A 144179-nucleotide genomic window follows, 5' to 3' on the forward strand; every position below is an offset into this window, starting at 1 on the left:
GAACCTCCGTGTTTGTGCTTTGGGTGGGAGGGGGTTACATGTTTTTTCTCAAACCTTGGTATTCTTGCCAATGTGGCTGAAGTTATTTTAAAAGACTAATTTAATCTTCATCTGTGGTAAAACAAGTCTATATGACACTTTTTCAACCAAATCAGTGGAGTCCAATTATTCTGGCTTGGGGTAAAGTTCAACTAACTGTGTTTTGTTGTTTTCTTTGGTTTTGACTACAAAACTATACTGCTGTATGTTCCTTATTCCCATATGTTGAAAGTACATTGCCCTTTTATGTGAACTTCTGAAGGCAAGTATTGTCTTATGTAACAGAGATTAAAACTAAAACCACTTTGCTTGAATTTTAGTTTCTTGTCTGTGTAACTGAAATTGCTTGATAATTAACTGAAATGTCTAGACGCACTATAGTACTGTGAAATTCTTCAATGAGATTTTCTATTACTAACTGGCAATATTGTTTAGCAAAACTTTCTCTTTCCTCCTTCTTCCAACATACATATGTAAAACATTTTAAAATATTGCTATTATATATCTAGAGACTATTTTTTTCTTACACTCTTTTAGTAAATTCAACCAGAAAAACTTTTTTATGAACTTGACATGTTTATTCATTGTACAAACAAGAAAACATTTCTGTTCAAGTAACAAGTGTTTCTAGCAACTTCAAGCCTAGGTTAGACAGCAGTAAACTTTTGTTGTGGATGCCTTAAGTGCAGGGAAGGCAGACTTTTACAGGGGCAAGAATACTTACACTTTGGGCAACCTGTATCACAGATGTCTTCCAACAGGAGGCAACTGATTATGCTGTATCACTTAAAATCCCCTTGCTGCTTTTGAATGGCAGGTAAAATATTTAGGAACGAAAGTCAAGATATTGTAGTAAATGAAATGTCAGTGAAGTTGTGCAGACAAAAAGCAGGACCCAATAAAGGTGACTTACTGTCATGAGTTCTTTGAAGAAGCATCAGATATCCATGTAGCACAGTGGGATCTTGACCTAGTTCATACTCCAGGACTTTATAAGCAAAGGAGGGCTAGGAAAAAAAAAAAGGCAGTAAAAATTCTTATTAGTTATTATAGATGATATATTTTTTATTTATTTTACAGAAGAGTAAAACTAAGGCTACAGATGCTCCCTTCTCCAGGCACAGTTTTGGTGGTAGAGCATTACCAGATAATAATTGGAAATATGATTAGAGTTTTAAGGCTAAGACAAGAGCTGTCATACTTGCAGCTGAAAGATGTTAAACCATTGGGTGTCTCCCTTTTTGGGACATCTATTTAGTAATCAGTGCCCTAGTTTTTCCCAGCTACTTGTAATTTGTGCCTTAGCATATTGTGGCATACCTCGTGAAGGTTTCTAAGGAAGACGTGAAAATGACGTGGATATGGCCCAAGAGGCATGGGATCACACATACTAGGTAAAAGATGACAATATAACATGAGAGCAGCTAATGCTTTCAATTTTAAGTTTGTACAGACACCTGTTAGCAGCCAAAGCAAATATTTTCAGTTGGAGCTGCTTAGAATCCTGGTTTAATATACAGTTGCTGAGAAGGTTGAAAGAATTCTGTTAAATAGAAGCAAAGAAAAGATGATGTTGAGCAGTAGGGTGTACATTCTTGAATTCTTGGCCAGAATGCATCTTATCACTACATTGAAGAGTAACTGTGACTTAAGTTGATGGGCTGGTAGCCAAGCAAATAGAGCTATTGGCAGAGCAGAAGATGAGCCTTAATCTAATTGTCTATGTCCGTGTTAACAGAATGTGTGGCTGAAATCAAAATCATGTGTTCAGACCACAGCTGCAATCTTCCCAGGCACAACAGCTGTTTCTGGGCACTGTGAATATCCTGAGGCTCTGAAGCTGTGATATTCTATGAGCGCTTGGCTGCTGACTGGGTAGCTGAATCTGAAACATCACTTGTTACAGACGGATTTCTTATGATGTCTATTTCGATGATTAAGCAAAGCTGTAGCAGCATCAATGGAAATGCTTTACAGCTTTTAATTGAAAAGGATGCTTTCTATGGAATATTTTATACAATGCAGTTGAAAACCACAGCTAAGGTAGATTCGTGCCCCCCCCCAATTTCTTATTAGGTAGCTTTGTGAGAGGGAAGGTGTCCTTGTTAAAATGATATGAAAATTGCAAGTAACAGGAAACTACACTTTTAAAAAATACTCTTTTGCTTTGTCTTCCTTGAAAGAGCTATGTGATATGGTAACTAACACAATAAACTGTGTGTTGAGCATCTTATCACAATGTATTCTACATAAAATTGCATTATTTTGTCAGCTGTTCCTGCTTGTTAACACAAGCACTTAACACCTTAACATTTTTGGTGTGTATGTGTCTTCAAGGAGCTGATTTGGAAAAGACTTAGTTTTCTCTTTCTAGCAGTATTAAACCTCACATTCACATAACAGTACAACAGCTAGTGTTTAAGTGAAAAACTGAAAAAGAAACACTTCTTTCTCCCCTCCCTCCATCACCCTGGAAAGACCACTAAAACTGTTAATGGACTTAGCTATTCCTAAATTATTCAAGACACTTAAGAGAATAAAATTAATGGGAGTGGGGAGGAGAGGGGATGAAGTAGAGAAAAAGGAATTCTTCTTTTCCTGATGTGGAGAATCACCACTTCTGTGAGGACAGGCAGAAGGTTATTTGTACTCCTCCCCTGTTTAATCCACAAAGGAGTAATCTTCTGCAGGCAAATTATCAGTTGAGGATCAACTTCACTTGCTTCCCAGTGGAAGATGTTGAATGAGTTTGGTATTCTTCATCGGTGTCTTACAAAAGGAGGTGCTGCTTCTCCCCCCACCTTTCACATCTTGTGTTTTCTGTTTTGGTTGCAGGGTTCTATAAATATGATACCATTTTGGAACATGGGTACAAGCCAGAAACTAAAAGCTTAATTCTGAAAGCCTGGTAACTTGTGATCCCCATTCATGTAATTAGTGCGATGATGAAAATGCCATCCTGCTCAGGACAGGCATTGTTCTGCGTTTGCTAATATAGCCATGAAAGAAAATCCCTTAGCATTGGCAAAGGGAGAAAAAAACTCTATCTAAAAAGAATGCTAAAACTATTAGGAAAATTGAGTTACATCTATTGGTAATCATTTCAGATTGTCTGTGTATAACTTAGGGCCTGGAAATAACAAGGGCTGTATCATCTCCAACAGAAGTGGATACAACTCCGGTACCAGAAAGATTCCGAAAGAGTTGAATTTGGGATGTAAGTTGCTAACTCCTCTCTGCACTTCTCAAACTTTGAGAACAGTCTTGTGTCAATAACGTACTACAGCCAATGTGAGTATACACAACTGCCAGTGACTTCTACCAGTTACCAGTTTCTGATTGCATGATTAGTGTATTTTTAGTAGCTGTTTTGTTGATATCAGCTGCTGCATGTGAAGAACAACTGTCTTCTGTTTCAAGAAATGATCTGCTTGGTGATTTCTAAAGCATTAGTTTCCACGAGTGGACAGGCATTCCCAAACAGTGCTTAAAACAGGAGTTTAGGGTCAGGGTGTGAAGCTAATTCTTAGGTTCCTCCTTAGTCATTGGAATACTCCTCAGAGCAACTGGTAAAACAGATGAAGAGTCTGAAGAAAACTTATTCCATCAGATTGGAAGACTAGGTATTTCTGAAGAATACACTATAGTCTTGCCTTATATGAAATGTAAGGTAGCATTGTTTTGTTATTCATATTAATAGCAACCCAACTCAGCAAAAAGTGGGCATCAGCAGGTGGGGGAGGTTGGGGTGAGTGAGGGGGAGCTTCAAGATCAATGTAGTTGAACTCCAGGAAAAAAAACATAACTTGCTGATTGAACATTCCCTTGTTCCTTCCGTTGAAGAGAATAAACTGAAATGCCTAAAATTCAAAGCCTTCATCTTTGTTTTCATTGGATTGGCACGATTCTTGACAGTATACCTAACTATGTGCTATGTATGAATTAAGTATCATATTCCTTTAGTTATTTAGTGGCAAGAAATGGAGATAGATCACCATGTGGAAAATTCAAAAGTGCAAGAAATGGAGATAGATCACCATGTGGAAAATTCAAAAGTGCAAGAAATGGAGATAGATCACCATGTGGAAAATTCAAAAGTATTTACATAGCTATCAAACAGTCACAGATTTAATCTTAGGATTTTTCCACATTTTTATGCAGCTGTGTTGTCTAGTTGCATCAGGTTATATGAACTGTAAATCTGTAAAAGTCTCCTATATCTCAGTTTACTGTGAAGATTAGAATTTGCAGTGTGCCAAGAAATGCTCATTAAACATTCTACCAGTCTTCAAAGTTTCAAGCTAAACTTTAAAAATAGAGCAATTGTCAGTATAGAAGGTTCTGCTTCTGCTGTTGCCATGTTCAGAGAATGTTAAAGCGATGGGGCATCACCTTGTTACAAGTTTGTATCTATTTGGGTTTTTTTAATCTAAATTTCATAATGAACTTAAATGTTGAAAACATGTGCAATTGTTAAAATGTTTTAAAATCTTCAACTATGAAGGATCCCCAGATCTTTAACAGTATATAATTAGGTGGACCTGATCACTTCACTCATTAATGAAATACTGTCACTTGAGGCATACAGTGGCTTTGATTAGAGGGATTCTTTTATTAAATGGACTAGAACAGCACCTGAGGATGTCTATACCATGTCAGTGATTGTTGAAATACTAAGCTATTCTCTGTTTTTAGTGGTCACGGCTCCTTTACAGCTGTCTTTGGTCATTTTTAACTTGTAAATTCAAGACTGCTCTCATTTATGAATGAGAACGGTGTGCTGCTGACACTAATGCAAGAGTAAGTGCTGCTCCGTAACTTGCATAAGGAAGTCAACATTACTAATGTGAAAAAAATAACCATTAAAGCAACTTCCCACAAAAACATAGGTTTAATCATTATTTACATTCTGTATGTGAATTGAGATTTAACTTGATCACAAATTACAGGCCTGATACAGAGATTACTGCATGAGGTTATGTAGTATTACCATTGCACAGGGTTAAATGGTCACAGTGGTACGTTATTTTCATGTGGGTGTCTGATACTTGAATTCCTACATGTAATAATGGAAAAAAGTGTACTCCCTCAATATACATATCAGAAAAAATTGTTAAATTTGAAGTAAGCTGATACAAAAGCAGGGAGAGAAAAATAAAACATCATGATGTATAGCGACTTTTAACTGAAAAGACAAAACATCAGGTTATGCAAGTACTTTAAGGAAGTCTACCAGCTGACATTTTTTTGTTCAAATAAGGATTGGAATGATTTCAAATACTGAAACTGAAGTCTGTGGATAATTGTTTTGTACTTATCAGTGAAGTGTATACTGTAGCATTAAACTGTAGAAGAATCTTTTGCAAGTATCAAAGGAAGGTTGGATATGGAGAATATAGTTACTTAGAATAAAATATGGCTGGACAGCTGATGTTTCCATCTCTACAGAACTGATTTTGGCATGTCTAGTGACTGAACAGAGCTCTTAGTCCTCCTCTTGTGTCCTGTTTTTTTATAAATAAACAAATTTTTAATGCAGCAGGGTTTTCCAGAATTTTTACCAACCTGTAACACAGTAAATGAAAAAACAAAATACCAGCTACAGGTAATGCAGCACCTCTCCTGTACCACGCAGAGGGTAAGGACTCTTGTTCAAAGTCTTCCCTCTGAGTACTAAGTGGGGCTGGCCTTGCTTAGCCTGTGATATTTTATATAATCATAGCCAGAGCAACAACAATACCCTAAAACACAGTACACACAAGGAAATTTTCGCAAGTGACAAAATAGTTAAACGGGAATATGAGAGAATGGGCTTGCATATGTGATAGTGAATATCCAGAGGCGTAAAGGCATTGAAGCATACAATCAGCTCTGGGCAGGGGGAGAATTAAGTCCACAGAACCTGCCGTTGCAATAGCAGTTGAAGGAAAAATCTGGCCAACAGCATCTATTTGCAAGTACTAGTGTACTAGTGCTGGTGTATGTTAACCAATAGTGTACTTAATAATGGTTAATGTATTTCTAGTTGAAAAAAAAATAAACCATAGTTGGACTCAGAATTTCATAATTACACACATACACTCGCCCCCACCCCCCCCCCACCCCCCAGTTATATGTGTGTGTGTGCCTGTTTACTGTCTTCCCCCGCTGGTCCTCCACCATGTGATTCTGAGCGACAACGAAGACATGATGGCTACAGTGGTACTGGAGTGGTAAAGCAAGGACAAATGGATTTATTTTCACAGTTGCTTAAGGCTTTATATAGCTCTGATTTATCAAAAATACAGTGGAAATAAATCTTTAATACAGTTAAACTGTTTTCAGTTTTCTAAATGAAACACTCAAACTAAACAGGGCAGGGGGATGAGGGGGAAGGAAGGTGGAGAGAGCTGAAATTGGTGACCTTGGTTAAACAGCATGGCTGATCCCATCAGCAGATGATATTCCATTTCTTAAAATGCTAAAAGCTAATTAAGCACTTGTGTTCTGCAAACTGAAGTGTATATGGCCACACATACGTGGATCACATCGGGGGATACCTGCAGCTACAAAGCGCGTGTACCAAGCATATACGTCCCTAATGTATGCATGCCGAGCTGCTGCAGTTCTGAACTCCAGCACCTAAGTGATACAAAGAGGTGAAGCAAAGGCTGAAGGAGTGGATTGCAGATTTCCTTTTTCAGTAGTAGAGGACTGGGAGAAAGGTGAGCACCCAGGCAGCTACACAAGTGCCTTGCTTTGAAGGACTGGCATACTGTTAACCCTTATTAAAAGCTGCAGTACTGCTAGGGTTAATTCTTGAATGGTCAGAAGATCTGTTGGGAGACAGCCAACAGGCAGTCGAGCTGATGGTGGCCCCAACTCTCAGATCTGGCATGTTTTAACCATCTCCAGAGTGCTCAACACAAAGCTGTGACACTGTTTACCTGAGTCTCCCTTTACCAAGATGACTGAGGGGTGGGAGCAGGAGAGCATTATAGTTTGTGTAGCTGGTGGTAACTGTATAGTAACTCTTACACACAGCTGTGTAAGAGAGCTCTACCAGAAGCTATCATGAGATGAAGGCACGAGCTGTATGCATGGTGTTCACCTGGGGCTGGCCCATCAGGACAAGGGACTTTAAGAGGGGAAGGTTTGGAGGAAGTGGACTTCAGGGCTCTACCTGGAAATGGTGTGGGTTTTCAGTTGTTTTTTTGGTTGGTTGGTTGGGGTTTTTTAATTATTATTATTAATATTATTCAAACTATGTCTACCATTAATGTTTGGTTGTTTTTTTTTTAAATATAATTTTCAAACTGGAAAAAAAATATTCTGGGCTGTCAGGTGTGCTTACAAGTTAACTAGATATAAAAGGCATATTCCTTGGTGCCCACTAAAGATAAAAGGCTGAAAAGAGAGGTAAGGAAGGGTCTGCTAGACCATGTTGTCAGGAAAAGGAAGTGAGTGAGGCTTTTCTTGGGTAACTATTACACTAATTTAAAAACAGTTTGGTGGGAATGTGAAATGTGAGTTGCCTGATGATCAGTGGGGAAAACAACATAGCAGAAATCAAACTGGAATGATTTTGTTTCAGAAAGTGGAAAAAAAGGTGGTTAAGAGCAGCAGATATTTTAGATTGAATTCTGACTCTTTAGATTGATAATCTAAAGGTGGAAGGCAATTTGGGTGAGAGAGAGAATAAAACAAGAGTTATAAGACCTTTAGAAAAGATGTCAAGAAAGATTAAAGGAATGGGGTCGGTTTAGCGTATTAGAAAAAAGAAAAGAAGACTGATCAGGATGACATAACCATGTTTCAATACAAAAAAGTTGCTATACCAAGGCAAGTGATTAATCATTGTATCTTCAAACAATAGTCTGTTCCAGCTTCAGAGGATAAAGGAAGCATGGATGTACTGGGTCAGACTGAAAGTTCATTTAGCCTGTTACCTGGCTTTTGACAATGATCAAAAATTTATGCCTAGGTTAAAACCTAGGATTATAAAACACACAAAGTAATACTTACCCCAGGTACACTCCACCTTCAACAATTTTTAGTTCTGAGAATACCTAAGTGAAGATGATTTTTATGTATTAGTAATCTTAAATAGTCATCTTGTTCAAGAACTTGGCTACTCATTCTTTCAGCTCCTGTAAACTTTGAGCAGTGACAGACAGTACTGTGTGGTAAGGAGTTCTTTGACTTAATGACACACTGTCTGAAGAACCATTTTTTTGTTTGTTTGTTGTGAACTTCCACTTGCTAGCTTAATTTTAGCCTCTCCAATTCTTTTTCTGAAAAAGACATTAACCCATCAATCCCCATTTGTGCTCTCTATGCCACTCATGTCTTTACATGATGTAAGAGGTTGCACCATAGGCATTTGTGACTTGTTTATTTTTGCCATTTTATCTGTTAGATGTCGTTGAGATTTGTCAAAGCAAAAAGGTAGGTCTGACCATGCCTTATGATTCACTTCTCTCAAGATCTTGAGAAGAGGATATTTTGCCTTAGCCACACTTACTTTTCAAATCTGTCTCCTTTTGCAGCTATTTGCCATAGCAAGTCACCTGCAGGATACACCTATCCTCCCTACAAGATCAAGAGTTTGAGAGAAGTTTGTGTGTCACACTTCTAAAATACAAAATATCCAGATGAACAGAACCTGCAAAGTCCTCTTTATTTACAGATGTGCTCACCCAATTAACATACCATCTTTTCAGTTCTCTGGCCAGTGAACAAAAAGACTTTAAAAACTTGAGAATATTGCTCGCTTTACTGTGATAGTTGTTCGTTAGTTTCAAAATAAAATGAGAATCCTTTGGCAGCAAGAATGTGCCATCTTTACATGTGAAATTTCAGTGTTTTCCTGATAAGAGTTTCTATTGAAATTCACTACCAACATACAAATATCAGAATAGCTCATCTAACGTTTCTAATTCATCCATTAGCAAATTTCCCAGGAAGTTAGCAAGCCATAAGTTTATAATATTTCCAACAGTGAGATGAGAAATGAAGAAGCTTAACAGTAAAAAAAAAAAAAAAGCAACAAACAAAAACTACCCACCCTGGGCAAACAAACATTCCTGTTGCCTCCCACCTGAGCACCACGAGCTGGCTGTTGCTCCCAGAAGGCAGGCAAGTCAGAACCCAGCATGGTAACACAGGGCCCCTGCTGGGCAGGGCACTGTCCCACCACCCCTGAGTGAGGGAGCAGGGCAGGTCTGGAGACAGCAGCCAGGGTCAGCCAAGAGTCCAGGCTACCGGACAAGTCCATAGGGAGGAGGAAGAGGCTGTGGCTCTGGGTGCAGACCAGCAGGTCCATGGCCAGATGCAGGCATGGGGTCTCAAGTGGGGACCAAGCACTAGAGCCTCAGACCAAGAGCATCTCCCCAGGAAGGGGACAGCCAGCCCTGGCTGCAGCCTCCCCACTGAGCTGTCTGAAGAGCCTTCCCAAGGTCACCAGCTGCAATTCCTGGCCTCAAGCTCAGGCAGCCAGACCCACGAGACAAGGGAGGATGCGCTCAGGGCCTCCCTACTTTCCATCAGGGCCAGGTATCCCCTGAGTGGAAGGAGCTACAGCAACATAGTGCTTGAGATATGCTAGAGTGCACCCCTGGAAAAACATTTTGCTAGCAGATGCGCACCAGGTCTAGCAGGAAAAGCAAGGAGCTGTGGGCAAACTACTAACACTGCTGTGGTTTTTCTCACCCTGCTTCAATCCCCATCCACCAAGCTGAATGTGGCAGGCAATCTGACCATATTTCACCCTCCCTTTCCCCTTTTTTAAAATCGTAATTGTGCTACACTATGCTGAAGGATACTGTAAAGCATCAGTTAAATGAAAACCATGTACTTGCACGATGAGCACATTTTCCTACAAATACAGATAGCCATTCAGAAATCTAGAACAGGGAAAAGTATTGCCCTAAGTTTAAATGTTCTTTCTAGTCTGGCTTGCAATCAAACACAGTGTTTTCTCCTGAACTATTTCTGATGATTGACTATTAACTTTGTATTGCAGTGTTAAACTGAAACATGTTTCTTTAACTCTCTTTAAATGAGCTACCTTTGTGGCAGTATTTTTAGATGGGTCTTTTGATGCGTTTTTAATGGTACATTAAAACTTAATGAATGCTGAGTAACAGTAGAATCCCTATGGAAGCACATATGGTATCTACATTAATACTGAATGAATGCATAATGATCAGTAAAATTTCTGTGATTTCCACATGAATCAACACTGATGAGCCACTTAGTGTTACACTCAATTACATCATGTTTAATTTATGTAGCATTGTTTGGACATTGTGTTTAAAATGTCTTTAGTAAATCATTGAGACTCTAATTGAGCCTCCATTTCAGTGACAAATTGCACTGTAAACATTAAATTCAGTTTTTTACACAACAATTAATTTATGTCGAAGCCTGCTTGCAAAGGGTCAACAATTTGATATATACTCACTATTACTCCCTGAAAAATGGAATCCTAGTATGAAAACAAGTTGTGATAACCTGTTAAATTATTTCTGTTCCCTTAGTTATGCCACAGCCGGACACTGGAAATGCATTAATTCCCTGAACTCTGGCAACAGAGGCAATACCTCAGCTGTTCCATGTGAGTGCTGCCATGCAGTTCAGAAGACCTTTTCAGGTCAGAGCACCTTGTCCACATCTATGCAGCAGACTCAGAGTTCTCCACAATGCCTGCCTCACCGTGGTATCACCCCACTTCTCATGTATTTGGGAGGCCCTTGTAGCCCATCCATGACTCAACTGCAGTGTATATACGGCACAGCAAGGTGGGCCAAGAGCTTTTGAAGAGTGACTGTACCACCGGTCTGCCAGAGGTAGCCAAAGAGGTGGTGAGGGAGCCCACAGCAAACACACATACTGTCTGTCAGCTGTTCTCCCATCCTTTGCAGGACCAGTAAGCAAACACTTCCTCCCATGGTGTCGATTGCCTGACGGCCTGTGCAGAGGAATATAATCTTGCCTTGCTTCCAAAGCGTTACAAAGGTGTGAGGGCCCACTATCTCACTTTGTCTTTCCTATTCTACCTTGTCACACACTGAACATGGGCTGTTGGTTGCATAGGCCCTGGCATTAAGGCTCTCTGGAAGGCTGCCAGTGGTAAGAGGACTCTGTAGCTGCAGCCCTCCACTGAAGTTTTCCACAGTAACTGCTGCAGCAACAGGATTTGGACAGAAAGAGGGCAGAGACTTATCAGGGGATGCTGTGCTAGGCACCATCTTTCCAGACTGGCTGCACATGAAGACTAAAGATATGCACATATCTGATGACGGTGAAAAATAATACAAGTAAACAGGCTTTGTAAAGGAAAACCGGCAACAAAATATGCATACTTCAACCCTCCCTAGGAACAATAAACATCTGCTTGGCTTTCAGTATTTCCTGTGAGGTACTTCCAGCAGATAAGCTCCTCACACAGTTTCAGTGGGTGTCTGCTTGAGCTGGTTTTGGAGAAATTCCAAGGCAGGTCTGTAAAGATCTCCTCTGAATCAGGCTGGGGTTGCCTGTTTTACTCAATCAGCTCAGTTACCTGAAGAGCCATCTGAACTTGTCTGACTTCTGGCAGGGAAGATACCCTCTTCCACTACTCTAGAAGGGATCTTGCACTTTGTTCTCTCAAGTTGGTCTTTCTTACTTCTAGTTCAGGCCAGCAAGGTCTTATCAAGAGTCTTTTTTGGCTTTAATATTCTTCCTCAAATAGCTGTTCAAAATACAGTCAGCTTGAGAGGTCTCGGCTTAGGGGAGTTTTTAGTCCTGAGAGGTTGTCCAGTCCAGCTGTCTCAACAAGAAGGACTGGGGGGGAAGAGAAAAGGATTTGGAGAAAAAATCTGATCAGATATTTACAAACAAATCCATCAATATATTTTTAGCTTCTTAAAATTTCCTGCATTAGCTTCTAGCATGAGGCACTCCATCCAGTTATTTTAGTTTATAGAGGATTTACCATCTGTGAGTATACAAAGCTATCATTTTACTTTGCTGTTCTTTTTGATCTGCTATGAGATTATCTGATAACTGGCAAGGCATCTAACAGACAGCTGACCAACAACTTTGTTAGAAGATCTACAGACAAAGAACTTTATAATGGTAATGATCATAACAATAGCTGCTCTCATTTCTCTGGATTGCTGAAAAATGCAAATTCAGACCTTTAATAATTGCAGCTCAGGCTTTCATTTCTGACAGCAAAGTGAGGGAGTAAAAAATCTTTCCATCCTAAGAAGCTAAGAAGCTGTAAAGGAGGCTATTAGATTATTTTTTTTTTAATTATAATTCACTTCGTTCTTATTAGAAGAATTTAATAAACGGAGTATAAGAGAGAAAAGATACTTATGGAGAACCTTTTCATTTTGTTTTAAAAGTCCTTTTTTGGTTTATGTTGATCATTTTAATGATACTGTTCCCACGATTCAGGAATTCTATGCTGTGTTAATTTAATTCAGCTTTAATTTGAATTGAATGAAATATTGGCTAGCTTGCTGGCTGCAGTGATAAAATACATGTACTGCTTAAAGTGTTTGAAATATATAAAATAATCTGAAATACACTTCTCTTCAATGTATGCCTAATAGATTTTAGTGATGTAATTATTTCTAATTTATTATGTAGCTATATATTTTTAGAGCCTGCCATGTAAGACTATTTTTTAAAATTAGATGTAATGAGGTTATAACCACCATAGCCTTTGGAATAACACCAATATAAGAAACAGTACAAGAAAATAATTGAATGTATGCCTTGAGCTACATGATGACTGTACAAACAGACTTCACGGCAAATTAGATTTCTTTGACTAGTGTTGTGGTTACAGTGATATAATTCATGTTTCATAACTCTGAAGAAATAATGAAGACATTGTAACCAGAAATGTGTCAATTTGAATAAATTTATTATGAATTGCTTTGCTTCTAAAAGCTCCCAATATGTTATAATAGAAGCCTACGTTCTTGCTTGAGAGCCAGCCAAACTCTCTGTAGAAAACGGAATGGGGTTTTAATGTCTTAACAAATCACTTAACGGTATATTTTCCCTTCAAATAAACAAAAGCAGAAATCTTCTGAAGGAACTGTGCTAATAAAAGAGATTGGAATATATTCTAAAGCTACTCTGAAAGTAGAGTGTTTGGAGGCCTCATATTTAGATGGTGGCTTCTTACTCTGCACAGAAACTCAAAACACTGTTAAAACTGTACATCCACTTTTGCCCAAATCCAAGCTGCAATGAAGGAAAAATTAACCCATGCACCAAGTAACTCTCTTTGCCCATTGCTGAACCGCAATTACATTTGGATTGAATGCAAAATTCAATGGGCTACCTCCAGCTACAGTACAAAATAACTTCTCCAACTGAAACCATGCAGACTGGTGGAATTTAGTTAAGGCACCACCTTAACTTGCACAAAGTACAATTCATGAGCTAGGAAGTTTCATGTGTCACCTTCAGTGACACATTCGGCTTTAATGTGGTTCCTTGGTCAGAGGCTTGGGATTGGCTTTGAGGCCATGGCTTGACAACATGCTAAAATGGGCTTGAGGCCGTGAAGAGTTGCCACAGGAATCAGAATCCTCAAACCCACTTGGTTAGTTCAGATTTGTTAAGAGATTTTTCTTTGGGCTGAATTTTTACCAGTATGCTTTCTGCCAGGTCGGATACTTTCTGTCCTCCCACAGCCTGTGTAACGTCAACACAGAAACATAAAGGTGCTACAGATTCTTTATCATGCTCTGTAGCTAATTTGGCAGAAATGTGGCTGTGTGCTTATTCTTTCTGTGGAATGGGTATGTCATCTCAAGTGATCCAGTAGTACAGAAATGCAGTCATGAGAAACACCAGCTTTTGTACCTAGTGTGGATTTCTAAAAGCCTGGACTTTATGAAAATAGAACATATTAGTCCAGTAGTTCTTCTTGGATGACAGGATGAAAGTTCAAGTGGGTTAAAAGTCTGAAAACTGCAGTGCTATTGTTTTCTAAAGTAAGTTCAAAGGATGTAAAAAAAAACCAAACCACCAAACTTATATTGCTTTGTCATATTTGAATTCTCAGACAAGTACAATGGATTGAGCTAAATTTATGGAACTGATGGAGAACCCTGAAGGTTGAAATTAAAAGGGTTGAGTGGCTATAGCAATTTTCCTAATTTTAGATGTGATCTCAATTTGTACTCCTGCTTCACAAATGCTTCAGATACATCAGATATTAAATTTCTTTGAAGTCAGTTGTAAATTATTTATGAACTTGTTCAGTAGCCAGCATTTTTCTCCTCTCCCCTCCCACCCCAAGGGAAATTTTATAAGACTTTTTGACTTTTAAGTAGAATTTACAGGGCCACTATGTGTAACACAATTGTCTGGAATTACCTTGTACATTATTATTCATGTGTTGTGTAATGTCCCCTTCATAAATACACAAAAGTGAACTACAAGGTTGTTTACATTCAGTGTTATGAAATTGTTCTAGTTGTCACAGTAAAGTTAGGACTATTAGAAAAAAATTGCTTTTTAAATGGAGTAGCTACTAATCAACTACAGAGCACAGCTTCAGTAAACATGAAATCAAAGGAAAAAGTACTTTTTTCTCCAGCTCAAAGGCAGACCACCTTTTGGACCAGATTTAAAGCTGACTTATTGTCAGGAGTACTGAAGTATTAATACATTTTACCTTTTTTATTTTTAGAAACAAGAAACCTTCATTGTATTTACAAAGAAGGATGGCCTGATTGTTAAAGTACTAATTTTGGACTAAGAGTTTCCATTCCTTACTCAGCCATAAATTCCATTAGGTCTTGAGAAAAATCACTTAGCAAATTAATTGTGTTGCCTAATTTCCAACAGCTAACTGAGATGCCTAAGTTAGAAGACAGTCCTCCCTATGTTTCCCACATAGTCAGAGGAAACAAAAAGTTATTTGAGGATGGCTGTCAGTACTAAAACCTGTATGTATTTTTTAGTTGACCTTTGGAGTCTTCTGTTTCTCTCCATGGAAGTTCTAAGTCCCTATGTTAATGGCCAACTCTAACATGCCTAAAGTCATGTACTCTGAATACCCACACAGGGTTAATTTTTAAACATCTTCAGGCATATAAAGATGCAAACATTTACTCATCCGCAAGAAGGGAATAAATACATAAAAATGTTAGGAGCACTGATGTTGTGATAATTATGTTCATAATAAGTGCTGAGATTGTCGCTGTATTTAGATAGGGTTCCTGAATTACAGACATTTGCATGAATAACCTTTTAATAACTTCCAAGTAGTCAACACAATGCTTTTAATACATGAACGGTAGGTTGGTTTTTCAAGGTTTATTGAATACCTCGTTCCCTGAATATAGACTTCTTGGAAACACTCTTGAGACAGAGCAAATACCCCTTCTCTGTATAAACCCCACGGGATGAATTCATTCCAAAGAGTACTAAATGTCCTACCAGGGGATGTATTAAAATGGTGGCAGATATATTATCATACAGTGGCACCACCTTAGGAGTTCCAGCTGGCCAAATAAGCATTTGTTTGTTCTGCTTTCTGTCATTTGGGAGGAACATGATGACTCCATCATTAAGGTTCAGCAGAGCTTTTCATTTCAGAGTTCATTTCCAAGGCATTTTAAATTGCACATGCACAGGTAGATTGATTTGGAAATTGCTTTGCTCGGTCAGGGCTGGTGGAAATTTGGAGGTGCAAATCTAGGCTAAGTTATCCTAGTGATTTTGGAAGAGTAAAATTCCTCCTCCTTTCACCTGTATGCAGATATGTATACAATCACGTTTAAAATTTCTTACTATTCCCAGAATTAGAGAAAAATCTCCTTAGATATATTGAAAGCTTCCAAAAGCCAATATCACAATGCAATACATCTGAAGTTACTAGACTTTCATTATGTTTCCTAAAGTCATGGATAGCCATTGTGAGCTGCATGTTACAGAAGCAGGGATGAAACAATATGACTGAAAATCAGGCCCCTAAATACAAGTGTCTGGTGCCATATTTCATGTCCAGTAACATCTGAAACATCCAGACTGGGCTGTCACGTGTGACATAGGATGAACAGGAAACCCATCCCTTCTTAAGGCACGGTAGAATAGGTATCTATATTGGAATTAGATACCTACATTTAGGCAAACAAATTTCTATACATAAGTCTTTCAAAATACAGAATTCATTTTGTCTTTACATTTCATGTGTCAGCCTTGTACTCTGATAACAAAAGTGGAATGTTGCCTGCCTTGAGTCTGACCAGGTACGTTGTTTCTTTTTGCCCAAAATAACTCTACATCTCCCTTCCTCTCAGCATATCTCTGGAGAGTCATTGTGCTTTGTCTGGTACTATTGCTTCAGTGTCCTTGGCAGTAGCTCAGACAGAAATGGCTGAGACTTATGAGTGGTGTGGCTGTTTGGAAAAAGTCATTTTAGTTAGCTCTACATTTCTTGGGGTTTTCTTTTTCTTTTTTTTTTTTAATGCTTGTATTTTGTTTCCCACTCTGCAAAACAACTAGTGTTAAAACGATGTCAAATCTCATTTCCCAACAACTCACATTATGGAAACTGAATTTCTGTGCTGGGTAAACACAAGGAGTACCTTCCCTCCTTAATAATTACATGTTTCTGTGCAGTATTCTGAAGGTATATAAGGTCAGAAATTAAGTTCTTTGTGTAAAGTGGAGTTCCAGAAAAAGGGCTGTAAAAACTATCAACAGTATCAACTCTGCCATTGCATCGCCTGTTTAATTTACCTAAATAATTTATCACTCGTGATGTTTAAAGTTGTCCACTCTTGTCAGAAGTTATTTCAGAGGAACTAATAAAGCATTAAATTATCACAAATATTTACAAGGGATTAATAAGAACAGAGAAATGTACTAAAAGAAAAATGTTCCTTCCATTACAATACTATCATTACAAATGTTTGGCACTGCTAAATCAGTTCCCTGACATTCATCAATTCACTTTCACAAATAACTGCAGCAGTGTATTATGCGGTTCATTCATCTTTAACTCTCCAGATTATATCTAGTCCAGTAGATTTAGACCCATTAGATGAAGACCTAGGCACTCTAATCTATACATATGTAATATTCACCCTTGACAATTACAGTTGTCTCTAGGAAGGAACTTTATGCCTTCTAGAAGTTCAAGGTTGGCCAGTGCAGATTGCATCATCTAATGCACAGTTTATTATAGACACTGCTGAATGATTGATTTCATGCAGCCTTAGTGCAAGGGAGCAGAAGCCAGTATGTCACATCTGACCTGCACCTCAGAAGCCCTACATGCCACTGAGTCAACTCTATGCTGAACCTAATTATTTGTTTTTAGCTACAGTGACCTTTCAGAAATCATAAGCTCTTGATTTGATGTGATTGGTTTGAAGGGTATCATTCTTATTCTCAAAACCCTGCACAGAATTTAATTCTGTTCTTGTGTTACAGTTCAAGGCAAAATTCCAGCAGGGGGATATTCTCGGCTGAGGACAAAGCTGTCACAGGGAGTCACAGAACTTGCTATTGAAATAGCAAATGCTGTTGTCAAAGCTAGCAATAAAATCCATCCCTTTGCTCAATTTTCTTATGCAAGTATGCTAAAGTATTTGTGCTTTTCAACAGGTAAAAAATTCCAAGCCCAAACCAAACAACACAGAAAACACTGTGAAAATCTGCTTCTTGATAGTAAGTGCAGAAAGGGAAAATAAGTCAGGGGAAACACTAGGGTGTTACTGTGCTGTGGCTTGTGAAAGTGCATAACAGAGGAATTTTCTGATTAGGTTGAAAAGCAGCTTCTGGAAACAGCTGAGACTAGTGGTACTGATTTAATCCCTTGGAACCTTTTCCTTATCTGCAGCGAAAGATACACATTTTAACAGTCATTCTAAACTTAACATTCAGTGCGAGCTGTAATAACAGGCAAGACTCCTCACAAAACATTCATCCACAGATAATTTTCGGAGTTATGCACTACTGCCAAGAAGTCAGCTACTGGTATCTCTGCTTGTGCTCATTGGCTAAATTTGGCTCTTGTGAAGTACTGCCCAGACAGATGGGCCAGTTTTCAAAGTTAAAAATGGGCTTTTGCAATACTCAAGAAGGAGCAAGGATGCACAGCTCATTGTATCAGGACGGTAATAAGTGTAAGTGTTCAACATATTTGAAGTACAATGAGATAATAAATACATATAAATTACAAATTCAGGCTTGCCTCTTGGGACATGCCTTTTTAACTGGACAAATAACTTTTTTTTTTTTTTTTTTTTTTTTTTAGGTGATCCTCTATATCATTACATTTGATGCAGTTTCTTTTGGGGTGCTTGTAGAGAAAACATTGTATTTGGAGACAAGACTTGGGCCTGGTTATAGCCTTGCACTGGAAAAAGTATCTATTTCTGTGGCCTCTATCTAGTACTTCAGTAGAGGTTATTTTTTCTCTGCTACTGCAGCTATGACGGAAGATGGTGTAAGATATGATATTTTTTGTCTTTGTGTATCCATCTTTAAGAAATTATAATGAAGCTTTTTATGGTGAAGCCATTACACATATAAAACCACATTTAAAATAACTTGATAAAAGTAAGGGGGGTGGTGTGGAAGGGTGAAATAAAAAAAAAAACAAACCAGCAAAAACCCTCTACAGTTCTCAGAGATAATCACAAATACTTTGAATTTTTTGAACCTTCACTTTGTCAGTAATAGCTGTGAAAATTTACTCTAATTAAAGGCATAATTTTGTCACATTAATCAAGTGCTGTGGTTCTAAATAGCGCACAGGCTTTTGAGAACTGGAGAGCTTGACTTTCTGGAAGTGGGGTGCATACTGAATAGCTTGACTCCATTGGGTTTCTTCTCAATTTATATTTTTTATTTTACTTGATAAACACCTGGACCTGATCAGGGCTATCAAAGATTAAATCAAAAGAGGAAAAAACTACTGGGTTGAGGATTGAAGAATGGCCAGAAATTTAGTTTTAGGGAAATGTTAAGTCTTAGAACAAGGACTACTGTGCTGCAGAAGTGTAGCAGGTATCAAAAACCAGACTAGGTAGCTTAGGTGTATTTATGATAAAAAGGAAACCAAGTCACACAGCTCAACAAATATTTTTGAGTCAGGCCTTCGCAGAAACCTGCTAGCTTTTAATATCAACACTATTAATAGTCCAGAGATTACTGGGCTTGTTCAAAGAGAGAGTTTAAAAAGTTTACACTTAAACAGAGTCTAGGTCAAACGCTTTCAGATATCTTTAGCTAAGCTCAGGCAATCTTTTTTATCCTTGCAGTTGTTTGCAAGGAGGGACAGGAAGCCAGGAGAAACTTTAGTTTCACATTCTCACCTATGCAATGCTGCCAGTGCTACACTGGAACAGTCACGTAGATCTTTCTGTGCCTGTTTTCAAATTACTGTATTTTTCTCGTACAATGCTATTCCCACAGAAAGCACAGAAAGCAGCAAGCATCAGGACAGACTATGCGTAGAAAAAAAAAATTAAGTCAATTTGTTTCTTAAATTACTACATTCAAGTGAAATTATAATAGCATTACATTTTTTATTGATCTTTCCTGCAAGTGGCATTTTTGCTGTCATGACTCAATCCGAGCAAAGTTATTTTGAAACATAGAAGTATTTAATTTGTTTGCTAATGTTCCTTCTAATTGTGTTTTTTATTTGCCTGCCATTTCAAAGCAATTACATGACTAAGCCAAAGAAACAAAAAGATACCATGTATATCAGGTTGTAACTATGTAACAAGTTGCACCTGGTGCTAAGTGAAAACATACTTTCTTTTCATGGCTGAACTTCTAAAATGCTGACTAATATCAGCATGCAATTGCCACCGAAGGCTTTCATCCCTTCCTGACTTCAGTATTCTACCTAGAGCACCTACGCCACTTGTCCTTTCTCCCGCTGCTTTGAAGACAGTGAGGTTTAATATGCCATATTTATGCCAATGAATCGATTAGGCAAAAAACAGTGGTCTGGTCTGTGTGGTTGTGTAAAAAGATAGCTGTTTGCAAGCAACGAGCAAATCCGGTCAGTCATCCGACACTGTAAAATTCCAGATATGTTTGCCGGTTTCTGTATATAAGAACTGTTAATCAACTTGGACTTGCACTTCTGTGGTCAGCATAACAGCGAATGGGCTGTTCAGAGGACAAGGAATCCTTCGTTTCATTGGCAATAAACATCCTGCAAAATCAACCGTGACTCAGCCAAAATGAAAACCGTGAGTAGGGCTTCTATGTTGTAAAAATCTTTCTCCGGAGTTGACATTTTGGCTTGTGTGTGATGATTTCTTTGGTGGGGTCAGGAAAACAGCAAAGCACACAGGTCCCAAAACGTTCTGTGTTTTCACCAGTCCGACACCTCCGCTGAGCACGCCGGGCACAGTCAGGTTTCTGCACACAGCTGTTTTTATCAGGGGCTGGGTTGTAATTATTTGACTTTCTGTCAAGGTGACTGACTGACACCATTTCACCTGCTCTGCTTGGTGTCGTCAAACTTCTTCGTACAGCGAGGGGGTGTGTATTTTTGCAATGGCATGGAGGCTGATAAGGACGGCCATGGAATTGCCACACAGGGTTTTGTGTAGGTGAAGCCGGGCAGGAGCTGGCTTGCTTGGCTGCATGGGCTGCCCTGCCAGAGCCCGAGGCACAAGGAAAACCTTTGCCACCCTCTGCTCTGCTCCAAGCTGCGGTGAACGCCAGTCCCGGGCCCAGCCGGGAGCCGAGCTGGCCCACGGGTGCCCGTTGGGCACAAAGGTGACGGGCCTGTCCCCGGGCCCTGCTCGTTCCCGCTTACTCCGAGGCATAACCGCAAACTCCCGACCCCCCGCAGGGACGGGGCAGCTTCGTCAACGATCCCGCAGGCGCTCGGCCAGGTGCCAGGCCCGCCCGCGGCAGGTGGATGCCGGCCGGGCCCGGCCCCGGGCCGCGCTGCCCCTCCGCCCCCGGGGTCCCCTCAGCCGCCCCGCGCCGGCCGGGTGGCACAGCGGCACCGGGGCCGCCGCCTGCCGGGGCGCCTCGTCCCGCCGCCGGGGAGCGGAGAGACGGCTGCCCCGGCCGCGGCGTGGCGGAGGCGGCCGCGAGCGCCCGGCTCGGCCCCCGCCCGCCCCGCGCTGCCTCCCCGCCGCCGCGCGGAGCCGGCGGCCGCCCGCCCCCGCCGCCGCCCGCGCACGTGTGCCAGGGAAGGCGTTCGGTGCCGCTCGCCGCCCGGGCGGCGCTTCCCCCCGCTCCCCGCCGCCTCCCCCGTCCTCCGCAGCGGGAGCGGAGAACAGCCTCCGCCCGACGCGCCCGGCAGCGCCGGGGCCGCTCGCCGACGTGCCTCCCGCGCGGGCGGCCGCCCGGCCAGGACGTCGCCGCCGCCGATGGCCGCCCCGCTGCCCGGTGTGCCGCGCGGCGCAGGGCGGGCGGCGGAGCCCGCGGGCGGCGGCCCCCCTTGCCCGCTCCCCCGGCCCCCCGGGGGGGACCCGCCGCCCTCGCCCCCCGACAGGTAAGGCCGGAGCCCGGGCGGGCGCTGCCCGCTCCCTCGAGGGCCCGCCTGCTGCCGTCTAGGGGCCGGCAGGCGTCCTGCGGGCGGGAGCGCGGGGCTGGCGGGGCCTGAGGGGGCGAGCGCCCCGCGGCTGGGGAGGGGGCGAACCGCGGCGGGGGAGGCGGCCCGCTCCTCCCGGGGACTCAAAAGTTCTTTCCCGGCCCTGCGGGCGCTTCCCCGCGCTGCGGATGCGTCCCCCGCCCCCCCACCTCCCCCCCTTTTCCTGCGAGGTTTCCCAGCGTGAGGCGAGCGGCGGCGCCCAGCCGAGCCTGCCTCGGCACACAGCGCCCAGCCGCCGCCTCCCCGGCGGTGCCTGCCCGGGGGCAGCCTGCTGCCCCTGGGCGCCCCGCCTGCTGCCCCCGGGCTGCTCTTAAAGGCGCTGGTCTCTGCTCTTGGGGCAAGAAGCCGTGAGCTGGGTTTCTCAGGAAGCGTCTGAACAGTTTCGGTAGACCCAGGTTAACAAAATCTGAAAATACTGCATTACAGGGCTTTTCACTCCTTGATGCTAAATGCTACTTTAAAGGAACGTTCGGTGAGGATTTCCAGGTAGTAAAGCATCTTCATGCTGCATTGTTACCTTACTCTGATGTTTTCCCCCACTTTGTACCTAGTGGTGTATGAAATCTGGAATGATAACGATGAAGGTAATAAAGTTAAATATTGAGCTCAGAGCCATCAATTCACACACGTAGAAAAATGTGATTGTATGATGTTGGACGACTCAAATACTTGAGGTGCTTTGGGTGCTGCTCTCCAAATGAAATCAAGTAGGCAAAGTGCTCTTCCATATTTTATGTGAGAAAACCATCGACTGCAATGTACACAGCAGTCTGAACAGCCACGTTATTAATGTGATTATTTTAAACCGGTGCATAACTGAGCTATTCAGCAAGTACAGTAATGATTATCTTCGCTACTCTCACAAATGTTGCTTCGTGATACTTCTGATACAACCAGATTTAAGTAGCCAGCAACTACCGAGACATTTATTTTATGATGGAGCTATGGAGATTCAAATACAAAAGTAATTGGAAACAGAAAATTAGTCTAATGCTTTGCACTGTTTTGTCTTGTCAGTCACTTCTGACTCCTGGTTCTGGTGAAAAAAAATATCCATTTGTTTAAAATACAGTTGTGATGTACTCAGGAAGTATTACTGAGAAGTTACATGCATCCACTGTTGTAATATGTGTACACAGGGAATGGCATGAACACAGGGACAACAAAATATTTACTAATGTCCTTAGGAGCCAATATAAATATATCTGTGCTCTTACTCTGCAAAGACTTACACATATTCAAACAACTTTATATTCAGAGCTGAATACTTGGATTGCTTTCAAGGTAGTGTTAAGCGCTGTATGGTAATAGATTCAGCCTACTGATTAAAATAAAATCTGCACAAAAAAGCTAATTGCTGCAACCAGAAAGTATCCTGGTATTAAGGCCTTCATATGTCATGCATTGTGGTTGGATATTGCAATTTTAACAGCAGTTGTTACAATTATCACTTGGTATTATGTATTTTGTTGAAATAGGAGAAAAAAGAAAGACGACAACATTTTGGAGATCCCATCAATTCCAAATCCTTTCCCCGAGCTGTGTTGCTCTCCATTTGCATCAGTTTTGTCAGCCAGTCTGTTGCCCAAGGCAACTTCAAGAAAAAAGCAGGTAAGATTTATAAATAATTATTTGACAAATACTAAATTGGTTTCATGAAAGCTTGAGGAAAAGCTCAGTTAACTATTAAGTTATTTTTCTAATAAAGCTGTTCCATATTTCTGTAATTGGGTGAAATTTTCTCTGTAGGTCATTGATGAGTGTAGAAAATGAGGTTTCAGGATCTGTGACTTAAGACGTGACTGTTCTTTCACAGAGTCTACATGACTGCAAATTTTTTGGGTAAAGCGGAACCAGGGGTGGGCAGGCGGTACTTTATGTCCTTAAATGAGAAGTTAATTTATTTCTTTCCTTCCTCCCCACCTCCAGTTACTGTCACAAGTGCTATAGCACGGAGGGTTCTAACAGTTGCTGAGCAGCTTCTTTTGTCTGAAGGTCTAATTTTGCTAGGATAATGGAATAAAATTGATGGGGAAGGAGCAAATGCTGTGTACATGGCTGTATTTGATATGCACGTGTGTTTACCTGCGTATGGCCACTGCTACAATTTCCATAACCTTAAGCTGTAAGCCAAGGGAAGTTCTGAGCGGGCAGACAGACCTGGCAGTGCTCTGTCTTAGTATTATCACCCACAGTGCATTTGTTATCCTGAGCAGGGGTAGAGGTTGAAGAGAGAGAGTTTCCAATTAATGGAGATTACTGGTGTCAGAGATCTGTTTCGCTCTTTGAAAGCTTACCAGTCTCATTTTTATTTTCTTGATACTGGGAAGTGTTCTAACAAGGACCTCCTTCACGTTTGTGGTGGCCTGCGAGATCTTTGTTAAGACAGTCTTAACAGTTTTAGGGGTGGTATTGGAGGTGTAAGAACTTACACTGCTGCTGTTTATTTGGTTTTGATGATAGATGTCTGGAAGCTGAAGTTTCTTGTAGTTATATTAACTTTCCTGAAGCTGCCCAGCCATGGCTGTTTCTGTGCACCTGCCAGAGAACTTCACTGGCAAAGTCTTGGCTGGCGTCCTAAGGAGGAACCTTTTCCCTCCTTCCCCAGTGAAAAATATGTATGTGTCTGGGAAATGGTGCTGATTCTATCTTGCCATTTTTTGCCTGTGTTCTAAAAATAGCTATGGTGTCTTCCTGGACTGCTTTTATTACTTTTAGTTCTTCCCTACAACAGCAATGATAATCTGAGGCATTTCTGGTCAGTGTGTATCTAAACATTGCTGATGCAGTGGGGTAAACTTGGGCTAGTTTCACGCTTGGGTAAGGTGGAAGCATTGATAGTCTCTGCAGAGGCAGGAGAAACACCAAATTTGTAGCATTATTTTTCAGAACATAAGGACTGGAAGTCACATTTAAAGAAATTGTTTTACATTACTCATATTGCTGGCTTAAATTCCACTCATTGCGGTAATCTTTGTGCCTGCAACTGGAAAGTAGATTTCCCAAGCATGATTTAACACACAAGGGTCAACTATCTGCTTTTGTGCCCTGTCACGTTTAAAATTACTGACTGGCTTGATCAGTTAAACCAGCTAAGTGTTAGCTTCAGTCTCTCAGAAGCTTCACTGATTTTGCTCTTGTTTCTTCATAAAGGCTGTTGTCATGCCTTTTGTGACAATTTCTTCTCACAGTCCTTAAATTCCTCTGGTTTTCCATTTAGGAATGTAGTGCCCTCTCTGGTAGAAGCAGGATCAAGAACAACTGATTTGCTGACAGAAACGAGCTAAAATGACAATAGTCTGTGGAGGGTCTGGTTCGTTTTCCATTTACCAGAAGAACTGAGAGGAGTCTTCCTGTTATTTTCTGGAGACGTTTTAACAAGTCCATGGTTTCTGTCAAAAAGTCTTTCACCTAGGGGTACCTGTTTATGGCTGCTGCAGGAGAAATGGTACTGGGCTAAGTAGACCTTTTGCCAGATCCAGCATGACCGTTCTGTTCTTCATGTAGAGTTTTTAAAGGTTAAGGCCAAATGGGAACTGTTGAGTTAAGATTTTATCTTTGAAATTCAGGTTGAAGTCTTCTAAAATGTTTGTAACTTGCACGTTTATATTACTTAGGTTTAAAAAGGAGGGAGGGGGAATGCTGAGCAGGTGTGCAAAGAGGAGAAGTTAGCTGGCTGTGACTGTGACTTCCTACAGTTGGCTGCAGAGGCTGTGCTTTGAAATGTGGTGTTTCCACCCCATGTTCTGATTTTGCCAATTTTGTAACAGCTCTGTCTGCAAGTACCTAATCCATATACAAAAATTTCATTGAATATACCCCCGAGGTCATGAATGTTCCTATTACAGTTTGCCAGTTTCCTAATTCTTAGGAGAAACCAGCTACACTTATGCACTTTTTTTTGGTATAGTGTTGACAGCTGTCAGATTTTTTTCTGTTGCCTCTCTGATGATCTACATATGTTTTCAGCGATTCTTCTTTTAGATTGCTTTCTTTCTGATGGAATTTCTTTTTCTGCCGTGTTTTTAATTTCAGGCATAATAAAGAAAAATTACAGAGTGAATTTCTACTTATGTCTAGTAGGTAACTATTATCAAAATAGGTGTTTCTAAAAGAAAAAAAAACACCCAAAGTTATGCCACTTCTGTCTTGTTTTTCTCTCCAGAAAAGATTTTCTGCTTCCAGGGGAAAAAAGAAGTTGTTGCAGTTATCTACTGTCTTATTCATAGCACCTACGACATCTGAAATCTTTCCTCTTCTGAATAGATTATTAACATTATTTTGAATTCTTGTTTTTCTAAGCTGAAGTTCTTACTTTCTTCTGATCTTTTATCATAAGCCTCTCAAAACACTGAACGTGCTGCTTGAACAGTATGTCTGTTTGTGGGGTTGACTTACTGGAAATAAGTTTATAAAAGCAAATCGGTAAAAGTCATGTGGCAGAATAGCGAGTTGCCTCTGTGCTTGGGAAGTAGGACACCTGTGTGTCCGAACAGGATTCACTCTGCCTCATCAACACAGCCGTCCATCCCCTTTCCCCCCCTCCCTACAGTTTGGGAGAGTTGTCTGTTATATCCTCTCAGAATCATAATTGTGACGTGTTAACAGTCATAAGAACAGACTTTCCTTAAGAGGCAACCTTGACTATTTTTTTCTCTTTTAATTTAAAAAATGAAGGGAGGGAGAATGATGGGGTTCAAAATAAGGAGCAAAAGTATAGAGTCAGTGTAATGACAAATTTTATTATCCTAGATGGAGGACTGGGTACTGGGAGGATGGAAAGAACAGACCAAGCTGCTAAGAACGTGCAGACTTGTGCCTCAGATGACCTGTTCTCAGGGGAGCATTTCATGGAGGTGACCCTGTGGAGCTGATGTTATGGTATCACACCCGTGTTTGGGAAGGTGGAATTTTGAGGCGTTTTACGAGTGGGAGTGGGATTACGTATTTAATGTCCTCATCCTTAAGGGAGTAATACAGAGATGGAATCAACAGCTGAATGTATGGATGGCAAGATCTCCGTTGTGGATTGAGCAATCGGTTCTGTAAAAAATCATCAGGTTTGGTATCCTTGTAAGAAATGTAGGAGGGAGTTGAGTGCTTTTGGCATGGGTAATGTTATATTTATATATGTTCAGATAAAATGAATTTTATGCTTCAGGGTGGAAGACTCTTATCTGAAAAGGCCAAAAAACCCCAATCATCTTAGCTCTCATGTCCAACACAGCATGGTCAACTAGGTGCATGGTGGGAAATGTCGCCTTCCTCTGAGAAAGCGACCATTTGCTGTTATTAGGTGGAGTTTGTAAACTTGTATGGAAAATCTAACTGTGTCTTAAAATCTGTGTTCTCTAAGAAGTGTCAAAGAACTGAAAATATAAAACACTTTGTACTTTTGTCTCTAATTATGATCAAAATGGATATTAGTAGGGAAAAATGTTAACTGTAAAAATCATGTTCTGTTCTTTAGTATACTTTTGGTTTTTATTTGGTCAAGTGAATTAAAAAGAGGTTACTAGAGTTTTATGAAAGCTTATTTTTTTAGGTTTTTCTGAAAACAAAACCTGTATCATTTGCACTGGAGCAACAGTTATTGCCCTGCTCAAGGGTAAGCCAAAAAGTGTTTCATCACAAAAGTAGTTCAAGGTAATTAGTACCTTGTTTCTTTAAATTAAATTAGAAGTGCAGAAATAAAACTCAAGTAAATCTCAAGGTGAAGAACAGTCAAATCTTTGGAATTTTATCTTGCCTCTTTTGTCTTTCTTGATGTTCTAAACAAGTAGATAGTTTATAATTTAGAATCCAAATCTACTCCCACAATGGTCTTTCCAGGAAATAAATTGTATAACGAGACCTCAAATACATATTTGAGACCTCAAATGCACATTTGATTGTGGTGGAACATCAATTGTCTTTTTGCATTAACAAAGATTTTCATGTAAAGCTCTTTGGAAAGAACTGAAAGGAGCTTTATGATGAAGAGCAGATGTTTCTTTAAATGTGTGCTATTATAATTTTATGAATACTATTGAGCAGTGACTGTTGTAATTGGAGTACCCTTAATTTTTTTAACAGCTATAGTTTAGGGTCTTCTAGAGTACCCACTTGAAACCTCCTCCTCCAAAATTTTACATATAATTGTGCTAGCAGACCTAAATGGCTAAGTATCTGGTACTTAGACTTTTTAATTACAGATTTTTTGACTGAATTCCTGTTTTCTCTCAACTTTTAAACAACACAAAATGAAAGGATTTTTTATTGAAATGCGATAATTCATGATTTTCCCAACAGTTTCTAAGGGTTGAAATATCTTTTCCAACCAAAAGATGTATTAGTTAAATTTCCTCTGTAATTCCAGTCTGTCTGTTTCTTGTCAGATTTCTTTCCAGGTTGGAGAGCATTGCACATTACCTCCTTTATCAGTTCTCAATCTTTTTTCTCTCCGGCTCCTAAGCATAGATCTGTTTTTCCCATGTCTGCCCTTTAAATTGCACAAAAAAACCCCACCCCAACCTTGGAGTTTGAAAAGCAGGAGGGAAGGGAAAAAGTCTTTCCAACCAATTTACAGATTAACAAAAAAACCCATCCTGTACAGAACCACCTTAAGGAGATCAGAGTTTTTACGTGAAGTCTGTAATATAAGATTTGATTCAATTGAACTGCTTTTTGTGGTGTGTCTCATCTGGTGGTCTTCTGCTCCAGTTTCTGTGGTCTGTTCTTCATTTGAATGACTGTACCCTCCCACCAAGGAAAGATTTATTACTATTACAGTAGATTAAAATTATTTAAAACCCTATTAAAACTTGCCGGTTTAATGTATGTACCTTTGTGCTTTGACCAGTCACCTGAACACTGTTGCAGAAAGTCACAAGTATATCTAGGTAAAAATCAGGAGGCAGAGTTGAACAATTGCTTGTTTCAGCAATAAGGAATATCTCCTGGTTTATATTGAGGTGGCATAGCACAAGCTGTCTGATATAGCAGCCTGGGGAAACTTCACAGTAATCACCTGTTTGTGGTTTTTTCCCCTGTATTTTACTTTACCTTCTTTACATTGATTCATTCATTAGTGTATTTTTGTTATAAAGAATAGCAATTGCTTTCTGTCTTACTTCACGTGAACCCTCAATGTTGTTACATATTAACGCTGTACTTTGTTACTGTCCAAAAACAACCCAAGCAAAGACTAAACATTCTAACTTCACAAAAATAGCATGTGTTTGGTTTTTTTTTTCTACACCACCCCTCCCCCCCCTTTCTAATGAGCAAGAAAACAAGGTCATTCTAACTTTTCTGGTTACTAAGGTATTGCCTCTGCAAGCTTGCTGTTTAATTCACTTACATCAGAAAATAAAAAAAAAATATGAGTGCTGTCAAAGATTCTGGTAAACATTTTGCCAATGTTTGTCAAATGGGAATGATTTTAATCATCCTTTCGATTTTCATTGTTCTGGGCATCATCAGCCTTAAAGTCAAAACTGAAGTTTCTTATCTTTCCTGTTATGACTGTTTTCTCCATAAAAGAAACTTGCCATTTCTCTGCCATTTGGGAAGTTATATTTAGAACAAGAAACCTCTGGTACATTGCAGTAGGTCTAATTCTTTGTAGAAAACCTCTGTAAGTCTGAAAACCTTGATTCTCCAAAAAGCAATTCTTTAATATTAATCTCTTGAATTCTGAGTTGACTACCTGGTATTTTGGTCCTGTGACACCTCTATAGCACTATGTAATTATGAGGTGGCTAGAGCAGGCAATGATAAAACCAGTCTCAATTTCTTTGAATATATGAGACTTGACAGTTAAAGCCAGCTGAAACTGCAGGGGACTTCTGCTCTAATGTTGCTGAGTCACTTTTGATAACTCAGTTTTATTGAGTTTGGCTTTAAAAGATTAATGGATGCTTGGATAGATGCTGATGAATGGAGCTTGAATTCTCATACTTTTCAGAAGGGAATGAGATGTTGTACATACTAACGCTGTTCTTATTCATAATTGTTCCCAGGGATGGGTGCATTTTGTTAGGGTTAGGGTAGAGAACTGAGAAGTTCAGGTCATGTTGTGGCAGCTCCTGACCTGCTGTAGACAGATCCATGATTAAATAAATATTTTATTGACAGATTTTTTTTCCAGGTGGCTTCTCATTCGTGGCATTGTCAGTAAGAGATAATGTGGTAAGTGGGGGATGCAGGATGTCAGTATTGTAACAGCAGAATGCTATTGACGTCTTCCCTTTACAGACCACTGTCTGAACTGTCTTTTGATCAAAACATTCCCATCTGATGTCCAGGGTCTCACAGTCTAGGTTAATCAGAGTAGTGTTTAGTAATATTCATAATGTGTATCATTTATTCTAGATTAACGTTATGATTCACATTGAAGAAATTATCTGGATTGTTGTTTAAAGGCATTATTAAACTAGAAGACCTGAATCCTGTTGTTTTTTGAAGCAGTACTCCTCCCAAAGTATTGAAAGCTTTTCTATTCCCCAAAGGACTGGTTTTTACAGTCTTAAAAGACTTAAATGGCAGAGGTTTTAAGCATGCACATTTAGAATTAAAGTTCATGTCTGGATGTGTGTGAGAGTTCCACAGATCATTTTTGGGTTTTTGTTGCTACAACAGTCTCTATTCTCAGCCAGATAAGAATGAGACTGAGCTTTACGTACCTTTGTATTTCTTCTGGTATTCATTTCATTTTTCCTCAGTTTTCTTTTCTGGTCTTAAAAAAACTCTGTGGTCCTGTTCTGGTCTACTTCTGTCATTTCATTGACAAGTAAACACCTGTTGTATTTCATGTTCATCTGTTTTTATAACATAAACGATTTCATAGTTGTGTAGTCAATGATGAATAGCTAAATTACCTGAAATGCTGCAAGTTTGTTAAAGCTGAGAACTTAAGTCTCTTGTTGAAGGTTTCTGACTTTGACCTCCTTTGAATTAAAAGCTGCGCAACAGATGGAGAATATACCAAGTAGTTTATCACGCATTTTACAGTACTTAAGCTAACATAAGATGATCAGAAATTTTATGATTTTATCACAGTAAAACTTTATTATCCTAGTCTTGGGGCATTAACTGAAGAATAGAGCTCAAACTCAGGTCCATTTCTGGTAGAAGTTTTGGTGCAGATTTTAGCATATCCTTGGGCTGTTGCATTTCTGATGTTCTGACAGTTATTACCTCTTCAAGTAAGAGCTTGAGAACTATAGAAACAGGCAGAGAAATATCCCCATCCTACTTCTGTGCATAAATGTTGCCACAGTAAGAATAATTTAGATTTTACATAAAATATACCTCTGCATAAACATCAGCATTAAACCTGGTTAGTTTTCACCAGTTGGAATTAACTAGATCATGCATATAGTGTAGTCTTTAATATTTGTGATTAGTAAAACAATTTCATAGTCGTTATACATGTGTATCTTCTTGTAAATTATTTACAATAGATAGCTGAGGACTTGTTCTTTCACATAATAATTCCAGAGCCACTAAGACAGTACTGTGGGGTTTTTTTCCCCAATTTTAGCTTCATCATCTTTTAAACTCTTTGCAGTGGTATTCTTTATGCTGCGCCAATATATTTAAGAGAACTAGCTAGAATTGTATGGAAATCAGACCCCATTGGATATGGGACTATTAGAATAGAAAAAGGACTCCTTGTTTTTTAAGTTGCCATCTTAGCCCTCTCCCATGCTTCAGTTGCCTTTGCTTTCAGGACCAAGTTTCCCTTGTGTAAGAAAAAGTATAGAAACTGGCAATAAACCTGAGATCACTTACCATTCTCAGCACCCTATTTCATACAGCGTAGTAGAGGACAATCGGTATCTGTGTCTTGACATGTGCAAAGTCAAGTATAGATGAGTGTCTTTAGGATAAGAGTAGTCTTCTGCTTGGCACATGTATAGCAGGAACCAGGATGGCCAGGCAGTGAGAGCATCAAAATCCTGTTACTGACAGATGATGTTGATTTCTTTGTGTGCATGTGCCACCCATAGAGCTTCCAGTTGGGGATTCCAGGGCTCAGGGATTCCAAAATCTTCTAGCAGCTGATTATTTCTATTAACAAGAAAGGATAGAACTCTAGCAAGTGGTGAAATTATGCAATGATGAATAACCACTGGCCATATTCTCCTTGTTTGTCTTCACCATGTTTAAAGCTGTTACTTCTGAGGGAATTCACACCCATATGACTGCCTTTAGTTTGGCAATGAAGATAAAGGGCAGCCTTCAAGATAGTGTACTTAAGTGTGTCTTCCATGTTAGAGTCCTGATGGGAGTCACCTCAAATGGGAAGATTAAAAAAACCTGCTAATCAGGCCAAAGAAAATTTTTCAAGAAGGGCAGTTGTGGGAGGAGGAGTTAAGAGGGAGAAGAAACTAGACCTCTTTGCTCTATAACTATGAACTTTCTTTTCTCCTGTTTCAGTCACAGAACATTCACTTGCAGCTAATCAACTCATATTTTAGCCCAGTAGTGTATATGATATTTAATACTTATGTCTCAAGAGAGAAGTGTATATCAGTTATCTTAGAGGTGTGCCTGTGCTTCTAATTAGGATACCGATGGATTGTTCCTACCTACTTCTAGTATGTATGCATGTGCTGCGTACTAGTATGTCTATCTCTTTGCTTCTTAACTAGATAATATGTCCCACAGGAAAACTAGATATGGGAGATTGCTTTGTGATCAGAACTGGATTTTTCAATGATTGCATTCTTAGGCTATAAATAGCCTTTTTATATTAGTTATGTTAACTCCTGTTACTGATTGCATTAAGACTTGGAGTTTATGAACAGCTGCAAGCACTTTATAATGGTACAGAAATGGTATCAACTGCTGAGAAACAGGCTGGAAGTTTGCAAGAATTTGTTCTCATAATCACTAGAGTTTACTCCTATGTAGTGAGAAGGAAGCCTGTGCAGTATCAGGGTTTTCTCATAACTCCATCAACACCACTCCATTGGTGTGCTTTTCAGTCAGGCCCGAACCTATTAATTGTGAAACTAGGCAGCTGAAAAACTTTGGAAGGAGTGTGTGTAACAAGGCTTTAAGATCCCACAAGTTTGTAAGGAGAATAGGTGAGGACGGAAACCTGCATTATGGTCTTTGATACTGCAAAATCTAGAGCCGCATTAAAAAGCAGTGCTCAGATTTTTGCCATTGTTCTTGCAGTGTGACCCCTTCTGTGATCCTTCAAGCGGGGATCAACAATCTGGTGAGAGAAGATTTTTTTTCCAGGCTGGTGTGACTTTCTGTAACATCAGCCCCTCTCTGATTAGCATGTTGTAGTATTAAGGATCCAGTAACAGTGTCTTCCACTTTGGTAAACAGACAGGATCTGCCTAGTTTCTGTCTAGTACACTCATTAGGGCTAAAGGAAAAGTGTCCATATCCTGATTTTCATACTTCAACTTACTTCCCATATCTGTATCTTTTGACTAGTTACACTTAATATTTATATCTGACTGTTCTCATTAAGTTATATTTTAAAGTGATTTTCTTTGAAATTTTGTTGAAGTATGGGGGAGGGGGTGTGTGTGTGACTTGTTCAGGAGGTAACAGCTCTCTAATTTCAGATTGTCCTGGAAAGCTTTTTTACCTCTGCTGCAGTGTTGTATTAAGATTTGTGTTAAGATGTTAATTTTCTGGGTAAAATATTAATTTCTCAGGATAGACCTGGGAGAGAGCAAGGGCATTTAGATTTGTCAAATGTGGAAAAATAAGTGCTCTAAATAGTTGAAGATTAAGGGTCCTGCTTGTGATGCTGTGGAAGAAGGTTTAAATCCTTCTCTTAATTTGAAGTGATCTGGTTAGCAAGTCATTGCTCTAAATTGAGCAAAGTTGGCTCTTCCTAGTGTTTTTATATCAAATAATTCTGAATAAAAGGTATCTCACAGCCAAAAGTTTTAATTGGTGGTATTCTGATAAGCTGTAGTCCACGATTTGTTAATTCTGTAATAGTAAATTACTTTGAGTTCATTGTATTAGGGTAACTTTGGAACATGGGGCTTTCAAAGGAAGTTTGTGTGTTGTCTCCTCTGGTGAACTCACTGGGCAATGACATCCATTCTTACCCAAGTGTCCACATAACTACTCATAAGTATGTTCTTAGGGTAATATGCTCCTCATTCATGGAAATGAGGAGCAACCATAAAAATGATATGCTGTGGGTTTTGTGTTGGCTTTTTTGTTGGATTTTTTTTTTTTTTCTTAACATAAGATCAGAAGGAGTTGAAAGGATTTTTGAAAATGATTCCTCTTAAGTTACTTGTTAAAAAGTTTTGTACTTTGCCCTTTGTACTTCTGCCCATGAGACAATGACCTTATTAAATAACACTGAAGATTAAGCATTAATACATTTCTGAAGTTAAGTATCCAGTAGGAGGTTTGTAACTTGGTTCTTTTTTAGCAGGCACTGGGCAAACAGATAGAAGACTCATAGGTATGAAAGATAACGTCAGTCTTGTAATGATCCTGTTAACCCTTTGGCAATAACTGCAAAAGCTTATGTAAAGAATAGACTTTATGGAAAATTGGAATATGTAACTGCTGCGTCAGCTAAGCCATAGAGAAGACACAAGGTATTCTAAAATAAGAGGCCTTTGGAACAGCTGAGTAATGAACTCCTTGTGGTTGAGTGTTATTTTTCTTCTGGAACGGAGACTTCCCAAATCCTGAATGAGTTTATAAATCAGAAACTACTTGGCTTTTCAGGCCCAGAGGAGGGGCATTTCTAGGATCACTGCAGAGAAGCAGTAAGTTAGTGGAAAGGACTGAGGAGGTCTAGGCTTTTTCTGCAGAGGTATTGTGAAGAAGTGATGAAAAAATACTTACAGTCTGTATTTGTGCCTTATATGTTGGTACAAATCTTATACGAATCTGTTTTAATCTCTTCCTAAACTCTTCCAGCAGCATTACAGTTTTGAAGTAGGGATTGTCCTTACCTAAGTACAAAAATCATGACCTGGGAAATTATTTGAATAGACTTCTCTAAACAAGGTTTAAGATAGTATGTAGCATTATGACTCCAAGACAAAACACTGATTAAGTCCAAGCAGTCTCAATGTACAGGGAGGAAAATGCATGGTTTGTGGAGCTCTTGTACTTGCTTGACTGACTGATGTTTGGTTTCTGTGTAACAGAAATACTAGCATGAGAAAGACTTCTCTTTCTCAAATGAAACTAGCTCCTTCAAAAGACAAATGTATGAAGACACTAAAACTGGAGCCAGTGATTCAGCTGTGGCACCAAGAAGCTGCCTTGTCTTTGACCACTCTCTTTCTGCAACTAGTGTTTCTCTTTGCTCTGGTTCTATGTGTATTATTAAACACATTTTAGAGTGGAAAACTGACATGATGAAAAATTGTTTTCTAATACAACCAGCAGGTAATTTTGACTGTCAGAAAATACAGTCACTGAGAATTTTTATCAAAGAATCTTGCTTTAAGTATGTTTAAGGGTAAGTTTTGACCCAGTTATATCATAGCTATAACCAGGGGGAAGAAGGAAGCTGACGTGTTAGTAATTGAAGGATAGCATTAAAAAGGAGTTCAGAATTCATATGGTACATGTTTCTTGGCCAGCAAAAGGACAGTGATCTGCTGAGAACTATGAAATGATGTATTTGGAGTTGGCTTTTCAGTGCAGGGTTTGGGATCTAGGGTTATCTTGCTTTGCCCTTAAGCTGGTCCAGCATGGTGTGTTGTTTGTAATGCCTGGCTTGTCCATACAGGCTAGAAAACGAAGAGCAGAAACCCTGAATTGTGCTGATTCTTATTTTGCGGTGTGTTAGTTTCTTAAAATAGAAGCATTTAATAGGTGGATAATTGTACAGAGAGACTGTGGTGGCTCAAACATTATTGTGAAGTTCCTAGTTATGTCATAATATGTATGTTGCTTTACAGGTAATATAGTCTGTTTTAGCACAACTGTTTCTGCAATAGAAATCAATCGTTATCAACCTTCTAAGAGGGTGTGTGTTGTGTTTAAGGAATAAGACCTTGTTACTTTTCTTTGTATAAGGGACTACAGCAGTAGAAAGACAATTGGTCCCCTCACTCAGTCACTCCAAAACCTTATTTTTTTTGTGGGGTGGTTTTAAATAAAGTAGTTATTTGCCAAATGTATGCAAATGTACCTGTGCAAAAAATACCCTGTATGTGTTTCCACAGTCACGTTGGTGGTGTTCACTGACTCTTCTAGTAAAGAGATTAGGTGACTGCCTGTGCCAAGCAGAAGGGAGCACTTCCTCAAGGAAGCACAGACAGTACCACAAATAACTTACCTGACTTTATGTTGGTCTTGTGTAATAATCTTCTGCCTTAGCTTAAGGAAAAAAACAAATACAAAAACAGCATCAAACTTTTTTATGACTTCTAATGAATTTCTATTCTCTGTTGGTTTTTTTTAATCTACGGAAGCTAAAGCTCAGCCTGATTTGCTCTTGTTACCTATAAATGCCCACATTCCTGCCTTATGTCTGGCAGTGCCAGGAATAGATCAGCTGATGTGACTCCACATCCAGTGCCTTAAGTACACCACTGACCTTCCTCTTCTAGCAGGATATCTCTATTCCATATGTTGTTACAAAACCCTTCCTTGGAGCTACAAACTCTTACGAAGAGCTTTTCAATTCTTGCCCACTCAATTTAGTCACGCTTTCTTTAGTGGCAAGAAGTAGAAGTTTTTTGTATTTTGGAGTATCTAAAAAGTATCAGCACAATGTTTTCAGAACTGTATCTGGTAGCTTAGTGACAAAAATAGGAGTGAAAACTGCATGAACATAGTCACTTTACAGAGCTGTCAAGCAAGTGAGCTGGATCTGATTTCCTTTATGTCCACCAGCAGTAGCAAAATTCTTTGCAAACCTCCCGTGGACGAGTCAAATCTCATACCTGTAGAGGAAAAAGTGGTTATATATGTTTCCCTGAAGGCATAATTGGCTTTCAGAGCCCTTCTGTATCTCCCATTTATCAGCAGAACTACTCTTGACTTTCACATGGTGAAGTTATTCTGCAAGGCTTGCACTTAGTTGAGATGTCCTTTATTTTGTTTTATTTTATTTAATGAGTATTTGTGAAATTTAAGTGATAAAAATATTTCTCAATGTAATTTTTAGTACTCTTGGGTGCAGCTGATGTGTACTTTCATTAGCATAAGTAAATTACTGTTAGCATTTTTATTTAAAGTCATATCTGAATATTGGATTTTTATTACAAAGTCAAACACTACAGTTAAGTTTTTGCTTACTTCCTAAATAGGTCTGATCTGTATATCTGACTTCAGAAGACAAAATACAGATAATCGCACTGAGGAAAATAATCCTCTGCTTCACCTTGCAGACAAATAGGTCAATATTATTCATAGAACAAAAAGCAGCACATGCTTTTCAAGAGCCAAGGACCTTCAGTACCCAGGGGTAAGGAAAAATGGCTTGGGTTATTTTTATTTCTTTCCCAATAAAGCCACTAATGCAATGCACCAAGATTTAGAGTTACTGTTTCCCAGATATTTTTTGATAAGATCCAAGTGAAAAAGATTATAGAGGAAGTCCTTTGTTCTGGTGCTGCAAACATATGCATGTCTAATATTCCTGTGAGTAAAATGCCTACAGGATCTGGCTCTTGTACCATAAGTTCTTTTGTGAACCTTATAGCAAAATTTTGAAGCTGTATTAACAGAATTCTGAGAACATGCTCCCATAGGAAATGAAAACTGTGTGCCTGAAAGGTAAAAACCTAATTGCAGACACTTGACATTTATCATAGCTGTCTCTAGTAGAAAAGGATGTTCATTCCAAATATTACAGAATTAACACTTTAAACTTGATCTCTAGAATAGTGTTTTATTCTTCTGATTTCTCGAAACAGCCATAAGGATTTTGGACTGGAGCCTAAGAGAGAAAAATAAAAGTAAATAAATATAATACCTTAAACCTAGAAGGTTAGTTGCTATGGATCTATTTCTGCTATAGGCTCAATGTAAAATAAGGCAAAGTTAAAACTGAACCTTTGTTATTTACCCAAGGAAATGGGCAATAGCTACTGCATTTTAATTGGTTTTATGGCTTTATTAAAAGCTCTTGTTTTAAAGCTAACTGAATAAGGATCAAATGTCTGTCTGCAAACAAATTATCTTTGATTTGGCATCAGTTTCTTACCAGCTTTTTTTATCCTGTATGTCTCATTCAAGGACAACAGGTTTTGAAAGTTTAGGAAAATATTTGTCTTTACTTTCTATTCTTTGGCAGTATTTTATTACTATTTGAGAGCTGCAGGTAGGTTTTGGGAGGGAGCTGTATTCTTTTTGTATTTACAGTGCTTGTTCTTGTTCATCAACAGAATTTACTTAAGCCCTACTGATTTTAGGATTTCAGGAAAGTGATTTAGCATGAAAGTATAGATGCTTTGAATCCATGGATTCTCAAGTGTCTTACTGGTGCCAATGACTTGATATGTAGCTTTTGCCACTTAACAAAACTCTCAAAACAGAAAATTGCATGAAATAACATTGTTTGTCTTTAACTTGCCAGTATATAGTTTCTTATATCTTGGAGATAAGTTTTTTTTCCCCCTAGATATTCTGGGATTATTTCAGACTGTGCTCATCTCCAGTACTGAGGAAAAAACACTATTGATAATGATCCAGTGAATTTTAGCATGAATTATTGTAATGTTTGGTGAATCAGTTCTGAATGCTTCTAGGACATATACATGAGATGTGTGCTAAATAATATACTTGCAGTAACTTTTGATGAAACTACAGTAGTCTGTATATCTGATATATTGTTTGAGATGTTGTGAATGCTTAATACAAATAATGTTTGCAGAATGTCTGCAATCTTCCCCTGTGGTGAGCAATGTTTCTGATGTGAACTGCTTGTTCAAGAGTTATAAAAGAAGTCTCCAATATCACAGTTCTAACATCTGGTTAATAATTTGGTTTACAATAATTATTGCTTAGTCATGCTGCATAAAACCAGAAAACTGTTTTTCTACTATTAAGCACATTGAGACCTTTAAAAAAAAGATTATAGCTTGCCTTATCAAATAAGCTATGCAAAATTTCACCCTTTTTGACAAAGAAGAAAAGAAAAAACCTTGACTTCCTCAACAGAACCACATTAAGGAAACCAGGCTTGTTATGGAGATATTTGATACATAAAGTAAATATGCAAGTGGGGGTGATCAACAACTTGAGTTCATGAAGCAGTCTTAAATTTCACACACTTGTAACATTTTTCGTGCCACATTTTCAGGCCTTTGTTGCATTGCAAAGGTAGGAATTGCATTATTTTAAGTAAAAGGGGAGTTTTGCTACTGCTTTGAATAAAGGTAATTAAGAATCATAGAATTAAACTCCATGGATTCAGTGCATCTATTATGCTTAGTTGCTTTCCTGAAACCCTAAGATCAGAAGCACTGAAGAATCTTTTGTTTGCTGGAAGAAGCCAAGAGAAAAAACCCCAAAGCTGTAACCACGCAGTGTAAAGTGCTAGAATACAGTCTTTAATGACTTGTTTTTTTGTTTTGTTTTGACAGTGAAGACAAGGTTCTGAGTGATAGAAATGCATGTTGTTCTGCTTATTTTTATAGGCAGAGTTATCAGTGTAAGCCTTTCCAAGGACAGAAGATGAGTTTTCAAGCTCTTTGGTTGGTTGAATTCTAGTTACCCCTACCCCAGTGTCATCTGTAATTGGCTTTGAGTAGGACTGAATTCACATAAACGGTGACATTCACTATACCCTTAGTCTTTTCTTTGAACTGACCCTGCAGTATTTGGGTTATGAGAAGTTACGTGTTAAGGAATATCGCAAACGACTTTCTTCTGCTTCACATTATCACCTGGATGAAGGTGGGAGAGTTCTGTGAAAAGCAGGCATGAGTTTGTCTTCAAGAAGAGCAACGTTGCCTGCAGTTATGCCAGTAACTCTGCAGAAATGGGTATGGAATTTAAACCAGTCTTTGCTTAGTGTAAATAAACAACATTTATAAGAAACATTTGTATTTAATTTTCACTTTTGTTTTATTTCTCTAGTGTAGTAAGAATTTTCTGATAAATGTAGACTTTTAAAATTGCATTATAGGAAATGTTTACATAACAAATATGTTATACATAGTTGAATATTTGTTACTGTGCTTTTGCCTCAGTTACTAGAATTCTGTACCTTGTGCAAGAAATTGATTTTGCTTACAGATTAATGTAGTTTTAAAATATAAAGTGTCGTAATTGTGTTTCAGAGTGTTAAAATACACCTTTTTAGAAGGCTATGGTACTGTTCCTAATGGAGGTTTATTGGAGTCCGCTTCCTCACGCTTTTGGTCAGCCTTAAACAAAACATACTTCTTCCTCACCCTCTCTGGCTAACACCTTAATAGTGGGTGGCACATCATGTATTTTGGGAATCAGGGTAGCCCTGTACAGTGTTTCTTCATAGCCACTGTAGCTTGCCTTTTTTTTGTTACCTCACTAAAAAGTGGAAGCAATGCAAAATCATCATGTCTGTGTGCACTAGCATCATCTCGTGCAACTCTACAGATTGGGGGTGTCTGTAAAGTTAAAAATACCCATAGAAGTATGGAAATATGACTCTCTCCTAAGACAGATGTATTAACTTCTAGGAAGTTAGTACAAACAAACTGTAAGTAATTCATTAGTTCAATTTATTTTGTAAATGTGGAGATATTTTTCAAAAATTCATTGCTGCATAATGTGCCTGAATCACTGTTAATAGGCTCCCCTGTTACTCAGAGGCTTTTAATATACTAGCTGTGTGAAAAATGAAATTTCACTGAATTATTCCTACAATATTAAATGGTTCTCATGAGCAACTTACAAGGACACAGCATATATTTCCTATGGCATAAGTCTGGTGGGTCTAAAGTAGTATAGGAACACATAGCTCTTACTGATTTGTGATGCATATACTTCTGTCTTAATAGTGTGATCATATACTACTTTTCTGGTATAGTAACTTCCCTTTCAGATTTAGATGTCTGCAGGTTGTGCTCTTAAACAGTTTTATCCTTATGTTGCAGCGTATCTCTGTTACACTCCTCAAAAATACTCTTTTAAAAATTATGTTTTAACTTCTCAGCTCTCATCCTCTCAATCCCCTGGTTCCCTACTCTTCCTCTCTTCTGGACCCCAGCACTCCACCCAGTCTCAAATCTTCAGTTGTCATAGTTATTATATTTTTGGCTGTTCTTTAGTTATTTATATGTTAGGAAGTGAAGGTCTTTGTTCTTGAGCGTGTAGTTGTGTAGGATTCCTCTGGTCTGTGCACAGCAGTACTTGGTGCTATGTGAGAGAGAAGAGATGTGTAACTTTGCTCAATCTAGCATTCAGAAAGCTAGGAAACTCAGTTTTAACTGTACTGTGTATTTTAATGGATTGCATGTTTTTTTGTTGTTGTTGTTGAGAAGTGAGCATCATTCTCTGAGGAAACCTGAGGGTTTTTCTCTTTTGACAAATGTATGGTAAGAAAGATGATTTTCTGTGCATTCTCTCCTAATTCTAAAACACAAATATTTTCACACTACTACAAAACTACCTGTCAACGATTGCTAGCTTTACTTCTCTTTATCTGTGTGCTTTGTAAGCACAAAATAAAAGTACTGGAAGTAGTAGTAGGAAGCAGCGCAGGATGTTGCCTTAGGTAGGTAGGTATTTGGTTATGCATAGTTGCAGAAATTCTCGAAGGCATGTGTCCTTGCTGAGGGCTCACTGTATGCCAAATTTAATAATCCTATTTATATTTGCAGTGCTTGTATCTATGCATGTAGTATTTCTCCTGAAATATCTCTTCTCTGTATTCAGAAGATGCTTTTGTTCTATCTGTAGCAATACTCACATTTCTGGAACTGGAATACTGCAGAAAGGGAAGGCAGGCAAGAAAGAGCCTTGCTTGTGAGGGGTAACATTTGTGCGGGCATATGAATGTGTATTTTTGTTTTTCTTTCTCATGGACATTGGAACCTTGGACATCATTTCTATTTTTTGTAACACAAGAAGGATCTGGAAATGTAAAAATGTTATATTAGCACTGCATAGTCAAGAGAAACCTACAAGTTAGCTCATAAAGTATTATTTTAGACTATTGATCATCCCCAAGCAATCATTATTTCTTAAATTCATGGAAAGGGTAACTGTGCAAGAAGTCTAGTTTAATTATAGTACTGAAAAAAAAAGGCAAGTCATCTCGGTGCCCCCCCCCTCCCCGCCCCCCCCCCCCCCAAAGGTAAAATTTTGCATTATCAGTGTGCTAATCTAGTGGTTCTGCCAGTATCTTGAATACATGTTTTTTCTCATTTTCATTCCAAACAGCTACGATGTTTCGTCCAAAGTTATTTCATACTTTTTTCTGTATTAAAATCTGATATGAAGTACTTATCACAGTCAACATGTTTTATTCTTAAGTAATATATTTTTAGCTAGAGCTGAAGGGCCTTGTTTAGATTCCAGAGGGTCTTTTGGCACAGGCATAAAAATGACTTGCTTAATAAGCATGGGGAATTATGCATACTGAGTACTATTACAATCAGATTTATTGTGTGCATGTATATAGACTAGACATACAATTAATCCAACACAGACTAAATGCCTTCTTTATCTTTTGTATGAATAACTTTGTACTCTTCTAAAAACGTTTTTAAGGAATTAAATTTAAATGGCCATAATGTTTTCAAATTGTTTTACAATCAGTTAAAGACCAACCGATAATTTGAGATAAACACCCACAAGTCAACTGGGCTTGTTACGTGGTAAGTAGAAGAGTAGTTATGCACCTGGTGTTGGATGCAAGGTGTATAAACAGTAAGAGTTGTAGTTTTCCTCCAGGGCAGCACGGAGCTTCATAGCAAACTAGATCACACAATGTGAAAAAGCCTTGTGTACATGTATCACAGCTGAATAATTTCCAGTGATTCTTGGAGATTGTGTAGTGTGTTTTTAAATAGAAGAAATATTGATTAGAAAGTGAGGATGTGATTTAGATTGCTTAAATCTAGGACTGATATAAGAGTGCAAACATAAAGATTCTGTTGCATTTTTATTCCATTTGTTTTTCTGGCCTGAAATGACACACTGCTTTAAGCAACACTCGCCCCTCCCCCAAGGAAAGATAGTCACTTAAGCCAAATTGTACTGAGAATTGGTAATGTCTGTCTGCAAGGCTAAGAGCATGAAAGTAATTTTTCAGTTTTGCATTTGGGTTCCCTGAGATGAAAGGCCAATGTGCTAATACAGGAATTTTACATAAGGCACTTCAAGTGACATGATAATTGTGTCATTAAATGGATACTTTTTATAAAATAACTGGAGGCAGACAAAGCATTCATGTATGAAACATCTCTTCTTAAGGACAGTTTGAAAAATACTCATTTAAAGATGCATAAACAACACCCATGCCCTTTTTGTCTTTTGTAATAAAATAATTAAATAATATAATAATAAAATAACAGAAGGGGTAATGTTCTGCAAAAATTTGAAGACAGATGAGAGATTTAAGTGGGAGATGGACTTGAATATGCTTTAAAGACTTTAGGAACAGTGGTCAGAAAACCCACGGTGGTTGAGGTGAAGTACTGAATCACTGTAAGGTCTTATTTCCAATGGAATATTTGGTTTCATGACGTTGAGGGGTGTCTGAAAAGAGTAAGATGAACCTGACTGGAAATCAGGGTAGAATTAGATCTTAGAGATAAATTAACAGGCTAAAGCATCAGGACATGCTGCTAACTGGATCTGCAGAGTTTGGTACAAATAGTAAAGGTTTTGAGCCAGAACAAGAGTTAGGGAAGGTTGAAGCAGAGAGATATATATATGAATGGGCAGAGGTGCAAACTGAATTGAGGCGACTGGTAGTGTGTTTGTTGAAAGAAGTTTATGTTTAAAATTGCCAGAAGGCTGAGCTTGTATGTAAGCTCAAGGAAAGGTCTTGTCGCCTTTGTGTATCTGACACATGCTAAGATAGCTGTTTTGTTTGGGGAGATCTGGAATTCTTGCTTCATCTTGATCACACAAAAGCTTTGTGAAACTAGTTTTACAAGTATCTACCTCGTATACTTGTTTGAGGGAGAACAGAACTTTCATCTTAGTTATGAAAGGAGTCATGAACTGCCTAGAATTCAGTCATCAGTTGTACTGTACTTGCAGATATTAAGTTACCTACTCATGGTAGAGGCTGATGTGATGCTAAAGGTTCAGTTTGTGGATGGCAGAGAAGAAGCAGGGTGGCCGACTAGCATTTTTGTCATCATGGAAGTGGTCTGGTTAGGTCCAGGGGCTGTTTAGGACAGAGCTACTGAGAGGGCCTCCTTGGGGGAAGGTATTGCAGGACTTTTCCCTTCCCTGATGATGTTGGCCAAATAAATCTAGATCTGATACTATATTTGAGAAAGGTTCTCGTTTTTGCTTTGAATATGTACTCGTTATACTCAACGAGGCATCTAAAAATGGATTCTGGTATGGCAGTCATATACCAGTAAGCCAGTCATATTTCCTGCTTTGAATAACATGAAACCAGTAAAGGTTCTTACCATTTTTATTTTGTACACAAATGATCCCACATGTATAAATGAAATCAAAATGGGATTAACTTTAGTGATCCCTATGGTCCAGCTACTGGGTGGAGAGGGAGATTTTTTTTTTTTCTGTCCTGTGACATTCCAGTTTCTACAAGCAATCGAATTCTACAGAATATTTTGCACACAGAATCATCAACAATGTTAGAATGTAAAATGTATAACACTACACTGCATAGTTGCCATGAAAGGTAGGTCAGGATGTGTGTGTGTATGAGAGGGTAAGTCATAAATGCACAGAGCTTTTTAAAAAGTCTTTTAAATCTCAGTGGTTTAATACACTTGGCCATTACTTGTCTCTGTATAGTTTGACAAGGTTTAGTGGCACAATTAACATCGCACACTGTCTCCTCTCTGTCTTTGGTTCTTGAACAAATCTTTGATATGTTTTTCAGTTTCTTCTTGCCTTCTTTGAACATCTAACATTCTTCATACAGTAACCAAGGTAATTGGCAGTGTTTAGTGCCCTACTCTGCTCATAATCCTTTTCTGTTGGCAGAAACCCTTTAGAAAAAAAAAAACCACCCAGCTTTTTCATCAATTGAAGAAAGTGCTTGGCCATTTTCTAGCTCTAGTACTTTAGTCTCCTCTTGAATAAATTAGGCTTCAAGAAGTCACAACTTGACCTTCAGACTGTGTTATCTAGCCTTGAAGTATATCAAGAACAATTGCTGAATAGTTATTTCTGCTGGTAGTAAACCCTGTACTGATTATGGTACATTACTGTATATAAAGGGAGAAACTCAACAAACAGCACACAGGTGTTGGTTTCAGTCCTATGAGAAAAATCAAATTTCCCTTACTTATGTCTTCTCTGTGGTACTTTCAATGTGTTACAAGACATAAGCAAGTACTTGAAAAATTAGAAGATTTGATTTACTTCTGATAAATTGAAGACATACTAATGAAACAAAGAAAATTCATCACCTTGCACCAAGGAATTATTTATAGTTAAGATTGCTTTCTCCCTTATTTTCATGCTGTTGCTATGGGTACTGGCCATGCCCTGTGCTCCACCACTCCTTGTTTTTCTGCCTGTGGGTCAGGAACAGAGGCAGAACCAACCCAACAAAACATCAGCTGCCTTTAAGAACCTAAAAAAGAAGTCATGACTGTATGATCATGTATTGGATTTATGTGGCCAGGTTTTGGTAGCAGGGGGCTGCAGGGTGACTTCTTTGAGAAGCTGTTAGAAGCTTCCACTATGTCTGACACAGCCGATGCCAGCTGGTTCCAAGACGGACCCACCGTTGGCCAAGGCTGAGCCCATCAGCGACGGTGGTAGTGCCTCTGTGATAACATATTTCAGAAGGGGGAAAAAAGCTGCTGCACAACTGCAGCTGGAGAAGGTAGTGAGAATATGAGAGGGCCATAACTCTGCAGACAGCAATTAGATGGTATCTAGACTGAACAGGAACTGGAGCCCTCTGCTTGTCTTGTATCAGCGTGGCAGCCAGACTTCCTAGCTCATCAGATTATTCTCCAGCTGTGTATGCAAGCCCTCAGTGTTTTTCCTTTGGTCTTATTAATTGTAACTTGTTGGATTGGTGTCTGACACCACCCTTTTGGTACCCTGTTTGACAAGACTTTTAGGATGACCATAACACAAATAAAATACATACATTTATAGCGATATGAACATGGCTTGTGTGTGTGGAAGAGAAACAGCAGCCAAGAAACCCAGAAGACCTCTGAATGTAGGGTATCGCAGCATGGGCAGAGATGAGAAATGTGCTACTGACTTCCCGGTTTTCCTGTATGACTGAAGGCTGTTCAGTCTATGTACCTCATTTTCATTTCAGAACAAATGATTAGAGGTAAATTTTGTCAAAATACACTTTGTTTTTGTAATTACTAGTCTCTCATTATTATTACATCATCCACTTAACATAGTCTTTCTGTTCCACTTCGTTCACTTGTTTCAGTGAGTGTCTCCTGCATTAGATGAGCATCACATTTTTGCTGACAATTACAGGGCCTGATTTCCACGTCCAGCTGCTCCTGGTCTTTCTTTTCTGTTCCTGTAGTGGTTTGGATGTATCAGCAAAATATGCTGACAAATCTGTGATCAAGTGACTTTGTATAGTTGAAGGTTTTGCATGTTTTGAGTAGACTTAATAGCTTTATTGCAGGATTTACTCTTTATTTGAATATTATGCTTTGGCCAGAGAGAATAATGATGTGAATAAAATGAAAGACAAGTTGAAAAGTGCTGAGGGACAAAATGTTCTGTCAGAACAGCTATGCTACAGCAGTTAAATCTTACTGTTATATACCACCAGTGACTAGAAACAGATACCCAGAGACAGTGGTGGGCTGGAAGTATGTTGTAGCCTGATCCAGCAAAGCAGTGTTTTTGGTCTTATATCAAATGGCAAAGTGCTTCAGCATTATAAAACAAAACAACTATTTATTATAGTGGGCTAACCTACATAGCCTTTGTCATATTTGCTCTGAACATTCCTTGCATCACTTCAGAAATTCTGAGAAAATTTCCAAACTCTATGTTCTTTAGCTAAAAAACTAAACTTCACTTAGCCTTACAGAGTCTACATTTCTTTCTCCTCTAGTGACCTCCATGGCAATATGGATGTGATGACAAAGGCATTCTTCACTCAGAAGCTGTGTTGTAGTTCAAGCCACAACTTCTGTATGAAATTGTAAAAGTGAAAGAACGTTTTAAGAAAAAAAATATTTTTTTTTATTAAAAAAATATTTTAGGACTGCTGCAGAGGAAATGGGAAAGGAATGGGTCTCTTAATGGTGTAATTCAGAGACTTGGTGTTTTTCAGCTTCATCAAGAGATCTGCTCTCTGAGAAACCAACAACATAGTGTGAAAAACCTGGTAGAAACAATAGGTACTTCTTTTTATAGGTGGTATCTCTTCAGAAACATAGAGTGCAGCCAGAATGTGACAGTAACAGATTTGCTTTCTCTGGTGCTGGAACACAGCATTCTATTTATCTCTGACAAGCAAAGGATATGTTGGACAAACCGTGCTATTAAATGCAGAAAGCCTCATTTAAATAATGTTAGTGCTTTGACATAAATAGGGACAAGCTATTCAGACTTGAGGCTGATAATGTTCTGCCCTGCACTTTGTTGTACGCAGAAAGCAAAAAACCAGAAGTGTATTTTAGTGGCTTTGTATTTAGATTTCTTTCTCCCCCAGTCTTCATACATAACTTTCATGGAATGTACAGTAGTATGTGGATAATTTCTACCATATTGCTAATTTGGATATTTAGATAAAGAACACTGGTGCACTGGGAACTTTTTTCATTTTCTGTTCATTTCTATTTCACAAACTTTTTTTCTTTTTAATACGAAATAATGAAGTTCCTCCTTCAAGTCATATTCTTTGAATCGTCTAGTATGATTTTTCATCCCCTTCCTCTTTCTAAGTGTAGTTAGTCTGACTGGATGTTTTTCCATCAGTATATGGTAAGCACATTCTAAATGTTGCTATTGTATATAGTAAAGTGTAAAGCTGTGTATTATTATTAAACATATAAAATCTGTGTAAAGTTAAGACTTAGCAGGCAGTGTGGAAGCAAAGGACTGAAGATGCTAAATACCATAAGTTTACTAAGAGGGTTAATAAGCTGTTAATTTCCACTATATTAACTTTTAATGAAGATTAATTCACATAAAAGTACACTATTATTAATCTTAATGCAATAATCAAGTCCAGTCTGAATATTGATCTCTTTAAATTGAACAATAAGGCTTTTGAACTTTTTTCATAAAGGACTTGGTTTGGGAGAAAAATATGAAAGTCTTAGTCACTACCAAGATGAGTTTTGTACCTTGCATTTTTCTATGGATTTCATGAGAAACGCCAAGCTCCGAGTGAAGATAGTGGGTCATAAAACATGTACATTTAGCTTAAATAACTTAAGCTTTGTACTGTGGGTAGTGTTGGTTGGACATACCCAACTATATGAAAGAGCATGGTGATTCTGACACTAAGGGGTGGTGGTGCATGGTTGGAAGGGAGAATAGCTTGCATACAAATATGTTTGGAAATTGGATTACCACTGAGTTTTACAATTACTTCCCTCGGTTAAAGAATTTTACCTAAGTTTCACTGGATTGTCATCATTACCTACCTGTCTGTCTGTCTATCTATCTATCTATTTGTTCATTTAATAGTGGATATGGAGATGTAAAACTCTCCTGTCTTCCTAATAGAGATCTACATGTCTGTGTACCAGCTTTAGGTTTAAGTGGGGAGCCGTGTGTACTGTGCACTGAGGCCAAGAAGTGATTTACATTTGATTAGATGTCTGTCTGTAAGTGGTACATAGAAGACAGGAATAGGGAAACTTTTACCTTTTCCCAGGGCCAAGAGGTTTTTTGTGTAGCTTTGTCTCAGATGTTAATGTACACACTTAACATTACTCAATAGTGTAATGAAAAATAACTAAGACTTATTTCTATCATGGCGTGTAAGACATAGGCTCTCCACTCTGATTTAAGGTTAGTATGAATAAGAGTCAGAAATTACTTGACTATAGCCAGCTGTTCTAAAAATGAACAGTTCATTTTTAGTGTATCTTTATTTTACAGTCTCTCACTCTGTAACTGTTTAAACTTCATAATAGCTCCTCTTTCAAAGGACTTGGGAAAAGTTATTGATCCAGATCAATGTGAACTGCATTACCCCACTGAGATTTTTCAGAAGTATGATGATTACTTTAAACCATTCTAGTGACTGCTGTGAACGAGATGAGGAAAAGTTTTCATAAATTTAAGAATGGATTTTCTTCTAGGAAGAGACAGATACAGGTAATATTAGTAGATTCTTACCTATCTGCCTGGCAATGGGGGCTCACAAATTCACAATGCTACACCCCAGTAATAATCTGCCACATTAGCCCTTTCTCCTTTTTTGTGCTCTGCCTCTTTCTCAGGACTGAAAAGAGGTTTATACCCTATGCACATCAGATGAAGTAATAGATGGAACCTAAGTCTCTATCTCTATTGATGTTAGGACAGACTGAGGTTTGGCATTTAATTTCTTTAAATTTTAGACTGTATAACCTTGTTTAGTTAAAGGTGTTTTTTTTTAATATATATATATATATATATATTTGGTTTTTGCCTTTTCATTTCCAGTGTCCCCAGTGTTTACACTGGCAATTTTATTTCACCTGTAAAGAGTAGATCTGTGAACATGTTCTTACATATCCATTGTGAATAATTAATGCAAGTAAATCATTTAGCTGCTCTGCAGTGTGTTTATCTTGTATAAGTGATCTTTTGACTGTTTAATCATTTGGAAAACCTGCTAATTTTCTTTCATTTCTGCTATTCCATGGAGTTGTATTATTTGAAATTTTTGCTGCTGATGTTTAAATTTCCTCACAGTTTTCTAGTTATTCATACACATCTTACCAGTTGTACTTGAAATACCTTTTTAGCTGCTTTTGTTTAGAATCTCTGTAATCTGAAAAATATCTCTGGTAAGGCAGAATAATTTGAGACTCTCTATTTAAATAAAATGTCCCACCCACCCCCACCTTTCCTTATAATATTGTGCATATAAATAATGTGTATCCTATTTAAGGACTTTAGTGTGGTTTTTACTTCTGTAGTTCCCTTTGCATTTCTTACTCCTGATTTGGTTCTTTATTGTGGTAATGGCTGTTGATGGTGTGTCCCAATCTGATATCGGAAGTCCGTATCAGGGACGGTTCTTAAACAATCCCAAGAGCGAGATTAAGGCACAAACGAGGCCAGATGCCATACAACCTTACAAGTTTTATTCTCTACAATAACTGATACTTGCGATAGGACAGAGAGGAAGAGAAAGAGAAAGTCAGAATCCCTAAGCAAGAGAACGGGAGAGGCGCATCTATTCACCCCCACCAATAGGACTCCAGCGATGTTTTGTCTCGGCGTGGTTGTCCAAGTCCCAGACTCTGTGGAGGTGAGTGGGTGGAGCAGGTGGAGTTGGTGAAGCCCGTGGAGTCCTCCGAGCTGCCAAGCACCAGAGTGAGTGGAGCCCCAGCAGTTATAGGTTTTAGTCCACACCATTTCCCCGAAAAACCGCCCAGTTCTCTGAAACAGTTTAGTTTGCACCATTTTTGCCCGCGCGCCCAGGTGTTACTGTGCTGGCTCCCCAGCCCCGGTTCTGCCGGCCCGCGTGTCTCCGGCGGCAGCCGTCCCGTCGGAGGCTCTTTCACAACAACAACAGGATGTTGTGGTCACAAAGTAGATCAACAGGGAAACGGCGGTCGCGAAACAGTGATGTTGAGACAATTTTATTTTCTGTCCTTACACATGGTGATAAATCTGTCACTTTCTATGTTTGATCTACATGGTATTTATTACTGCAGTTCTTACTTAAAACATGTTGAACTCCATGATGTAGCTGTTCTTTAATTCTCTAATTATAGTAACCTTTTGAGCAAAGTATCATATAATTACAGCTATCGTATAGTTAACAATAATCTCATTTTCTGCTCTAAAAGTCATTGTACTATGAGTTAATTGTCCAAAGCGTGGAAGTTGCTTTCTCTAGACCTTGCCTTTTGTTCAGTTTTATACAGAGAAATGAAATATTCCATAACTATTTTATTGCTATTTATATTTTGCTTCTGTTGACCAATATTGAAAAAGTGAATGATCAAATTCAGGATTAAATAATTATATTTATATTTTAACTTTCCTGTTGTCTTTAAAACCTTGTTTCTCTTCAGTTTTACTGACGTTGTCTTTGAGATGATTGCATGTCAGCATTGTCCTCATTCTGCCATTTTTTCTAATATCATAATGTGATTGTCATACCATTTGTTTGAAAGAACTTTGCTGGTATATTTTTGCAGATAGCTTATTATAATTTAGAGATGTGCATAATTTAACCTCCCTTTTTATAATACAACATATTTACACATCTAAAGCAGCAGTCATATGAGGAAGTCTAATTGCTTTACAAATCTTAATGAGTTCAATCTGTTACCCTGCTGTACAGAAACAGACTTCCGTTCCTCTGCCCCATTTTACAAAAAGGAAACTGAGGTACTAATACTGACTTACCCAAAGTCAGATGGCAAATATTTATTTTTAAACTAAGAGTTGGACCTTTTTTGCCCATAGGTAATCTCAAATATTTTTTGTTACTTCTTCACATTGCTATTTAGTTCCACTTTTTTTGGAGGGGTTTTTTTTCATTCATGGGATGGTCAATCTGGTGCTGGATTAGGTAGGGCACAGAGTCTGTACAAAGAGTCTGGAGGAGGGTAGTGACTGTATGTGCTGTATGATATAGACAGCTGACATAGTGCCATAGTAAACTATCAGAAGACTACTATAGAAAATGAATAGATATTGTTTTTGATAATGTGCACATACTGTTAGTGTGAAAGTAAATATTTTTTTAATACCTTCTAGCAGAATATTTAGGTCTAAAAAAATCCGTTGTGTTTTGTGGCGACAAATTAATGAACTGCTGGAGAAATTAAGCTTGTCAGTGGTCTTATATTTCAATAGAGGCTGGAAATTTGACATTTTTGCTCTTTGAAATGTCATTTTAAAAAAGATTAGATTTTGGAAACAGTATGAGATTTTTCTAGGTGGTGGTAGGAAAGGTAGGCAATTTTCCTAGACTTTGCTCTTCGTTTCTCGGCACTTTGGTTTCATTGCAAGGCAGACATAATGGATTATTAGTGGTTTTATATCTTTTAGTGCTTGTGGGGCCATACCTCAATCTATCAATAATAGGTAAGTGTATACAAAGTTCTCTTTTGGTCATGTGGAAGAACAGCTCCTCCAGCTTCAGGCAACTGCTTTGTTCTTTAACGTTTGCTATCCTTGTAATCAGTGACTTGGCTTACCTTCTTTAAACTGATCTCCCAAGTCTTCAGTATATGGCTTCATAAGCTGTACAAGGTGCTTAACTTTTCCTTAATACCCCTGATGGTCCTATTGAAGAAGATTATAGTTATGTTTCATTTTGTGTGATTTCTAAAGTGTCCAATCTGCCTATTTTGGCTGGGTTTTATAATTTTCTATTTTGTACCTTGAGAAGAAAGCAAGGTATTCTAGAATGTTGGATCTACAGAACAGAAAATGTTGCTGGCAACAGGATCTTAAAATTTCCCTTCCTGAAATCGATAGGAATACATGGAGTCTATGCATTACAGAAATTTTAAGTCTAATGCTCATGTCACCTAAGCTACTGTATATATATCCTGTATATCTTTCTGCATGGGAGCAGTGTTGCTTCTGCCTCTTGAAGCTATCCTGTGTTCCAAATAAGAAGTCAGAATTCGCTGGGAACTGTATTTTACATAAATTTGTGTTTTGGATTATGTGCTGGAACTCAGGTTTGCCCTCTTCTCCTATGGATAGGCTTCCAGCTAATTGTCCTAATCACTGGGTGGCAATTCATACCTGCCTGACTACACACGTTGACAAGTCTGCGCAGAAATCATGTGGTGCCTTGTGAACCCTCGTCAGAAGAGAGGTTCACAGGCTTAGTGAGCACCATTTTGGATTTGGGTACCTAAAATATTAATGAGTCCTCTGTTTTGTGTCTGTGCTTCAGTTCTCTCTGTTCATTCCTCACAGGGACATGTACAGGACAAATTTTGGAAGACTCCTGTTGTGGCAATTGAGAAAATAGTTGCTTTACAATGAGCAGCTATCATGGTGTTTATCATTGTGTGCACCTTTTTTTTTTTTTTTTTTTAATTTTATGACAGAATTAGATTTTTGCAAACTGTGAGAATCTGTTTGTCCTGGAAATCTTCCCTTTGGAGGAAATATTGGAGGCTGGCCTTTTAACTGTAGGCTGGGGTATTTAAAAAGGAAAGTCTTGCATTCACACCTGATAATGAAAACAGTAAACTTCATTCACATACTTTTCTTTTTAACTAGTTGTGAGTTATCCTACCCTTAAATATTTTTATGAATGTGGAATTTTGTTGATTCTCTCTAAAACCAGGACAGACTATTGCTAGCAGTTTTAAAATAGTTCAAAATGTTAGAAATTTCTAAGTGCTTCTGTTGTAGTTCAAATACACTCCAAATTCCCCTACCCTCTGCCAATATCAATAAGCAAAAAACTTTGTCTAGCAGGGGGCAAGGCTGGAAGTTGGAGAACAAATGCTTCAGGCGAATAGCCTGCTAGTTAACAGTAAAAACAGAGGTTAGCATGGTATCAGGCAGGATCTCAGGGGAGGTATGGCACCCTGGAGCGTAAGGCTTTTTAATGCCTGGTTTTGCATACAATAACTGTGCATTTAATATAAATGTGACTGAAATTGTAATGTAAGTACAAAATGTGCAATGTTTTATTCATGGGGGAAAAATAATTGTAGAAGTGGTAAGATAAAGTTAGGTGCTTATATCTTTATAAATACAAGTGACCTGATTATTTTTTTTTTTAAAGGTGCTGATCATCCAAATGTCTTAATGTCTATACAGGAGCATTAAGAATCATGTAAATGTCAGGTCACTGTGATGTAGGTACCTAAATATGGACTCCATGTGCTGAGTGGTTCTTTTTCTGCCGGATATACCTGGCTTTTTTCACATGTTAGGACTTAGTTTGAAATTTGAAATTCCCCAGTGCAGTGTATGGTTTTCCCATATGTTTGCGCTGTTACTGCAGATTGGAACTTCCAAAACAGATGGCTTGAAGATTCTGAAGAACCAGACTTGGACACTGTCTCTTAAAAGTCTATGAAGAAACACTTTATTTAGTTGTTGTAATAGAGATGATGATTGGGTGTGGAAGAAGACTCGGGGGAGTAAAGTCCAGCCTTCTCTTGCTCCTCCCTCCTCCCACACTGATTACCTTATGTGCTCTTTTACTTATTCCTTTAAACAATTTCTGATTACTTTTGCTCTTTAAGGTTATTTTGTAGTATAAAACCTAGGGTCTCCTTTTTCCTTTTCTGTGTTAAATAGTAGGTTGTATTTGTCAACATTGATTTTACGTTCTGAGTTCAGATGACTAGTGAAAGACAAACAATATATTTTATTTTGAAGCAACGTTTCTTACAAAAATTTTTTTGAGGGATAAAGATGCATTACACATAATTCTGGGATCTTGGCTGATTTTTAGTATGTTGAAAAGTGGAAAGAGGACACGTAGGAAAGCTGTACCTCCTTGCCTGCTCTCATAGGCAATGAAAATGATTGATTGCTTGTCATGATCAGCTTCGCGTTTTCCTCTTATAAGAAGACCTTGGAGCTGCTGATTTCTTACTTCCAGTAGCTTAAATGGAAGCTGTTGAGACATTTCTTTTTCTGGCCTTAGGAAGAACTAAAATCTCCTTGTATTTACAAATTAGTCAGGAAAGAAGATTTGAGCGCTGCAGAGGCAACTTTTTCTAACTGTCCACTAATCGGTATAATCAAAGGAAGTTAAATAGCTTGCTTTAGAAGAAAGCTTGAGAGTGTATGGTAACAAAAACTGTAATGACAGCTTTTTCACAATTAGCAGCTCTTTTCTTATGTGGTGCTTCTCAGACGAGTTTTCAGGGGTAAAAATGGAAGAGAATGGAGATGACTGGCCAGCCTAATGCATGATGATAATTGCTAGTAGATAAAAAGAAGTGGTCACTCAAGCTTCCTTATCTCTATAGGAGGTCAGTATAACTGCATCTTAACCATAATCCTGCCACTCTTTAATTCTTGGAGCATCTGCTGCTTCTGGGAAAAGAAGTATTTATTGCAACATATTTCCAAGGAAAAAATGGGATTTTGAATTTATCCTTTCTCATCTGATCCAGTTCTCTTGGAACAGATACATCCCCAGCAAATCCTACAAAAGACTGCTTCAAACACAGCAGAAAGTACAGACTAACCAACGTTTTCTAATTAAAAAAACCCTCAAAGGTCACTTTGATGAGATTTACACCATCACATTCAATTCATTAAACTAAAACTCTAACAGTTCAGAAGGGTCTATTAGGTGACTGCCTGTCTGTTGTCTCCTGCTGTATCTGAATCCCTTGCAAGGAAGAGAAAAAGGGGACAGCATTTGTGTTTTATAAGGTAGCACATGTCATAGCTGTGAGCTGGGGGATCTGTTGTCCTAGTCTTGTGCAGGATTTATTTCCCTATACTGAGAAAGCCAAGTGAGAATACTCACAGAGAATATAAACTTGTTTTTTTTCCCGGGTTGTTTTTTTGCTGTGTTGTTTTGTTTTGTTCTAGCTGTGCTCCTGTAGTCCAAGGCCACCTCCAAGGCTTCCCACTCCCTGAGCTGAATGGCCGCAGGCAGCTCATTATCATGACTTGTGTTGCTGTCTTCAGCATTTTAAAAAGTCTTTTTCTATTTCTTCAGCAATAAGAGTGTAGTCATCTGCACTGTGACTCTTAACCCTTTTAAAAAGAACTTCTCTAGAAATCGTCCATCAAGGGCCTCAGCGTGGGCTGTACGTGTTCTTGCTGTAAAACGAGCACACCACCTAAGCTGACAAGTACCTGGAGAAAACTGTAGTTGCTAATATGTGCTGGCAGGGTCCCTAACCAGGGTGCTGCTGTGGATTCTCACCCTGGCTTTATTGCAAGAGTATTGAGAAATAGAACAGAAGATTTCAGTTGGAAGGGACCTACAATGATCAACTAGGCCAATACTAGGAAAGTTGCTCTAATTCTGTCCTTTCTTTTCCCGTTCTATACTGTCTGTCTCTTTTCTGGCAATTCACCCTTTAAAATCTTTTAGATTCAGCCTGACATAGGTTTACTGGAGAGGCTAATGAGGCTGCCCTGGCCTTCAGTGCTGCCCAGAGTAGGATATGTTTTAAGGTGATGGGATGCCGTTTTGTGTACTCACCTGTACAGCCCTCCATCCCATTCACAGCCACCCTGCCAGACACCTCTTTTTATTTTCGTATTTGAATCCTTGTAAATACTGCAGGAATTAAAATACAGCATGCTAGTTTATCCTCAACTGCAAAACATCATTTCTGTGTGATGAGTAGGTAAGTTTAAGTTGTGTGTGCAGAACAAGACCCTGCTGCAAGCAGGCTGCACTGCTACGGGTCTCACTTGCTCAGCAGTGGGAGTGCTGCCCAGGCACAGCCATCCTACAAAACCAGCAATAGCCATCAGTCGTGGCTGCTTTGGCAGTATCAGTCATTGAATTCAATAGTGATGTGGTCTTTCTGCCTTTTGTATTAAATGTAAGTACTGGGCTGTAGCCTAGGCCTGTGGAAACTTCAGATCAGCTTTCTGAAGATCTCGCTGTTTTTTCTGGATGATTCTGCTTTGAGGTGGTTGATTCATGAGTAGAAAGAGATTTTCACCACTTCAGAAGTGTGGGTTTCGTGTTTGCCATATCCTGGAGATCGGTGTCATGGCAAGGGTGGCTGAACCTTGTGTGGAACTCTTGATCTGTCATAATTTATTACTTGAAGTATTAGAGCAAATCATCATGGATTTCATTCTGATTTGATATACAGGACCAAAGCCTAGAACAGAACTGTTGTATATGTAATTCTATGGAGAAAAGCAGGTTTTTGAAGAGGAATAAGGCCATCAGTGTGCTTTAATCCCTACATCATTTTAAAGTGCTTTTTCCTTGTTCAGATGTTTGGAAAATATGGGTGAATTGACATGATTTTTTTTTTTTTTTATTTTTCTGGATTTTTGCTGTTAGTGGAAGAGAAGCAGGTGGCAGGAGATACAGCTGTAGCTCCTTGCTCGCTTTCTTACTAACTTCGGCACAAACTAGAGAAGGAGTTGCTGGAAGAATTTAGGGCAATGATACATTGCTGATTGTTCTTTAGATGCTTGAAATGAACAAGTGTTTAGTAAGGTAGCAATTAAGGACTGACTGACAATAACGTGCTTGTTTGTCTTTAAAGTAATAACTTGTTTAATGAAGGGTTTACAACAGCATTTAGGTTTTGTGCATAACGTTCAGATGAGATGTGTTGTGTGTTCTGATGAATATGGATAAATTGAATAAACCAAGGGGAGGATTTTTGAGATAAATTTAAACCGTCTTGGACTCCCTTTGTCTTGAGGACGTCTGTGCCAAAGCACAGACAGGATAGGCAGGGTAGCTTAACCTACCAGCTGTGCTGCTTGCCGTTTGTAGCCAGACTGTCGCTAGCCAGCGAGCTTCTTAGTTTTTCCACTGGCACAGTACACAGCAGGCACTGCTCTGGGGATGAATGTTCAGACTCTTGCTGTTTTGGTAGAGTGGGAATAATGTTGCTCAATGTTACTTCGCATTACTGGAAAATGCAAATTCTGAGGAATAAATCCCATTCCTAAAGATGAATTCATGTATTCACTTTCCAATCTCATGACATTGAGTGGCTTTTTGGGGGGAAATGCTTGTTTGAAAATATAAAGGGTAAAAAAGATGTATTATGGACTTGATCACTTTATGTGTTTCTGAGTAATGGGAAGACTAATGTTGCATCAAATCTTCTATATCTACTGCTCATGTTTACCTGTCTCTTTGTGCTTATAATAAAATCTCAAACATCTGTTATTTTAGGAACTGTGTTAATGTTCCAACATACGGTACCACAGATACGAGCTGATCATGTCAGAAGCCTTAATATTTTTCACTTTTTTGTCTTTTCTACTTTTAAAAAATGAGAAACAGAGGATATTAACAGAGTATTGGGTTTCTTGATTGCTGTGAGGAATATTAAATTATTGTCTACTTTTATACAAAGAATTACTTCTGTGTTGACTTTAATGGGATTAGTCACTGTGCAGAGCTTACAAAGACACTGGTGATTTGCATCAATTCTATCCAATTCAGTAATCCATTTGATTCATCTCAATTATTTGATTCATTTCCTTTCAGAAAGAAAATACAGAAAATAATACCCCAATGGTCATGCCTTCTTTCAAACAGTCAATATGCAATGAGACTTCCTCAGCCTCTTCATTTGAAACAAAGTGCAAGCAGGTTTAGCTTCACCTCTTTAAGAACTTAATGGACACCCATTCTGCAGGACTCTAAACCGTGTAAAAATGTTGAAAATTAATTTTTTTAACTGAAATTTAAAAGTGAAAATGACAAGGATAAGCCGTGAGAGTTTGTATTGCCTCCCCCTGTTCCCAAAATACTTAATAGAATAATGAAACTGGGAAAAACTACTGAGGTAAAACATCATAAAAATTGTTTTCTTTGTGATAAGCTTTTTGCACGTACAGCTTCTAGATCATTTTACTTACTTTCCTGGTCCTCATATGATGGTAATTCTTTTCCATGTATGATGTTTTTGATTGTGCATGTGTGTACATATGCCTTTTTTTACTCATAGTTTCAGTCCTTGCTTGTCAAAATTTGAAGCAGCTCTGTAGCATGTCCTGTTTCTTCGTCTGTGGAATTGGAAGCATCTTAAATCTGATTGCTGTTCCCTGAACTAACTCTTAACTTTATAAAATCTTTCTACAGTTCTGCAGTCATAGAGTTCTTGGGTTTCATTGTTTATCCTCTGTGGTTTCTTCTTTAGCTTATATAAGGACGTACAGTTTCACTGGATTTATTTACCTCTCCATTTCAATTTTTTTATAAAGTGAATGCACCAATCTGTCTGGTGTCCTGTGGGAAGGGATGTCCAGTAGCCAAATGTAGAAGTGGGATATGCTTTGTGCAGACATTTTGTTCTCATTTACAGCATTGCACTATGGAGAAACGACTGTCTTTAGTATTGCATTCTATGTGTATATGTTCTTGTCTCAGCCATGAAGCTGAAAGAGGAACATATTTGGACTAAATGAATCAAAGATTAAACTTACGGATATCCTAGCTTTTTTATTTATTGCAGGTAATTAAAGTGTATAGTGAAGATGATAGTAGCAGAGCTTTGGAAGTACCAAGTGATATAACAGCCAGGGATGTATGTCAGCTGTTGATACTGAAGAACCACTATATTGATGACCACAGCTGGACTCTGTTTGAACAACTTACCCACACAGGTTTAGGTAAGACTAATACTATACAATGGTATGGCAGTAAATAAGGTGTTTGGTTTTCATTTTCACATAGAAGTGCGGTTGTAATACAAAGGCTTGGAACCAAAATGCTGGGAGGGCTTGTGTGAATTTGTTCATTTGGGGGTTTGTTGCTTCTGTTTCTCTTTTTTTGAAGGAAGGCATAGCTATAAAGTACATTTTGTCATAGTACACTTGCTTCACACTGCTTTATTTGCATCTGTAGGAGTGATTTGGAAGACACTGACCATTAAGGTTCTCACTACAAATTCTTCCTCTCTATTCCTTGCTTCTTGTTGGCAGGTTTTCCTCTTTTACTGGTATTTCCTGCTTATCTCTAGCAAGGCTTGGGCTATTTTCATTGCAAATAAAATCTTTGTTGCTCCCAGCACTCCGGAGAGAAATCTCTGACATCAAGAACAGAAATCAGTTACACAGTGCTATTCTACCTGGACAATACAACTCGGTCTTCAGAAACAACACCAGAGTAGGCTGTCAGTATTTTCCTTCAGTACAATCGGTTGGCCAGATTTGTTCTGAACATTGGGGCAGGACTACTTAAAAATCTGAACAAAACCATCATTCTAAACTTCCCAGTTATGGACCAGTGAACTCAGTTGAAATGACTTTATTCTTAGTATTTCAAGTCACTGGAAATTAAACACTCTGAATTCGTTCCACATCATCAGTGTTCCTTTAGTGTAGCAAAAAGCCTCTTTTTCTATTGTACAGTTTAAAAGGTGTAGTGTAGTCTTTGGTTTCAGATTACAACTAGAATTTTAATGGCTGATCTCTGTTCCTTTTTTGTAATATATAGACATAATTTTGCAGTATAAAACCACATTAAGGCAAATTAAATATAGGAAGAAAGCAGATGTTTGCAGAGAGGTAAACAGTGCAGAACACAGGAAGGACTTAACTCAGCAAAGGATGAGTTTAGAAGCCCACTGCTAGGCTGTAGCATTCAACTGATACTCTTATCAGACAATCTTACTTCATTTTACAGCACTGTGTTTCAGTACTGTATTGTGCTTGGTTTTGAATTATATCAGAAAAATCTACTAGAAGACAAACGCCATAAGAAGTCTGGTTTTAATTTCATGTCACTCAAAGTTTCCACATTATTCTTGAACTTTGGTACTGTACTAGAGTACTTCTTCCGCGACCTAAAGGGCAATTTCAGCTGGTAGTGCAAAGTGTGGCTTAAAAAGGAGGATGTTTTGAGGCCTTCTCACATTCTAAATACATGGAAAACTTGGAGTCTGTAATTCTTAGAAGAGACTGCACTGGTAACTGCTAACTCCAGCACTGACAATTTAAAAAAAACAAACCCACCACACACCACTAACAAAAAATCAAACACACACACACCACCCAATATTTATATATGGCTAAAAGCTATTGTTAAACTCCTAGTGTATGTATCTAGGAAGTCTGGACTGGTGCATTTGTGTAAAATAAACATGACTGTACATCTCTGGCTACACTGTGTTTAACAGCCATATTTTAAAGATGAACTACAAAAGCTAAAACTGTTTTCTGCCCTTTCCCGCTCCTTCATCCTATGAAGGCAGCCACAAACGTTTTTGAAATATTTTTCTTGCTTTGTAACATTTCAAAGATATTTATAACCTTTTGCACTGAATGTATCAGTTGTAAGATGCTTCCAGCTCAGAGTAAGGTCAGAGTTAAATCTGGGTCGAGGCTGTAAATGACTGACTGCTACAGAAAAGGAGGTATAAAAATGGCTTTAGACAACACTATTATATAAATAGTAGACGTGTTTTCTATATTTTATAGTGTGGCTCATGTTTAAGTAGTGTAGTAACTATTGAAGAAGACACTTCTGACAAACCATGCCAGAGCAATAGTGGCATTGTTTCTCCAGCTTTATTTATTTGGATGATACACTTTTTGTCAAATAGTGTGTTTTCTTCAATCTGAAGGATTTCTTGAAATATTTCAATATCAAATTATTAGTGAAGTTTCTTTTCCTAACATTCTGAAATTCTCAAAATTGCTGACAAGCAAGTCTGAAGACCTGCATTTACTGTACAGTTTTCTGATTGCTCCAGCTGCTTTGGGCATAATTTCAGAAAAAGATGAATTGTTCATTTTTAAAATAAAATTATTTCCTAGATTATGAGGATGCAATTCAACATTACTAGCCAAGGAAAGGATCAACTTGAGATATCTTTTAAACATAATAATAAAAAAAAGGATTTATTTCTATAAGACTGTTAGATCTGGTTTTGTTTGAAAGGTTTAACATATTGATCTTGACTTGCATTAAGTCTGTTCTTCAGCACTGGAAGAGTAGCATGAACAAATATTTTTAAAATTATTTAGTTTTGGACTGTCTGCTATTTATTATTCTGTTGTTTTATCCATGGAAATTTGGACAGCCTTTTCCTGCTTTCAAGTTAAATGAATGGGTATAGAAAGGAGAAGTACTGTGAGTGTCTGTGTAAATTCCAGTATGATGGGGATTAATAATTCATTCATCAATTAGTGAACATTTTCTTTAATATCTAACAGCTGTCTGAATACTCCTGAATTAGATATAATTGCATGAATCTTAGTGAGCTGAGCACAGCGTTCTGCTTTTAATCAAGACAGACGTTAATTACATCACCAGACTGTGCCTTCATTGTTGTGTGGAGATATCTGCATATGAAGGTTAAAAAAAAATAAAAAAAAAATCCCACCTAACCCAAAACATAAACCTATGGTCTGCATGTTCCTGTTTTCACAAACCTGTATGCCCTTTGGTGTGGAGCTATATTGTTGCGCATTGAGTGTGGTCGTGTCCTCACTGCATTGCATGGCAAGCGCTGACCAGGTGGTGCTGACGTGGGGCGAGTGGGCAGGTGAGATAGTTCCTCCACCTGCGCTGCTTCCCCGGCTGCTGGCTGGGGCACCCCATCTGCTGGCTGTGGGGCGCCCAGGCTGTGCACAGCCTGCTGCTGCTGCCTCATCACCAGGGATGCTCAGCCTTCCTACCCAACTCTGATGTTTCGCAGTACTCTGGGCTCTGTTTCGAATATCTGATGTACAACATCTATAACAGCACTATAAACTGCAATACATTTCAGAACTGTGCGCTTCTGGTGTGTGTCCTCTTTGTCCCAAGCTATTGAATTCAGAGAAATAGAACATTTTTTACCTGGTCTAAGATTACTGGAGGCAGCTGAGGTATGAGTAAATTTGGATGACACCATGTCATCCCTACCACCAGGTACCTTGGTGTTGGAGTCCCATACTTCCACTGTAATTGCCCTGTACAGGGCAGGCTGTGGAAACAGAACAGTTTTCCATAGCTCTTCTCCTTTTCAAGGAAAGTACTGTCTTCATCCCGGCATTTTTCCTTGTCTAGTGAAAATTTTTTTTGTGTTGACTGTAAACAGTTCTCCATCAGCTTCTGCAACTCAAAAGACTGCAGAGTTCCTCTCTGAGTAGGTGACGGTGCCTTGGCCAGGCACGTCATTGTTGTGTTTCAGTCTCATTTTGATTTCACTGTCTGCGTTCTTTTAGGTAGCCTGTGGGAAGGCTCACAAAGTACAGAGCAATGGATTTTCTGTTTATTTCCTTTAAATTTGGTTTCTCGCTGGGTGGTTAAAGAGGAGGCTATTTGAAATATGTTCTGTCAGGCACTTCAATATTAAATCTTCTTTCATATGCCTCAGTTACTTTCTGTAGTTAAGGAGAAGCTGTTTTGGACTGTAGCAGGTGCTCCTCATGTTAGACATAGTAGTGATAAAAGATGGTAGAGAGGAAGGTGGAAACTCTCCAGTCCATCTGGAAGAGAAAAAATGATCTAATTAAACCGAAGCTTTTTCATGGCAATATTTAGGGATTTGATTACAGGGCTGTGTTTGGAGGGCACTCATGTGTTTCAGTTCCTTCAAGTAAGTTGAATCAATCATAAAATATTCTGTGATGTCACACTTAAAAATAAATAACAGCATCCTTACCTATCCATTGGGGTGATGCAGAATGTCTTATTTTTGTACCAAGAAGTAAGTCTTGAGGAAATAGTATTTTCTTACATGTCACAATGCCAAACATTGAAGAGTTTTAAATGTCATCCCAGAGGAGCACTTCCTTTCTATAAAACTGAAAGGAAAAAAACCTTCTGGTTTTGAGTAAGAGCTTCAGATCTTTAGTGTCTCTTTACCCTTGCATCTGAAGAATGTGTTCTGCAGTAGAACAGCCTGTACAAGATTTTAAAATGCTCACTTTTCTTTCAGTATTTTTTGAGTATTTTTTGTTTTCTGAATTGCTTTATGTTTTTGTTTGCTTCATTTTATCTAGTTACAAAATGTATGTTTTGTGTAGTATTTTTAATCTCTGTCTTAATGGGCTCAAGAATGCGTTAAAATCAGTAAAAAAATGAGTTAAATTCAATGGAAGTTTCTCTTTGCCCTACTTGATCTGTAGATTATGAGAGTGCTTAATCTTCTGCTTGTTGTGAACTTGATATTTTCCTACTGAGCTAAAATTCAGCTCCATGAGCATATTGTCTGTAAATTTGCTAGCTGGAAACTTCCCGAAGAAGCTTACAGATTTGCAGGCTACAATAAGGCTGTTATCCACCAGACTGGACAGTGTGGCAGCATTAAAGAAGTGACTGGTGAAAGAAGTGGCAAGAGATTGATGAAAAGATCCTGTAGTTCTTAGAAGACTTTAATGATTTCAAATTTTTATCTCTTAGAAGGTTGTGCATGCTACACTTCATGAAAATTAGGTTCTTTGTTTAGCCAGGACCACTTACAAAAATTTACTGTTTATTTTAATTTAACCTTATGCTTACTTAAGTTTTTTAAAAATATATATACTATTCTTTTACCTGTTATGATTTTAAAAAAAAATTCTAACGGGCAGTTATATGAAAGCATCAACATTTATTTCAAGTATATCATAAGATCCCTTATGATAGTGCAATGAAGTAGAGAAAATGTGATCAGGAAATTGTGAGTTACATGGCTTTTGTAATATATTTTTAATTGCCTTTTCCCATTGAAACCATGATCAGAATTGGATGTTAAAACCCTGTAATTGTCAGGGACACAGAAGTTTAGATCTCAAACCTTTTCTTAACCTGTAATTCATTGTTGGAATGTAATTTAAATTTGGAGGTGTCAATGATAATTTAAATAAAATTACAACTTTGTTCAAATCCCATCTTATTCTCATTAGTTTGAGTCCGCAGCAAAGTACAATTAGCCACTAAAACTGTATACTCTTTTGGAAGCATGTTTATCTTTTTTTTTGTAACATGACTTCATAAGCTGCTGAAATTTATTTTAAAGAAAAGGTAGTACAAGTAGTCTTGTACAGAAATTATCCATAGTCTTTCAGGGTTTATGCTTAATTACCTGTACTATGACTAGTTCTATTGCATTACTGAGTATGCAACACATAAATATGCACAACACATCTACAGGAAAGTTCTTAAATTCTGTGTCTTTCCTATAAGTGTGTTTCATTTTGCTGTAAAATCAAAACATTCACTCAAGAATCTGAGTGGCAGAAGCAGTCTCAAGCAGGGAGAACACCAATTCTGAATGCCAGTGCTGTGGTACAAATAACTGAATTCTTTGCCTTTTCTTCTGCTCAACCGACTGCAAAGCCAAACTACACAGTAGGATTCATCTTGGAGGTTGGGGTTTTTTTGTTTTCTTTTTTTGTTGTTTTCCCATGGTTTACTTTTCCCATTCTTTTTATATATGCTAGTTCTATGACTGCTATAATTCTCAGTATTCTTGGGTTGTGCAAAAAACATTGAAATGCTGATATGCCCTAAGTTCATTTGCAGTTTTAGAAATGCCTCAGAACATAGTAGGGGCCTGGGGAGAAGAGACAAATTAATGCTTTTCTATATTGCAGATAACTTTCACTTTACAAATGATGCATTAGAGAAAGAAGTCTTAAGGAAAGGAACTTTAGATGTTCCTGACACCCCAGATGGGCTGAGTGAGTGGTTGAAACGCTCCTGCTGCCCCATGCAGCACACAGCAGGAACTGCCTGGCTTCTGCAGGGAGAACATGGGTTTGGCCATGAAATAGAATAAAGCCCTCAGCTGCCTCTGTAGAAGGAAAAAACAACAAAAAAACCCAAACAAACCCCCCATGTGTGACCTACCTCAGTAGCTGGACCCTACTGAAGTGGAACAGTAACTTGGTGTAACACGGACTTGATTAATGAACTTGTTCAAATTGCTTGTTTTATGTTTTGTATTCATTTAAATTCATTTAATTTAATAATATTTTTATTATCTGACCTTTGTGTTTTCACCTTCTACTCTTAGGCTCTTAGATGTAGGTTACATATTGGTGTTTTTGGTTTTTTTAAATTTGTTTGGTTTTTTTACAGGAAGAGCTATAGAGGATCACGAATTAGTGATGGAAGTCCAGTCAAACTGGGCAATGGAAGAGGAAAACAAACTGTATTTTAGAAAAAACTATGCCAAGTATGAGTTTTTTAAAAGTCCACTGGTAAGTCCTAACATTATATCTGTGAAGTGGTGCAAATGCTGTTGCTGCAAAATAGTCTTTTCTTTTATGCAGATAGGCAGAGTGTAAAGCTGTTAGTGTAACGTGAGTCAAAAACAATAATTGAAAGGGAGCATGTAGGATATATGAATATTGGTATATACATGAATAATTGTAGTGCATGTAACTGTTGGCTGGTTCTTTTGTTGCTATTGTAAATCATCCATGTTCGTACTTTTTTTGGGGGGGTGAAGCAGACAGACATAGGTTTGACTTTATTGACGTGTGCACACAGACCTGCAACAAAATAAAATTTTTGAATTTGAGTGAAGTTTCCATCAAGTTGCAACAAAATATGAAATAAAGCAGTGTGAGGAGGGACATCTGCAGCAAAGATGATTTAACTTTTAAAGTGAATGTCTAAAGTTATGGCTCAGCACTGCCCAGTGGCAGCTTCTCACAGCGATTGCTAGATGACAATGACACAAAAGGCCATGAGCAGCTGTAACCTGTTAGGAGGAAGGGAAAGTGAAGCCAAAGTTAGCGTAAGGCAGGAGTGGAAAGAGAACAGGGACAACTCCTAACTCGAGGATGTTGCCAAAGGTTAATGCTGCTGATTGAGACCTTGGCTGATGGCAAAGACCATGGAAGCAGTCCTGGCTTACCATCTGGTTGCTGAAATGCATGGTGTATTGGGATCACTCCTAATGCTGACTCTTGTAAAGTCAGCTCTTTTCAGATGCCAAAGCGAGAAATAGGAGAAATATGTGAGGACTTGAAAGGTGAAAAGTGGAAGGGAACTCAAATTATGTACCTGTGGAAAGGGTGAAAAAGTAAATATTAAGATACAAAAATAGGTAAGAGATCTGAGGATTTTTTCTTGCCCAAACTGTGTTTCACTGGACGAGTCCTGTACTCCCCTGACAGGGAGATATCACTGTGCTAGTGAAAAAGTCTGAACTTGAGATGCTGTACAGTTAGTAGAGAAGCTTTCGAAGAATAACTGTATTTGTGTACTGTTTAACCAGTGGGTGGAACCAGCAGTGGAGCGTGGCAGACATGCATCTATGACCAGCATGAAAAGCTGTGGCTAATCCAAGTCCTGTTCCTGTTAGGTCATTCTTCTGGGTGCTGTGGTTCCACATGTAGTAAGAACGCTTTATCAGAAATGAGTTAATATGAATTAACCCTACCAGCAGTTCAGGTTTTTTTTAAAATTAAAGTCAGTGAACGTTGGATGGTCAAGGGAATATTAGCTTCAAACTTGTCAAAGCTTTGAAAAAACTTTGGTAGCAATGGTCAAACTCTTGGTGGGTTCATATCTGCGCGACTGTATTGAACTTCACAGCTGCAGATCTGTCCCCTGAATTACCCCCTGGACTTACCTTTGTAATGAAATTGGCACTTTAAACATGGACTTCTTCACCACACCATACTGAGATAGTCAGATTTTGATGTTAATTCATATTCATATCACATGAAATGGACAACAGAACAAAACCCCGAGAGGACCTGTTCTCTATCACTGGAAGTTAGGAAACACCACCAAGGGCCAAGTACTGCAATATGACTTGCACTGGTGTATGAAACCCTCTTGCTTCCAGAGACCACTCATGTTCTCTCAAATTCTAAGCTGTTCAGCAAATACTATATAGGATGTTATAAATTTAGGAATGATACTAAGGTAAGCTTTAATTATTGGATCAGAGAATCTGCTGTGTCTTGTACTGCACTGATAACTATAATTTTACATCCAAAAGGGGTAGGAAGTTGTTTTTTTTTTAATGGAACTTTGATACAAATTATTATTGTTACAGAGCTTTTTTCCAGATCATATGATATCTTTTCCAAGTGAGACCAATGCAGCTGTAAGCCACTCTGGGATATTGCAGGTATGTAGTCTTTGAATGAAGATGAGCCAGTAGAGCTCAGAATTTTCTGTTGCCCATGTTGTATGAGCATCATTCTTTGTCACTGTTGAATCTGTTGCTGGGTTCTGAATAACTCATACCGTGGTTAATAACTTTTTTCCCTATGAGATATGATGTGACCCTTCCAGACAGTTATTATATGACCACACTTGGAAACTTGCACATTCTTTCAGAGTCAAAGACTGCTAAACCAGACAAAATGCAGTAAATATGGTTGATATCTTTATTTGGTCTTTCAGGTGAAAGACCCTGTTTCCTTAAAAAGGTGAAGTGCTGCATTACTCAGTATGTAGTTAACAGAAGGCCTTGGTTGAATACTGAGGAACTGGTAATGTGTTACAAATAGATACAAAAAAAGAGTTAAATGGTTAAACTTAAAAATTTAGAATATAAAATTTAGACTGACTAGTATGATTTGTTAGCTTGAAGGCTACTGTAGCCTTCGAAAAAGAAATATAGTAGGTCACTCTTTGTTAGTCATCTTTTAAGTGGACATAAGAATTTAATTTACAGTGGGAATAATTTCACAGAATGACCATATCAGGGATCATCGTCTTAATTCTCAAAGAGGGGAAAAATGAGTAATAAAGGTGGAAACATACACATCACTCTTGTTTGCTTGTCACTAGAAAAATTAATTAATAGAAGAACTTTCACTGGTCTTAAGACAACCGCCCTATGTGTGGGTTTTGGGGATAAAGAATGATTGGAAAGGCAACAAAATAACACAAGATATTTAAGGCAGAACTAAAAAAAATAAAGAAATGACAGGGTTTTTTTTTACATCTTTATAATAGATGCATAATCTTAGCATCTGTATAGCTTAACACCCATAGGTAAATGAAAAGCATTCAAAGAACTAATTCTAAAAGCATTCTTCTGCATTCAATAGTTATATCCTTACAGAAGCAGATGTCAGCAGGTTAAGATTACCCCAAATATAGTAAAAAAATGTTTCAAATTAAATTTCATTAACACATGCTATATACTATAAATCATTTTTACAAACCTAAGTAAAAACTTTGTAATTTCAAAAGATGTTGCATATCTAATGAAAATTGGTTCCCTTTTGCTACCTAAATAGCAAATAGATTTTGCAGTCTAACATAAACATTTAATTTAGAGAATCTTGTCCTCTGTGTTAATGGAACATAGTATTTTTTGCTCACAAGTATAATTTGGTAGTTTGAAAAAAATAATAAAGACTTCTATAATGAAACTCTTTGCCATGTACTTTTGCAAAGAACTTCCTTAAGGCCATATTGTGATACATAGAATGTGTGCAGACCTTGTGGGTAAGATTAGGAATCGTTCTAAATATGTATAGTTATATCCCATTTTAATAGCTTGAAGAATTTGTTGCGAACTCTCCTCTGTTGCTATTTTATGTTGTATTATCTGTTTAATTGTATTTTGTCAAATGAAACTTACTAGGCACAAAGTAGAGAATCCCTTTGTGGATTGTGCAGCCGTTATGCACATTTCAGCAGAAGCCGATGGGTAAATTGTTTACAGTGAGTTGCTATTTCCTTGGAAACTTTCATTAAGACAAGTTAATGGGCTTGCATTATTATTTGTGATGTGCTTGGTCAAGTATCAAGAGAGACATTACTTTTAACAACTCAATGCTTACAAGTGATTAAAAAATCACTTGTGATACTTTTATAGCTTTTTGTGGATTGAATTGTAAGCAAGTAAAATGTTTTTCAAGTATGTTTTTCTTGACTTTCATTGAAAGTGAGAGTTGAGTATTTTGGCTGATGACTTTAAATCAGAGCATATAAACATCCTCAAAACCAAGAAAAAGTTTACCTGTCTTCTACCCATTTAGTATGTGCTAAGTAAAATTACTAGGTCTGACATGTACCAAATGTCTATGTATACCAGAGAGGTTTAATCTCTGCCATGAAAATCTTTAACCTAAAAAGAAGTGTGTCACTATATCGCTTACAGTATGGCTGCTCTGAGATAGAACATTGTTAAGTACATGTCTAGTGGTAGACAGTATAGAATCAAACAAATCATTTAGGTTGGAAAGGGCCTTTAAGGTCGTTCAGTCCAACCATTAACCCAACACAATGAAGTCCCCCACTAAACCATGTCCCTAAGTGCCACATCTACAAGTCTTTAAATACCTCCAGGGATAATGACTATGGATCATTTAGAACTTGCTTTAGGTTATATTTGCAAATTGGATGTTTTAAAATATATAAAAAATGAATGTAGTATGGAGATTTTAATCTGAGGCCTCTCCCCATAGTAATGAATTTTTTTTTTTTTCTGAATTTGGGATGGCTTCGGTGATTGCTTTTGGAGAATTAACAACTTTCACAGGTGGGCAACAAATTAATTCACTTGGTATGTGAAACTGTTGTTCAATGTGATTTTAAATGGGGCTTGTGACTTGTTTAAAACAAGCCCTACTGGAGCAACTCTTATTTCAGATGTACTTGTGCATACTAGATCTTTTTATATTCTTATTCATGAAAGCATTTCAAATGAATAGACTGCACAGCACAGAGTTGACAGAATTGAGTCCTCCTGAGTTAGTAGGTGAAATCCTAACCTCACTGAAGTCAATACATATTTTTTTTTTATATTACCTTGAAGGATCAAAATTTTATCCTGAGTTTCTTTTGTTTTCTTTTTGCCTGTGAATAACATTTCTCTGATTTTTTAAGCCTGTTTTTTTAATCTTTAATTATATATGTACCAGATTTTTTTTCACTATGAAGTATGTCAATCAGTGTTTTAAATTTAACAGTGATGTCTTCAAAATAGAAGATTGAAATTACTTGGGTAATTACACTTTTTTTCTGGTTTTGCTTTAAGAGTAGATCTATTCGCCTCCCCTCCTCCTCCTCCTTGTTTAATAAATGCAATTGATATTCAGGTTCTGTAGGTAGATTTGAAGTTCAGAGTTCAAGTCTTCTATTGACCAATTTGGCTGCTTCTTTCTTATAGCTTTTTACGTGTAACGTGAATACATTAAAAAAAGCTATTGGAGATAGCGCATCTCCAAGCCATCTTCGAGCAATGAAAAAAACCTTGCACCTGCTGTAGAATATATTAGAAGAGGGAACATATGTCTGTCTTAAATAAAGATAAAAAAATGTTATATACACAAAAATTAAGTTAAAGACAGAAAAGGATTACCAAGAAAAACACACATAATCTTGTGAAAGGTAGAGTTACTGACAGCGTCTTTTGCTTTTGCCTTTTCCCCATTCCTATCTCTTGCCCCATGTCCGTAGTTGTTCCTGTTTTCTGCCTTCACCGGTCTAAGATTCAGGCTTTCATTTCTTTAATCTCTCTGTCACAGCAAGTCCCTCTTTTCCTGAGTAGTTCCTCATCTGACTCTATTCCAGTCTTCAGGCTGAAATAGCCATGCACTGAATTTCAGTCTCCTGTCAATCTCCTAGGTCTGTTTTGGTCTGCCTGTTGCCTTTCACCACCCTCCACTCAAGACTTTTCTGGCTTCTCTCCCAGTCTAAACCCCTGAGATTGACTGGAGTCTATAGGAGACAGTGCTGAGACTCAGTATCAGTTCATCATTGGAATTACTTGGCGCCCTCAAAATTTATCTGCAGGTTCAGGAGAAAATCCTGCTCATTCCCAGTAGCACTGGGCTGGATCACGGCTGGCTGTCATGACGCCTTTGAAGTAATCAGTCATCAAATTCAAACTTGATTCACAGTCTTAGGAAAATGTTGGCTTCTTTAACTCTCAAAAATAGCGTGGAAGTGCTCGAGAAGCGTTGGCTCCACTACTGCAACCATTCTTTCATTGAAAATGTTGAAGGTGCAGACAAATAAGCTGTACAGTTAGGAGTGCAGCTCTCAGTCTTTATTACATTCAGCGACATCTAGTATTTCTCCATTTTTTATGATGAGTGCAATGTTTTTCCTGTTCTCTTTTTTTTTTTCTCCACTTGTTTATTGGTTTAATTCTTTGTTTTGATTTTGGTTTATTTTTCACAACAAAAGACATCTATTTGTTTTTTTGTTCAGGTTGGTTTTAAATTGGTTGGTTTTACAGCTAATCAAATTGTAGTCACGTCCTTGGTGTGTCACGTATTAGTATCTGAAAGACATGGTGAAGTTTGACACCACCCTACATATCATGATATATATTTTATTGCATGGGGGAGAGTGTGCAAGCTTATTTCTGCATATTGTGTGACTCCCCACTTCTTCCTATATTAAGGACTTCTCTTATTTTTCTTGGTTTTGTCTTAATTTGATTACCTTTTATCTGCATAAACAGGTTAAAAAACCGAAAAAAACAAAAAAACCCCAGCAAACCAAGCCAACCACAAAAAACTAAACGAAAACCAACCCACAACAAAAAACCCAAGGAAGCTGTCTTTTCTGTCTTTAGTTCTAGGTGTTTATTACAGACATTCAGTGCTCACTGTGAAATATTTTTACTGCTCATTCCTTCTGACAGTTAATGGTTTTGACTACAGCTTGTTCATGTTATATTTTCTCACACAGTCCTCAGCTGTCTTAGAAAGAAAAAGATGGATCTAGGATTGCCTTTTTCCTAGCATTATTACTACTTTATTTTAACTCACAGCATGGGTACAACAGTGACTGCTGAAGCTGAGCTTTGTATTGCTTATCCACTTTGGTCTGCTGAATAAGAAAAGTGTTTTTCATGACAGCGCTTCTGGTTTGAAACTTATGGCAAAAATCCTGGGGAAGACACTTGTGCTGGCTGGGAGCCAACCACTTGTTGCATCTTCAGCAGAGACACTAAAGCCTAAAAAGATGCTCTTTTGTTTTTACGTACATTGACTCTTTTAGATTTTCCTTAAAGCTTCCATTTGACTTTTTGTTTACGGAGTTAAAATACTTTTTCAATTCAGCCTTTATATTCACCATCAGTGAACCTGTTAACACATGGCAAATTAGAAGATTAACAGGCTGGAACACCTACCAGGACCTACCTGTCTGCTTCAATGTGGCTGAAATAGCTTATGTTGCGTTTGCACGCAGCTGTGTGTCAGCAGCACTTATAGATAGATGGACCTAGTCCTATTGTAATTTAGCTATTCAGGTGAGTAGCTGTGAAGCTATTCATAATGCATGCCTGGTTGTGGACTAGTGCACTCCCTGTCCAATGAAGCCTGCCCATGTTGCTGCACTCACACCAGCTGAATTTAATTAGCTCAGGTTGGTCTACAGGTGGTACAGTATGCATCTGACTGCAAGGTAGGAAGGAAGGCAAGAAAAGTGAAAGAAACCTTGTGTATCTTGGTTGGACTACGTTATTTAGTGGCCAGAGATCTTGGTGTACTTCCAAAATCACGTTCACTTCATCATTTTGCTGCAGTCGGGTATTGGTCAGTCTGTCTCTCGCCTGGTAAACTGTTGCTTTGTGTCCTCAAATCAGATTTTCTGGTAGAGGCAGTGAACAGGAGGAAAATGCAGCAACGAAAGCTGCAGATATCAACCAGAAAATCCTTTGTTCCCTACCTCTGTATAAGCCTAGATAGCATCATAAATACTATTTATGATATGGCAGGCCAGCCTGGGGCAAGGTTCCTTGAAGAGCTTTGTAATAACATAGATTCTTTTGCATATATGGAAATTGAAGAATTCTAGGTTAAGATTTTTAGATGTGTCATAGTTTTGAGTAGTTCTTCTGGAAGAAGAGTAATAAAAATGCATTACATGGAATTAGAATAAAATTAACAGTTGCCAGCTTCTAGGAGGTCCTTCTGCAGGCTGTAGTTTGTTTTAGCAAAGTAATAGCTGTGTGGCACTGTGATGGTTCAAATGGCTAAAGAGAAGCCATTGAATATTTTGAGTAGAGGCAGGAGCTGTCTTGATAACTGGCTCAGCCTCTCCTGCTTTTGGTTCAACTAAAGCTCCTAAGGCTCCTACTTAAGCACCGCTTCAGGTCCTGAAACCTTTGTTCCCTCCTTTTGGAAATGGTAATATCTGCCTGACCTGCATGGTTTTGTGATTCAGATTTTGTGACTTGTTTACTGAATTAGTTTAAACTCAGATCCCTTTGCTGGTTTGTAACACAGTGGGGAGGAAGTGATGTAATTTTTTATTCTTGAATTGGTAGAATTGATTTGGATTTTTACATAAATAGGGTCTGAGACATGGGATCAGAACTTCTTACACTGGTTTTGCTGCTGAAGCCAACATACTGCATAACTAATGCTCTGCTCTCATTTCAAATTTTATGTTCCTTATATATATGTAACTTGCTTAGCATACCTTGGAGTTGTGTTAAATTCTACATACCTCAAATCAGAGGTACTCTTAATGGGATTAGATGCAATCATAACTGAATTACTGTAGTGTGGCAGTGGATTTAGGGGTTTATTCCCCTTAGTCGCATCTCAGTATGTTAATGAAACAGAAAGCTGGTTTCAGATAAAAAGAAAAACTCATGTCTGATATTTTCTTTCAGATGTTCCTAAGCTCCAGCACGTATCCTGAGATTCATGGTTATTTGCATGCAAAGGAGCAGGGAAAAAAATCGTGGAAAAAATTGTACTTTATTTTGAGAAGATCTGGCCTTTATTTTTCCACTAAAGGTACATCTAAGGTAAGGAAAGGAGAGGAAAAAAAAAAAAAAAAGGGAACTGTGAAGTTAAAGCAAATGTATATGTATTTATCATTTGTTGTAACAATAACCAAAATTTGAATTTCAACTTAAAGTGATAGAAAGGGGGAAAAAAATCAGGTATTTATTATAGAAAAACTCTAGAGAGATATTGAGATATAAAATTGGGAAAGTATTGTCTTAGAAACGGTAGTTTCTTTTTGCCTGATAACTTTGCTTCTTTCTGGTTAATGTTTTCTCAATCAGTTAAGAGTACCCTTTTAAAATGAATTTTCGAATAGTACTTAAAATTCTGAAGTATAAGTAGATGTGCTGAAAAGTGGACATAATACTTCATTATCTAAAATAAACAAAAACCTTTGTATAAAAGGATTTTACAGGAAGATCTTGAGAGTTCTCAGATGTTTTTTCATTTCACTAGTTCATCTTTTTGATGGCAGTACTTTAAACCTGATTATGTTAAACAGGATACATTGGAATTGAGACACCTTTTACATAAATCACTTAAACCAATGTTTTTTTTCATGTTCTGAATTTTCTGTGTTAACTGCCAGAGCATTCATTGAGTTGATTTTGTATCTTTCAGCAAATTTCTTTTGTTTGCTTCCTTGACTTAACCTTAGAGGATGGAGTCAATGGTTAGAAATAGTACCGGACAGTAATTATTACAGCATGTTCTTTTTCAGATTATGAAAGTTTGGGGTTTTTTTTATGCTTGAAATGCATACTACTCTCAAAACTTGACTCCTACTGTAATAGTATTGTGGCTTGAAGTTAGTGGCTGTTTTCTCAGAAATTATATCACTTGTACTTTGGTTTTATCTCTCTCTGAAAAAGTGAACTTATTGACTAGTTTGAGGTGGTTTTTCTCTGCATTGTAACATTAATATTGAGTTGTCTCTTTCTAGATTTCATGATGTCACAGTTAAAATTGCAGTATGTAAGACTGTATTTTGGAACAGGATAACTACTATACTCTTCTGAGTTTCTTATCCAGAGAGGCTGGTTAAAAATAGTCTAACTGTATTACATTGCTCTTCTTTTTAGGAGCCAAGGCATCTGCAGTTTTTCTGTGAATTCAGCAATAGTGATATGTACATGTCTCTGACAGGCAAAAAGATTTCTGGAGCACCGACAAACTATGGATTCAGCTTTAAGGTACAAGCTTATTATTCTGATACATATTAAAGCAAGCCACAGTTTTTAGGTAAGCTTAAGTTTCTTTAAGGTTTTTGAAAACAATATTCAGCTGTCTATTATAAAATAGGAGAATTAGTGGCTTTTATTTCAACAGGTATTATCTTCAAGATATGCATTAATGCTAAAAAAAATGTGCTGTGGCCTTCTAGCCTAACAAATCAGGAGGAACCAGAGACCTGAAACAGCTCTGTGCAGATGATGAGCAAAGTAGGACCTGTTGGATGACAGCAATTAGGTTGCTTAAGGTAATTTTCCTACATGGAGTTAACTTCTTGCTTAAATTTACTATGTGAAATTTTGATATTGTGTGGTAGAGGAGTAACATAATTCTAGGTTCCCATGCAATAGCAATATCATTTTTGTATTCTGAAAGTTTATTTTTCTTCATCCCAACAAACAGAGAGAAACCAAAGTACTGGAATCATTGTAAGGGATGGAATAATGTCTTGAAGCCTCAGTCCTGCAAATACTTCACGTTAAGCATATGCTTATATGTCACCATGTTCAGTGAGATTGTTGAGTAGTGTTGAATGAAGCAATGAGAATACACAAGAAGGGAACTTTAACATTTTTAAAGTGTCTCTGTTTGTGACAAAATAGGGGTAGATCAGTTGGTGTATTAAATGGGTTGTATTTAATTCAGTGTGAACATTTATGAAGGCAGCAGCAACAATGATGATGTGTATTTTCTTATCCTAGCAACATTTGTTCCTCATTTGTAATGGTAAAAAAAAGCATGTGTTATCTTTTACATCTGGAAAAAAATTTACTTGGCTTAGGTTTATAATTTAAAATGCTAACCATATTATTTTCTGGTTTTAGTATGGGATGCAGCTGTATCAGAATTACATGCAACCATATCAAGGTAGAAGTGGCTGCAGCCCTTTGAATGTAACACCTATGGTATGTCCCACAGTAGCTCCATGAATAAATACTTTGTTTCTGCAATCATGTTATTTTCAAGTAACTTGTGTCAGTTACGCTACTGACCTGATCCTGCAAATCTTTGCACGTGCGAATGCTTGCCAAAATCTTTAGGGCTGTCAGGGTTGACTAGAGCTAATTAGTTAATTTACTTAACACAGATTGGGTGGTTCAGAACAGTTAAGAGGCTTTTTCCCGTTGTGAAATCTCCAGTATTTTGGGAGTTCATTGGCTTATTATCACTGTCAAAAAGAATGGAAAGAGGATTTTGAAAACAGAGCAGCAGAATATAAATGCATTAAAAAAGAAGCAAAGTGTTTAAGGTTACACATGCTGTAAATGATGAATAAGAAAGCTATAACAAATCCTTTTCAGTATACAATAATACTTCCTTTTTAAAAAAAAATAATAAAAGAGTACTTGAGGTTAATTTCAGCTGGTGTAATACTGACTGGGCTTCAGAGGAACACCATAATTTGGCAGAACTGGGTTTTGGAGGAACAACAGCCTATACTAGATGCTGTGCCCATCTCCTCAGTCAGATAGCTGGGATTGGATCGGGTTGTCCTTTTTCTTTAATATCTTATGTTATCCCAGTTCTTTGAGTCATTTTATTTCAGATTTTTTCATGGATAACTTGCATCACTTCTATGTTTTTTGTTGGCTAAATTGGGTAAAAATTACGTTTCCAGGACTTGTGACAGTGATTTTACAGTGGATTTTTTGAGTTTGTTGGGTTTTTTTGGGTTTTTTTTTGTTTTGTTTTGTTTTTTTTTAATAGTTCTTGCTGTTAAAATGCCTAAAATATATATTTGTTATTTTGGGTGTTCACAAAAATAGTTTTCAGTGATATTGCTAATAAGCATGGCTTCAAAATTGTGCTGAATACACTGACTGTCTTTACTTTCTGTTGTGTAAAGCTGTCACAATAGCCAGCTGCTGCTTTTATAACAGATCTGTAAGCCATTACCAATTCTCTCTCCTCTTGCAATGTTGTGTGCATTTTAGCTCACGTAGCCTTTAACGCAGGCAGAATATATAACAAGTATTAAGCATGGTGGTGTTTTTCTACTTGTGTATAATTCATGAATTAAAGAGCAAATTGGATAAACTTGGGAATTAAGCACACAAGCTAGTGAACAAACTTCATACGGGAACCACTTACATTTCACATTCCTCAATAACTCACAGCCGTATCAGCTACAAGGGGCTCTCGCCACTCTCCTAGAGGCAAACATTTTCTTTTACTTTGCCCTTGGTTTTACAATTTTGCAAAGTTCTTTACAGGTTGCAGTTATTCAGGCAAACCTTAGACTACAGTGTCAAGAATTACAGTGAATGACAGAACTGCTGTCTTACATTTCTAGTTCTATTCATGCTTGTAACCAAATGGGAAGAAAACAGACCTGCTTTGGTTTTGGTCTGGGAAGCTTTGCTAACTCTACAGAAATCTGGGCCTCTTCTGTTCCAGATGTTACTAACTTTTAGAAAGATAGAATGTTCTAGTTATTTGCCATTCCAGTGCCTGCCAACATTTTAATCATTACAATCCGTATTAAACTTGATTTTGTAAACCTTGGTTTATGAGAAAGATTTTGGTGAGTTTTAAGACTTTTGCCAAACTTCAGTGCTTTTTATTTTGTTGTTACAAACTTTATCTTCACTGGAGAAAAAACTGAAGCATTTTTTTCAAAACAGATCATACAGTTGTTGAGTCTGTGATAAGAGTCAGAAGGGTTGTGTTAAAATAGAAGTTAAACTCCATAGAAATGGCTGTTTTCAATGCTTAAATGTGGTAAACTTTGAGTGAAAGTTTGTATGGAAAATACATAAATTTGACGTATTTATATCAAAAGTTTTCAAATCTTTGTTAATTTGATGTTTATAAATAAAAATTTTGGTTTTTATCTTTTTTTCTGTTACTTTGACAACTTAATTACAGTTTTGTGATGTTTTGACATGCAAAGGGCTAGTTATAGTTAAAAATATAAATAGAGTTTATGGTAAAGCCATTTATTTATCATCCATTGCAGTAATGCAAAAAGATGATATGCCCTGGCAGACTGTAAAATCGAGCTTTGCAGCAGCATACTGGAATAAAAAATGCTCCCCAGGGTAAAATGAGTTTGGCTCTGGTGGGAAACACTGCAGATACTTGAAACACCACTTACAAAATGTGTTTTCTCAGAAGCTCACTTTGAAATACCAGATCTTTTAAAAAGTGAACAAACTAAATTTATTTTTCTTTGTTGCAGAGAAGCATTTCAGAAAATTCTTTAGTAGCAATGGATTTCTCAGGAAACAGAAGCAGAATTATAGAAAATCCAACAGAAGTCCTTTCAGTTGCAGTTGAAGAAGGATTAGCATGGCGGGTATAAACACCTTTGCTTTATCAGAATAGTATTTTCTGATTTTTTTTTTATTTTTTTTTTTAAACAAAAAAGCTTTGAAATCATGTTTTTACTTCTCTCTCATACAGAGGAGAGGGTGTCTACGACTCAACTCACATGGTAGTCCTATTGCAATATCTAACATGGGTATGTGTGACTGTATTGCTAGAGAATTGCAATAGCTGGTTCTTTCAATAAAGACAAAATGTTTTTTTAAGATCTTTATTTCCACAGCTATACACAGATCTCAGTCATGGTTTCATCATAAAATCTCTAGAGAAGAGGCTCAGAGACTTATTTTGCAGCATGGACTTGTAGATGGGTAAGTTAATTCTTTACGTAACTCTTCTGAGACGCATTTATAGTCAACAACTTGTATTTTCACATACTACTTCAAGGGGAGAGATGGAGGAAGGAAGATTTTGCAGTTACCTAATAGAAATAAACATTATTTTATATAGGGCTGTCTTAGGATCAGTTGGTTTCTGTTTTATATCTTGTGAAAGCAATAAAGTAGTGATCTAATGCTTCGATCCTGTCACTGACCGATTACTTATGTCCACTCCGAGCCAGGCATTTGAGCTGTGTATTTGCACAATATTCTCTGGAAACTGTCAACTTTGGCACCAGTGTCTTTTGTATCTCTTATTAGTGATGAAAGAATGATAGAAAGGCTGAAAACATTTTTCTAAGCTGAACTGTGCAGGCACAGCAATTGAAAAAAGTATACTTTTCCTCATGAAATTACTAAAAATTGCATTATCCCTTAATGGTAAACAGTAAACATTAGGATAAGACTTATTTTTCTCTCATTTAATTATTAACTTTTAGAAATGACAAATCAAGTAGGTATTTTATGTTCAAGTTCTCCTGTTTTTCATTTCTGTATTTTTATACTTACTCCTGTATTAAATGTAAACTTGGGCCTCCTTAGCTCAATGAGTAATTGCATAAAAGTCTTCAGTTGCTCTGAATCTGTTTCAAGTTAGGTACCTGTAACATCACATTACTGGTTAAATTCTTTCAGGTTTAGATTAAGTATACTGTAATACTGTTTTCTACATCTGCAGAGAGGGTTCTAGGGAAGGAGAAGGAGACAAACCCAGCCATACTCAGCAAGGGTGGCTAATTGGACTTCACCTTCTGTATGTTTTCTTTTTCTTTTTTAGTTTCAGGGGTCTTGTATTTAAGCCTGGCTGATCATCCTGAAACTGTTTCTGTACTCTGCATTAATTTTTGCATTTGTTACACGAGAGAGATGGGATATGGGAGTGAATCCAACATGTATTTCTGAGCAGTACATCATTCTGGGGCTGATAAAACTTCCAATGTATTTCAGTGGGCACGCACGCATACTGTTAAATGAAACCCAGCAGATTTGGCGAGTAAAGAGGAATGGTGTTTGGGATGAGAAACTGCATACCTTGCTAACATTAGTTCAGTACAGTATTGTTTTATATTCTTAGCTCTATTCATAGATATGCATTGTGGTTTTAGTGAAGATGACACTCTCGTGTGGACTGTCTAGAATTGATTAGAACATGGTAGTATGAGAGTTCATATGCTGTCAGAAACATATTCAGGACTTGCAAAGAAGTCATCAATACATTACAGCATGTGACAAATGCTGTGCTTTTTGATGGGCTGAAAGAATGAGTTATCACCAAAAATACAGAAGTTTTTCATGGGAATAATAAGATCTAAGTTTCTGGAGGCTGGAGATGGGAGCAGAGAAAATAATCCATGTTGAGCCTTTTAAGGTGATCCCAAGCAGTAAGATCTCCTGCATATATGACAGAGGTCATAGGACCTCTGTAATACCATTATGTACCAACAAATATGCTGTTCATGATGGCTTATAGAAGATAAAGGATTTACAGTAGTGTCAGTACTCAGATAACCCACTAACAGAATCAGGGACAGCAACAATCTTAAGGTTTGCATCTACTGTTCTGGTGTAAAACCAACTTTCTTAAAGAAGTTTGTGTAGTAATATTGTAGATTTCATACTTTATCCCCTAAAGGACATTTGAAGACTTTTCAGTGATAAAAAGTTGACAAGATTGCAAACTGATCAACATCTGATTGGTGAATGGGATTACCAAAAGGCCCATGACAAAATGTCATTCACAAATTTCCTTATAAGTTTGTGAAGAAGCATTTGTTTTGACTCATCCAACACATCTAAAATGTTCCCTTCCAATCAACATTTCTAAGATTTGGTGAACTGCAACCCTTTCTTCATAATCAAGTTTTAAAAGTTCTTTGACAACTAAAGTAGGTCTATTGTGAGAAAGTTAGAAAAAAGTAAAGATCTTGTTATGCAAAGGAGAACAAATGTTGCTTATTTTTGCTGTTAAAACAGGAAAAAAGTAAGAAAAAGGACTTTAAAAGAATGGATGAATGGGAACATAAATCCTAATCAACCTGTATTTTCTTTCCTATCCAATATGATTGCTTTATGTATCGTGTAATGTGGATCCCAGTATTTGGGTGTAGAGACCCCACTGGATACCTGCAAAGTGGAACATTCTTATAGTGTCATTTTTCAGAATAAAATGAAATGCCATTCCTTAATGACAAACATATAAAAGATGTAAGTGTATGGAAAGGATTTAACTGTGCTTTGAAAAATTTTATTCGTGCCCTGGAGAGGGTGAAAGGCCACTAGGTGGTGAGAGAGAGCTTGTTAGGAGAGCCTGAGTCTGTTGAGACGTCTTTGTGCTTGTGCGCTCTTACAAGCCTTATGCTGAGTTGGCAGTTACCAGTCTTTAATAACTTAATTACTCTCAGAGCTCAGAAATTGACTGTATGTGGATTTTGATAGAAATGTTAATGATTATGGATTCCAAATTGCTTAATTCCAGGTATTTTCTTACTTTGTAAATACAGAACTCTTAAAAACTTTGAGGATGGAATTAGTAGTTTGGATCCATGTTGTTAGTGAAAATCCACTGTAAATCTTTGTCTGATTTCTTCTCCTGAAATCCTTTCTTTTTGTGTAGTGGTTGTGCTCTCATTCCTGGTATGTAATTAGGCAAAAGTAGGTGGCCACTAGCGCTCACTTGGTTGATACCTGGAAGTCCATCTTTCCCGTCTTTTGTGTCCTGAAAGAGGAGCACCCTTACTAGAGGCTGTGCCTCTGTTTGCTTTCTCTGGTCCATTGGTTAGCTGTGTCTGTTCCACACCTGCACAGTACAAACAGTTCAGGCTCTCTCAACTACAAAGCTGTGGTCAAGTACTTCCCTCTGGCCTCCAAAGTTCTCTGCTGATATCCCAAAGCCAGTGATTCAATGAAAGCTGTCTCTTACTGGTAATCATCCTTTGCCTGTACCATATCATCCTACCAGGATTATGGCAAAATTATCGCTGTCCATAAGCTGGCTGGAATAAGTTATCAGTGAACTAGTTGCAGTGACGCTGCTGGCCATGGAGAGTGTTGTGATTTGAATAATGGTGCCATAATGTGATCAGAGTGTAGCTCTGTCTCAGTGGGAATTTTGCCAATGTGCAGAAGCAAGTGTGCATTTATTGGCCAGATGTGGAAAACCATTCTGGTATGTCTTGCATTACCTTTTCTGAAAACTTGCTGTTGAACTACCTTTTGAATTTTCCCTATAATGCTTGTGATTTAGGTAATTGACAGAGTCCAAAGAAAAATTTTGTTCAAAGGCCTAACTTTGAGCATGCTTTTCTGCATGAGGAGATGCATTGTAATTCTATGCAGTGTAAAAACTAACGCCTACAGTGTCATTTATTCTGAGAATGCATATTTTTCACATAATAGACAAGGTGAGGAAGAATTTAAGAAAAAGTATTTTCTGTGACACATTTGCAAAGAAATACTGACTAAAACTATAACTTAATTATTATTATTTTTGCGTTTCACTAATATTTGCTATAGTGAATTTACAACAGTTTTAAATAGATTTTTACAAAAGGATTTCCAGAGTGATCTTACTGTGAAAATTTGCAATCTCTTTTAGGGTATTCCTGGTACGTGATAGCCAAAGTAACCCCAAAACATTTGTATTGTCACTGAGTCATGGATTAAAAATAAAGCATTTTCAAATTGTACCAGTAAGTAAATCTTTTGGTTTATCTATACATTTCAAAAAGAAAACAACTGAACAATTGTGGTAGAATATTGATGGATTTTTTTTTTCTTTTGCTGTTATGTGAAAGATGTAAACTTAATACCCATATCACTAAAAATAAGTAGTATTCATGAGCAGAGTTGAACATTTTTGTGCTTTTGTGTTTGATTTGTTATAAAGCTTGACTAGTATTGTGAAATCCTAAAAAGTGTCTTGAAAACACAGACAAAGCTATTTGAACTGGAATAGAAGCAACCCTGATGACATTAATAAAGGTCATATTGCCTTTTCACTTTTTTAATATGTGCACAATTTCTTTTTAGTTATCTGTTTAGGTGGACTGTCTACAATGTGTGTGTGTATCTCTCACTGACTCATCTGTTCAGGACAGTTTCTCTCAATGGTTGGAGTAAAACATTTTTTGCTGACCTCTCTTCTTAATTCATGTCGATGTGGTATATTCACGTCCAAGTCTCCTTCAGGGAGTCAATTTTAACAAAAATTATATTCTTATTTAGTCCAGTTGCTTGTAGGTAAGCTGAAATTTCCTGAATAGAAATCATATTTCTATCAGTTTTCACTGAAGATATCACCCAGTTCTCCTGCCAGAATGGCCTGCTTCCCCCATCACTTCCAGTCTCTGCAGAGGTGGTTTATGCTGTTTTCTTTGCAGGCTGCTTCTCTTGAGATGAGAGACACTTAAGCATTATGTGGTTTAGCTACAGATGCTTGACATAACTGAGCAGAACTAGAGCTTTTTCTTCTCTCTTCACAAGAACCTTTCTTCCAGACCACATAATGCTTTAGCTCCATGTTTCTTCCTACTGGTTTTCGGGAGATTCTGCTGTTTCTCAGTAGAAATGAGTATAGTGGCATCATTTTTATTCTGATCTGGAGATTCCCTATGATCATTCACCAAATTTCTGTATGCCTTACCAAGGGCTTATAGCTGATATCCTCCCCTAAAAAAGTTCCTGTAGAACAAAATGGAAGCATTATTTGGGAGGTGCAAAGGTGTTAGTCAACGTTAGTTAAAAGAATTACCCAGTATTTTCATTGTGTATAGGTACAATCAGTGGAGGAGTCTTTCGTCCGAAATAGTGATAGCTATGCCCTGGATCCCATATGAGCATCAGCATATGCTCTGTGATCAGGATCCCAGCTATAAGATCTCTCTGCCTCTATTGACTATAGTTGCTTCTGGTATTTACTTTCGAATAACTGTTGTGTGGTTTAGAAAACCTGAACTCCATACTAATATTGTATGATTCTGCTTCGTTGGGATGTCATTTAAGTCTCAAATTTAAGAGACCACTTTTTCTTTCCCTGTCAGGAAACACACCCTCTCTTCTCTAAGAGTAGATGTAGCAGGAAGCTGCAGTTATCCTTGGTTTCCTCTGAGCTGGATGATTCTCCTCTTCCCTTCAAAAAAACTAACCTGTCAATTCTAATGTTCTTCTGCAGATGTAAGCAGTGCATTTGAGGAATTAATCATACACACACACATGCCAAAAACCTTGCTGTCCTGTTATAAGATCTTTGGAGGAATCAGGAATTCTTTATTTTGCCATAGACGGTCTACAGATCTGGGTCAATTTTTCCATGCTGATGGTCTAGAAGACATGTACCACTTCAGTGCAAAACGTGTCTTGCTTAAAGGAAAACTTTGTTATTGTTTTTAAAGTAAAGCAATTTATCCTATGCTAGTTACCAGGAAAAAAAATATCTGTAATGAGAACTTGATCCAAAGAGACTGTGAATACGGAAACTGTTGGTTCCCCAAACATAGGCATATTTCAATTCCTTTCTGTCTTAATTTCCAGTCACATTCAGTACCCTCATGCCATTCTCAATACCCTGACTTAATTCATGCTCTGCTTTTGCTAGAACAATACTCTTCAAGAAATTCAGAAAAGTATTTTTTGAGGGGGAAAAGGTTTTGCTTCCAGTTACTGCTGATCTAAATGAAGTTATCAATTTCTAAGAAACAAAGCATTTTGTGTTACTGCAGTAAGCTGGTAGCTTATTGGAGATCAAGGCTGCCTTTTTGAACTCTAAATCCTACTGTTCTTCTAAACTCTTTTTTTTTTTCCAGTCATTAGGAAGAGAAGATAAACTTTCCTAGTAAATGTAAATAAATAAATAAATGGCATTTAGAAGGTCATTTTATAAGTCAAAAATCATTCAGTGTCTAAATGAATTATTGCTCTCTTATATTTTATGTTGCTTCAGGTTATACTGCATCTAAAAATGTCTCCTTTCAGATAGGGCATGCAGCCTGCCAGTTCAAGCTTCCCCCACAGTAACAGGTCCATCATGTTAACACTGGTTACATGTACAACAGGTATTGCAGGTGGGTGGCAGGGAATTGATTGTAAAAAATTGAAAAGAAAACCTTTGGGATACATTTGCAATCCCATAGTGTGAAAATTGGAGAACTTGATAGCTTAAATGTGTTTTTCAGTCTTACTGCTCTGAGCTGTTAGAAGTTAACTTCAGTGTAGTCTATCCTGAAATTAGCTGTTCTGTAGTCCATGTGAAAGAAGAATAATTTATATGAATTCCTGGGAGATGCTTTTTTTCAATAGATGTTCTTTCATAACAGCCTTCTTAGCTTGCAGAAGATGTTATGTTCCCGGGCAACATAAACTTGACATGAGTTTTTACTTTGCAAAATATTGATTGCTTTAGAATTAGCAATCTATCTGGTATTCACTTTGAGGTTTGAGATTAACTTGGAGGGGAAAAATAAACTAAAAATGAAATCCAGTCAACAAACATCTGAATTGTCAATTCTTCCTTGTCTTCAGTGTGTTGGCAGGAAAATTGCATGCATAAGAAAAGTCCGATAGGTTCAGGTTCTTGGCTGGAGCACAGGAATTTACACATGCACACACTGGTAATTCCTTAACTAGCAGTGTTTGACCTGGATTGACTGAAGTCGGAGAATAAAGAAATTACAAGCTACTTCCAGACATAGTACAAAGGGGTAGAATAACCAGGAGTCATAAGCAGTTAAACAGCTGCTTCAGATGAGAAATCTTAATTACAGGTAAGAGAGCTAATTAATATCTTCTCCCTTTCTGTACTCAAATTGGATAGTTGCACCTTACCTTAGTACACCATCTGCTACTCTATGCTAGCACTACTTCAGGATCTTCTGTTCACTACTTTCTCAATCTTATAAAATATCTTTTTTCCCTTTTATTTTTTTAAAGTAGTTAAAGGATTTTTAAAAAACTATTTAATTTACATCAATACTTATTAGTCACTATTGCACTGAAACTTCTTGATATTAGACATATCAGCAGTAGAGGAAGTCGAGCAAGTGTATAGTCAGCGGTGCACTACAAATTGTGCACAAGCTAACATTCAGTAACCTAGAATACGGAAATACTAATTGTAAGTTTTTAAGCATCTAAAAGTTGAAAGTATGTTATGCAGTTTCTTCTTTCTCTCCTGTATTTATACTAATACATGCATTTGGAGACACAGCAGTTCTTTCTCCTACAACAAAGACCATGCTACTGCATCAAGCATGTTACTTTTGCCATGGGCGGTTTCTTTTGTAGAAAATAGCATCCAGTACACCAATGCACTAGTGTGTAGCCTCAGTGCACCTTACAAAATAAATGATACAAAACGTAGCAGTTACACATAATGAGAATGGAGCAAAAGTTGAAATCTACGGGTAAGTTGAAACTTGGTTGTTTCTTGTCACTCTGTAAAAACTCAGTGTTCATATTAACTCCAACTATCATTCCACAGCAAATGCATAAAGTAGTAATGCTAGTGCAGAGAAAATAGTCCTATACTTATTTAACCATATTTTCCTCTTAGGTGTGTACTTAATTCAAAGGGGAAGTTAAAGAATGCATTGTTTTTCCTGCTGTTTATTTTTGATCTTGCTGTGAATGATAATTTTATTTTTCCTTCTCTCAGTAAGATTATGAATGTCTTGGTCTACAAGAAGACTTCTTAAACAAGTATTTCAATCAGGAGGCAACACCATAGCAAAAGAGGATTTTATTCTATCTTGTTTTTCCATTTTTACAGTTGGAAGATGACGGGAAGCTATTCTATACCCTTGATGATGGTCATACCAGATTTACTGATCTCATCCAGCTAGTGGAATTCTACCAACTTAATAAAGGAGTATTGCCTTGCAAGTTAAAACACTATTGCGCACGAATTGCTCTTTAACCAAAGCATCTGTTGTTTCATCAGAGGGAAGAGAAGATGTTAGAATACTTTTTCCCCTAAAGGCAATTTGTGTAGTAAGAAGGGAAATAACAATACATTGTAAAGATTTTATGTTTAGGCTGAAAAAATATAATTATATTCTATATAGATAAGAACTTTGCTTTGTGATTGTCACAGCAAAATTAACTCTATGGTTTTAAAAAACCTTTCCTATGTAATTCTTTAGTGTTGTCTTGGACTTCTTTGGTTTCTTTTCTTTCAACTTAAAACAATTTAGAAAAAATACTGTGTAACTTCTACAAAAATATAACTGAGGGAAAGATCTTTGTTCTTAGGTTTAAAATTAACTTTTTGTCCCTTCAAATGTTTCTCATAATTTCTATGAATCACATAGAAGGATAACTATAACTGTGGTGAGGATAAGAAGCTGAACTGCATATTTTATTTGTAAATAAAATGAGTAAATATTTTGCACTATATTTTTGAATGCTACTTTGAGGATTATCACATACAAAAAGTGAAAAATCCATTAAAACTACTTATCACTGATTATTTGTATTGAGTTGTGCTATTACTGTTATAATATTTTAAAGGATTTTTTTTCTCTAATGACTAAATCTACATCTTTATACAGAGCTGGAGTGTAACTTACATGGCTATGATATGTATAAACATGCATAAAATATCATGTAGCTCATAACATGGTTTACTTTATACCTACAGTCTCTAACAAAAGACAGAGGGATACAGAAACCTGTTAAATACGGTGGATTGTTGGGAGCTGGGGAGGGAATCAAATTCAATTGCCCTTAAAAAATAAAGGTAATGTTATAGTATTTATGAATTTACAATACTTACAAATAAAGGTAAATCCAGTGAACTTTACTCTTTGCTACAAACCTGTTGAGAGTGTATTTGCAGTCAGTTCCTAGCTTATTTTGTTGTTTGTAACAGAATAAAAATTTCAATATAGCTACCAGTCAACCAATCTTTAGAGATAACCAAACATCTAATGTTTCAGCTAAAAACCCCTGTTACAGTAGACCAAGTCAAATGTTGGACCGTAGCATTAGAAATACTTTTGATACTTGTGTTTTGAAAGAGAAGTGATACTGCTGCATCCTTGAACAAAGACTCGAGTGGAATGGGGCTTGGCTTGAAAGAATCATCCCTGTCCTGATGCTTTGCTGTCGAATAGGTTTGATCTTGTTATGAGGGTTCAGGACCTGGCCTTGGGTATCTTTACTTGGGGTAAAGGCTGGAGGGCGAGGTACTTCTTGGAGATGGGCCATCACACTGAATCCGGCCCCTTCTTTCTGTGCTTGCTTTGATTCTCTGACTGTCAGACATACAGCTGTTCTGCTGTACGAGTTGGTGGAAGGGAAGGTGAAGGAGGCCTGGCCAAGGGATGGAGTAAGATGGACCCAAGGCTCTGCAGTGCCAGTGTGCATAAGCCAACAAGGTTGTGTAGATGGAAACATTAGAATAGTACGGTAACTACTATGGTTTTGTTATTGTGTGCCTGTGGACGGCAATCATAATAACATAATGCTGTGATGCTTAATTTACTGGCTTGATCCACACATCACTGACCTTTTCCTCTGGTATGCAAATACAGTTTTTAAAGCTCATTAAAAAAGCAACTCTTCATAACGTGTACCAAAGATGCAACATATGTGGTGCCTAAGCTCATTACTTTAGGAATGCCTTGTAAAACTCTTCACAATCTAATAAATTTACCTCCTAAACCTCGAATATAATTTCAGATTGTAATTACAAAAACATAGTTTTAATTAAAGCCTCTTCAGATTTGATTTAATAATGTGATTAGTTCTCAGGCCTAGTATTATTTCAGAAATTGGGATAGAATAGAGAGAAACATTCTTCTCTGCATCCCTGGTTTATTGATCATCTGACAAAAGAAACAAATTGTCTACTGTACTCCATTTCTACCTGGACATGTGAAAGCTTTGCCATAATTTCTATTTGTATTTATGTATTTGCTAGCGTGCTTGGTAGAGAAGCTGTCTGGTGACTGAGTAGCTGTCACTTTTGGACCTACGAGAAAAGTAAAGAGAACGTGGGGATTATGTTATGTGGTGGAGAGACATCAACCATCAAGAATCTTTGCTTGCTTTTTCAGTTTTTTTTCCACAAGTGAAATTGAAAGAAAACCAGCCAAAACTCAATATCACACCCCCACACCCACCCCACCCAAATTTGGACATTTGAAAGTTTTTAACAGGCAAATATTCAAAGCATTCTTACTGTGTAAATTGTTGCCTTCTGCATTTTGATGGCTCTTTTAATTGAAATCTTGCTGAGAACACAACATTATTTTTTTTTTCAGAGATGTACATGCCTTTCCCGAACTGTACAGTTGTTCATGACTCTGCCATAAAAATAAAACCAGAAAAACTAAGAAAGTCTAGTTTGGTATTTAAATGACTTAAGCGGCTACCTCCTTGTTTAAATATTTCTGAAAGAAGAAGCATGGAGGAGGAAGTCTGAACATGTTAAAAAAACCCACAAAACCAAACTGTCCCTGTCCCCCCACCAAACAAACAACCAAACCAAACCTCTGATATTTTAATTACTTTAAGACATGCTAAATGGTACATGTGGTTGAGACATGATTTGCAAGATCCTTGTTAGCAACCAACATTTTCTTGTCAGAAAAATGGTAAGGTTTTTCATGATGCCACCCAGGACATGTCTGACCACAAGGTTCTCTGAGGGTGTAGACAATGGTGTTTAAATGGTTTCTGTGTGTTAACTGTGGCTTCTGGCTGTAGGCAATGCTGTTTAAATGGTTTCTGTGTGTTAACTGTAGCTTCTGATTAGGAATACTACACTTCTGTGCCCACCTTCCCAAAGCAAATTGGCTAATCAGAAGTTGCTAACAGCTCAGGGAGAAATCAGTACTATTTTGGTCAAGCCGGTCTATCTGTCTCCAGTACTTTGCTTCTTTACAAAATGTGGACAATGTCATATGTACTTAATAGAGCATTTAAGGACTGATTTATAAAAAATTACAATTGAAATTGTTTGAAGAGGTCTTTTTTTAATACATAAGGAAGTGATATGTTTTTACCTTTACTTTGGGGAGGTCAGAATCTGCAGTCTTAAACTTCTTGATGAAAAATCAGTGTCAGAGTGCCTAGGTTTGAAGCATGATATTTGAAAACCACGTCATACTTTCTTCAGATTTAAAATTCTAGAATTCTGCAAGTGTATCTGTGTAGTGCAGTGCAGTGCCAGGAAGAGAACTAAGCTTGCCATGTGGAGGTACTAGAAGCAGTATAACTGTACAAGCCTAGCTTTCTGTCTGGGGTAATTAGCCCTGCAGGGGTATGCTCTGCAAGATAGATGTGAACAAGTTCAGAGATTGCCCTAAAGCTCAGCATTGTATTTATTGGCATGCCCTTTGTGCCTTAGTTTCCAATCTTAAAATCTTCTTGGCTCAAAGGAGATTAAAAGTTAATTCAGTGGTGTTTCATAATGCATATACATACACGGCCGGAATTAAGGTTGCATGGGCAGCATTAAATGACATTTTTAAACTTCTGAGTGTTTGTACTTACAATCATATTAAGTCACTTAATGAATTTTTTGAAATGTAGCAAGACTTCATCAAACTAAATGTTTTGAAAGAGAGCTTTAACCCATTAAATAAAAGAGGATTACGTATGTAACTAACTACTAGTGGGATCTTTCAAGGATAATTGAATTTCTGTCAAATGTTGTCTGTTACATCCTGGTTTAAGAATCGTAGCATTTTGTGCTCCCCTGGGGGTAGAATTATTCTGTAGTGTAAGTGGGTTTGGGGTGTCTCATTTTTAGATACAAATCAGCTTATTTCAAGAGAACAGCCTTTTCTTTCATTGTTACATTGTTTAAAAGCTACCCATCTTTATCTAAATGGAAGCCACTCAGACATCAATTACCTTTACCTGTTTAAACTCATTTCACAGATGTAGCTTGCAAATCAATGTAGCATTTGTCAGTTAGAAATCTTATGCATAATTTTTGTTACCTTTATTATTTTTGAAAAATACAAAGCAACTTACAGCTTACATCAGTGTTTCTGTGTGGTTAGTAAAATAATTATTTTTATTACTGTTCTGATATTTCAGACTACTACTTCTTAGCACTGTAATGCATTCCATTTCTAATTTCAACCTTTCACTGAAATCATCGAAGACGGGACATACCCCATTACTTGAATATACTTGCAAGCTTTCAGAGGTTAAACACTTATGGGCTATGCATAATCAATGTGTATGGTAGTGCAATTAATGTTAACTTTAATGAAATGCATGAATATTTAAAACTTAATGAATCTGGCTTTACAGCGTGCTTTACAGCCTGGTTCACATATGTGAACAGTATTGACTGTTGGCCTCTGGATGTCAGCAGTGTATCATGAAATTCCTGTAATCAGCCGCTGTTTTCCTGCTTTCTCCCAGAAATATCTGTGACTTGTGGTCTCTGCACACCTCCAGAACACCCAGCGCTTTTTCCTCTTATAAATTATTCACTTACTCTGTACCAATTAGTTCTACCAGTTGCTAGGTTTGTTATCAAGTTAAGCTTCAAGACAAGAACCTGAACTCAATGAGTGATTAAAAATTTATTAGCAGAGATGATTAAATATGCAGATAGTCTGTGAAGCTTGTTCTTGAAACCATTATATTACCTTTTTAATACTAATGATTTGTATAATTAATTTTAAAAAAGCCTGAAAGTCTTTTAGAAAAAATCAGAGTAGGACATAAAAGGGAAGAGATTAAATGCAGAGGAGGCAGCGAACCTGAGTATTAAAACAGCTCATTCACATGTATAGGCAATAAAGTGATTTCCTTACAGGAATAGTTTGTGGTTTTTTTCCCCTCTGCTAAGTTGATTATTTTATTAATCTTTTAAGCAATTTGGGAAAACTCTATCCACCAGTGAGTCATATTTTGAAAACAGAACTTCATGTGATTAACTCTGATAATGCAGATGATTCCTCTAAACTTTACAGTTAAAACTAAACCATATCAAGATGAGGCTGCAACATTTAAGCATATGCTGGACTTTAGGGTTGCCAGTAACCCCAAGATTTCCATTGGAACCCCTCAGCTACATTAATGTCACCCAGGGAACTGCCAGGCAGCATGATGAATGCCAGGCAAAGTTTCCCAGAGAGGGGCTGTTGTCCCTCATGCTGGTTTTTCAAGTTGATATGTGTGAGGTGGGTGATGAGAAGAGCCTGCATCCTCACAGCTGTGCCCAGGGCAACAGCTGGGCAGACCTGGGGGTGGGGGCAGGTGGACCCTCCAGTGAGTAAGGAGCAGCCTGCTGCTGTTGCTGTAGGGCCAGCTCTGGAGGAGCCCGGCCTGTCCTCCCCTCCCATGGGACAAAGAAAATAAATGACTCTATCACCTGTTAAGGGAGTAGCTGTAGCAGAGAGGTGGCCCTAGGGCCTGGCTTTTTGCTTTCCACCTCCCTGAGAGAAGCAAACCCTCATGGCAGTGTAGGAGCAGTAGAGGACCTAGTAGTAGTAGAGCGGAGTAGAGGAAAGGTGGTGGGGAACCAGCAGTAGCCTGGAATGAGCCCATGGATCTGGCGCTAGCCGAGGCTGGTGTCCTGGTGAGCTTTTGGTGTCTGCACATGTGAAATGTTAGATGTTTTATAACACCTCTGTGAGAAGGTGTGGGAGGTGACAAGTCCTGGCTGCACACTGGGAGCTGGAGCAGGCTGGGGGCGCGGGGGAGGCTCAGGGGTGAGCTGCGTGCTGCCATCTCCCTGTGCTGGCGCCCAGCAGGGCAGGTAGGGTTGGTGGTGGGCTGCATGCCTCATGGGCTGTGCTCTGCAGCAGGGACAGCTAGTACTTTTCTCTCCCTCTCCTTCCAGCTCTACCTCTGGTCTGCCTGGCACAGCACCACTGAAGACCATGGCCAATAGCCCCAGGGACCCCTGGCCATGAGTTGCTGTGGACGAGGCCTGAAAGAAGCTGAGGGCCTGTGCAAGGTGGTGCAGGAAAAGCCCAGGTGCCGCTAGGTGCCCTTTGCCTCTTGGAAAGGCAGAGGGTAAAGTTGCCCCTCAGGTGAGGCTGATGAGCCCTGCCAGCTGGAGATGGTCAAAGTTAACAAGTTGTTCTTAATAAATAGGTGTGAACTGGGTTTGACTAGTAGGTGTGTGTGTTTGGAGGAGGTATGTTGTGCAGCAGACTGAGGTCAGCACTGGAAGCATAGTGCTTTTGTTCTGAGACAAGGGCCTTGAGGAGGGGGTACAAAAGCATGGGGTTGAGATTGTCTTATACCTGTTATGTTGGGCTTTTTGTTCTGTTTATAAAATAGAATGCCTTTATCTTCAAATACTAGGCTCTGTGTAGTGTTTTTTAGGCTTTTTATGTAAAGTGCAGTGTGTGTTTCAAGCCTTGGCTGTAGAAGGCAGTAGAACTGGGGCGAGACCCAAGGAAGGTGTCTGTATTGCCAGCACCACTGAACTTGCATAGCTGGGATCTCACTGTGGAGGACAAGTTTAAGTAAAAACGTCTGTTTTTTATCTAAAATAGCAGGTGTGCCTCTTTGACGGTGTGAAATTAGACTGTGCCCTAGGAACTTCCTTAGTAGACTGCAGTCCTGGAAACCATTTCTTTATTCTATGGGAGGTGTGTTGACTCAGATATGCAACTTTCCTTGCTTTCTTCTTGCTCTGAGCTAAGTTGAAACACTGCTTTTCACAGATGTGTTTCGGCTTCCCTTTATTTTATGCCAGCTACTTACTTAGGGAAGAGAAGGAGCAGAGGAGATTATCAATTAGGGTAAGCAAGTTGGTAGAACAAATTGAGAGGACGTTGAATGATGTGCTTCCTGCTTTTCTCCTCATGGCTGAAGTTGAACAAAAGATTGAGTCCTCGCTCTTGTATTCCTGAATATGGGGTAGGCTGATGTGTTCCTAGGTGGGATCGTAAATTTAGATTGGTTTTTAATGTCAGCAAAAACTGTCTAATATGAAGAAAAACCCTTAATCTGAGGGAAAGTAAATATGTAATTTCAAATCTTTTATAATACAGGTAGGAGACAAAAACACATGAAGACTTCATTGGTTGGGGAGGGGTTTGATTTGTTTATTTGGCATTTTTAACAAACCCCCTTTATTCTGTTATTTGTGTGGAACTCTATAATTGCCATACCTATAGTCTATGCTAAATGTTGAAGTTCTGGGAAATAACTCATGGAAAAATCTCTTCTGATGATGGATGTGAGGTCAGCTATTCAAACCAAAATACTTACTCCCCAGTTACATGGTGTAGGGCTGTGGTGCTCAGACCATATGCATAGTTAGTTATTTTTAGGCATTTAAGGAGAACATAAAGGACGTGATATGTGTAGGAGGGTGGAAGGGTAAGGAAGGAATTTTAGAAGAGATACTAACACAATAGTTATGCTATTGGAGTAATATTTTCCTAATCTGTACATATAACATCTGAAAGTGTGTGCTTCTGTGCCGAACAATTAAAGAAGTCCTCATTTCTGAAATGATGCATGTGCTTGTTTGTGTGCTGTGCATAATGCTATGGATTTTAGCATGCTTAAGATAATGTGTGTAAGTGTTGGCAGGATCAGAGTCAAAGATGTCAAAAATAACTTGGAGGGCTTGTGGAAATTCACAAAGTGTAATAAGGTGATACTTCAATTGGTGTAGAAGTGGAAATTGTAGCTGATATATTTAACGATGGACTGTGGTCACTGGGTTCACTGTGACTGAAAAGTATTCAGCTCTATTCTTGAGGTAAATGAAGAGCAGTATATGAAGTTGAAGTAAAAATTAAGAATGCTTTTCCTCTTTAGTATTTGTACATTGATAATGTTATTTGCACTTATTATTCTGTATTGTGTGTTTAAGAAAAAACACAAAACCCCCAAAGCTTTTAAAAGAAAGAATGTGCAGTATGTTTGCAGGAATCTATATTTGAAGTGGCCTGGGCCTTGTGAATGTGTTAAGATGTATCATACTTTTGAAGCAAAAGTTCCTTATTCCTTGGCACTGTAGAGTTAGGAACTAAAAAGCATTATGGGAATGATCTAATTGTTTCTATTTCTTTGCTAGAAATAAAACTAACATACTAATTCAAAGATTAGCAGCAGTACAGGTGGCCCTTAAAAGGACCTCCCCATGGCAAAGCAGTACAGCTGAATTGTATTACCCCTTTGCTTAAGGTAATGAGGACTTGCAAAAAATGAATTCTATGTTGCTCTGTGATGAAGTAAAATGCTCCTTTGTCTGCAGAAATATGCATTCCATTTCTGCTCCTACTTCCACTTAAAATAAGGCCATATCACTCGGCATGAATTTAGAAACACAGGGAAGAATGCATATGCTTTTACCACTGTGTCAATCAAAGGAGCTGCAAGAACACTAACCTTTGACATTCTTCTAGGTTTTCAACTTTTCCCTTGTATAAAAATCTTTCTAGATTATACTTTTATTACTTGCAGAAATTAATCTCTTTCCCCTTGAATTTTTTTTTTTTTGGACAGTTATTTATCCTCCTAGAATTTTTTTTTCTACGGAAAAGAGGAAAATGCTGTCTTAGCTATATGAAGAGTATTGTTGGCTTGCAGTTCATTTTAACAATTTTTTGACGTAATCTGGAAGAAGCGTTGGTTCTGAATATAGTACTGAAAACTGAATGGATTAATGCACATCTACTGTTCAGGAAGCTTTCAAAGTCAACAGAAAGAGGAAAATGTATTGGATGTTATGCTGAATCCTTGTAAAGAAATGTGGGGTGGAGAAATTCTGCTATACTAGGTTGCACAGACAAAAAAATCAGGCATGAGGTAACTGAACATCTTTATAGTGAAGTGGTTTGCTTTTATAGCATATCAGAGTGGGGGTAGTTCAAGAGAAGAAAATGAAACAAATGCAGAGCTCCTGAAGAAGAGAATTGTGATGATGAAGAGGTAGGAGGAAACAAGCTTCAAGTAAAAGCTAGAGCACTATGGCAGTTTAGCCAAGTAGGCTGTGTCAGTTTGAACCCTGAGAAACACTAAAAAGTGGGAGAGTGAATAAGAAGATGAAATGGAAGGGAAGAAGTTTGAAAACAGCTACTTCAGCTGCTTGGGGAGGGAGAGGAGTCCTAATCTGTTCGACCCATGATTATGAGGCATTCTTGCAGGGATGTGTATGAGTTTGAAAATCATAACTCTGAACTCATTGCTGAGCATCCTGATGTTGCAGGAGAAGTTTTGTTCTGAGGGGTGAATGTGTTTGTTTCCTGAATCTAATCTTCTTACTCCCTGCCTAACGGAAACAACAGCATGAAATGGAGACAGGTGGAGAGATGGTGAGACAGACAGAGGTGAGGTAGACATGTAGTATGTGCTGCAGTTATGATGCTCGACCAAAGATGGAGAGACTAGTAAGAAGTCTTATTTCTATTTAGTAATGTGGCACCATTTGCCGATGGCATGTAGTTGTAACTAAAATGCAATTGTCCAGACTCTTTTTCTGGCTTAGGTTTCTTATGCTGAAGATATGGATCTATAGTTGTTAAGTTAGCTATGACAATTGTTACTTGGAACTTTCATTGGGAGCTGCCTGACTTTGAGGTGTTGAAGTAGCTGAATTCACTGGAAGTTTAAGTAAACTGCTGTGATCTCTCTGGTAAAGAGTAGTGTATATATTAAAAAAAAAAAAATAGAAAGGTGGAAACCACATATGTAAGCATGTTAACTTTTTATTAAAAGAAATCATTCCAGGAGACCTCATTAAGCCAGGACGATATTCTAAAAGTGAATATACATGTTGACAGCTACACCCATAAATTTGAAAACTGCAAACATGTTCAGCATAAAAGCCATTTTTGAAAAAAGCTGTTGCTCTGCCCTTGTACTAATTTAAGAATTGTTCTTTCATTCTGATTTTTATAGTTTCTTTTCACATATATAACTGGGACAGTTTAAAAAGTACTTTAAAGAAGCTTTCATGATGTCACAGACTTCCTAATGCAGATGACTGGTTTTAAAAATGCACACATTACATAATGATTCAAAGCATCAAAGAAGCTCAATAATTTAATTTTCTTTTTTAAAGAAAAAAAAATAAAAGACCTGTCCACAGACTACTTCTGTACAGTATTCTTGCAAAGAACCTCTGTTCCTGGGAATAGTAGTGTAATTTTAAACCTCTTGGCTCCAGCACTAGTCTTGGTGAAGAGGTTCTCTTGTTCTAGTCATATGGTATCTGGACACACAATGAAGTCTTCACAGTGAGGACAAGAAGATCTCAGATAATCTCAGTATTTTTCTGTCAGAGCGCATTCAAGGTACACACATATTTAAGTTGGTTTTGGTAAAGTAGGTACTTAATATTAACCCAGTGTGGAGGAGTGTAATTGGTACAGAATCTTGAGTGTTCTCCCTGTGTGTGCAGACTCCGAGGAACATGAAACAACTAGTTGTGACCTCAGGTTTGTTTTCTCGTCCATGCAGGAGCAGGAACGATTCACTTGGTCTGCTCTGTGTGGGTGGAGATCAATAACGGAAAACCCCACCACAAGAGCATGGGAAGATGGTAAAAAGCCAGCAGGTGATTGAGGGAGATAAGCAAGGGACATGACCTTGGGCTGGAATGGTTCTTGGACATTAAGAAACATTTTGGGAGGGTGGGGTGTGTGTTCCTCGTTTTGAGTAGGTAGGGATTTTTGTGGCTACTGTTCATATCCAAAGCATGTCTGTACAATCTGATTCCTTATATTTTGCCATATTTGGCAAATACCTTCTAGGTTTCACATTATGATACTTCATTTGTGTGGGAAGGAATTGCATTTCATGCTTAAACGTGTATGTTACCTTAGATCTTCTGATAAATGGCCAGTACTGTGTTTTCCCTACTACTTGAATTTAAATATTTTTCTTGGAAAATATATTCCTCTGACTCCCTGCCTGTAATGCAGGGTGATGTAATAAGGAACAGTTGCTGAAAATCACTTAATGACACTTTTAGATAAATCAGTACCTTGCAAATAGAAACAGTAATTATGATAAAGATTTTGATACGTTGACCATACTCTTTCATAGTATAGTGGTTCAAAACTTCTGATAGCTCTACCTATCTACTATTTCTATCTACCTATGAGGTGAATCCTCAAGGATTCATGTTAATACATTGATGTTCAAATATTGATAAGATCCCATTTAAGACTTTGTCTTTAACAGACAAAAAATAGTTTTGTTACAGAAAGGTTGTCAGGTGTGTTGCACTGCAGAAATGAAATCTGCACAGAATAAAGGAAGTTGTAAAAGCTACAGAGTTCCCAGACAGAACTGACACGGAGTCTTTCTAATGAAATTAACTGCTGACATAGTTGGGCTGTTCCTGGCCTCTTCCAATCTAACTGAACATAAGCTCCTCAAACAGGCTTTTTATTAGTGAATATTAGTGGAAACCATCTGGTAAAGGAGAATCTGCTTGTGCAAAGTAAGTCTTTTATTTCTAATTAGTGGTATCATACAGATTTTCATCTCTCTGGTAATATATGTGTATGTTGTTTGTGGGTAGTGAGAAGAGGAGTGAGAGTAAATTTCTTATATAAATTAAGTGTATCAGCAGCAGTTTTCTCAGTCCCAGGGCATTACAACTTCCCTGTGTATTGAATTGGACTCCTGCCTCAGTTTTAAGTTTTTTAATGCATTCTGGTATCTTTGCCATAAGCAGGGGCAGGGAAACACCCCCCAATATGAATGTATAAAAATAAAATTTTTTTAGGTGATGAACCATATTTAAAAAGCACCTTATGCATCCAAACCAAAGGATTTCTTTATGCCTAGAAGATTCTTTACACAATAGAAACCCAAGGAAAAGCGAGTCTTGGAGTAGTGGCTTTGGCGCATTCTCTACAGCTGATACTTGCAAAATCATACAATGATTACACAGTGGACTTCCAATAGGAAGTCTTGCCTGTAACTTTTAATGCTTTTGAACTTGGAATAGAGCCAATAACAGACCGAGACAAGGGCAACTAACAGTTTAGGAAAAACAGTTGTGGCAGAGAAAGGACTAGAGTGAGGCTGTGTGACAATGAGCAACACTGGCGCTGAAGAAGAGAAAGAAAGCAATGTAGGCTACAACCAGTAACATGTTAGTCCAGCATAAATACTTCCACACTGCACAATGTTTGTGCTGGAAAAAAGCATGTTTAGAAGAAAGAAAGAGCTCATTATATCAAGCCGATAAATATAGCGAATAAAATTCTTACTTGTGTAAGACTTTCAGTTTTTCTCTGCTGATTGAACAAGATTAGAGTTTTCTGCAGAGGTAACAGAAGGCAAGAGTACATAAAACCGTGGAAGAAAGTACCAGAGATGTAGGTGCCCGACACTAGTGTCTTTCACTTCGTAATTGAGATATCTGCCAATTTACTCAGTGTTGATCCTGGTGATAGTTGGAAAAGAATTGTGCTGGTGTGATGCACTGGGGTCAGATAAGGAAGTGTGTTTTCAGTTGTTTGCTTTTTATTGAACATTAGCTGAACTCTTTAAGATGGCAGGCTCAAAATGATTGCATAAAACTTGTTTAAGTGTTAGGCTACTGATACCCAGCAGGAACTATTCTTAAGTATAACCTGTGTACTGTGTATATACTAACAGTGAATAGCAGTATACCAAATATATTGGTGTGCTATTAGTACATTAATGGAATTCAGCTGTGACTATTATTGCATACAGAATTTAAAAATGTTTTTTGTGATGTAAAACATTATTTCTTTGGGTAAGCATTCACATTCTGATTTTATGCCAGGTAAAGGAGTTATCAGTCAAATAAGGAAACAATGATGTTTGTATCTGGGGTAACACATTTTTAAATGATGCATTGTACCTAGAAGAATGTCTTCTCACTTAATGGTTTGGGGTTTTTTTGCACAACACAAGCTGTTCTTGTATTGGAGAAGGAAATGGATGGAGCTGGGCAACTGAGCAAATGTGACCATATGGCAGCATATCGTAGTGTATCCTTCCAGATTCTGCTGTGGCAGCAATAGCAGTAAGAATCCCATGGTATAAAACAGCTTTTATATTCAGGCCTTTTCCTTAAGGGTAGTTTAACAAAACATAAACCTTGCAGTATGCATTTCATAATCTAGTCAAAACTACCTATATGTCTGCAGCTCCTTGTTAAACCTTCTTTTCTAGTCATCTTACTTTAATTCTTCAATTCCTGAATACTTCCATTTGTAACTGGAGGTACGGGCCCATGCAGATTAGTTGAAGGCTGTAATTTCTGTTGGGTCAAAGAATAATTTTGATGTATCCTCTCTCCTGTGGAACCTTCTGCCCTAAATTCCTGCACCTGGAAAACTGCTAATGAATGCCAGAGGTGGAAATGCAGGCTGACTGCTTCTGTATGAGAGGTGGAGAAAGCACAATGGGGCACTGAAGAAATGAGATTAAACAATTTGAAAAGACAAGTACTTTTTGTCTCTAGGAATATCTATTGAAGGGTAAGGATTTCTCTTCCCCTCATCCCCAAAATGCTGGATGGAATGGGGAAATGCTCTTTATGATTTTTGGAAATGTCTCCAAATCAACTTGAAGTCAGGTGAACTCAATATTCTCTTCCTACTAGTGGTAAATTGTAAATGCTGGTAGCGGGAATAGGAAACAGGAGCTATATGGAGGGACCCTCCCTGTTGTGCATACTTCTGCAACCAGTTTGTCATTACAGAACTACCTCACAGTAGGCTGCATTTTGTCTGTTCTTAATTAGTCATTCCTGGACCATGAACTATTTTCAGCTCTGTTTTTATTCTACTTGCACTATTGACTTCCACCTTGCAGGCAAAGATTTGCACTCTTGTTATGGAAGTTCTTTGTGGGTTTTTAAATGCACTGCTTGATACATGCACCAGATGTTTATAAGCAACAAGTAGTAGCAAGCAGGTGACTTGTCCTCACCTTTACAGCATTGTTACTTTATAGGTATGGGCATAACTCTCCTTTGCTGGGAAAGAGACTAGTTGAAGAGTTGAACTGTCTCTGTCTTGGACGTTTTCTATATTCCTCGTGATTCTTCTTTGCTTTTCTGAACCATCTACTTCCCTTTAATAAGGTTATCAGAGCTGCACTTAAAGATCTGCGTGTATTTGGAATTACAAAGTCACATAATATTTTGATTTTTTTTTTTTGGTGGTGGTCCGTTTTTCTCATTTTCCCTCCTTCATGGTTTTTAATACTGTTTAGTTTTCTGACCTCTGCTGATGTTTTTGGAATGGTGGTCACAAGTTTTGTACTAATCATTGCATGTGCATGCTTTAGGTTATTCTTTCCCGTTACTTTGAGTTTAATGAGACTAATTTTCTGTGGTTTTTTTTTATTTTAAATGAAAGTAGCATGGGGCTATACGTGAGAGATGTCATCCTGCCTGGTCTGATGTTGTCCTTGATGGTGTCTGACATAACTTGAATATATTAGAAGAGAAGATGTAAAGTTTGGGACTTCATTGTTCTGAAAAAGTCCAGTGAGGCAGCAAAGATAAGAGCCTGCTAGACAACAAAGGAAGGGGAAATTAAAGAGGATTTCTTGGAGATGGCTGGCTGGGCTGGCTTTCTAAGTGAAGAAAGGTACTGATCCTGAACAGAGAGACTGACAAATTTAGGACTCTGACGAAGAAAGCAAGAGTTGCATGAATGAAACGGTATGATCTTTAGCTGGAAGGAAAGTGGAGAAAGAGATAGCTTGCTTACAGAGAAGTTTGAAAGTAGAAACTTTTTTTTTCTAATTTGGTTCATAGAATCGTTTGTGTACGCTTTTACAAATGACCAGTAGATTAAACTTCTGAAAATTGCTATTTGTAACTATTCCAAACTGCCAGTTTGAATGGACTGCAAAGATATCTTTCCATCCACTCCACTTCCCCTGCCACTTTCAGTTAAGATTGGATCCTGATGGATAGCATCATTTTGTCACATTGTGGCACTTTATAAATAACATAATGCAGTGATGTACAGTGCACTGACAATTGCAGTTTTAGTAGCTATTGGGAAAGCTAAAAATGAACATTTTCCATAATCTAGATCATTTACTTTGGCTGTTGGGCTTTCTGCACATCTCCAGTCTGTATTCCCATAAGATATTAAAAAAGATGTATATGTTTTTATTACATTGTGTATACACTTTGGTAGGTGTAAAATAAGTTTACATTTTAAATGCATTTGTGCTGCTATCAGAGAAAAGCAAAACAAAATAAATTGATGCCAGGGGAAATGTCAGGCATGCAACACAGATTTGTTAAATAAACATTACTGTGTGGCATTAGCTAATGTTATTACTTTGTTTCCCTAGTGGCTCTTTTTTTCATTATCTGCATTTCTAAAGACTGTGCGTTTCATACACACCAAGAACAGAGCACAAGGATTCTGCTAACATGAAGAGCCTTGCAAAAAATACAAAATATGATGGCATTTTTTATTTACAGCTCTCCTAAAAACGTGCCTAGGTTTTTGTTATGGGAGAGTTGATGTGAAGAAATCTAGCTATTAAACTTTTTTTGAAACTGTATGGGAACTATATGTAGAAAAAAATTAAAAAGCAAACTAGAATGTCAGGGATTTAAATAAGTCAATAGTATATCATACTTTTCCTGAGTGTCTTCCAGATTGGAAACTAAAAGTCTAAATTAGAGTTTGTTTAAAGTACTGGACAAAGGGTTGCATAGATATGCTTGTAACTGTGCAAGGGGATTCCTTAACTTCCACTCAGCCTTTTACGTGTAAATGCTTCTTATTAACAGGATAGTGTTGTTGAAACCAATATGCAGTGTAGGTAATGTTCATAGGTAGTATAAATTCAGGAAATCTGTATGGGTGGGAAATCCCTCACTCTGTGGCCAGTCCATATCTAAGAGCAGAGACTGGAGTACCTTATTTAAACAAGCTGGATTTATTAGCAAAAATTCATAGCAATACCAGCTAGCAGTTGGTCTGTTTATATATTTGCTGTTGCAACGCTAGGTTGGAAAACGTATGTATGTTTATTTGAAGACTATAAAGCTAATTCTCAGGGTTTACATGATCTGCATGTTTCAAGAAAGTCTGATGCAGTAAAGTGAGGTAAAAAAGAATATCAAAGCTGAATGTTCTTACCATCTGTTCAATTTATTTCATATACCATGTTGCTGGTCTTAGTCCAAGTCCAAATAGACCTTTACCCGTACTACAGCTGCCATCAGTTGGCCTGCCTTTTGACTGTTGGTAGAGGAGAGGGAAAGCCAAAAGAGGAGAGCTGATCTCTAGCATGGCTAAGACATTGACTAGAGTATTTGGAGAGAAAGCTTGCACTGGCATTACCTTTCTCAGGAAGACAGCTTCATTTGAACTCAAAGTAGGCTGGACACGTGTAATTGTCAGTGCTTGTTTAATGGAGTGTTTTCTCCCTGTTGAATGCTGATTTTGCAAACTAAATGCTATTTCAGTATAATTGGTTGATTTTGATTATTAAGTAGGGAACAAGAGAAAGCTTGTATGTAAGGAACAATACTGACTTCTTTCTTGGTCAATCCATCTAGTATGTCCTACAGTATGAACTGGACTTAATGGAGCAACTTGTAAAAGTGGCAAAAAGCCAGTGACTTAGAAGAAAAATACCATTAATCTCTGTTGATGAACAATAATGTAGAACCTGAGTTTTGGTTGGGTTTTTTTTTTAGTTCATATTTTTAATATGTGTGATGTATTCATGGTCTGACTTTCTATCCCTTCAACTTTCATCTATCTGACTCCATATGCTGGCTGCCGTTACTTTCTGTTTATGGAAAGAGGACTGACAAGGCATCAGTCTCTCCTCTTACTGGCTCTCTTTTTTGACTTTCTGATCACTGTGCTGTTGCCTTCCCTAATATAATGATATCTTGTATGGGTAAAAAGAAAGAATGGTCGTCTTGGTTTCTTTTCTAGTACCTGCCATATTGGGGATTTCCTGCTGCCAAGAAAACAGTGTGGCTGAGGTCTGACTTCCCCAGATCCTGGTATGTTCAGAGCAAATGTACTTTCTGAGGACTTTGCCAAAATATGGCAATGATCATTTCGGAATATGCGAGCTAAATATAATCAAAACACTTGTAGCTTTGCCAGAAGAGGTGGAATTTCTGTGTAGGTCAGGACAACTCGCTTTCCCAAATTTCATATTTCTCTTGAGAAAACATGTTCTCAAAGATTGAAGTTGTTTGTTTGTTTGTTTTGTCTCCCATGAGTTAAAAGATATTCAAGCAAGAAATGATCACTCTAGGAAAAATGTAATTTTGGGAAAGCTATGATCTGATGAGGATATGATTTTATGATGGAGGATGAGACTTGTTTAATTATAAATATTCTCTCTCTTTATTAACTATGTTATAGAGTATATACATGCTGGAGATCTGCTGATGAGAAACCATCTTTTCTTAGGGAATGGGGTGTGCCTGGATGGACAGCTGTGTCAGAGGTTTATAGTGCATCATACTGAACCTGTATTAAGTAATTTTAAAATGAAAACTTCAAAACACTCCTGAGCCTGATCCAGCTGAGGATGATAGTTGGTATACCATTCATTAATTTAGGAGCTGCATCAGTTCCTCATTTATTCTTCCTTTGTTGCATTAAACTGGAAAAGAAGAAATTTAACGAGTTTTGCTGTAGGTATAAAACTAATTGCCACAACTCTAATTTCTAGGCTGGTTTTCAACTCTTTTAAAAAACTGAAGTATAAAAATAACCTTCTTTTTTGTTATTGTTAACCCTATTAACGGATTCTATCACCTACTGGTAGAACTTTAATCCCAGCACCCATCCTTTCCCATAATTTTCCTGAAATCTATCATTTGCAGCATGTGGCAATGGAGACTCTTAAATAGTGGCATATATTTATCCTTAAGAAGCAGGTTTTGCTGGGGTTCATGCTTGAGTCTGTTTTTCTTATCTTTCTCAAATGGCCAAAGTTAACTGATTTGAAAGGGCCTCATTTTAAATTACATTCATTCAGTGAAAACAGAAATTAACACTTAGAGACATCTATATGCTAATGATTGTAGCTTAGGGAATACCCTTCTAACCTTTTCGAAAGGAGTCGGTAAAAAGCCATTTCACTTGAAAGCAACTTAGTAAAAATGGTAGATTAATTAAATACAATAAAATTTCCCTAAAATCTTTATCCCATTTATCACTTATCATTATTTTTCCCTTTCACATATGGTACCTTTGCTCCAAACTGAATGTTCCAGGACGCATTTATTAAAACTGTTTTTCTGGTGACATCTATTAGATGCTGAAAAACAGAGGTTAATAATGTCATGAGTTTTAGGGATGGTGTATGAACAGAGGTGAAGCAGCAGCTTCATCTGTCACAGTGCATAAGATACTAAGTATGAATTTTGGCAAAAGGGTCAAAAATGTGTAGAGGAAAGATTTGCTATAGCCCTTCCAGATGCTGAGCAAAGAACGGAACAAGAAGATCCCAAGCTTTCAGACCTTTAAGTGCTGTGTATCGAAATCCATTAGAGAGTTTACTGTAAATGCAAAGTATAACTATTGCTGCTTATAGGCATGTTTATTATAGGTGCAGTCTGTGTTTGTTCTTGACTTTGTTTGTAGGAGGTCAGAATTTCTGAAGAGGATAAACTGAGTATTGCACATACTAAGCTGTTTGTGCACATTGGTATTCTGCCTTGTAGTACCTTTGTTACTGCCTGATGTGTAATGCTTCTTAGACAAGGTCACTGCTGTATACAGACGACTTGCAGGTCCTTGAATCTTGCATTCCTATTTGGAAGAAAAGGAAAAGGTTATGGAAACAGTTGCCTTGTTGTTCTTCCTCTGACTAACGCTTGTATTGTGTTTGTTCTTAGAGGAACAATTTCTAAGGAAAAGGCCTAAAAAGCTAATGTCTGAAGCTTCTTTGAAGCTACCTGCCTGATTGGTCTTGTAGATCCTGATATAAAGCCAAACTAGGGTCAAATAAAGTATTAAGCCCTGGAGTAAGTTGTCTGCCCTAGGTTAGATGCAATTTGCAACTCATACTTGGTTTAAATTTGGAAGCAGTAAAAATCCTATTGAAACAAAATGTGACAATTATTGCACTTGAAATTCTAGTGTGGGAGAGACTGGTGGAAGGTCACAGATCTGTGCTTGGTTTACTGATGAAAATCTGTAAAAGCGAATGTGAAGATCCAAAAGGATCATAAGCTTCAGTAATACTTCCTTAAGCAAGTGTTAAGGAACAACTTCCTTTCCACCAAGGAGAAGAGAAGCCTAGAAACCTTCCCGGTTGGCTGAGCAGTGCGTCTGCAAGCCCTAAGGAGGCAGGCATAAAAGACTGCATTCAGCTCTACCTTGAGAGACAATCAAATATGCTGGGCAAGCAGACAAAAGATAGGTGGTGACGATCCCCGAGCAGAGAGGGACACTTGTGACTTGAGGATTGGAGGGTGAGATTTTTCTGCAGGAATTGAGGGAGAAAGCTAAAAGACTGGGTGATATCTACCTCCTACACAGCAAAGGAAGAGAGGCTGGGAATCTTTTGACGAATTGCTGCTAACAGGTAATAAATGATTAAAAAGGAATAACTGTGCCTTGAAGACACACCAGAAGAGTATGTGGGGTGTGAGAAAATGGCTTTTGCAGGCTTTATTAACAGCTCAACTGTACCCTAGGTTTTTTAGCGTTGTCAGAAAAGTAATGATCTACACTGCTGTGTTTTTGTCCCCTGGACTGGAGAAAGACAGTTTTTAAGCAGCCGCTGCCTAATGCCACAAAAAGCTAACATGACCTGGGATCAGAGCACTTAGGAACAACAGGATCTTTGTTTTTTCACTGTTCTGAGGAGGAGCTGTTCCTTCTGCTCTTACGACTTCAACTTTCCCTTGGGTTTTAATCAAAATGGTGTCTCTTTCAAAACCCTTCAGAAAGCTGAAAGCATCCCATCTGAACTGGCAGATTTTAGTGTGTGTAATAAGACACATTTCTAATGCCAGAATGTCTCTGCCTGTTTTCTGTGCTGCACCCTGCCTCCCCCACAAAAAAACCCAACATAAAACCAAAAAAACCCTAACAAAACCCCCCAACAACAATAAAAAAAAACCCCAAACCAACAAACAACCCCCCAAAACCCAACAAGCGCCCCCCCCCCCAAAAAAAAAAAAAACAAAAAACCAAAACCACCCAAGACAACTGTTACAATTGTAATTCTTCACCTAATCAATTTTGGAAGCAGCACTTATTTGTTCCTTGCTATCAAATTGCTCTTCTGCACTGTTTTGGCTCTGGATTAAAATGTGATAGTTCATTTCACTTTCTTAGAAAGGACACCATCTCATGGTAACTCTAGACGGTTGGTACTCTAGGTTCTAGGCTGGTCTAGCTAAATAAAAGCCCTGCTGTCCTGGCTGTTACCCAGGGCACTCCAGAACTGTTAGAGCTGGAGAGGCAAAGCTTTGTCCTTGTTCTCTTACACTTCTCACATCAGTGTGTTAAGCACAGCAGGGAACTGTAACATACTCTGCTGCTGGTCTGTAGTCTGAGACTGGCTGCACACTTTCAGCACTCTTCTTGCAAAGGCAGGGCTGAGAAACAAAACATCTCTAACCTAAACTGTTTGGAATGTTATAAAGCAACAATAAAATGCTTGTAGAGTCCATGACTAAATAGCTGCAAGTTGAGAGGTCAACACACTTTTATAATCATTGTACTGTTTTCTGTAGTGATGGTTAATATTCTGTGTTCCATGTTTATGATTTCTTAGTGTTAAACTGCATGCAACAGTTTGGATGTTGTAATCACAGTACTTAGGCAAATGTATGGAATGGGAAAAGTATAAATTGGATAAGCAATGGAAAAAGAATTATTCTCTGTGCACTGTGCTTTTAGTTAATTTAAGTGTAGTTTAACTACTCTTTCCTGTGGCCCTAAATAAGGGCTGCCATGCAGTTCTCCTGTTGGTCCAAGAATATTTTGTAATGAGGGGTACATGGCTCCCACAGTGGTGAGTCAGAGCATGTGTGTGACTGCTCTGAATTTAAAACAAACAAAAAACCCATGCCCCCACCCCCCAAACAAAAAAAAACCCCAAACTACAAACAAAAATCAATCATTGATTCTGTGCAGAAAGGAATAGTGACAATGTTCCTAAAATATTGCAGAGAAGAAACATTGTTTTCAGTAGGAAGAGCAAATAAAAACCATTGCTTTCACTGTGCCCCCCATGAGATATGTGATACCTACACCATGTTGGTCAGATTCGGCACATTTGTGTGCCCATCATCTTGCTTCCCATGGAGCTTGCTTTCAGACTAGAACCTGGTCCTCTGTAACTCTATAAAGAGCTAGGAACATGTTGTTTGTGTATGCATGTGCATCAGTTTTTCTGTTTATTTTAAGGGGGGAAAGTCTAAATCTTGTGGGCTAGATGCTACAGTTAATTACTGTACAGTTGGTGGATTTACTACTTAATTGGCAAAACATTGGTATGAGTGTACTTCGTATTCTATGTTTCTGGACTAATGTGTGCATTTAACTTGTCCTTGTTCTTTTATTTACTTCTATATCTCCCCCCCCCCCCCCCCCCAAAAAAAACAAACCAAAAAAACCCACCAAACAAACAAAACCAAAACCCAACCAACCAAAAACCACAAACCACAAACCAAAACCAAAAACCAACAAAACCCAACCAAACAACAACAACAACAAAACCCCACAAAAAAGCCCCAACCAAACTAAAATTGGCTATTTGGAGACACATTACACCATTAATGTTTGCTACCTTCACAAAATCCAAGCATTGCTAGTAGCTTCCGTTTCTTTTTTGCGAACATCTTAGTTAAATGGGAGCTGATTTTTGGCTGAGGACTGCTGACTCTTTGTTGGGGAAAGGAAAACAGAAGCAGAAGAATGGGAGCACGTAGTAGGGCAGAGGACTTTCTGGTACTTTGATCCAGAACTCAAGAGACTAATTTCTGCAGTTCAGTAATGATTTGGAGAGGGACTTGATATCCTGATAGATGTCCTTGGCAGAGTTGAGCAGAGGTCCCTGCGCAGTGGTAGCAGGAAGTCAGGCAGCTGATGGAAGTTGGGAGAATCCAGAGCTGCTTTTTGGGTTCAAACGCTTGACTTGTACCCTGCCCCATGGTGAGTGCTGTGGGACTGGTGGTGTGGAGCTTTGAGTTCCCTCGAGGTGGTGGGGGTGGGTGAATGACTGTAGCTCCATGTACTCTGAGAAGGTTTCTGGTGTCTGTCGATAAATCTACCCACTTCTGATTCACGGTCACTGGTGTGCCAGACTGGGTTGCTTTCTCAGAGGTGTATAACATTGCTTGTCCTCAGCCTCTAGTTTATAAAAGCAAAACAACGTATAAATCCCTCTGGCACTGTAATAGAGCTGGATTTGCAGGAGTTTAGAAAGCTAAAGCAGATCCTGGAAGTTGAACAGATAGAGATTTAAGGCAATGGAAAAACCTGACTGAGGGAATTTCGTAAATCCTGTTTGCTGAATGCATCAGTAAACCAATTGTTTGGTTTGTTATGGTATGAAAATTTAGTTAGCTGAGATAGTTATCAAACTTTTGAAGGTTGTGCTCCCTGCAGCAAACTGACTGAAGTTAATACTCTTTATGTTAACGAAGATAATTTTACATGGATAGCTATATTATAGTTAGCAATTATCATCGCTACAACAGAAAGATAAAGCATATTGGGAGCTTTCCGGGTAAAGAGAATAGTGTAAAATTTCAAGCACTTAATAGTTTATAAGAAAACTAAAGCAAACCTCTCAAAGAAGTCTTATTTTCAGTTGATAATACTCTGCTTTACTGTACATGCACAGGTTGTGCATATGCTTCTAAATCAAGAACATGTATATAAAATGAGAGACTATAGCTTGACAGGGAGGAAAATTTTCTGTGGTGGCTTGTTATAATTATTAGCTTAAGTTATTAGTTTTTAACAAAATTATCAATTTAATTGGAATTCTATTTTTCAGCCTTATTTGAAAGGTGTCCATAGAATAAGATTGTGTCATATCTGACTGGCACTGTCTGGAAAAAAGTCTTCAGGGTACTCTACCATTCCCCTTTATCTTTTTTGGGACAATATTCAAACCAGTATTTGTAATGCTGTGAATTTGGTATGTTTTGGTAGTTAAGCTTTTGGAAAAGCATACTAATGTCTTAAATATCCCCTGCCAAACACAGTACCTGAGCACTTGTGCATACCTTTTTAAAACAAAGCGTTAATCACCAAGGGATAGATTCTTTCATTACCTGAATTAATGTAGATATGAATGAGAAATTATAATGGTAATGTTTAACAGTATGTAATAATAGTGCAAGTGTCCCTAGCATCAGCTTTCTTATGCATCCAGAAGAAGCAAAAAAGGTGATGTATTGGGAGTTTTGGTGTGGTGGGGTTTTTGGGGTATTCTCTCGGATATTTGAAAATCTAATCAGAGTGAAAGTAAATTCTCTGCTTTCATATGTGTGTTTTTTCCTATGAAACCTAGTGTAGAATCTTTCTTTGTGAATGCTTGAGTATTTTTAAAACGTTTCGTTAAAATATAAACCCAGCTTTTTGTAGTCTCTACAAGTAGACTTCCTATAATTCTGAGCAAGTTTAAGAATCAAATTTTTGTTGTGCATCTTGGTTAAAGAAACATCCCTATTAAATTACATGTAACTTCAGCTGATTTACTTGAAAAGGAAAACAATTATTCTTTTTGCTGTCTTATTGTATGTGAAAATAGAAAATCCAAGAAGTGGTTTGCTATAAGATAGTCATTTAGAATATTAGTGGAACGGAAATCAGCTTGGGCAGGGTGATGCATGTTCGACCCAAGACTGAGTGTGCAGTTACCAAAACAAGAAGGAAAAGGTTTCTTGCATGCATGTGCGTTACATAAGCAATGCATATACATTACATAATCTAAGTGCAGGAAGATGTGAGTTTAACCTTAATGGACTTCAGGAAAAATGTTGCCAGATTAGTTCATGTCTACTCTGTCCTTGCTGGGAGAGATTTATTGTCTTTGCACTAGGTTTTAAGTATTCTGTTCCTATAATAAGAACACAGCAGAGCCGTGTAAGGACAAGGAGAAACCCTCTCCGGAGGGAAGAAGGACACAAGGCCAGCTTTGAAGGTTTGGGTCTCCCATGCTGTAACCAGGCACAGAGCCAAACATCCAACTGATATCCAGTGTATCACATGTAGGGGTGACAATAGGTTTGTAATCCAGCCACAACAACGTTAGTTAATGACATACTGAATTAGAGCAATCTGTAATTTTAATGTGTCTTATGGAAATAGATTCTTTGGTGAAGTTCAAGGGATTCAGTGTTTTTGTACAGGAGAATGTGATGAGTTACTTAAGAAAAGCACAGCATGTGTATGGTTTTGATTTTTGTGTGCTATATATAGTTGTGTGACTGTATGGATATTTTTAGTAGCTTTGTATGACTGCATATCATGGTTAGTTGGTCTTGAGACTTTTGCCAAGCTGTATCCATACAGTTTTGGAGCATTCGCCCCCTACCCTCCCCCGTCTTCTCCCAAAACAAACCTTAGAGTTAAATCTTTACATCTAGGTATCTGAAAAAATGCTTCATGTTGGCACTACTTATGGTAGAGCTTACTTAGCAGGAACTCAATGCCCTCAAAGAAAAAGGAAGATTACAGGAAACCTAAATTACCTTTTACCCCCTCATCTTCTTTGACTCTGCTTTTAGGCTCTGTGGATTATACCAGGATTGCTACTTATATAAAGCTTTGAGACTTGTGCCTACCTGTCTCTTTCCTGTTTCCCTCTACCCCTCAAAGTACTTGTAGTGTGGGACTATTTGGATATTACTGCTCAACACCCTTCTCTCCAAGCCTTTATAACTGAACAGTACAAGATCAAAAGGAGGCATAATCCATTGGATATCTACAAAATACTTCCTACTATTCATAACAGCCTGCTCAAATGAATCAACAAATGTAATTTTTCACATCCTTCCTTCTGTTTAAACTTAATCTTAGCTGTAATGTGAGCCTAACAAGTTATTTTTTGATGTTTTAAGTGTGCAAAAGTAGCTGTATCTCTTAAGACCTTGCTGATGTCTGCCAATACTCTACTCACTTTTTGCCACATAGGATAAAGCTGAAAATAGATATATTCAGGAATTTTTATAATGTTCCCAACCCCATCCATATCTTTAGCATTAGAATACCTCTGTGACGTGGGTTTGCCTGTGACCAAAGTGGGTGAAATCTAGTCATGCCTGCATTGCTAAGGCATTAAATAACGTGTGAAGTGCATGCACAAGGAAATGGGAAGCAGTGTTGTTAATGTTGTGGAATATCACAGGTACGTGCAAAGAACTTCCACCTAATTTTTGAAAACAGAGAAAGGACTTGATTTTTATAATTAAAGATGCAGCTCTTCTGGTTCTATCCCTGTAAATAATCCTATTGGCATCTGAATTTGTATTTGATATGTATATGGTCCTAACCCTACAGTGCTTACTCTCAGAAATAATATAACTCTGGAATTTTTGTTATCTGTCCATGAGTATCAATGTGTCTAGCGTTCAAATAATGGATAAAAATGCAAAATGATTAATGTAGGGAAGCTTTAAATAGTGAACTCTTCCTTGACTGCAATTCATTCTAATTTGTTCTGTGATTCTGTTATTTCTGATGGAAATACTTTTGTAGTTTAGGGGATGAGAGAATCTCAGATCTGTGTAAAAATGTAGGCAACTTTTAGAGCTATATGTGTAACAGGAACCACATGAAATCATAACCCATCACACATTAAGCTTCAGTTTGTCTATGTTTAAAAATAAACCACAGGTATCTTGCATCTTGTTAGACAGGAAAATCATACTAATTTTTCCTTTCGAATAGGAAAATTCCTTAGTTTTTTGTCTCATTGGGATAATGTAAATAGAAGAATGGATCCTTAAAGCACATCCTCTTGCTCTACAGACATGGGACCAGGAAAGGGCGCTCTGTATTTTGCTAATACACTGTAGCTAATAGAGATCTGTACATGCACTGAAGTTAGATTTTTTTTTTTAATATTTATTATTATTTGGTTCTACTCCGTGATTCAAACTAAGGTTTAACACCCATCTTGTATCATTGCTGTAGCATTAGACTAGACTAACCTTTAAGCACTAATGCAAAGGCAGCAATAATGCTTTGGAAGACCGCTTCTGCATAAGCTACTGAGGATACAGTAATGAACATGAATGTATTTTTAACAATGAAAAGTAATATGGTATATACTTTACAATTCATATACTTAACTGTTCTTCATTTGCTAGTAGCTATAGGGCAGAAAATTGGTACTACTTTATATGTTATATATTGGAACATACTCTGCGAAGGATCTGGGATTTCCCTCCATGGCACATTTTGAAAGTATTATTGACATTACCTCCCAGGGTGTTACTGGTGACTGATGTGTCAATGCCTGCTGTTAAATTATTCTCCATCTGCTGTTGCACTGTGCTAAGATGGTGCAACCCATGCTGATGCATATCTGCAGTAAGTAACATTCCTATACTCTGGGAGGAGGTTGAAAAGAATTACCTTGGACAAGAACTGAGTGGAAGAGAACAACTAGAATAGCTGGGAGAATGTGTGTACAAATACTGCAGGACTTGTGGACTGTACTCCTAACATAGTTCATGGAGATTGGACACCGATATTACAATTTGGTTGAAAAGATCACACAATATGATGGCAGAAAGAGCATGTTTCCTATTCTGATTTCAACAGGAGAGCTATTCTTAAACATCTTTGCAACACATTTTGGAAACTTCTTTGTGCTTTTCAGGATATGTAATCCAGGTAGTAATTTTCTCATCTCGCTGAAGAAACTGGAGGAAATATACCAATAGAATCATGCAAGTGATGGCTGACAAAGAAGCTACTACTAAATACACAGGATGACCAGACTATTTCTCTACTATTGTGTAACAGTATCGAACTTTTGATGATTCTGTATCATTTTGCAAAATGTGGGAACTGACAGCATAATGCAGACAGCTCCAGAAAGGTGGTATGCTTTTTAACTTTCAAATTTTCTATTAAATATACTACTACTTCTTTCAGTTTTTCTTATGTTCTGCCTATGGCAGTAAAATTAGGTCCTAAGATGCTGGTAGTCTCAACAGAAAGGCCAAAGAATTTTCTCCTGCAATCCCTCAGACCTTTGGATTATGCTTGAGAGGCTATCTTAAAATTGGTTCTTCTTTACAATCTAGGATGACTGAAAGTACCAGCTCTGTCCGCTTCCCTTCATTCAGCTGTTAGGCTTTCTTAAAGGAGAAAGTGGGTTGTCCTCAGACTCATTCCAGTCATGTTTCTGTGTTACTGCAGGTAGAGAATCCAGCACTGAATTCCCAAAGGTGAAAATAACCCTATGTCCAGGAAGAAAATTTCCAATGTATCACATAATATATATTTATAAGACAAACAATATTCATGTATCTTGGTCTCTTTTTTTCCTCCTCCTCCTCCCTGCCACTCCCCCCCCCCCCCCCCCAAACTCAACTGAAATTCATTGAAAAACACTATATGCATTCTGCCTAAGGTAATTTGGACTGAAAACTTCAATTAGTTTGTAGGGCTTTTTATTATTATTTTATTTTTTTTTCTCTGTCTTTGTGAATGTTCTGTATTTTCATCATCAAATAACTTGCTGGCTATTTTTGTCAAACAAGAACCCTGAAACCATCACACTGGAGTGCTGAGCCTATCTACTCATTCTGTCAACAGGATGAAAGTGAATCTCAAGCTTTTTTAATTACAAGGATAACATGTTCGCTCATCTAATAATGAAGATGGTTAGCAATTTTAAATTTTAATAATCAATTACTGAAAGTAATTCTCCATTAAACCACAAGAGAGCCATTAAATCTCAAAAGATGGAACATGCTGTATGTAACAGTAGCAAAATTTCTATTTTTAAATATCATTAGGGAATATCTGATTTTCATTTCTCTGCTTTTCTTTTACCTTTTTCCTCATGCAGACCATCTCATTTTCAGCAGGAAGACAGCACATGATCTTATAAATAATAAAAGAAAACCCTTGCAAGGCTTGATCCAACGTGTGAAATATGTGCTAAAAATCTAATTTGTTTCAATCCAGCATATTTTGACTGAATAATAAGGAAAGTGACTAATTAACATCTTAATACACTGAGGGCTAGGTGGAATGGTGGGCTTGATACACTCTCCTTTCACCTCAGGAGACCTGAGTTCAGGTCTTATTGATACTGCAGGTGCTGAAGAGAGTTTGGCGATTTCTCTCTCGCTGCTGGTATAGCTGCCATCTAAACCGTAAATTCAGTACTATTGGCAGCTTCAATTATAAGCATGTTGAGAGTTGGAAAGCAGGAATACTAAAGCTCTGACAGCTTGGTGTGCTTACATGAGGTTGCCTATTTAGTGACAAGCAAGTTGGCAACCATAAATCGATAGTTGCTTCCAGCAGAAATAAAAAAACCCCAAAGTATTGAGGGAGGAGGGAAGTAATAGATTAGCGTTGTCTCAGTTACAAAATAGCTATTTTTCTTCCCATGTATTTTAAATTTGAAAGCTGCAGAAGTGGTTTGTTGATAATGTTGGACTAACTATTAAAATGTGTGGGGAGAGGACCTGAAACATCCGTGTCAGTTTGAAGGGGGGAAAAAAAATAAAGCTCTGAAATGAAAAGCTAATACAACGATTAACTTCAAAATGATACTTGAAGTCTTCAGTGGTTTTTATTGCCAAGGAGCCACTGATGTGATTTAGTGGTGGACTTGGCAGTCTTGGGTTAATGGTTGGACTTGATGATGGTAAAGATCTTTTCCAACCTAAATGATTCTATGATATTACAGAATATATGCACCTTTTTGAGCAGATAGTAGGCTGTGTCAGGACTTGCAAAGTTCAGCTTGATCCTTTGGACCCCATCACTGAATATCCTGTTCCAATGTTAGGTCATCAAGCACATTGAGATGGTAAGTGCTTGAAGGACTCTTAACATTAGTTGGCATCTGTTCCCTGTACTTGGAAAGCAAGGTCTGTGTGTCTCATGGCTTGGTTTAAAGCAGAGTCTGACATCAACAGAAACTTTATCAGTCTTTACAAAGAAGTTGAGATACCTTGGGAACCCAAGTCTTATTGGAAAATAAAAAGGTTTAAGGTTCTCCCGAGCTATCACAAACATTCGGAAAACTCTGGTTTGCTCAGCATAAAGTTTGCTGCTGCAGCCATATTAAGTTTAGGTTACAGATTAAGGGAGAGGGAATTGTCTTAATGTGTGACATTGCGTCAGATTTAAGGCTGTTATTACATTAAATAAATATTTTTCTTATCTTGTGTTATTGTTGATCTAGAAAAAATAAGCACAAAAAATTACGTGGTGTTCACCTACCTCTTCTTCCAGAACTTCAGGTTGCAGATATAAATTAGAATTATAGAATCATTTAGGTTGGAAAAGACCTTTAAGATGATAAAGTCCATTGCCTCTTTAGGTATAGTTTCCACATATATGAAGGCTTAAGTAGTATAATAACAGTATAGTTTTCAGCTTTTGGCTAGTTTGAACAAATTTTATTCCCTATCTCAAGCTCTTTGATAAGACTAAGAAAATTGTTATTAACTGCAGGGTTGGAGGTGGGGGACAAGCAAACTTTTGAACACAAAGCCATTCTCAGTGTCTGAAATAGAAGCAAAACCCCTTCAAAACCAAATACAGGTTGAGAACAATTACTCTGAGCTTAACTTGATTATGTTCATCAATTAGGCAATTTTAAAGAAAAGGTGATTGTACCCATGGAGCAAAGGGGAAGTATTAACAAGGAGAGGGGTGACAAGGTCATTAACCTCCATGGCACAGAGAAAGAGATAGATAATTATCATTTGTGGAACATTAAGGCAATATTTGGGGGTAGAAGGCTGGTGAATAAACTGTAATATTAAAAAAAAAATAATTGTCATGTCACTCTAGAGCTATGATTGTTAGTTCCACTCTTGTTTCTTACTTGTTCCTTCAGCTCTTTTTCACTTCAAGGCTGAGAAGTTAGATATTGAATGGTTCTTTTGTGAAAAATATTCTGCAGTAGTTACTAGTATTTCTGTCCCCTTTATTGGTTATCTAGTCACATGTAGGTTCACAGTGGTTGTTATGAATTTGCTAGGTGAAACCACAGATAACTTTGTAAGGGTCATAAATAATTTCAGCATGATGTAGTTAAGGCAATTAATGGCAATCTTTTGCCTGGATTGATCTGTGATTGCCCACTTCTGTTAGGTGAAGGATGGCTTGTATGGTATTTGGTTCCCCACTATGGGTTTTGCTGTAGACTTACAGGTTTTGAAGACTAAAAGCAGAATCTTCCACTCTGAGTGAATTTCTTCTGAGGTGTGATAGTATGAATTGTAATGGCTTAAGGAGGTTTTGAGGAAGGCTGGTAGATGACAATCTAGGATATAGATTTTTTGGGGCACATCTTTATCTTGAGTATGCATATATTACATCCTTGAAGGAGCCACATGTCTCCTAGAGGAGACCAAAGTCCCAAGGGTCTGGATTAAAGGAGTATCTGCAAGGTGTCCTTGGGTTGCTCAAGGTGTTCTGGGAGCAAGTGGAGCTGTGTTTATCTTTACCTTCTGGCAATTTTTTTATGTCTTTGAAGGCCTAGGGCTTTTGTGGACTAAGTCTGCGTTTTTTTATGTCTTTTCAGCTTGGGTAGACTGTGCTTTTGATGCTGTTTTATCAGAAATTGTTATTGAAGAGAAACTGCTATAGAGATTATCTAATTTCCTCTTTCAAATTAGTCAAATGAAAATTAGAGTGATGGCTCTCAATTGAGAAACAAGTCAAAATATCTGAAGAAGGGCTTCTGTGCTTGGAAACTTTTCTGTCTTCTCACTGTTCTTAAAAATCTGATTTTATGTAGTTTGATTAAAGCTAAGCTTCCAAGTCATCTCTTCTACTCACAACTGTAGAACATAATGAGTACAAGAGCACCATTATTAGTGAACAGAGGTGCATAAGTATATTTGGAGACTAAGATCTTCTCTTGAGTGTTTAGTCTTCTGCGCGAGCTCGGAATATTTGTTTCTGGACGTCCTGACCCTAACCAGTAATACAGCGATGCTATTATGTTGATGTATTATGTATGTATGTATTCTTTTCAACCTCCTCCCAGAGTATAGGAACGCTACTTACTGTAGATATGTATGTATGAATGTTCTTTGTTCACAACCTTTACTGTTTAATTCTTCCTATTTTCTTATTCTGAAATACTTGTTCCTCCTCTCTGTGGTATATTTTTAGGGGGTTTGGGTTATTTTTATGTTTTTAATTTAAACTGTACTATTTCTGTCAGATTTTGACTTTTTTGTAGCACTTCTCAAAATTTGAAATTAATTACATTAAATGTTCTCTATCCTCTGTGCAGCTTCCTTGCTGGCTCTGCTAACCTGGCTGGTGACATAACTGTTGCTTTTTTCATGTCCCTAATCCTGTCCTACTGTGCTTTCAGTGCTTTTGGCTGTTTCCTGCTCATTGTAGAGTCAACATAATTTTTCAGAGTACAGAGAAGCTTTTAAGTGTAGGCTTATATGTTACAATGGCAGGAACTCTAGAAATACTAAGATATCACACAGATAAGCAGAAACACCACAAAGTTTAGCACTGATTCACATGAATAACTGTTGCCCAACCCTTGGCAGTACAATCACAACATCTCCCCAGAGTTACTGGTTGTGCAAGCTATCTGCTGACAGGCTGCAGGAGGGAATGATTAAATGCTTGTTTAATGATGTCGTAATGGAGATGTTACTACTGGTCAAACAAACTAGCTGCTGTCCAGGACTACACATGAACTGTGGCATAAAGAGATTTTCTCATGCCATAGGTAAGCACTGCAAATGCAGTTTAATGGCAGATATATACAGTAGTGTGTAAATACAGGAGGACACCCTCTCTCTCCCTCCCCCCCCCCCCCCCAAACCTTCAGATGCAACAGCATAGACTATTTCTAGCAGCTAAACAGGGCCAAAATTTTTCTTTAGGTGTGACTACAAAGTCTTCCACTACAAAGAAATAAACTTTTTCTGAGTCTGATTTCTTCCTACTGTGTTCAATGAGATGGGTTTATTTTCTGTGTAGTGAACCTGATGGCTGCAAAGAGAGAAATATGACCAGAAAATCTCAGAAAGAGAAGTAAAGAAGTTAACTTCAAGAACCTAATAATTATCTAATTAGTCAGGTCAAAGTAGTGATAAATTCTACCAACTCTTCCTATCCAGTCCTAGTCACTTACAGTAAAAGAAAACAAGGGTAGTTTGGATAAAGAAAAAAATCTTGTTGGGTATACGCGTGTGGGAGGAACTGACTATTGAAGGAGAGTTAAAAAATAATCTATCGTAGTCACGTGTAGTTTGGCTGTCCAAATGAAATATGAGACATGGCAGGGGCTTAAGAGCAAGCAGCAAGAGGGAAAGGGAGCCTTCGATATTAGCAAAAGGCTGAAATTAGGCAAATAAATAGCAGCAAATGTTTCTGAAAGTGTTCCATGATAGAGCTGAAGTTGCATGTATATTTAATTGTACGTAGTTTTTAAGTCCTGCTGAAAACTGATGTTACTAAATATTCAGCTGACATAAGACTTCTTCGTGGTATAAGCAGAATTGAAATAATTTTGGTAGGGACAGATTTTGAGGAAGAGTGGGGGAGAAGGGCTAGTTTTAAGGTCCTGAGGTGGGAACAGGTTTCTTCTTCACTTTTCATCATCCCAGGATATCTGAATACATCCCTTAAAACTTCCTCAGAATGCATATTAATTATTTTTCCAACAGGCACCTGCTGACCTAGAGTCCTACATTCTCATTGTAAGTACAAGCTCTGGCACTTTACTGCTGAGATGATGTGCAGTGCTGGCTGTTACTAAAGGGAGAGGAAGGGCTAATCCCAAAGGGACCTGTGGGGTAGAAAACTTTCTTGTCCCTACTCCTGCCAGAGTTTGGGAGCAGGAAATTATTTGGTGTGTGTATCAGCTGCCTCTTGAGGTGAAGACTTTAGTGTATGTTCAGTCCCCTCTCTTGGAGAGAACAGAGGCAATGACCGTCATGGAGTAACCTGGAACTGCTGACTGTTGTCTTCTCCAGCAAAAATATGATGGGAGGGGCTTGTGGTGACAAACTACTTTATATCCCTAATGCTTTCAGGCAGTTCTGGTGTGACAGATCCCTTGCTAAAGTCTAAATACAACTGATCTAATGGCTTTTTTTGGGCTCGGGACTCAGGCGTACTGGAAAATGGTGGATTCAAGTGAATATGTCTTCCAGGTGAGGCAGGAAAAAAAAGGCTAATGATCAGCCTTGCTTTTGTTTCAAAATCTGCTTTCAAAAGTTTGGGTCCCTTCTAACCCTGAGGCAAATGCCTGTTGGCCAGCAGACTGGATTGGTTTGTTGTTTAGAGGTTGACTGGGCATTGCAATAATGTGTCACGCTCGGTTACACCTTGTATTTTTTTAAATAAAGCAAGCTGCAGTGTGTTTATTTTTTCCCTTATGTCCAGCTCCCTCTGTGAGTTTAAGTCCCCCCTTCTCTCATAATTTGGATTTAATAAATTGCTGGTGTTCTTGCTTCCTTATTCAGGTGAAGGTCTGATCTGCAGTGAAGGCATGTAAAATTTCTGGGAAGTAAAATTAAAACTTCTAAAATTTGCTTTTGTTTATTCTTTTTAGCGACAATGAAAAGTATTTACTAAGTTTAGGGGTTCAAGGATCAGATGATCTTAGATTATTTTTTTTTTTAAGTCTTTCTTGACATTTAAATTTGACTAGAAGAATTACCCTTTTGACAGCTCAAGACTTTATTTTTTCCATGCATACTTGCATAACACACTGAAGTCTTTCAGATGAGATGTAAATTCAAGGTCCTGACCACCTGTGGTCATTAAAGACTTCATAGCATTTTTTTTTTTTTTTTTTTTTTGCAAGAGGAGGAACATTAATGCAATGACCTGGCTAAATTCCAGCTTCAGTAATTACATTCTGCCTTCCTAAAAATCTTTGCTGTTTTCAGATGGAAAATTTATTCTTCATTTTCTTCCCCAAAATACTGTCTGGTGATGCTGAGTGCTATAAAGACCTTCAGAGTGGACCAGGGAGGTTTAAGCATAGACTCAGGTAGTCACAGTTTGCTTAGTTCTGTAGAGCTGTCGATCTTGTGCTAAACACTTGCACGCACACAAATAGCTAAAAGGAGTTCTGTGTAATTCATGGTTGAAGTTTCAATCTCAGCATATGTAATAGCTTCCTTCATGATGAAAGCATTTCATACCTCGGAGGATTTTTACTATTTGTCTCATATTTCTGTATGAAGAGTTCAAAGTACATTTAAGAATGTTTGCTACTCTTTTCTTAGTTTTTTTTTTTCTTATGGTCAGAAAAGGAAGAAAAGAATATTTGGATATCTAGTACTGCCACTTGGTTTGTTTCCTGTAGTTATGGGTCACGTGAACAACCATCAAAATATAATTATGAAGCACCAAATGATATTCTTGTGTGGTCCTTCTACTCACCGATGCTAAAATAAAAATAATTCTTCAATGTTTCTTGCCAGTGGTGCCTTTTGCCAGCTTGTTGCTATTAGTATACATGTATTTTGATAAAGGCACTTTCTGGAGGCTTGCTTTTGTGAGTAGGGAAAGGATGAGAGTGTAAAGGAGGTGATAAATTGCTTCATTCAGTTCAGCTTTGCATTTAAAGGCATACCTAAGCCAATGGCAGATTATATTAATTTAAAATTAAATTCATGTTTAATATCTTATAAGCTGTGTAGCTGATGATTAGACACTGAAACATTTGCACAAGAGCATAACTGTGTAGCTCTTGTGAGAAGAGATCTGGGGAGAATTCCATGTGGTGTGATGGGATGTGCCAAGGGGAGAACAGTTCGTCTGAAGAACTTGATAAATCTTTTAGAAGTTCTCTAACCCAGTTGGACTAGTTTGTTTTGCCGTTTTGCTAATGAATTCCCTATACACTAGCCTTATAAATAAAACCAACTTTGCCATAAACTGAAACTAGCTCTCTCCTTAAAATGACATACTACAATAAAAATTGAAAGTCATACACCAGGAATAATCTCAAAGTTTGTATCCCATGTGTGTAATCAGTGGAACCTGCTGAAGTGTTTGAAGACTACATCTGTTTCACCATATTAAAAAAAACATATTCCAATCTAAAAATAAGAAAAAGCAAACTTAAATTCTGCAATGCTGGTATAATAATTACTGGACTTATGTACTCAAAAATAGATGTGCCATTTCTCAGTGTGATCATAATTTCTTACTGCTACGACTGCAGTTTTGTTAAGTAAAACTTGCAAAATGCAACACAACAGACTTTGGAAATGCAGCTTTAGCATTGTTCTGTGTTCAATAATTAAATACAAAATGCAAGAAGTTGCCTTCTTGACTTTCAAATCATACTTTTGCCACATCCAAAATGAAACACAACTGCAGGGTACTAATAAAAGTAGGCATGACTAGGCAAGGTAATTTCCTCTTGCATTAATCTTAAATTCTTTAAGAGTCATCAGAGTTTTATTTCACTGGTTCTGGTTTAAATGGCAGAGTTTAACACCACATTAAAACTTGCACTGGGGAGATTAATTTCAAACAAATGCTCCCTTTTGCAGTTGTGCCTGTATGAAGAAAAACAATCTTCTGTTGATCAGAAATTCAGTCTACTTTAAACAGTGTTTGAAGGAGCCAAGTGGTTCTCATGTATGTTTAAATAGGGCTGGATGCTTGATGTCCACTCATTTAGTTGGGAGCAGTCTAATTTTAACAGCAAGCATTCAGGACTGTTTGCTCCTGCTCTGAGACTCGCTGAGCACAGAATGGATGGGTAGCTGTCAGGGAGCAGGTTGCAAGTAACCACAACCAGAGTCCTGCTGTGCAGTAGATCACTCATAAGTGATTTTTTTTTTTTTTCTTCTAAGTGACAGTGTCTAGCTCAGATTCCTAAGATATCAAACACTCTTTTAATCTGATTTGCAAATTTGTCATTCTTCCTTTCTGGCCTCCTTTATGCTGGAGAGCAGTGGGATAGAAAGGGTCCCAATTTAATTTTGCGAATTAATGAAAATGCGTGAATGGGCTGTTCTGCATGCTGTCTCTCTGTTACAAAGGAGATGACCTTATCTATGCTACAGTTGAAAAGAATAAGGCAAGGTGAGATTGTGTCACGCAAGCCTTGTTCATTTCTCTAATCCTAATATGGATAAACACAATGCTAGTCTGTGGAAAGGAGGGAAGACAACCCTGTTGTATGACTGGGTGCCGTTTTATGTCTTGGCATTTGGAGATTACTTAGGTAAGTGTAAGCAATAGGTAAGAATGAATTATTGTAACATCAATCACACTTTCATTCAAATAATCCTAGTGAAATCTTTGTGACTATTTATATAGGGTAAACATAATCACAATCTAAACTTCCTGACTTCTGAATTGTGTTATGTGATGTCTGGAAACAATATTTGAACCAAGCAGCCAAACGTAATTAAACTTGACTTATGTAGTAGCATATATATAATTGTACATCTATGTTTAATTTTTGGTGATTTTTAGCTGACACCAATGCAGAAGTGCTCAAGTATTTTGGGGGAAGACTGAAATATCTCTTGCTGAGCTTTATGTTACCTTTTGTCCTTGACCAAGCTAATTTGGTGGCTTGTGGTGTTTATGTGACAGGTATCTCTGTCACAACAATGCAGATACGCCATCATCAGAGCTATTTCTCATCAAAAGGCATGGGATAAAATTTATACAATTCTCATTCTTGGGAGGAGTTTGCAGGCTGGTCTGGGAGGCTTTTTTTTTGTTTTCTTTTTTCTTCAGGTTTGTACTTCATAGATTAGTCTCTCTGCTTCAGGGCTTCCAAATGCTGATTGTTTTATCAAGCACAAGCATCCCTGCTCACCTTGCGCATTCAGCTAGCTACAGGCAGTCTGTTTATTTTGACTGGTTTCTTATAGGTTAGTGAAGGGCCAGTTTTGTGAGCAACAATTAGATGGCCTTATATTTCTCTTCTGGATTTCCCACCATATTAAACACTTAGCTCTTTTTTTCCTAAATTGCAAGTAGCAGAATTATTAGAAGGAGGAAGAAGAGAAAGTTCTTCAGAGTCTAGTAGATACTATTCCTAGCTGTTATCCCCCATCAGAACTGTTTACCCACCATCTGCACCACATACCTTAGCAATAATCCTACCTTCATTAACCAAAACGTGCCTAGTTCTCACCAGCTTCTCCCTTTGTTCTGACATCAGCCAGCATTGCCTCTGCCAGCCTCTCATGTCCTTAGCAGTTAGAGCTGCTAATTTTTCAGTAACTACAATAAGTTGTCAGTGATTATTTTCAGACAACTTTCAAATATGCATATTAGTTAATTAAATTTGCAATAAGTGTCACTCTGTTATGCTAATGTTAAACATGCAACCCTTTCCTTGTCCTTCTGTATTAAGCTTTGCCTAAACTGATGTGTCAATACCTAATTTTTTCCAGCTGTTCTAGATCAACAGTTATTTTCTGAGCAGTGATGCAAAAAAAAAGAAAAAAGAGCACTCACCTCATTTATACTCTATACAAATGAAATGTACCTTCAGAAGTCACTTTATTGCATTCAGGTGTGAAGTCTAGCTTCTAAAATTACTTCTGTCCTTTAGTACCACATAACACTTAAAAATATAAGATCTATGCTTGTATTGCTGCTATTTTGGGCCTTTTGAATCTGTCAAGGTGCAAGACCAACAACTCTTTAACACAGAAAAGAGTCTTAGATTATTAAAACACTATTGTGCACCCAGGAAATCTACTAATTGCAAGTAATAAAGTTTCAGAAATATAGAAATCTCTCTTTCCTTTTAACTGTCCCTTTTTTTTCCTCTTCAAATAGTTTGCCAAGAAGCAAAATGTTCATATTGGGGTTGGGGTGGATCAGAGCTCAATCTTTTCAAAAGGCTGTTTCTGAGGTGTTCTGTTCTTTAGATTTCCTGGTATAGGACTCTGAGGTTATTCTTACTTAATTCTCAGGTCTTATCTCCCAAACGTGAGACTTTAACAATTGTCCAGGCAGAGAACCAGACTATTCATATATCACTATTTTTAGTGGTGGACTTGGTAGCATTAGGCTAACAACTGAACTTGATGATCTTAACAGTCTTTTCTAACCTAAATAAGTCTATGATTCATCATGATTCTTGCAAGTTGCCCTGCTTACTTCTACCATTCCCCCTTAAGTTTCATAGTAAAGCAGTAACACACCATTATTAAAAAATCTGTTCCTTCAGCCTTTCTTACCGTGAAAGTTTACAGAGTAGATAAAATTCTAAGTCATGATAATTGGAACTGGAAAAAATTTTCTTGATGAGCAAGAGGAGGTGGGGGTACCTTCCAGGTACTAGGGAGTCAAGCTAAACTCCTGCCTAAACAATGATACACAGTTTTCTGTTTATCATTCATTCTTCTCTTCCCAAAAAAGGAAAGCGAAATAATAATTGTTCTCTCTCTTGACTATGGCTATTAGTGAAAAGCAAACATAATGTGTTTTTCCTGTACCCAGCAGTTCCTAAAACAGTGCCTACTAACACGTGCTTGGTAAAACCTGGGATGATCCTAGTATCGTATTTTCAGCAGTGGTACTCCAAAGATGTAAGTCCTTTTACCCTGTGGCAAGCTTATGGACTTAAGCAGCAACCACGGTACAGATTTCTTTTCAGCCATTAGTGCGGACTCCCTTCTGTGCAACAAAAAATGGTGGGAGCAGGTAACTAGGCATTTGGCTGAAAATGTAAACCAGTTTGCATTTGGTCTACTACATTCTGGAATGCATGCATTGTGGATGTTCTAGAAGGTTTTCTCTACCTAGAATATGTAGAATGCTTTTGCCTATAGAAAGTATATATTATGACTGAAAAAGGGAGTGACCATATATTTCAAGACTGTTTTGTAATACATATGCACCAGGGAGCAGAACTAATGTAGTGTGTACAATCCCAAGCCCTGTCCCTTCCTGACCGTGAGTCCTTCCTAAGCACAGCCTTAACGACAAGTACTGCATCCCTGCCAGATTTCAACCTCTCACCCAAATGGGCTCAGACTTCTTTCACGTGGCCCTTTTGATGTAATCACACGTAAGGTGACTGCCATGTTTAAAATGTAACAGCTTTGAAATTAATATTTCATTAGAGCCAATTTCTTTCAACGAATCAACAAATTTGACTTACAGTGAAATGTCTGCTGTCAAATGACTAAGCCCCACTTCTGTGAGTTTACAACACAAGTTCTGACCACACTTAAATTGGAGCAGTGACAAGGTGATTACATGCAGTCTTGATGTTTTCATCAGGGTGGGAAATAGAGCATAACAGACTTTTATGCTGAATACCCTAGTTTTTCCATGTTAATATAATGTAAAGATAGGTATGTGCAGACAACTGTCCCAAAGGAAAAAAACTTTGTCAAGATAGTTTGCTTTGTTGTACGTGTTTAGTATGCAGAGGAAGAAATTCCTTTTTGTTTGCTTCACCTACCAGCTAAAATACAAGAATACAAAACTCAAGTGATGCTTCCCCCCCAGCCTCTCTTTCTCTCCCCCCCCCCGCCCCAATACTGCTGTAATTATGTTTACCCAACCTTATAGGATGGGCTTACAAGGAAAGCATAATTACTAGTGCCATAGAACTTTGTTGTTTATAAAAAAACCAACAAACTATCCCCTCCAACTTTTACTTTCCTTGTTGTTATATCTGTTTTTGTGACTACCTTGCTTCGAAGTATTATGAAAACTCCCATGATGACATAAGCCTTCATTTCCAAAGGTTTCCAATGGAAATCCTATGACGTAACAGAATTAACATTGTTGGTCAGCCACAAGATATTCAAGGTGAGGTTTAAAGTGCTTCCAAATCCACTGTATAGCCTACACAGTTGTTTGTTTGGATCTGCAGGTATATGTGCCCTTAAAGGGTCACAGTATAGCTGTTATGACACTGGATGAGCATCTAAAGGGTGGTACTCTTGGTTTTCTGTGCATGAATCTACCCAGCCCCACGCTAGCCTATCAAATATGTGTGCATGATTCCACTAAAGTGGAAGGGAAAGCACAGACTGAAGTTACTGACAGATGGCTGAGCTGCCCCCCTGGGGAGGTAGGAGGTATGGATTTGAACCTTGTCAGACAGTAGAGGAAACTGATACCTTACCATAATTTTAGTAACACACTTAAGTGTCTGCACAAAAGCACCTATTGGGAGTGTCTTGAGTGGCAGAACAGATGCTCTCCATGGTGCAACTTGCAGTCTTACTCCCTGATTGTCTAAACTGAATCCTCCTGGGCTGACTGTGAACTTAAGGTTCTCTGAAGGGACCTCTCCAAGGGAATCCTGCGGAAGACCTCGCTCCCACCTGGAGTCTGAACAGAGCCACACATGTCTGGGTGCCAGCAGACATAGGGGAAGGTTTTCTTGCAGTGCACGTGCAGCTAAAATGCTTGAACTATGATACCTGTGAAGTCCTGCTGTTTTGCACGCCAATATTTTCGTGCTTGTGAATATGCATACCCAGTTGGCTTATAGACAGATTAGCCACTATATATGTATTTTTAAAAATTTTTTTTGTTAACCTAGTCTATGCTTAATTTGCATTGTAATGTCTTCATACACAGAGCACAAGGGTTTTCTTCCTTCTTCAATACTTTAGTCTAACAGAATCTTAATGCAGTTTGAAGTTCAGTTCATAGAGCAAAAAAAGCTCTTTTCAGCACAGTGTTTTCGTGTGGTTTACTCCAAACAGCTTTGAGCTCTTTGGAGCTATGTGCATGGAAAGCACTTCACATAATGAAAGCTCATATGCTTGATGTTTGGGCACTATTTTGAAATATAAACTAATGATATTGTAGTCACAGTTTTTCAGTGAGAATGGGAGGGTATAATAAAGCTGCATTGTAGATTTATGGTAAAATTAACCTTAAAGATGTAACTCAAAATATGTAAACATTCTATTATACTTTTATACTGCAGTGACACATACAAATAGAGTTTTCTCATGCTGAAATTATATAATTTGTATATATTCTTAGGACCATCCCCCCTCTTTTTTCTTTTTTTTTTTTTTTTTGGTTAAATCAAAGGTGGAAATTATGATGAAGAAAGCTTCAAATGTCTTATTTGGTTTTTTTATCTCCCTAGTACTGTATGAACCACTCACTCAGGCAATAGCTATAAATATATAGTGGCAGACAAACTGTACAATTGAACTTGAGCTATATATATATATATGAGAAAGAAAGACTTTTGCACTGGTTAAAGTGGAAAAAAGAACATTTTCCTGTCATAGCAAAATACAACTTGATTGAAGATATGCATACAAGCACACAGAATTATTGCTTGAGCTTATGAAAATGTAGCTCTTAATATCTGTTCTAACCTCCATTAGGAATATTACAGAGCTGCAGTCTGCATCTATATCGGTTATTTAACAGTGATAGTGTATATTGTAATTGATCTAGATAAAGATGTTAGCATAAAGCATGGCAGATGTGCTTAAACCTTATGTCCCTATGTAGTCATATTGGCCAATGATGGCTTAATTTTTCTTTGAGATAAAATGTGCAGATCCACATTGTAGCTTGGTGTATCTTTTAAGAGCAAAATTCCTGTGCATCCTTATTTAAAGTGACAGTTTTTATCAAAGAATACAGATAATTAAGTGCTGAAACTGAAAACCCTCTCCAAGTGAAGAATTCTGCTGATTTTTGTGTGCGTGATTGTTTACAGATTTCATTCTCCATTTGCTCCCAAAGAATACACTTAAACACTCAATCAATGAATAACCTACAGCAGTTTGTTGTAGATTCAATAATGGGGATGGTTCATTGTACCAGGATAGTCAGATATACCCATAGGGAGTGTCAGTGGTCAAAATGCTTCCATTGCCAGAAGGTAGTCTGAAAATGGTCTAGAAATTCAATACAGCATTGACCCTATATTGTATACATGATCTGTAGTCAGTTTCTCGAGCTTACTTGAAGTTTAAAAACCAGCCATTTTAATTCTAGGATTTAAAGTATAAATATATATTCTGGATTGAAACTATAATTTTTCCTCTGAAGTTTTAAGTTTAAGAGCTGTTGTTTTGTTTGTTTGGTTTCCCTCCTTTTTCTATATATGTACTTTATTTTGTTTTAGAACAAACAGATTTTATCACAGTGATGTTTCTGAAAATACAGTCTTAGAAAATTTACACACGGTGGTCACCCCTGTCCCCGTCGTCCTCCCCCCCACCTCATTGCTCATTGTCAGATATCTTTATCTGGTCCATCACCAAATGTTTTTGAAATGCTCAGCAATAATAAATTACAGACAATATGTATATTGCTAGACTTACTGAAAAGCTTTAGCTCCTGTTGATGTGAGAAGCTGTCTTGAGTTATGAAGTTCCAAATTTGGTCCTTTAATGTAGAAGTTTATTTAAATAATATTTCAAATTGAAACAAAAATATGAATGATATTTTTAATATAAATTGAAGATTGTATTTCTTAATTGGCTTACTCTAGTACCTGGAATTATAAATGTTTTTTATTATATGACAGGAAACTAAACATGTTTCCATCTATGCCTATATTCATCACTGGTTTTGTTTTTATTTTTTTTTAGAGTTGGAGTAATAAGTTTCTGAAGAATCCTACCTGGTACCTGCTTAGTCCCAATGCCCAGATGGATCCTATGCTACGATCCTATGCTTTTTGGACAGAACAGAAGCTTCCTGCTAATTAACACATCTCTGCCTTTCTCCAGTCTACCAACGCTTCTAGGTAATTCAGACACTTTTATTCTTCAGTGTGTTTCTTATTTTCTAAATTGCCAGTGAAGGTCTTGTTAATCTAAAGCAAAAGTGTGCATTGCATTGCCCTGTGCTTCAGAATGATGCATATTAAAGTGAGCATTACTACTAAATACTTGGAAAAACAGTCATTAGACCTAATGCCTTAGTTATGCATATGATCATAAAGTGACATTACACCACTTGCAATTTTTAATGTCAGGATTCGTACAGCGTCACTGGCTAGCTTTCAGAAAAGAACGCACAACTGTAGTGTTTGCTTCTCAAATGGAAGAGTAATTGTTCTATTAAAATAGCAGCCACAAACTTTTTGTTTAATTCAAACTTTTAAAAAGACCTTTCTCACTTGAGATTGTTTGTCATGATGAAATAGTTCAACTGTATCTTATTTAACACATGCAAATGTTTCATAAAAGCAAGAGAGCAAAATAACCTTCCAGCTTTTTCTGAAGCCTAGAAGTGTTTTGTTTTGCCAGCTGTCTATGAAAGTTCAGTGTATAAAAGGTTATGAGCCTGACTTTTTTCTGTCTTGTATATCTTTGAAAAAGTGGTTTATGGCAAGTCATATATCATGTAGCTAAGACATATGGGAATAGTTAAAGATTAAGGTAAATAGACAAATTGAACTGCTTTAAATCATTTTTCACTGTTTCACTTTTATGAAAGAGCTTATGAACAAAAGTTGACATTAAGCAATCACAATAGGCTATTCTATATATTTTAGACAGTAGTAAAGACTTTAGTGTCAGAAAGTGTTGCATCACTGATGCTTATATCAATTTGATTGGTGTCCAAGTTTTAAAAATGTTACTTTGTCAAGTCATAACCTTTTCTGAGTCTTTCATTTGTCATTGTTTTGATGATTATGTTTTCTTTTTTTTTTTAAAAAAAAATGAAAAATGTTCTGTGTATCAGGAATCATATCATACTTTATAAGACTTATCAATTGTTTGGATAAAATTAGTGCTATTGTCATTCTTATGTAATAGGATTGCTTAGATGTTTTGGTGTAAATGTTTTATTTCAAACACAAAGATTAGCAATTTCACTCAAGAAAAGTATGTTAGAAATGCATTTTCATGAAATGACAGAATAGAGTTTGGCTTGGAAAGTCATGAACACGAAGTTAGTCACTCACAGCCACCATATCCTGGCTGTTGTTGATAATAGTATTACTGTGAGCTGGGGCTTTCCAGACCAAAAGGAAAAGTATCAGCTGACAAAGCAAGATAATTCAGAGTATGAACTTGATATAAGCAGACAAGTCTTTCTGGTTTTGTCTTAACTGGTCCAACTAAAGATGGCTATTCTGTAGACACCAAATAACTAAGAGGGAATGGGTCTGTTTTGCCTATTTGTGTTCTTTGAGTCTTTGGCAGGAACTTAAGAAATGAGAGGCAATAGGTGTTTGCACTAAAAATGCCATCCATGATTTAAAGTGTTGTTTCCTTTACTTTGTGATTTCAGAGCAATTATTAGTGTTGTTGTTCTGAAGGGCTAGGGGCTGGGGTGGGTGTTCAAGATGCTGTTAAGATGAATTGACCATGTCTAAATATTTATATGTACTATAGGAAGCTTTAGGGTAAAAACAACCAAGCTACCAGTAGGAATTTTATTCAGATGCTTCAGGGCAGCTTAGCCAAGTGATCTTAAATTTAAACACTGGTTTATTCTAAAATGGAGGCTAAATATAATGACTGTTGTCATGCTTTTGCAACTGTTGTGGATAATGTGGCTACATAGCTACATGAAGTTTTCCTCCTTTGTAGTATTTGCTTGTTATTTGATTGTAGGGAGAGCTTGTTATTTGATTGTAGGGAGATCATTGCTACACATAGTTTGTAGGCCTTATATTTGTATTTGTCTAGTATTAGTCTTGTAGCTAACTGATTTTTTTTGGGGGGTTGGTTTTTTTTTGTTGTTGTTGGTTTTTTTTTTTCCTTTATGCAGTAATTCTAAATAGCAGTTTTTCTGATCATGTTAGAAACTGGTGGTTTTTATCAATCTGTCTGTATATAAAACCAAAAAGTTCTAAGTATCTATCTATTCTTTTACCAAAGGTAATTTTATTACCAATACAGATGAGGGACAAAAGCATAGAAACAAAATAGCATTTAATGCTGGGAATGCTCTTCTCTATAACAAGGTAATAGTATTGCTTTCTAGTTATTTTTAATGGGTCACATATTGTTTTGAAATAGAGGATGTATTTGGACTGTTTCTGTGCACTATGTAAAAACCAAGCACATTATGTTCAGTACCATGGGTACCAGTGCGGCTTTTGGCCTCTGTGGCAGGAAAGTCCTTGTTTCCTGAAATCTATTGCCATCTTCTCTGTCTATCACATCAGCTAAAAATAAGGCAACTGACCAAACCCCTAAAATATTAAAATAATTATTAGGTGAATTATATTCCTTAAATTAATGGAGAAGTGACTCTTTTTACTTTTCTAGCTTCAGTTTGGATATTAACCTTAATTACCGAATTATATTGCAATATTTCAATTTTAAAAAAAGATATATTAGCATGATTTCCTGAGAAGGCAACTTCTGTCTCCCTCTTTTTCTTAATATTGACTACGGAAAGAGTGCCGTTAAGTTTAGCATGACATCTAAATGTGGCTGTTCAGGCAAGGGAGCTTTGACATCTCAATCACAAGAGGGAGCTGTTGGAGCTAAAACGACCAGGAAAGTGCACTTATGCATTGCCGTTTTAATCAATACAGCTCCGTTCTAAATATTTAATGAAATACGTTAACAATTATTAGTTTCCACCATCACACCCTATGACTACCACTGACATGCATTTTCTAAAAGAAGTATGAAAACAATAATTAAAATGAATAAACCTATACATTGGTAGTAATATATTTGGCGTGTGTGTGGGAACAACAGCCAATCTTTTCTCCTTATGATGGTGACAAGCTTAAATCTGTTTCAAAGCAGTCTTGTCAAGCAGTGAACATTACTTTTGTTATAGAAACCTTTGTTACTCATTTACGTTGTTGTGTATCAAAAGTCTCTGGTCCAACTTTTCTAGTGGCTCTGGTAGGAAATCTGAGCGCACACATGAATGTCATATGGTGAAGAATGTCGGTTTATATGAAAATTGAAGAATTATCCGTTTTCCCCCTGCAGTTATGCACAAAGGCATCATTGTCAGTTGCCTTTCTTAGGCCTTCCCTGCAGGCATGATCAGACTCAAGCAGACAGCTATTTTCCTTTAATTTTCCACAGCAAGCCAGTAATGCTTATGATTATTGTGAAGTCAGGAAAAGTTTAGTTTCATCAAGTGACATGTAGTGTTGCAATTAGCTACTTAAGCACTTCTTATAACATTTTCTGCTACGGTGTCTAGCTTGTCAGATGCAGCTAAATATTAGCATCTCGTATTAAACAGGAGGGTAAAAAATCCTAGCAGAAAGCACAGCTGACAGCTCTCAACATGAGCTGAATGATCACTCACAATTGTAATCGATTCTGTAAGTACTGAACACAAACCCCCAGGCAATTGAGGAAAATAGGATGATGAAGGACTGCAAACTAATACGTTACACATCTTCATTGATTAGTCATTGATTAACCATTATTTTTCTGAATGACAAACAGCTAGTGGTAAAGTAACTGAAGCTGATGATTTATTTACATGTTAGACAGAAGATGACTTCTTTATTCAGCCGATTGTGAGCTAATGCGAAATCAGAAGACAGCAACAGTTTAAGAATAAAGGCAGGATTGTAATGTTTTTTGACAGCACTTGTAGATTCAAAATATTTTTACTGGAAAGAAATTTAACTAGACTTTCAAGCAACACATGAAATTTGAATGCGGATCATCTATACGGTACCTGTAGTATAACTACATTTAAAGAGAAGATCACTTTATAGACTTGGTATTTACAAGAGTATTGATCAGTGTTTATTGAACTTTTAATTTAATTCTCTGTTTTGTTCAGTGCTTTATTGGCAATTAAATACAGCTGCAGAAATGGCACAATAATGGTTTACAATATACCTACGATCTTTATTATTCTGAAAATACCTCCAAACCCCAGTTTTGAGCACCTCACCCCATGGAATTAGGAAACATGTAATTAGGAAGTGGTCTATGCATTTGGAGATCAATTTTTTTCCTTTAATATGTATCAAACATCTAATTAAAATCAGCTCTTACCAATACTGGATGAAATAAAACTGATTGCAGTGGAAGGTGGCAGAGGGGTAGGAGTGAGGTCTCTGCCTGACCAGTGGACTCATGTTGAGAGTCCGATTGACCTTTTCCCCTTCTGTTTTTGTTTGTACCCTTTTTTTTTTTTTTTTTTTTTTTTTTAAATAGGGAAATTCTTAGTGAATGTAGTGCTTAAATCAATTTAAGGAAAAAGACCTAAGATACTGTCTGTTGAGAGAGTCCCAGCTATGGAAGTATTGTGGATAGTGCCTGTTACTTATTAGTGATGAATCATTAGAATTTTTCTCTTTTTCATAGCACTAATTATGATGAGTTTTTTGTAAGCATGTGGATATGTTTCTTCATAGGAATTATGTTCTGAATTAACAGTAATTAATGTGGGCTTAATATAGAGTGCTAGTGATCTGTGATGTGTATTAACTAGTTATCAGAGACAGTTTCTGTGAAAGATGTGTGCTTTCAGGAAATATGAATGTAGAATAACTATTTAAGGGAAATTCATCACCATTGCTAGATTTAAAGGTTAATTATCATATCGCATAAAATAAGAAAAAGAGAGATGGCAATATACCATAGACTGTAGTTGAAGTGCAAATGTACTTGATACTAACTCTAATAACTGTTCCATTATTAGACACACAATTGTGCAATTCTGTTGTCTTCTGGTCTTAATAGTTTTCTAATTCTGTAAAATAAGGTTAAGATATTACTACACACTTGGCCAACTCTTTATACATCAAATTCCCTCCCCCCATTTTATGGTGAAAACATAATGTACGTCTTCTCTATGTGTTTTTGAGGGGCTTGATTGCAAGTGGATAGCAACTGATATCCAGCTGGTATCTTCTGAGCATGTTTAGTAGGAACTTCTGCTAAACTGTTAGCTTTACCATGGCAGTGTTTGTCAGCTGGCACTGAGCATGATCTTATTTCAGGGTCTGAGCATTTTTTACATTAAAAACAATTAACCCCACGTTCTTTGCTTCCAGATTTGTAACTTGCTTGCAAAAGAGCTCTGGAACAGTGGTGAATTAATACCATTGTTATTTTTGCCTTTCTGTGAACAAAGTTGAACCAGTTGTCCCCCGGTTTCAAGACTGGGTTGGACTGGGCAGCAGAAGCATTTTACCAGGCACCAAGTTGCTGCTTCCTAGGCAGCTCTATCTTATGAGCCCTGAAATGATGGTACGTGCCAGTTTGGCCAGTCTTAATTATAAATTTCTACCTTCTCACAGCTAATCAGCCCTGTGCATTTCTGAGGAACCTGCAGCACTCCTGCCCTCCCAAATGCTGCCTCATGCTGCACGCTGAGCGTTCACAACTGGACAGTACTGATTACTTTAAATCTGAAAAGTAAAAGAAAAATTGCTTTTGTAGTAAAACCATGAGGAAAAGCCTCTAGGATAAGGCAAGGCAATACACAGTTCCATTTGTGTTACACCTTTAATTTCTATACCAATTTTTGGTTCCCTGTGTAAAAGCAAATAAGAAATCCAATGAATCCGGCTATAATATTGTGCGTCATACTCTGTTTGTGTTACCCATTTAAATTGCCAATTAAGGAGACTATTCGCATGAGCAAGAGTGTGATGTGGCCTACTATGTAATGCTGGTGTGTACTTTGTAATTGAAGAAAAGAAAGAAATATTTTGAATTTTTCTTCTCATTCTTTTGAGTCCAGTAGTTATCACAACTACACATGGGGTAGAATATTCCTCAGTGTCTTCAAGCATATTTAATATCTTTAAATTTTTAAATGAAAACGTAGCTGTCAATTTTAAACTAATTTGGATGGACAGCAATAAAATGCAAACCTCACTTCAAATTAGAATTTTCAGTGAGGATTTCTAATGGAAAGTAATTGCTGACAATAGGAAATGACAAATTACTAATTACTTAGTTCAATTAGACTTTTGTGCCTTTGGTCCTAAGTGGCAAGCATACAGCAAATCTTGCACTTTTATAACAATTAATGACACTAAAACTATTTAAACTGCCAACAGATGTGAGTAAGAAGACATGAATTGAAACTTACTTAATTTACATACTATCCCAATTTTATATTAAGTAAATGGTGTTTAATTTTTATGTTACAATTAAATATCACTGGCATAGTGCAATTTATGCAGAACTTTTCAGAATAAAATAGTTTTGCTGAAATGCTAGTGCTAATGCTTTTTTTCCCTCTTATCACAGCACTATTTATCTTAAAGTGACTCTAAAATATATGGGGGCAGGGAATGGAATGTAATTTGTTTCAGAGCTTGTGCTAACAGTTTTCCTAAAGTAGGATGTAGAATTGCATCAAGTAGACTACTGCAACGTAAGATTTCAAATTCTGCTTCTAATTTATAGGTGAATGCAAAACTTCATCCTGTGTATAGCATTCATCAGCAGTCAAATGTCCTATGTATTTGTTTTTCACTCTTTATTAAAGTTCTTCTAGAATGTATATATTAGAACTTGTTTCTTCATTAACATTATGCTTGTTTATGCCATTATTTAGTAAAGGATGGATCCTTCATTCTTATATTTTTCAGTTTAGCTCTTTCAAATTCCTTTCAAGCGTGCTTCTACTGAATGTGAAGAGTTGGAGGACTATACATTGACTGTAACTATTTCTGTGCTGTCATTAATATATTTATGCACAAGTATGCTTTCCCTGTAAAGCTTACCATAATTTCTACAGCTCAGTACTTCTAATATACGATGCCTAAAATTAAATGCCCCAAAACCCCCTTTTATGCCTTAAGAACTGCTAGCTTCTTTTTCAGTGTATTCTGTGTGATCATTAAGACTTATGTGTTTAATAGTTCTGAGAACTAGCCACTTCTGTTTGGATATATGAATACCTAGCCTTGGAAATATTGCCTAGTAATATATTTTTAGTCAAGAAAAAAAGGAAAAGGTACTAAATTGTGAAGACTATTAATCCAACAAACCTCTATTTGACTACACAGATTATTTTGCAAAGGCCTATTTCTGGCTTTTTCGCTTAAGGACAACAAAAACAAAGTTAAAGTCAACATTTAAAAGAATCCAATAATCTAATGGTAATTTATGATTACTCGATTTTCCAGAAGAATCTACCTATCATTTTGTTTTGTAGCAAGATACAAGGCAGTAAAGGGTATTGTAGCAGTGGGTGCTCCTGCTGAAAAGATGTATAGATAAAAGATAATATTCTCAATATGGGAGTAGAAATAGGAATGTCTTTATAAAATATAAATGAGAAAGCTACCAGAAAATTAAAATGTCGGACCCAAATCAGGAAAGATTTATAGAAGGGCCTATGTTTAGTTTCAGGCATTGTCTTGAAAAAGAGGGTGTGCTGTGAGGAGTGTTGTGCAGGTGTGTAATTTTGCTTTACAAAAGAATATAAGTACCAGTAATGTTACAGTAGCCTTAATGCAGCTTACCTCAAGACAGACTAAGTATGAGACTGAATATACAATTACAGCATTTCTCCTTTAGTGTGCTTTTATCTAAGGTCCTTGCAAATGACTGCCAATTGATCATCGCTTTCCTCAGTCTTCTTACACTTTATGTAACACTGCAAACAAAATAATATAATAAAATTCCCCTTGATTTGAAATATTGAGTGTCAGAAAAGCTGAACTGAGTAGATGTAGAGGGTGTATGTTACTCATGAATGTTAACCATAGAACTGTATACTTTAAGGACTAGCTCTTCACCTGGGTTATGTTAGTGTAGTTTTGTTAGTAGAGATGCTTTTAATCTACGTCACTTAAGTTTAGCAGTTTCTGTTGAGCTTTACTGTGTTACAGTTCTGTTAAAAGCCATCACACAGCATAGACAGTCTGTGAGACTCCTGGCAGAAGGATTTCTGTAAGTGCATTTCCACCCCAGATTTGTCTTGGTGTTAAATTTTTGATGTGGGTTTTTTTTAGTGGTGTTATTTAATTTCTAGATTTCTAGTAATTAAAGCAATTATACTATTACTTGAGAACAAACAAAGCTGAAAACTGAATTGAATTGCCAGCAGTAGTTTTGGACAAACCTATGTTGTTTCACCACAGCTGTAGTTTTCTCTTCCCGAAAGCTCAGTGAGCTTTAGAGCTAGAAATACAAGAGAGAGACCATGCCTCGTAATAGAGGAGAAAGGAAAAGCTTAGGCAGGGGGTAGGAAGCCTGGGCAGGGACAGAGGAAAGAAAGACTTTCACAAATCAGAAAGGGGGAAAAATGTGGCATTGGTATTGTGCTTAGAAAGAGATAATGTGGAAAAGAGGTGAGAGCAGGGACAGAAGTATACCTGGAGCAAAAAGGACAGAAAAAACACAAGTGGCCTAATTAGAAAGAAAAAGAGAGAGACAGATGATGGGGGGAAGCAAAAGAAGGGTCAAAGATACCAGGCAAAAAAAATAATGAAGCTAAGGAAAATTAGCAGGACAGATATAAGGCTAAGAATATGGTGTCTTCATTCATGCCACAATGAATCATGAGAGTAGAATGTTTAGGCTGATTTAATCATCCACGGAGTGTATAATTTCCTTTATAGCTCCATCATAATTATTGGCACTAGCAACAGAAGAAATGTGCAGTTCTTGATTATTTAGACTACTGAGGAAAATGAGGATGAAAAGAATAAAAGGCAAGAATACAAATGTATTTGTTTAGTTGTAGTCTGAATGCAACGTATGGATATGTGTACATACACCTTACATGGAGAGACCTGTGTCTCTGGTGATACGCTATCATGGAAGCTGGATTTCTAGTGACAGTGTCATGTCAATTAAAAAGAATGGAGAGAACAATAATTTACCTCAGTGGCAATATATTGTTTTAGTAATAAATAATTTAAGTAATTTAGTAAGTAATAATTTAAGTTGCTAAAATGGACTAATACAGTTATTGTTGTAAGCATTTCCTTTAGCATTTTGTTTTCATGATAAGACAGTATTGGGGAAAAATAAAACACCAACAGTCTTTTAGGATTTAAATAAAGACCATTCAAAATTGCCATACTTCCTAAGCTTCTGTGGCCCAGCATATTTCAAAATGACATTTGCCATTTGTCATCATAGAAAATTTTAGTTGTGTGACGTGATTATTCAAAGTGAAGAACAATATGAATGAATTTGCACTGTGCCCCCTTGCAGATAATTTTCTGTTACAGCAGTGAAAACTAACTACAGGATGATGCTGTAAATATGTTCTAACATATGAAAGTAACTATGCTGTTAATGTAATAGTTGGCTTGCCATTCTTCATCATAGAAATTATGCATTTGCATTTTCTTTTTTAAGACTCTAATGACTTTTAACCAGAGTAACTGTACTGGAAATTTCTGACGATTTTTTTTTTTTTTTAAATTCATTGACTCACAGAGGTTCTACTATTCCAGTGTTTCTGAACACGTGAACAAAATACTTCCCTTCACCTTTTTTGGTGTGGTGTTTTGTGGTGTAGTGTTTTTTTGTTTTTTTTTTTTTGTAAACAGAGGAAATCTGAAGTGTGAAAAGAAAAATTGGTATAATTTAGAACTAAGACTCTGATTCAGCAAAAATCAGCTTGACTCATGCACTGGGCAAGGCCACCAAAGTCCTGATCAGTTGTTTTTCACAGCTACATGTGCAATGGAAGACAGATGGCTGTTTTGCTAAATGAGGTCCAGCTATTTCAGATATGCTTAAATAAAATGTTTGTTTAGAATTTTTCAGGTATGTAATAGTGTTGAATAACAGTTCATTATTAGTAACAGATACTTTTTTTGCAGATTGACAGTTGTTTTATGCCTGTATTATATGTGATATATCTGTCAATTGCAGATTTCATGCATCTGTTTAAAAAATTGCAATGAACGGTGACGATTTTCAGAAAAAAGATCAGCTACAAAATGTAAAAATAGCGCAAAATGTGGTATATGCTACAACTATATTAAGGATAATACACAGTCATAAGTAAAAGAAAAACCCATATAAAACTTAGAAGAAAGCAGCTGCTTCTTTTAAAGTATAACAGTATAGGAGAATAGTGAAGAGAATGACGGTCTATTGGAACAAACAATGTAAGGAAGAGATGCTTTTGGAATCAAGATATAGGTTTCAGAGGGGAAATAAAAGAGAAAGAGAGAGAAACTAGTAAACTTGGTTATTGCTAATAGTTGGAAGCTGGTATACCAATACAATCAGAGAAAATGCAGAGTATAGGTATGGATTTTGTCCTTGCTTTGTAGTAGATCTGCTGCTGTAGACAAAGTGCAAAAAGCCAAATGCCTTTTTAATAAAACAGAGTATAAAATATATTGGTGTGTGCAAAATATGGATATTTTAATGTCTTCGTATGTGTTTTGACTGACTAGATTGTAGGGAAGAGCTAAAAAGATTTTTGGCCTATTGCACAGCAGTGACCCTTGGAAATGAAGTACCTATGTGCTATTTATATTGGCAGATGTCTACAGTGGTTGTGACAAAAAAAATTTACCCTCTTATTATAGTAGTGGAGAAATAAGCTAACACCTTTTCTAAAAGAGACTAAGCAAGTGTGCTTTGAAGTCAGCCATCCAAAGTTAAAGTTCCTGCTTGACAATGCCTGTTTTGGCAAAATAAAGCAAACCAGAAGCTCATATACACTCCTCTTCCTAAATTTTTTCTATTATGTGGGAACATACAGATATGAAAAGAAAATGATCTACCTCGTGTTAGGGTCTCAACTAGCCATTATTGCCAGACTAAAGCAGTCAAAAATAAATTTCTAAAGTCAGGAACTTATCTAATTTCATGAATTGTGATGATAATGTTGTGGTAGTGTGTTTTTATTTAATTTACTATGCATATATCACCCAGGTGTTTTTTTTTCTTTTTCCATTTTTTGTAAGCAAAAATAGAGTTTAGAAGCAGGATTTCCAGGAAAAAAAAAATCCAGTCTGTTTCAAGAGCTTAGGGCTAGGAGCACTGGACATGGCAATGCTGAAAGTCTTTGCCTCTTGATGTGGCACATACTGCAATTCATCGTGAGGAAGTAAGAATGAGTAAAGCTTCTTAAGTCTGGGCTGTGCTTTTCTAAAGAGCATTGCCTAGTGACATCCCAGAGAGGTGGAATCAGCTGTCAGACTGTCTCGGAGCCTTATGGCCTACCAGAAAAATGGATTTGTGTGGCATTAAGTTGTTCTTGCTCCCATTAGGTTGCATCAGCAGTACTGCAGCCAAAACCTGCTTTTAAACTTCTCTTGTGTTTGATCCCCTGACTTACATCCTCTTGCTGTTGTAAATTGCTTCTTTGGGGAAGAGGGGCTGGCCATGTCTGTATCATAGCTCTTGGTAATCAGTATGTTTCACTTCTTTCAGTGGTGATTTCCTCTCCCTCCCACCCCCACCCCCCAAGGCTCGTACTGTATCTTTTTTCTTTGTTTTGTTGCAGAGAGATACCAATTAGTAGATTTAGAAGTGGCTGATCACTGCCTTGCAAAGAATGGGTGAGCCTCTGTTTTTAACTTGCAAAAATCTAAAAGCATTAGCAGATAGACATTGGGAATTAGTTCATCTGTTGGTATTTGCTACAACTTGATGGCAGGTTCTGCTCCTCATCACACTAGCGTAAGTCGGATGCAAGTTTTCTTATGGCCATTGTCCCTGGGGATTTACCACAGGAACAACAAGGCAGAGCTGAGGAAGGATTAAGCCTTTACCCTGAGATAGCCCATGCATGGTATCTAGCTCCATGTCCCATTACTTGCTGAAGTCTGATGGGCCTTGTTAGACTGAAGTAGCTTCTGGCTTCTCAGTTTCTTTCAGTACAAATAATTACAATTTAAAGATAATTCTTCATTGCTTTTCATAGCATATTAGGTTTCCTGGATGTATCCAACTGTTCTGTTTTGCTGGGAATTGTTGGCTCATGAAGGGTCTTTTCCAGACTAAATGTTGGCTCATGAAGAGTCTGTTCCAAACTAAACAATTCTATGAAAAGATTAGAAAGTGGAGAGACAACAAGGCTTATATTAGAGTGCAAAAAGAAGGATCTGTTACATTCCAACGCTGAGAAGTATATTTGTCAAATGTTTTTTCCTTTCAAAGATGAAATGGCTTTAGGACCCACAGCCTGTCACTGAAATCTACCTTTTGTACCAGAGGAGTGTGAGTGCTGGTACACCCTAAGCCTGGGGGAGAGGAGCTCTGTAACTCACTGTGATACAAGTAGTCTTTTCAGTTTTTCTGGATTCTTGCTTAGTCATGAAAGGTAATTTAACTCTGACTTTAGTATGATCCACAGGGTTTTGGCAGTAGTCTATTGATTTTTGTGTTTTATTTTTTATTTACCTCTCTGAATTCCATATGGCTTTCGATTTAGTTGTACTGGAAAAGGACAAAGAAAAATCCCACTCTGGTATGTCAAAAACTGCACTGACTCAATAGGGAATGATAAGGGGTGAAAGATATTTTTCTGTGGGCTTACAGAGTGCTGTAGCTGTTTCAATAATTCACAAAACTGCTGGTGCTTATAAACCATTGTCTTGTACCAGGACACGGAGTGTATACAACTGCTAAGAAAGGACAGATCCTGCCCCCATGAACTCAGTCTCCCCATTTACCTCCTATAGTTACAGAGTTTCTTAACTTTCACTTATTGATTGGTTTGTTTGTGCAAGCTTATGTTAATTTTAACACCAAAAAATATTTGATCCATTCCTGCCCCACCTTCCTGAGCAGGCTTATATTATTTTAGGGCTTGTTGTCCTTCCTCTGTTACTGAAACAGCTTTCAGTTTCTAGGCTAGCTAGCTGAAAGACTGTTTATGGCTATAAAAGAGCCAAACCAGGGCTCAGTACATGGATCTGAGGAGGATTACTAAGGATTCTAGGGCATTTTGCTTCTGTCCAAAATTACTTTAAGGCATAGGTGTCAGATAGCTTGGCTGTGTCTGATGGATCAAGGGGACGGAGTGAGAGTGAGAAAGAGAGGTGAAAGGGATAAGGAATGGATTGAGGACAAAAGGAAGATCAGAAAGAAGTCTGGGTAGTGAAGGGAAAGACAGGAACAATATCTTACTTGTGAACTTCTATTTCTAACTCTTTGAATACGAAAGGCAATCGAAAGCATTTCTGCAGACGTATTGACAAGCTGGAGACAGGTGGCTGGCTTTAAATTCATCACTGATTGTGAATCATCTACATAATTTTAAAATCAGATTTGACAGACTTTAAAAGTAGCAAGGTGTATATTCTTATTTTGAGTCATAAAAATGAATCAAGTGTTTTTCAGTGTGCGTCTATTTTCTCTCAGTATCATTCATTTTGACAATTCTGGCAGTAGCTGTTAAAGCAACATTCAAAACCACAGCAAGCAGTGCTGGAAGTCAGGACTGCGGCCCTTTCCCTGAGCTGTGTGTGAAGAAGAGTATCCTGACCATGCTGTGTGTGCCTGTGGGTGCTGAACAAACTGGCTGCTATGAGTCCCAGTACTTGGCACACTCTCTACCTGGCACTAGGCACCTGGGTTGAAGTCATCTGGGAAGCTGCTACTACCAGGGCATCTGTACTGTAATGCTGATGTTTCTGGATCTGTGTTCCCGGCTTTGATGATCAGTATCTAGTACCATGACTTTCAGGATATGGCACATAATTATCTGGAGTTTCTGTGGAAGCAGGACTTGAGTAATTTTGCAAAAGTGCAAGCAGAAGTCACAGGGGTTGTGAAGTGTCCCCCAGACCCTCCTTTCCTGAATAACATCAAGCCATTCTTCTTTTGGTATAAGTGTGCATGCACTGGTTTATAGCCACGTGACCAAATGTGTGAATTATTACTGGTTTAACTATCTCACTGCCCATCTATGGATATACAGCAAAAACAGAAGGTAAATTTTTGCCTGGGCACAAGTAACAGGTAGGACCTCCTGTGTATCTACAGGTGCTACTTAATCTCTGGTTCTCCTGTGACAGAGAATGATGGTGATAATCACAGGGGTGGCAATGGAAAAGCCATATCTAACTATTTTTAGTGCTTAGATACCAGGGTGACTTAGAAATACATAAAAGGGTGTAGATAAGTCAACAAGAACCAGTCTCCTAGATGTGAGTGTTTACAGCATGCTGGGGAGAGGAATGTGAACTTTGATATGTCGGGCCAAATTTTGTCCTCGTGTCTTTTAGAATCCGTC

General features: G+C 37.7%; 1 protein-coding gene across 4 annotated transcripts; it reads left to right on the plus strand.

Moving 5' to 3' along the window:
* The first annotated feature begins 20234 nt into the window (after positions 1-20234).
* Positions 20235-87512, plus strand: GRB14 (growth factor receptor bound protein 14). Of its 4 annotated transcripts, none has more exons than XM_055812109.1 (14): positions 21347-21523; positions 23101-23233; positions 58951-59125; positions 65511-65632; positions 67447-67521; positions 73993-74130; positions 75196-75306; positions 75498-75593; positions 76171-76251; positions 78528-78644; positions 78752-78809; positions 78897-78984; positions 82649-82742; positions 86816-87512. In XM_055812109.1, exons 1-14 carry the CDS (start codon positions 21399-21401, stop codon positions 86960-86962), a joined length of 1560 nt encoding a protein of 519 aa, XP_055668084.1. In that variant the 5' UTR covers positions 21347-21398; the 3' UTR covers positions 86963-87512. The 4 variants fall into 4 exon arrangements, with proteins under 4 accessions (XP_027638524.2, XP_055668084.1, XP_055668085.1 ...); XM_055812110.1 differs by having other exon boundaries at positions 21350-21523; positions 58969-59125; XM_027782719.2 differs by lacking the exon at positions 21347-21523 and adding an exon at positions 21893-22108.
* Positions 87513-144179: the final 56667 nt, after the last annotated feature.

The sequence above is a fragment of the Falco peregrinus genome, chromosome 8, assembly GCF_023634155.1.
Source record: "Falco peregrinus isolate bFalPer1 chromosome 8, bFalPer1.pri, whole genome shotgun sequence".
Taxonomy (NCBI): domain Eukaryota; kingdom Metazoa; phylum Chordata; class Aves; order Falconiformes; family Falconidae; genus Falco; species Falco peregrinus.

Coding starts and splice junctions, on each gene's coding strand:
- GRB14 (XM_055812109.1), top strand. CDS start 21,399: ATGGCCGCCCCGCTGCCCGGTGTGCCGCGCGGCGCAGGGCGGGCGGCG. Junction 23,234..58,950: donor CAACTTCAAGAAAAAAGCAG/GTAAGATTTATA, acceptor CGGATATCCTAG/CTTTTTTATTTATTGCAGGT. Junction 67,522..73,992: donor GCCACTCTGGGATATTGCAG/GTATGTAGTCTT, acceptor ATTTTCTTTCAG/ATGTTCCTAAGCTCCAGCAC.